The sequence below is a fragment of the Polypterus senegalus genome, chromosome 7, assembly GCF_016835505.1.
Source record: "Polypterus senegalus isolate Bchr_013 chromosome 7, ASM1683550v1, whole genome shotgun sequence".
Lineage (NCBI taxonomy): Eukaryota > Metazoa > Chordata > Cladistia > Polypteriformes > Polypteridae > Polypterus > Polypterus senegalus.
The window spans coordinates 167,479,662-167,623,840 of NC_053160.1; the positions used below are offsets into that span (position 1 = coordinate 167,479,662).

At 39.2% G+C, this 144,179-nt stretch overlaps 2 protein-coding genes across 5 annotated transcripts in view; both read left to right on the forward strand.

Moving 5' to 3' along the window:
• The first annotated feature begins 3,775 nt into the window (after positions 1–3,775).
• Positions 3,776–62,813, forward strand: si:ch211-241b2.5 (programmed cell death 1 ligand 1). 4 transcript variants are annotated; one of them, XM_039759562.1, is made up of 8 exons: positions 3,776–4,019; positions 30,828–30,887; positions 39,240–39,602; positions 47,620–47,913; positions 49,801–49,938; positions 54,059–54,121; positions 56,067–56,187; positions 61,631–62,812. In XM_039759562.1, the coding sequence occupies exons 2-8, from the start codon at positions 30,836–30,838 to the stop codon at positions 62,049–62,051; spliced, it is 1,452 nt and encodes a 483-aa protein (XP_039615496.1). In that variant the 5' UTR covers positions 3,776–4,019; positions 30,828–30,835; the 3' UTR covers positions 62,052–62,812. The 4 variants fall into 4 exon arrangements, with proteins under 4 accessions (XP_039615496.1, XP_039615493.1, XP_039615494.1 ...); XM_039759559.1 differs by lacking the exon at positions 3,776–4,019 and adding an exon at positions 4,330–4,451 and having other exon boundaries at positions 61,631–62,813; XM_039759560.1 differs by lacking the exon at positions 3,776–4,019 and adding an exon at positions 4,330–4,451 and having other exon boundaries at positions 61,634–62,813.
• A 30,177-nt stretch (positions 62,814–92,990) lies between these two features.
• Positions 92,991–144,179, forward strand: part of ric1 (RIC1 homolog, RAB6A GEF complex partner 1) — a 176,825-nt gene continuing 125,636 nt past the window's right edge. Inside the window, exon 1 of the mRNA XM_039759563.1 lies at positions 92,991–93,506. Within this exon, the coding sequence (XP_039615497.1) occupies positions 93,366–93,506 (141 nt within the window). The 5' untranslated portion in view covers positions 92,991–93,365. The remainder of the gene's footprint in view (positions 93,507–144,179) is intronic.

Sequence of the window (144,179 nt, forward strand, 5' to 3'; positions counted from 1 at the left end):
AATACTGCAAAAGCTGCCCAAACCAGAAAAGACGGCTGGCAAAAAGTGACCGACAAATTAAATGCTAAGTAGTGTGCATTGTACTTACTGAATGCAGTGTTTAATTTCCTATGTGTCAGATTAATTATTATTTAATATGTCATAATTCCAGATCAAACGTGAGCACAAGGAGAGCATAGGAACAGGTTAAAGTGAAGTACAAGAATATACTTTAAACTGGTAAATATTGGTATATAACTATTTAAAGAATTGTTGACATAAATAATCATATATAATATAAAAAACATTAATTTTAAAGCTAATAAGAAGACAGACAAGTAAAAAACAGGTTGAGGTCCACGCGGTCCAGACCTAACCCCTGCAGAAGAGTTGGCTCTCCAGCAAAATGTCCATTGCCCTGTTTCTGAGGGCATTTTCTTTGTTGGGTCAGTTGCAGGGAATGTCATATCCCTAAAACTTGTGTCTGTCCAACGAGATATTGACGAAGGTCAAATATTTGATGAAGACACTGTGTCTGATTGTTCATCAGGAGGAGAGGTACATTTTCCACATAATGTTTGATCAAACTCCACTCTGATCAGCCCCATGTACCCCAATCACATTTGGAAATCCTGGGTAATGAGAATGTTAGGCTGATCGTGAGATTCTTTATGGAACTGTGGGCGTTTTTGCCTGTGTACCTGTAATGGCATGAAACGCTTCTTTTATCGTCTGCACACGCAGGTGTCCAGGAAACACTATGAAAACCCAAAGGAAATATTTCAGAGACAAATAGACTTTACGAATTGCCTAGCAAACTACACTTTTAGATAGATTTTCCGCATCGGCTACAGTATATAAAAAAGTGCCGCTTGCAAAAAACCTCAAGGCAATGCATACTGTCTGTGTGGTTGTGACAGCCCGACTTCGCCTAGTTTGACTTCGAATATAAGGTGCTAAGAAATCTTTGAGGTACAATATTCCCCCTCGGCTAAAGCGGTATCTTTCGAAAATAATTTCCTCTAGGAGCAATAAAGGATCATGCCGATTGCGCAAAACCCTCTCTATATGAAATTCTCTTATAATTTGCGCACCGATATAAATCGGTTGCTCATTCGTGAACGGTGAAGCTATGACTGAATGAATTCCACGCACGGACACTAATTCAGTGTGAGTTAATCCTTGTTTACATAAAACGGATTTGGATGTATGACAACACATCCAGCAAGAGTTTTGAAAAACAGACAGATCCAGGATCATGCCAAATCGTCAACTATTACATCCGGCTAAACGACTAATCCGCGTACGAAAAATACCCCCCGATCTTTTTCTTAAACTTCCTTTGCGGCCTCCCAGTCTAGTTTGGCCACAGCCATGTTGTTTATAGTTGCTATGCGCCTTAATGGTCACGTGATGCGTTGATCACGTGACACACTGCTTCACTGCTCTCCACTTTGTAATCATGAGAATAGGGAGAAATTGTGAAGGGTTGGGGACAAACCAGGTGCCCCGTTTAATGTAAGCAAAAGTAACACAAAGAAAAGAGTTGAAATGAAAGATGTGGATATGTCGCATCCTCTGAAGACCTCTTAGTGACCCTCTTTCCAGTCAAGTGATTTGTTTTCGTTTGAGCTGGTTGGTTGCAGTTCACAACTGAAGGTCGACTTCTGCTGCTTTTGTTCTTTAGATAGCTCCTGGGGCAGAAGAGGTGGGACCTCTGGGTGAAACCTGGAAGTGACGTCTCAGCACTCGTCCTCCGATCTGTGGGTGAAATATAAGCAGGCAATAGTGATGACAGGCCTTTGAGTGGCAAAGGTCCATGATGCTCCCCATGTGAATGCATGTGACACTCTATATAAGACGGCTGTGCACTGCAGCTTATTGGCGAATGATTGACGGTGAAAGGCAGGTCTTCAATTCCAAAGCTCCATGCTGTGTGAACATATTTACTCTTAATGCTCTACTCTGATTATCTGAAAGTACTGTAGTTATCTAACAACATTTTAGTAAAAAAAAAACGAATGTGTTTTGCCATTTCTGATTATACAACTAGATAACTGTCATGTGGATTATGACGTGACCCGAGTCACATGTGATGTTTTCATAGACTTTTTCATGCTGTTTGCTGTGGCCTCCATAAACACCCACTCTATCAAAAAGTTTGTTAACCCTGCTGTACATTAAAACACAAAAGTAAAACCTGTTCCCCGCCATCTCTTAAAACAACATGGGTAAGTAACAAAAAATATCATTTTTGGGTCGAGTATTGCTTTAAGAGGCACGGCTCACTTCTATGAGCAAAAGAGGCACACTTTCTCTAATGTTCCAAAATTGCTCTTTAGTTGTTTCATTAGTGACACCTGATGCTCTGATTTTGCATTGTCATTGACACTTTTTTGCCTTAATATATAAAAAATATTAACCGCTTGGTACACATGAAAGTGCCAGAAAGGTGCCATTTTTTGGTTCCCAGAAAAACCCTCCACATGAAGCGTCTAGAAAGAACTTATTTACAACCTTAACAAGTTCCATAAATGACCATGACTAGACAATAACAGATTTGTGAAATACCAGTGGATTCCTGATTTAAGGATTCTTGCTGCATGCAATAACAATAGCTCAGCTGACAGTCGTTTAACCATTAAATTACGGCCATGTTTTTTACAGTGTACCTCTATTTTATTTATAAATATGTATTAGGGGCGAAGCTGTCAGGGGCCTGGGAGGACCATTCAGAAGTTAAAACGAACGATTATATTTACCCTAATACATTTGGAGTCATAGGGAGGGCGGCGCCCCTCGGTGTCCATAGCGGGTAGTCAGAAGACTTTGACGGCCTTCCGCTTCGGTGTCCTACAGTTACATAAGGAGCGCGCGCCGGGTGTCCGGAGTGCGCCCCTTAACCGCTAACAATGGATTGAGGGGCTCAGGCTGAAATCACCTTCTGATTATTTTGGGGCGGGCGCCCGATTCTCTCCCGGACAAGATGTTACTCTTACCTAATCCGCCAACTGTTGATCAATTGTGGAACATTTGAGCCGGGGACACCCCCACCACCTAGACCCCGTACCCTGCATAGACCGCGAATGAATCGAGTCGTGCTAAACTTCAAGAGGAGCCCAGGAAGGCTATACCCGCAGTGCCGGTGCTTGGTTATATTGCGCCGTTGGCCAAGTTTATTAGCCAACCAGTGCGGCTGCGTCCGCATCAACCCCGATTATCTGCGCCCTATAGGCGAATGCCTAATTAACCTTAATGGTGGCGCCGACCCTGTCTTTATATATATTAGTATATATTATACTATATATTAGTATATTTATGAGTATATGATTGTATATACATAACATAATGCCTCTATACCAATGCCATAATTACCTATGCTGTATATTGTGAGTGGCTTTTTGTTGCCACTATATTACTGGAGAACAGAAATAAAAGTTTTATCATACTGCACATCAGACAGTAAACTTGCCCTCGAATGGCGCGCGACACTTTTGCGGTTAAACCCCTCGTACAGCTCTGCTACACATGCTTTGACTGGCAGTTTATTCACGTGGAACTGAAATGATATTTTTAAATTGTTTATGAATCGTAGATCGGATGCTGCTTCTTGAACGAATAAGCAACACGGACTGTTCAGAATGAAAAAAGTGACGACGCATAGAAATAAATAAGTGACTCAGAACATCATTGTGATTGTCCTAACATGGGGGCTTTTATTTGAACAAATGAAGCGGACGAGAAGTTTACTTAAACGCTGAACTGCCACCATGTAAGAAAGGATTTGATGGAATAAGCCACCGAACACAGGTGTGCGCACACGTGACAGTTGTGCGACGGAATACCGGCGTTTAATAAAACCCATCTATCAGTTATCCATCTTTTCATGTATGCAACCTTCTTGGAACCCGCTTAATCTATTCCAGTTGCCAGGGGTAGAGCATGCCCCGACAGCATCGCATTGGAAGTAGGACTCTGCATTGATCGCGACGCCAGTTGTTCTTGGGTCTTTTGGGAGAAAAGTTAGAACAAATTTGACGGTAGGCAAGCCGTACTTTTTATACTGTAGACATTCTATGGCCGTTTAATTTCCTTTTTCTGTCTTAGATTTCTAATAATTTTGATATCTGTCTCTTAAATTAGACGGCACTGTTGAGTATACACTGCGAATAGCCCGTTGATTCAATGATCCAACGATCTCTGAAAATGTTCTTTAACAAATCTGAATAAAGTTCTCTTAGTCGGGAAGTAGTGAATACCCTTGCGCTTAATGTGCTGGGAATCCCTTAGTCATGAAGCTGTGTTTTGGGGAAGTTAACAGGTTTGATTTACATCAACGCTAGAAACAGCTTGAAAGGCAGAACTGTCTGACAGGAATGGAACAGAAAGAGGAGTCGTGAGTAGCTTCATGTGGGCATCAGGCGTCCATGCAGGACCAGTGCGCGTCGGAGCGGCGCCAGGTGAGCATGTGGGTGCGTCTCACAGCATTATTATTATTATTATTATTATTAGTTGTAGTAGTAGTAGTAGTAGTAGTAGTAGCATTATTACAAGAAAAAGTGGTGGTAGTAGCAGTATTAACATGTTACAGAAACGTTATGCGAGTCAGTTCACTTTTTCAGCGCGGACTCACCTTGACAATCTCGAAGAAGGAAAACGAATGAATAAGTCATCGGTCAGGGGTGAGTCTTAATGTAGCGGGGCTCCAATGAAACGAGCACCCGCAGTCAGAAGCCCACTTGGTCCGAGTTCTCTTTAGTACTGAGCACCAAATCCATTTTCTAAACATTTGGAACGGTAGCGCGTGCCGAGTAAAGGCCGGCTTCGCTCATTCACTTTCAGCCGGACCGGGTGCCGGTGAGGGAGCAGCGAAAGTTAAACGAAGATCGATCGTCAAGTTTACGTCTGTGGCGGCCTCCATCGCGGAGTGCTAGGCTGGCGTGGTTGTTCCAGATAAAATGTACTGCGACATGGACAGAAGCCTTTTGAACGCGGAGAGCCCCACATAGACACGGGGAGAACATCATCATCTAATTCTCACTTGGCACTACGTGACAGCAGGGCGTCCTTGGAGTAGAGACTCGCTCGGAGAACTTTAAGCACCGCTCACCGATCGGCTTTCAAATAGATAACGACACTGGTCAATTGATAAACACCTATTATTTCATTCATAAACAGCAGAAAACTAAGCAATCTTGCGTCTGAGCAGACATTTTCAGAATTATTTTTTTGGGGGGAGTCAGCATCGCACCCTCACATCCGCGCTGAGAGCAAATCGATATAGTGCCTGCCCGGGTAGATCATGAAAACAACACACGAAGACACGTAGGACGCACGAGAGAACCTCAGCAATAACAATTACTAAATGTGTAAATCAATCAGTTTATATTTGTCAAAATGAGCCATTTGTTTTGCTGTTATGTACAACACAAGCCATCAGCAGGATCTGATTACTGTACAGTTTTAAAAATAACGTCCTTTAATGACCTTTTACTGGCTTGTGTGGTTTCTCATAGAGAGCCGTTGCATGACAAAGAACTATTTAAATTCAGGAAGGGTTCTTTGTGTATGTAATTGGTTCCCCTGAACTTTTAAAAAGGTCAAAACAGAAATCTTTGCAGTTGTGGTCCAGTGAAGCAAGGAGTGAGTCCAAATGAAATGTTCAGGCGCCAACTGGGTAACTCAGTTTAATTTAAATTGGAAGGACAAATAAAAACAGGCATGCAATGGTGCAGAAAAGCAAAATGTAGAAAAGGGTTTAGCCATCCTGGTTTGTCCTTGGTTGAATGGATCTGGCCTGGGAGGAACCCCACCCTGCACTCTGTTCAATTCCAAAGCGGATACCCCGAATATTTAGGGCTCAGACTGGAAGGGTCAGGGGCAGGTGCCCTCACTGGGCGCCTTCTCAGTGCTGTAGAGGAAAAAAGAAAAGATACTAATAGCGACAGCGCATCCTCTTTGTCCTGAAGTGGTGTTACATACCTCTGATGAGCCCGAAAAGCGATCCTCAGACACGCATGTATGACCCTGTATAGTAGACTACCTAGCAGGATACAACACATCAAGAAAACCTGAACTTGGCCTGTGTTACTTTGAGCAGCAAGAGCCACAAATCTGTTATCATCTGTCCATGCCTATTTAGTGAACTTGTTAGGGATCTAAATGAGGGGTCTTTTCTGGAGCCTCCAGGTGGATGTTTGGTTGCAAACCATAAATGACTCGCCAATGGCATCGCTCTGAAGAGCCACTTGGGCTCCTTTATTTTTAACGATGGATTGCACAGAACATACAGTTCTAGAACAGGTTGGCACCTTTTAATGAATACAGTGACTGGAGATTCTCATTTTAACCAAAATCCTAATCAGATATTAAAAATAAAATATATATGTTCATAAAACCATTTTTATGTTAATCCAGAAATACCCAGCAGGGTTCATTAACTCTTCAAAACAATTTTGCAAGTATATGTTGGCTCTTTAAACAAATATAACTTACAAGCGCTAACCTGGCTTGTTAAGATTCTACATAATTTATTTTATATCGATGCTCATCAAGGCTTTTCTGCTAATTAATGCAACGAGAAAACTGCTGAATTGGATACTTCTCACTTATCATCATTTGCACAAATAATCAGCTTTTTGTGACTTGCATGTTTATCAGAGATATTTGGATGCCTTTATGGGAGTAAACTCCTTAGAGAAACAAGGGCTCAAAACCTTTATTTTATACAGTGCCTTCTTTTTTTTTTTAATTTTCCACAAATCCAAAGCCCCAAGTTGACGTACGAAGCTGTCATAGAACTGGAGGTAAAGTGACGGAGATTCTCAGGTCAGAATTTAATTCTCAAGGCCACATTGTCTGTCTGCTGTAGAAATGAGGCAGCTAACTAAAGATGAAATTCAAGACAGTTAAAGTCTGTGGCTGCTGGGTTTCCCCATAACCAACATTATAACGCTGGTTTTGATGAATAATCACGTGTTTCCAGTATAAATATTTAAATAAGGATAATCATGTGACAATAATGAGAAATACTGACCACCATGAGCAATAACAGAAGCAAATCTGTTGATTAAAAACATTGAATCTGGTCAAACCAATTCTGGAGAGAACTGTGGTCATTAGATTTCCATAATATAAATGTTTCTGTGTCACTGGATGGTTGCTTGAAGTGAGCATCAGGATGAGATCAGTTCTCATGTGCTGTCCCTTGTTTCTGGTGCCCTGTAATGTCGGGATTGGTTGGTTGGTTCCTGCTTTGTAACTTATGCTTCTTAAGAGAAAGAAGTGAGCAAATAAAATAGACATCCTAGCCAGACCACTCTGCAACCATGGGGTGTATAAATGGTGGACAGGAGGAGAAGAATACACAGGCTGGGTGGGGAAATTGTCATGAGAGGTACATCACCAACACAAGGAGTTGGTGCAGGACTTCAGATGGTGTGATGCTCACATCTCCATTTGGCAGCAAAGTTGAGATGAGGAGGGGTGTCTGGACTGAAATCAGGCCTGTGCTGCAAACACTGAAGCCATACAAGTAAAAGGCAGTGGTCAACTAGAGTCATTGATCAGGCCCTTCTGTGTGGGCAGAACATTTCTGAATAGGTTTGATCAGACCAGAGTTGCCGGTGTGCATTTTGTATGCAGTGACATGCTGGGATAAGCAGAAGTTGTGAACAAGTTAATCAACTTTTGTTCTTAGGACCAGTCGTGAGTCTGTGGAGACAGCAATAGAAAGATTATGAAGAACGTGTCACAGCCTCTGCATGGCAACCCAGACCACCTGCCATCCCTTCCGCAATGCTGCAGGGAACACAATCAGAGGTCTCCAGAAGCCATCAGACTGTGCAGCATGATTACTTAGATAGACGGTGTTTGTCTGTGTGATGGAAATTGTCTTTTGTTTTTTGTGTGTTTTATGTTACTAATATACAACAAAGGAATTCCTTTAGCCTCATCCAAAACATGGCATAGCTTCGCCATGTGTAAGTTATGTCATTTAACTTTCTAATATTCCTAGTAACTTTCCAGTCCATAGGATGATTTACTATTTTTTGTGCTGTCTCTGTTATCCGTCTGTATATGCTTAGCAAAAACTTGGTCTAGTAAGGGTGGCGAAAGTAGAACAGAGAACTTGTTTGCCGCACTCCAGTAGATCTTTTGAATAAATAAAGTGTCCTTTCTAAGAGCCAATAAGATGTTCCCTAAACACATCTATGTGGTTATATACTGTAAAATCCCTAGTGGTAAACTAACAGCTTAATTTTATTTATGGGTCCATTCTTTCCATGTCCACTTTTAAGGGTTACTTTTGCAATTTAAGAATTAATAGAACACTGGTGATTTTGGTGTATGTGTATATCCATCCATCCATCCATTATTGAACCCACTATATCCTAACTGTAGGGTCACGGGGGTCTGCTGGAGCCAATCCCAGCCAACACAGGGCGCTGTATGTGTATACAGTAGAGTCTCTCTTATCCTACCTTCACTTATCCAACATTCCGTATTATCCGACGTCCCACCACAAAAAAAAAAATGCATCAATCGGCAACAAGAACTGCAAGTTGCGAGCGTGAGCGTAGTCTATTTTTTGTTGCTCCCGACTCTACCGCAGCTAATTAGAGTGGAACCTCGGTTTGCGAGCATAATTCGTTCTGGAAATGTGCACGCAGTCCAAAGCACTCGTACAGTAGTATATCAATGCGAATTTCCCCATAAGAAATAATGGAAACTCAGATGATTCGTTCCACAACCCAAAACTATTCATATAAAAATGATTAATACATAATATAAAGTAAAAATAAATAAAGCAAATTAACCTGCACTTTACCATTGAAAAGAATCATGGCTGGTGTGAGTGAGTTTCTAAACTCTTGTAGGATTCCACCCAACTGGACGACACGCGGAAGAACGTCCCAAAGCAATCGCAGTCACCCAGCGCTGTAGCAGTTCGCCATAAAGGCCAATCCGAAAAGATCACGGACATGCTATAAGCGCCTGCCATCGATGGGTGATACAAGAAACAAGGAACATTATAAATGCGCAGGGCACAGTACTACTTGGCTATGACCCTGCCTGACTGCTGTGTCTGTGTATAGGAGAATGGCAGATCCTGCTACAATAAATAACCGCGCTGTTGCTGTTTCAAGCTGGTGTTGCTAAAAGTACTGATACTCAGCTTCGAGTTTTCAGGTGCAAGACGGGGACTCGCACGTCACAGCACAAACACACACACGCAGTCACAATGCTGTAGAAAACAGTATATGCTCGTACGGATGTTGACTATATGAGTGACGGAGTTAAGACTCTAGAAACTGCAATTAATTACATTGAGCAACAAGAAGAAGCTACAGGAATTGACATAATGATGGCGAGACTTGACAGCGAAGAAACGGCACTCGTCAGGAAAGCAGACTACGATCAAACATGTCTTTAAATCATCGCAGGACTGAACTTTTTAAGTACAGTACATACTATATTTAACTCCAGACAATTCTGTAACTGTAAGTTCATTTTTTCAGTTAATTTAGTCTGTTGTTTTGTTGTAAAACATGATTATTAGGTTCGTAATGTGTAAAATTATAACATAGTTTCTTAACACCTGCCATTATCCAACATTTTTGCTTATCCGACGTTCTGCCGGCCCGTTTATGTCGGATAAGCGAGACTCTACTGTATATATATATTTGGCGCCCAACCCCCAGTTGCGGCCAGTCTGCCACTCGCGTTGTGAAGATGGGGGCTGAATGCACCCCAAGGAGACGTGGTTGCTCCTCCAAAACCCCCTCTTAAACGGTGATACGATGGGAAACAAATACAGTTTTTTGGGTTTTTTTTTACCTCCTCTTTGCTCGATCAGCTGCTGTGTCGTGTGATCTGCATCTCGTGTGGTGCTTTGTACATTTAAACGTCTGTACAGCAGCTGTCCTACTCTTTGTCTTTATTTCCGGCCCCAGGCATGATTAAATCCCTTGGCACAATGTCTCATTTTCTGGGACGTGAGTTCTTTATATTTTTTTGTTTATAATTTAAAAATGGAATAAGAATCTGAAAATCTAACAACATCACATAAAAGTTTGATAAATTCTGAAAAGAATGATACCAAACATATATATGTAGGTTTTAAAATAAGCCCAATTTAAAGCGTGACAAAAAAGTGGCATAAAATCGTTGCATTTTTAGGCGTAGGATTTTATATATATAGAGTAGATGTATATGTATATATGTATATATAATATATATATATAAACATATATATATATATAGTGGGAATTGCCTTCCCCCGTTTCCCTCCTGCACAGTTTACAGTACAAAACTCTTTCCTTCCTCTTCTTTCTCTCTCTACACCACTACTCCTCCAGCAAGCTTTGTTCACATCCTCCCAACCCTGGCTACCGGAGTAGTGGCGGCCGGCTCCTTTTCTAAGTCACCCAGAAGTACTCCAGGTGCTTGACAACCTTCTTCCAGCCGCACTTCTGTCTTTGGCAGAAAAGCTGCCACATAGGGTTTAGCCATTCCTGCAACACCCCCTGGCAGTGCCCATGGATCCCAGCTGGGCTGCTCCAAAGTCCAACCTCTTAGGAGCCCTGTGGGAGTCTGAAGCATCGCTGCAATACAGGGGGGCTGCCCTCTAGCATTTTGGGGGAAGTAATCTCCTGAATATGTTGTCTCTCCCCTGGTTTTCACTATATAGGTGCCCCAGCCATATGCCACTCTATATATTTATACATTAGCCACAGTAGCGCTTCCTGACTATCTCAGCAGAACTTGGCACAAGGCAAGGATCAGATACTGAACATGGTGCCAGTCCTTCACAGATCCCATTCATACAAACACCCACCCATCACAAACACACAGGGCTAAGACTAAATGGCCAGTTAAGTCAGACGTTATGTCTTTGGTGATGTGAAGGCCCCGGAGTACCTGGTGGGACACTCAAACAGAAATGCAGAGAATGTGAAAACTTTACGTGGATAATAAGCAGGTGTAGAATCATCCAGGACCCACTGCTCACTGCAGCCCCCAAATACATGTGAATACTATGGATAAATACTTACATAAAGGTTCTCCATTAGATGGGCACTTAAAGTCTTCAGTAATAGCAAACAGGATTTTGAACTGAGAATCCTTGCATTTCATTTTGTGGATGTGTCCTTATAGGATATGTGCATTCATTCATGACAAGGCCTCGGTGGTCCCTCCACTCTCAATGAGTCCAGTTTTGTTTGTCTAAGGCTAGTGAGGGCAGGTTGCATTAAACAAAATGAAAACATCTGTGGCCATGAAGAAAATGTTTAGTGTGCTGCATTTCTTAAGCAGCTGCTGCCTCACAGAACCCGTGACTTAAGCTTGAACAATGGACTAGTTGATTATCTGTGTGGACTTTGGATCATCTCCCCATGTCTGAATTTGCAGGGTATGCTGGTGTTCCTCCCACAAGCTAAATCAGTGCGTGTGTGGTTTGCTGATGGTCCTAAATTGGCACAGCGGGCATATGCATGAATGCACATAGTGATACCGTAGATTGGTGTCCCACCTGGGGATGGTTTCCATCTTGTTCCTGATGTTTCTAGTTTAGGCTGTAGCCCCCTGCAATCCCAAAGTGGATTAAGCAGGTTTTAGAATATTATGTCAAGTGTAACATGACCTTTAATGGCTGAGGTTTGCAGTTTATCCAGCTATTACTGCCTCGGCAGCACTTGCGGTTTGCACATGCAGGGTGGTGACCTGGTGACCTTTAAAGCCACTGACACCCTGCTGCCTCCACTGTGGGGCTGCTGCTGTCTTCCTGTAACTTTAGTGTTTACTCACATGACTGCTGAAAATGTTTAAAATCTGTTAGTCAGATAGCAAAAGAGCGAGGATTTGCGGTTTTGCTTGAACAATTCTGGTAATTGTGTGTTTGAAGGGAAATCAACATAGTGAGTGGGATTAGACAATGTCTGTCTTTAATATAATTAGTTCATTCATTGTATTATTTACTTCATTATAAAATTATAAAATTGTATTTTATCCATGTTGGACTGTTGTGTGTCCAGACAGACTTGAAAATAAATTGAGTGGCAGAGATTTATCATTTAAAGTAAGGGCGAATCAGGAAGAAATAGTCAGGTAAGAGGCGGAGGTTAAAACAATGGTGATCTGAAGAAACTATTAACCTGAATCCAAAAATCCTAAAATGCAGTCAAATCAAAACAAATCCCTAAGTAATCATTTGTTTTAAGTACCCCAGAACAAGTCTTTTGCAAGATCTGGCCTTATTTGTTCCACAAGCACTTTTTGTAGCAGCAGCAGGATAATGTCAAGCGTTGTTAGTGTTGTTGGCATGTGTGAGTAGCAGTGGACTTTGCTGTAATACACAATAAGGCGCCCATGAAAAGCAAACTACAAAATGGCAGTTCCCTTAAGCTGATGTCACATTATGCAACTTGTAGTCATTGGGTATGTCAGATTTGATGACTGCCATTGCTAATCTTGTTGCCAGACCATGTCAATTTACAGGACTGAAAATCCCGGAGCATGTCATGTTTAGCAAATGAGTGCCAACTGTTATAAACTAGAGGGTTCCTAAGGACAGAAGTTTGAAAAACCTCCAAAATGCTTTTGAGGATGGGGGACGGTGAACAGTGAAACCCTGGCTGCTAAAAAGGCAAACATGAAATATTTATAAATAAAAAGATTTATTGTCAAAAAAATACTCTTTAACAAAATAAGCTCTAAGGAGAACAGAAAAGATGAAGAAGGCAATACAAATAGCAATAACAGTCCCAAATATGAAATCCAAGAAGCAATGAAAAAAAATACAGAGCAAAAGGTTACCAAAGGTTGGAAAATCAGTAATTATCAAAATAGCAGAAGAACCACAGGAGAGCTCAACACCCACATAGTACATTCAATTCATTGCAAGGGACTGTGGTTTTCCTCAGCCTTTATAGGGCTGTTGGGGAATCACTCACAAACCACCCAGAATAAAACAGTAAACACATAGATACGTAGAAAGTAAATGAGTCACTATATTAAAATAAACAAAAAGGAAATAAAAACAGCTTTTGAACCACAGCAGGTTGGGCTGGTTGAAACACAACACCAGAATGGCCCTGCTTGCCTCTTTTTGTGATGTGCTGGTGCTATGTGAAGGTTAACAGGTACATATGGTGAGTTCAGGCACAATCTCTGCCCTTTTTCCTTTTTTCCATTCAGTTGTGGTATGTAACACATGAGACATCAGACAGACGAGACTCTCCTCTGTTTGTGAGGTCCAAAACACTTGCACTGTACCTCCAAATGAGCATTCATTGTTTGTCAGTTCTTATGTGCACAGAGCCACTCCTACGACTAAAGACAAAATCAAACTGGTTTGATTGGGCGAGTCATGGACTAGTTGGAGTTTCTGGGTATGTCACAACAGGCGACCAGCTTCATGGAGTGTGCTGTTGAATGCCCCCGTCTCGCTAAGATTGAACTGAACATCGGTGGAAAAGTTGCATAATGTGCCATAATGAGACTTTAGTAAAACAACAAACCAAATAGCAGTGCAGTGATGTCACAAAATAATAAAAATGAGAAATAGAAATAGCAATAAATATTGTTAAAAAATTAGTTTAATTTAAAAAAATTAAACTAAAACATGAATATCACCTTCCCGGGTCCTCCCTGTGTGGAGTTTGCATTTTGTCCCCGTGTCTGCGTGGGTTTCCTCCGGGTGCTCCTGTTTTCTCCCACAGTCCAAAGACTTGCAGGTTAGGTGTATTGGTGATCCTAAATTGTCCCTAGTGTGTGCTTGGTGTGTGGGTGTGTGTGCCCTGCGGTGGGCTGGTGCCCTGCCCAGGGTTTGTTCCTGCCTTGTGCCCTGTGTTGGCTGGGATTGGCTCCAGCAGATCCCCGTGACCCTGTGGGTAGGTATATAGCGGGTTGGACAATGCCTGACTGACTGAATATTACCAGAATCCCCTGGATTCTTCACTCCTTTATTTTTGCTTCAACTGCAAGGCAGTCTGGGTATTACCATCTATAGGATACACCCTTTATTACACACAAGTCACATACAAGTCCATACCAAAAGACATTACAACACCAAAACTCTTGACACATTGCTAGTTTCCTTCTGCGTGTGTGTTTTGTATTTAAATGTATTTACAAGTTTTCAGCAAAATTTTAGCGTACCAGTAAAACAGTTCTTACTAAATCCATACTGGAAGAAGAATGTTATCAACTACTAGGATTCAGTTTATATAGTTAGGGTTTGTCCCATCCAACATTGGCTACACAGCTCTGTGATGTCACACTGGCATTGCAAAGCATCATGGGCATTGACAAAAGAAAAGTTTATCTAAACTGGCCATACAGCAGATTTTCAGTAAAATATTCAACAAACAAAGTTCCCGGCAAGCCCAGTAGATTTTATCTGAGAAACACTTTAGCGAATTTAACCACTCAACGTTGTTTACAACTTTTAAAATTTCTGCACAACGGCATCTGCTGCTGGACAGGAGGGTAGCACCTCATGCCCTTAATGCAGAGATTGCCATCGCTAGTGTGAACTACTAGTATTCATTCCTGAGGGTTCAGTGTTTCCATGCCTGACGAAATTTTCAGGCCGCATATCTCTGACCAGAAACAACTGAAAACTCTAAAGAGATCGTCCTTCCTTCCAGTTCCAGTAAAAAAAAAAAAAAAAAAATTAAATTACTAGCATGTTGCGCACATCATGACATAATATTTTCAAAGGGAAGTTTGTGGGACTTGATTCTTTTGTGAAGTAGCAAAATCCCACTGAGCTGTCACATGGAATGTTTCACTACAAATGTCAGCTTGTGCATATGCAGTATTTTTAGCCAAAAGATACAACTGCCAAAAGATGAGGTGAGAGACATTTTAAATCATCGTCTCTGACATTACACTGTTCTGACACATGGATTATGCTATTTCGGAGTTTCTTTAATGCCTGTGGATTTGGAGAGAAGACTGGTATTTCCATGGCACATCACCTCAGCTTCCATGAGGCCAGTCATCCTCTTCATCACAGAAACAATGAAGAACATCATTATTTTGGAGCAGACAATCCCATGAGATGACCGACTGACAGAAGCTCATGAAAAGATCTTGAGCTGGAACTTCCATAGACAAGGCTGAAAGACAAAGTGTATGCCATTTGATGCTGGCTGCTGGAGGTTTTTGCTTGACAATCATTTTATAGAAGCTTCAGTACTCTTGGCATCAGCTGAGAGAGGAAGAAAGAGAAGAGCCATCAAGAATATTACAGAAAGGGCTTTGAGATGGTTCTGGTTCAGAAGAGGTGGCCCATTGTGGGGCAGCAAATGGCCTGGTCAACCATAGCTGGGTCACCTGGGTGTTCGTGTCTGATAGTGAAAGACCCAAAACACCAGATAACCCTCGTTAACATCACTGATGATGTGTGCAGGAGTTTTAAGAGATGTGTCTATATAATATATATCCATCCATCCATTATCCAACCCGCTATATCCTAACTACAGGATCACGCGGGTCTACTGGATCCAATCCCAGCCAACACAGGGCTCAAGGCAGGAAACAAACCCTGGGCTGGGCGCTAGCCCACCACAGGGTGCACACACACACACTAGGGACAATTTAGAATGGCCAATGCACCTAACCTGCATGCCTTTGGACTGTGGGAGGAAACCGGAGTACCCGGAGGAAATCCACGCAGACATGGGGAGAACATGCAAACTCCACACAGGGAAGACCCAGGAAGTGAACCCAGTTCTCCCAACTGCGAGGCAGCAATGCTACCCACTGTGCCACCGTGCCGCCCCTATATAATATATATATATATATGTAACAAGAGACAAGATCAAAGAGAACTTCAGCACAATTCAATACTGCAAGTTCAAAGAAACACATGCAAGGTAGCCAAGGCACACATACATCAAACCAACACACAGTACACTCTTAAAAATGCTGGTTCTTTAATGGCATTTTGTGGTTCTTTACTGAGTTGTGTGGTTCCTTGTTGAACATTTGCTTGGCAAAAGCACCATGTCATTCTGGGACAGGCTCTTTGCATATGATGTTGTTTCTGTGTTCTTTTAAAAACTTCCTAATATGTAGACAAAGACAGACATTTTTAGTGCCCTACCTAGTACGACACTAACAGAGTAAAAAACCTGGACGTAGTCTGTAGGACTGCATGCAGCAAGAGTCCTTCTAAAATCAGAAACCCATTGGTATTTCACAAATCTGTGACCATCTAGTCATTGCTATTTACTGTATGGAGCCTGTTACACATCTAACAGTTCTTTCTGGTTCTTTCATCTGAATGGGTCTCTCGGGAACCAAATATTTTTCCTCTATGAAGTAATCAAGCTCTTGGGGGACCAAGGTCACAGTTACATTGAACCCTTTCCTCCTGACCATTCAATTATTTAATAAGCATAACCCTAACCCTAACCCTAACCATATACTGACATCCACAGCTTTGTAAAATTAAGCAAATATTGAGAACGTCCGGTGTTGTTTTCCTTTTCGTTGACTCTAAGGGTCCGAGTCACACTCATTCATATTTTCAACCAGGAGATTTTAGGCCTTTGTTATATATTTCTGAATTTTGCTGGGAATCATTAGGGGCTCCCCTTCATGAGGGTGATATGCTTATTGGTAGCACACCATTTCATAGTCACCTTTTGTATAACAGGGGATGCAAAGGGAGATTCCTGAGATACATATCTCAGTAATTTCCTTTTAGTGAAGCCTCATTGTTCTGTTTACAGGCATTTCCTGTATATTGTAATTCTGTCATGTTATCTTTACAAATAAAGAAAGAGGAAATCGTAAGGCAATTCAAAATCAGCCAAGGTAAAGGTGCACTTCATGACCTCCCACTGCAACCTTAAATGGATTTCAACTCCTTGGACCACATGCTGGAAAAAAAAGGGATAAGCTTGAGAAATAGAAAATATCTAAATAACATATATAAATTATTTGCAGTATTGCAGTATTTTAGAACACAAAAAAGTAATGTTTGTGTATATAATATCTGAACAGCTGGTACAAGATCTCATTTTAACAGAACAAACAGAATTGACATTTTTTTGGAGTAAAGTTGCTCCAATTATGATGTTAATTAAAATGTCCTTTTCATTTTTGTGTGTCGGAGCATTCCCAGTGACGTGCAGAGACCTTTTTGGTCAGTGGTGGCTCAGAAGGGGAGAATGCCATCTTCCTGGGCAGAATTTATTGCATTAGAATATGGTGGACAGAATCAGCACCTGCTTGTATTTCCACGTTTTTAAGTTTACAGTTTGGATGTAACTAAAAAAGGCGCTATAATTTTCACAACCCTGGCAAAGAACGATAGTCCATAATTGCTGATGATATTTGATTGGCAGACAAGACATTATACCAGCTGTACTTTATTTTCCTGATATACAGTAACACATCATAACAAAAGTTCAGAGCTTACAGTTGTGTGAACCCTTTGCAATTATCTGACCTTCTGCATTAACTGGTCATAAAATGTGAACTGATCTTCATCTAAGTCACAGGTACTGACAAACATAATATGCTTATGCTAATGACACATTTTAATAACGGGTTGAACCTCCTTCAGCAGCAGTAACCTCTCACAAGCACTTCCTGACTTCCACAAGCACTCAGACTTGTGTTACGTTCAGGAGGAACTTTGGACCATTCTTCCTAACAGAACCATTTTAGTTCAGTCATATTGTTAAGATGTCTGGCGTGAAGGGGTCTCAAGGTCATTCCACAGTGTCTCCACTGGGTGTTTTGGAGCCGTTCTGTCGTAGATTTAGTTTAATGTTTAGATTCATCGTCGTGCGGCATCGTGCAACTTCTACTGACCTTCAGTTGGTGCACAGCCACCCTGACATTATCCTGTAGGATACTTTGATAAACTTGGGAATTAATTTTATCCTCCAAGATAGCCGCCCCAAATCATGATGCTCCTTGCACTGTACTTCACCACTGGGATGAAGTCTTTATATTGGTTTTTACAGCGTATGTTCTTTTGAATACTCTTCCAGAAACATTCAGTTTTAGTTTCATCGAGCCACAAAACATTTCTCAATAACATTGTGGAGTGTAAAGGTGGTTTTTGGAAAACTTTTTTTGGAGAACAGTGGCTTCCTCCTTAGTGTCCTGCCATTGATGCCATGCCTGTTCAATGTTTTGTGTATGGTAGACTCATAAGCAGAGGTGTTCACCAGTTCCCATGATTCTTTCAAGCCTTTAACTGTTATTGTAGGGTTCTTTATTACCTCACTGAGCATTCTGTGTTGTGCCTTTCATGTCATCTTGGCTGTGCAGCCACTTCTTAGGAGAGAAGTACTAAATCATCTCCATTTATACACAATTTGTCTAATTGCGGACTCTAAACTCTTTGAAATGACTTGCAGCCCTTTTGAACTTTATGCAACTCAACAATTCTTGATCATAGATCTTCTAGGATCTCTTTTTTGGCAAGGCATGGTTCACATCAGCAGATGCCTCTTATGAATAGCAGACTCTAAATATACAAATCTTTTTTATTGGTCAAAGTATCTGTAAGCTACACCTCCAATCTCGTATCATTGGCTGGACTCCAATTTTGTTAACATCTGACTCTAGTTAGCATTTGTTGAAGTCATTGGCCTAAGGGTTCACTTACTTTTTTTTAACCTAAACTGAATGTCTGAATGATGTATTTAATATGTACAACAACAATATGACAATTTTTATGTTGAAATAGATTGTGTTTGTTCATTAGTTGAAGTTCAGACCACATTTTAAGACACATTTATACATAAATGTGGTTGTTGCTAAAGGAGTCACATACTTTTTCTCATCAGCATATCGAAGAATTATTATCTTATTACCAGCAATCAATTAAATGCAATCTCTTTCCACCATAAGGACAACAGATCACATGACAACATGTTATATCAAACCTTTTTTTTCCACAAAAACTGTTAGTTGTGAGCAAATATACAGAAAACCACTAGAAATGATCACCTGGTGTCGAATTTATTCATAAATCACAAAGTCCTCTCTGGTGTGACACTTTCACCAGGATAAGTAATTCTTTTATGATCCATATACAAGTAAGGGGAGACTGAGGGAGTGAGCACCCAAATTTAGTTACTGTATGAATTTTTTCTAATAAAAATACATTTAAAATATAAACTGATCCTAATTAATTTTCAGTTATTAGAAAACAAACTCAAACCCAGTTTGGGAACAGAGTCGTACCTGAAAACTGACCTGAACCCAACCAAAAGCCCGATCATTGTCAAGCGCAGTCGGGCCCATGAAGCTCGGTTTAAATCTAGTTAGCTAAGATTTAGACAATAAAGTGACAAGTTTGTCAATTTGCAAACTTAGAATAGCTTAATAAAAGTAGTCTTTCTTAAACAAAAAAGTTCTCGCTCTTTTCACTATGACCATTTGAAAATGTTTAACACAGCTTCCATAGATGTCGTGGCCTACATAGCTTATTACTGCTTTTATTTCCATCTTTTACAATTAACAGGTAGTGGGCACTTGTGTTTGGAAAAGATCAATGAGGTTTTAATAGGAGATCCATAATAAATATGTCAAAGGGTGAAAAAATAAATACATTGGCTGTTTGGTTGGCCGTGTTCTCCTACAAGGATAAAAGATTCAAAATGGCAAAGACTTGAGCCACTGTAGCCTGCATGTCCCTGCTGCTAAAACCTTCTTGCAGACTTACAGTAGGCTGCAACTCTTTAGGTCTTTCCATAAGAGAAGAATGTGAGCAAAGTATAGCAAAGACAAAGTAGTCTGGGCCAGGATAGGCTCCTTATCAAGTCAAAAAAGGGTCTGGGGTAGTCATGGTCATTACAGACTAACGTCAATGTCAAGAATTTGAACTGTTAGTAACTTTAGTTAAGAAAATTCAGAATTTATTTTTTTTCTGTATTCCTTGTTTTCTGGAGGTTTGCAATAAGAATTTATTTATAATTATTACTTCTTCTTCTACTGCGGTGGGCTGACGCCCTGCCCGGAGTTTGTTTCCTGCTTTATACCCTGTGTTGTCTGGGATTGGCTTCAGCAGACCCCCCGTGACCCTGTGTTAGGATATAGTGGGTTGGAAAATGACTGACTGACTTTTGCTTCTAATATAATACATTTAATTCATTTTATTTTCGTTTGTGCCAACCATTCGATTTTTGATTTGCTAGTGGTCATTTTGTATCCCATTCATCATGGCATAACAACAGGTTTCTAGAAGAAAGCTACAGGCAGACAGTATTAAATCAATTATAGTGACGCCATTTAGACCAGTGCAACATCTCTGTGAATTGTCCAAGTTTCGGGATAAGCAGTAAAAATATCGCAAACGTTTCCCTTTCTTAGTGTTTTTTCCTGTAATGATTTTCTGTGCATTTCTTTTCTGACTATGATCTTTGGTCCTTGTCTCTGCTATCAAGTGCATGCTCCCAACCTCCATCTGTCTCTCTCTCTCTCACTTGGCTATGTTGTTAAGGAAATTCTAATTTCCTTCTTCTGTCCCTAGCTTATTTGACACTTCATTTTGTTTTTCATCTTTTGGCTCTTTCTCTCTGTCATGTTTCAGACAAAGTTCCTCCCCTGGTTAGAAATCAAATTCATGTTTTATGTCTCTTTTGTTAATTTCTTTATTCTATGTTGTTTATGTGCATCATTTTTTTATTTTTGGATCTGTCTATGTATTTAAGCTGCCTTTGTTATGTTCCATTTGTGTTATGGGTGGTTCCCCAAGAGGCGGGGCCATCTGCCAGTCACCACCAGGAACCGCCCTCTGCCCTAAAAACCTCCCACAGTTCCTTACACTTACTAGTGATGAGTTCTTGTGTTTTGCTGTACTTGTGCTTAGTGATTTTCCAGATTTTTTGACCCATTGCTCTGTATTTTGAATATTCTTGGGATTTTGTAGTGGGGCAGTCTTCCACAGTTCCTAGAGACTTAGTTTAAATGTGGCTAGAAGTGGTGAGTTTACTTGTATCTTTTTCGGTACTTTTGTGAATTTCTGGATTGTTGACCTGTTTTTGGCCTTGTACTGGATTTCTTTAATGGGACTTTGATCTCTTGGGCTGCTTTTGTGTTCTCAGGCATTTCAATAGCTTCAGAGTGATTGGAATACTTCTTGTGAAGAATGAAATCTTTTATTTTATAAAGATTCAGTGCTTGCCCTTTTTACTAGCTGGGGTTTGACGGTTATATCCCCGTCTTGTGTGCACGTTTGAAACTGATTATGATTTATGCGCTTTGCGACTCCTGGTTCTTGACACTCTCTGTCCTTTACAGTCAAAACCAAAAGACTTTCAAACATTACTCATAAAACTACTTTTCTTGTACTAGAGACTTTCCTTAATGAGAAATACACTGCTGCTGCTTTTTGAGCTTGAAGCGTTTCCTTTTGCATGCATGTAGGTCATGGCCCCAGTGACACATAGCAGCATAGCAATCTACAGTGGTGCTTGAAAGTTTATGAACCCTTTAGAATTTTCTATATTTCTGTATAAATATGACCTAAAACATCATCAGATTTTCATTCAAGTCCTAAAAGTAGATAAAGAGAAACCAGTTAAACAAATGAGACAAAAATATTATACTTGGTCATTTATTTATTGAGGAAAATGATTGAATATTACATATTTGTGAGTGGCAAAAGTATGTGAACCTCTAGGATGTTCAGTTAGTTTGGAGGTGAAATTAGTGTCAGGTGTTTTCAATAAATGGGATGCCAATCAGGTGTGAGTGGGCACCCTGTGTTATTTAAAGAACAGGGATCTATCAAAGTCTGCTCTTCACAACACGTTTGTGGAAGTGTATCATGGCACAAACAAAGGAGATTTCTGAGGACCTCAGAAAAAGAGTTGTTGATGCTCATCAGGCTGGAAAAGGTTACAAAACCATCTCTAAAGAGTTTGGACTCCACCAATCCACAGTCAGACAGATTGTGTAGAAATGGAGGAAATTCAAGACCATTGTTACCCACCCCAGGAGTGGTCGACCAACAAAGATCACTCCATTAGCAAGGCATGTAATAGTCAGCGAGGTCACAAAGGACCCCAGGGTAACTTCTAAGCAACTGAAGGCTTCCCTCACATTGGCTAATGTTCATGTTCATGAGTCCACCATCAGAACACTGAACAACAATGGTGTGCATGGCAGGGTTGCAAGGAGAAAGCCACTGCTCTCCAAAAAAAAACATTGCTGCTCGCCTGCGGTTTGCTAAAGATCACATGGACAAACCAAAAGGCTATTGGAAGAATGTTTTGTGGATGGATGAGACCAAAATAGAACTTTTTGGTTTAAATGAAAAGCGTTATGTTTGGAGAAAACACTTCATTCCAGCATAAGAACCTTATCCCATCTGTGAAACATGGTGGTGGTAGTATCATGGTTTGGGCCTGTTTTGCTTCATCTGGACCAGGACGGCTTGCCTTCATTGATGGAACAATGAATTCTGAATTATATCAGAGAATTCTAAAGGAAAATGTCAGGACGTCTGTCCATGAACTGAATCTCAAGAGAAGGTGGGTCATGCAGCAAGACAACAACCCTAAGCACACAAGTCGTTCTACCAAAGAATGGTTAAAGAAGAATAAAGTTAATGTTTTGGAATGGCCAAGTCAAAGTCCTGACCTTAATCCAATCGAAAATGTTGTGGAAGGACCTGAAGAGAGCAGTTAATGTGAGGAAACCCACCAACATCCCAGAGCTGAAGCTGTTCTGTACGGAGGAATGGGCTGAAATTCCTCCAAACCGGTGTGCAGGAATGAGCAAAAGTTACCGGAAACATTTAGTTGCAGTTATTGCTGCCAAGTGGGGGTCACACCAGATACTGAAAGCAAAGGTTTACATACTTTTGCCACTCACAAATATGTAATATTCAATCATTTTCCTTAAAAAATAAATGACCAAGTTTAATGCTTTGTCTGATGTGTTTAACTGGTTTCTCTTTATCTACTTTTAGGACTTGTGTGAAAATCTGATGATGTTTTAGGTCATATTTATGGACAAATATAGAAAATTCTAAAGGGTTCACAAACTTTCAAGCACAACTGTATTCCAAAATGGTAATGTCACAAACAAATAGTTTATGAATAGATGAAAAAAATAACAATGATAAAAAGAAAAACAAATGAACAACATATTTGTTTTTATTGTATCACGGCAACTTAAATATTGTGGCAGACGACCAGGGATTTTGCCCCACCGGGACACCTGGAAGAAGGACGGATTGGGAGAGGGGCACTTTCTTTCCCTGGGAGCAAGAAAGCAGCCCCCCTGGGTGGTATCAGGACCACAATTGTGGAACACCAGAGATCATGCTTTTTGGGCTCCGTGGCCACAGCCAGGGGGAGCAGAATGACTTAATGAGCCTGTTTGGGCTGTGATGCAGCCACACCCGGAAGTGCAGCCTAATTAGGCTAATTACCACCTGAAGCACTTCTAGGTGGGCTATAAGAGGAGCTTGCAGCCAGCACTCAAGGAGCCGGAGTCGGGTGGAAGAGGACAGAGCTTACGAGGAGGAGTGGAGGCGGCTGAAGAGTAGAGAAAATGACTGGGTTTGTGCATGATATTGTGTGTGGTGTATAATAAACGGTGTGTGTTTTTGTACATCGGGAGTCCGTGTCTCTCTGTGTCGAGGCTGATCTCTTACAGTATGTAATTTGAAACTGTCAATTTTGTAAAACCAGTAATAGCAACTAGGCAAACCCTGGAGACAAAATCATCCAGCTCCAGGGTTCAGTCACTCTCAGAATCCCAGGATTCTGCTTTCAGTAAGGAGAGTGATTTCAATGAGACTGACCAGGACAAATGATCTGTTCAGGATGTAGCCTGGAAATCACAAGCATGAACGACAAAATGCAAAGTCAACATATTCAACAATGGGGTGGTAAGCAAAAGTATCAAGAAAGAATAAGCATTTTAGCATAAAGGCATGTAGAGTTTTATCTGTGAATTTGGGTAGTGCATTGACTCATCAAGTGACCTTTGAACCTGGTACCAATTCGTTTTTGGGTTGCAACATTTATAATCCCAATTGCCAGGAGTTGCCAGCAACGGAAAAAAAAATAGCAATGCTTGCAATAAATCAAATGTGGCAATAGAAACAGTTCAAAGTAAATTTACAAATCTAAACCATAATCCACAAAAACTGATTTTCTGGTCTCAAAGGAAAGGGTGTCTGATTATAGATGTTCACCTCAGAAAAGGAGCAGAAATGATCAAAGTAATCCTGCCATATCGCAGAGGAAATGATTCAGCTTGTTATTGTTGTTTTTATTTGACCGCTTCACATTTTGCCATTTCCTGATTCGATGTACAGTAGATCACTTTTGGATTGCTGTTTTGTGTTGTTATTACTTTTTAATACATTGCTGCAGTCCCATTTTTCTTGATTGGGAGGTGCTGCTATTTTATGTCATTTTCATGGGTGCCGCCATGTCGTTGTCAGTAGCGACTCCTGTTGTGATTCACATGGGCAGAAGTAGGACGTCATTGTACTTGTGCTCTACAAGATGGTGGGAAACAGTACCAACTGTTCAAACTTTTGGATCTTCCAAAAAAAAAAAGAAAAAGAAACCAGAAAGCCTAAAACTAAAGCAACAAACTGACCTTAGAAATTAGTTGTGGTTTTTGTAAAGAGTTCTCTGTGTTATGTAAATCTAACTCGTGCCTGTTAAATGACAATCCTTTTTGACTTAACCTAAGACCAACCATAGTCTGCCATAGCCACTCTAAATGCCACAAAGACTATTTAAACACAACAACAGCCACACTGGCTTAAATTAGACTTGATGAGAAGAAAGGAAGGGAAAGAAACTGCATTACCAGATATGAAGAAAAACCACACAGATGACGCCCAGACCAGGAAACACACACAGGTCCCAGGAGGGGTAAGAGAGCTTCAGCATATTTACTGCTTCACCATGCCACCTACAGCCATGTTATGATGCAATTGTATGAAATTAAACCAGGACTCCAATAATTATAAAAAAAAAAGGAGGCAAAAGTGCAAAAATACATCAGGATGAATGAATAACTCCTGAATCACAGTCTAACAAACTTCTATCTTCCCATTTTTAAAATCCGTTTAATCTATTTCAGGGTTGAGGAGATTGAGTTGTGCGGTGGACTGGCGCCCTGCCCAGGGTTTGTTTCCTGCCTTGTGTCCTGTGTTGGCTGGGATTGGCTCCAGCAGACCCCCATAACCCAGTAGTTAGGATGTAGTGGGTTGGATAATGGATGATGGATGGAGATTGAGTTGACCTTAGAAGCATTCGGTGCAAGGCAAGAATCAACCCTGGAAAGGCCATTAGTCCACCATAATATTCTGACCAAATGAAGCAATTCTGTTTTCTGCTGTTGACTTTATCCTCTTATCTCCGTATGGCTGACTTAACAACTTTAGACTTCACCAGTTTGAAATTTGCGCATATATTCACAAGAAGCATGCAGGAAAAAGCTAAAAGTGCAAAGCATTTTATTACCTCTATTACAAAATTCATTCCAGTAACTGGCATATGGCAAATACGCCCATCTCAGTGTAACTGTTGGACAAACAGAAATCGCCTTATATTATGTAGATATATTGATTGTTTCTATTTAACAATTTCCTTTGTTAAATTCTAGTTTCACTTTATCTGTTGCTGTAGGGTTTCTAGCAGGAGTGCTAATGTTTCCAATGCACCATCTGTTGGCATGATAAATGCAATGCATTTTATTACTACATGAAATGCAGAATACAATCTACTAGATGACACATCGCAGAGGTTAATTATTAATATGCCCAGCCCAATATAACTTCCCAATGGACAAAACTCATCTTAAATATTATGACCTGTAGGGATCTCAGAGTCCCAAACCTCACACACAACTGCACAGACTCGAGTTCAAAAGACCCTTCATTCAAAACAATACCCTTACAGGTTTTCCTCCAAGCACAATTCTTTCTCTTTTCCTTCCTCCACATCTTCTAGGCAGGCTTTGCCCACCTCCTCCAGACTCCAACTCTCAGACTGGGGTAAGGCTTTGTCTTTTATTCTGGACTTAGGAGTACTTCCAGTGCCAGAACATTGTGCCCAGGAAGCAGTTCTTGGTCAGGTGGGAAGTGCCATAAAATAAAGGATTCCTCTTCTGGTAGAGCCCCCTGGCAGCACCTTGGGAACCCAACAAGGCTGTCCTTCCAGAATACACTTCTCATGCTGGGCTTCCGGATATCCAAACTGGAGCCATGTCATACAGGCACTGCCTCCTATCATACTGGAGGAACAACTGTTCTCTGTCCATCCATTATACCTAAATATACTACCTATATATCATTAACTCTCTTCACAACTGGGAAAGGGAACAGGAACCATCCTGGCTGGGATGTGTACCCATATATGCTGTCCTCATGGCTGGGTAAGAAACTTCTCTACATCCCAGACGGGATGCCAGTCCACCCTTTATGTCTATCACTATATGTACAGTATATCATTTTGATTTTTTGATTTCATATCCTTTATTAATTGTCTCTTTCACATGACTCTTGGAGGATGGAGTGCAGGGTCAGCCATCGCACAGCACCCCGGAACAATTTTCACGTTTACAGCCTTGTTTATATATGCTATGTATGATTGATTGATTTAAGTATTGGTAATAGTTTCCTTTTCTGTGTGATAATATTTGAATGAAAAAATAATTCATTAAAATAATTAAAATTAAAAAAAATAAAAAGGTCAGATATCATACATTCTGCCCCACGCGAAATGTATGTTAAAGATTAAAAAACAAAGATGTGAATGGGATGTTACAATGAGTGCATTTACATGTGCCGTAATAACTGGTTCTTCACAGAAACCTGCTTCTAAAAGGCCATGTAAATCCTTATTCCAGTTAGAGAAATTAGGTTATTGTCCTCAGAAGGAACCTGCTTAACAGAATTTGGCCATGTAAACCCTTAATCAGGTTACACTTAATGATTTTGCAGTCTGCCCGTGTCTGTTGCACTCTGTTCTCCAGAGCATGTGTTAACTTCACACACACTTTTAGCAGCCACAGGTAGAAGCGTCCACAAGATAAATTTCCTGAGGTAGATTTTCAGCCAATCACATTATTCCTTTTTGTGGCTGAAATAATCTTAATAGTCTCAATATTTCAGAAATCACTAAATTGATGTTAATGGGCTGAATGTGCAGTGCTATGCTCAGCAGTTCAACCTTGGGAACAGTAGGGTAACATGTTAAAAGTGAGTTACTTTTTCCAATTACTTTTTAAAGTAGCAATTAATCTAAAGCAAATGCTTATCTTATTAAAGTAAAACCCCTGTGTTATCATTATTATTATTATTCCAGCAGCACTGGTGTAAGGCAGGAAGCAGGGCTCAGTCGAGAAGATAAGCAGAGAAGAGTGTGCTGCATGTCACCCAGTAACAGAAACATATTAATAAAATGTCAGCTATGTGCTATGGACATGTTTAAACGGTGATCAGGTGCTGCTGCGGCCAGTGTTTATATGTCGAATCACTGAGGGTGCAGGTTGAAGATGTAAAAAGGGATGAATGTTACGTACTTCACAGCACATGAAGGACTAAACATGCTTATGAAACACAAGAAAATGATCCCAGACTTCATTCCTGTTTTTGATTTCACAGTTGCCGATGATGACGTTTAACTCTTTTTTTGCACAGTTTAATGACGTTGACGTGTTTTACCAAAGAAGAACTCCAGCAGTATAACTGCTCATGTAAGCTGAGGTTTTTAATAACCAAGGTTTCTACCTTAACCAGGTTACTTACTTTATCCACGTTTTGTGTGTGCATGTAACGCATTCAATTGATGGACTGTAAAATATATAACGTTAACAAGGAGTAATTTTACAGATTTAAGCATACAAGTTATTTTTCTACTGTGGTGGGCTGGCGCCCTGCCCGGGGTTTGTTTCCTGCCTTGTGCCCTGTGTTGGCTGGGATTGGCTCCAGCAGACCCCGTAACCCTGTAGTTAGGATATAGTGGGTTGGATAATGGATGGATGGGTGGTTATTTTTCCATTTTCTTTCTTTTGCTCTTACAGCTATAGGAACTGTGCACTCATCCAGTATTACAGCCATCTTTGTACAGAAAGCAGCACAGGCCTTTGTAGCTAGCTGAAGGAACAGTCCACTCAAAAATGATCATTTTTATATGTTACTTACCCCATGTTGTTTGTAGTGACAACTGAAACATTTGCAGTCTTACACTTACACAGAGAAGGGAGATAACAAAGCTCTTGATACAGTGAATGTCAATGGGATTAATACTGAATAACAGCAATCAATAGCAAGATATCCATTAAAGTCTGAAGTTGCTCATGTGAAATAATCCCAGTGTCAGGTATCCAGTAACATGTTCATATCAGCCCAAACACTTGTGCTTCTTTTAAAATGTTATTAAATAAACCTCTTCTAGAAGAATCTGTCATGAATGACGTGGGAGTGCGTTGAAGTTTTTGAGTTGAAGACCTGCTGAAGCCACAATGCTGTGTTTGACTGGTTTGACCTTCACCTCCAACATGCACAGATACTTTTCATCCAATACTTTCTTTAGTTGCTTTTCTTTAACATAGGTTACCATAAACCTCCATGGTAGCCAATGGATGAGCATTTACTGAAATGTCTAATGAAGGGGGGAGTGATAGTCTCTGTTTTAAAAGCTCATTCCCATTTGAGTGGGCTCCACTTTTATTGGCATGAACATTTTCTGGAAGTGCTTTATTTTGCAATAGTTTACCCAAAATACATGTGTTTAAGACATTGGAGCCTACAATTGGATAGCTGACATGTGGATTACGCAACTGGAGTAATTTCAGATTACTTTTCCATGGATGTTTGGATATTTTTTACTGCTGTTCAGGATTGGCACCCATTGAAGAAAGTCGTATTAGGAAAATTGTGATCTCCATTCTCCATGAAAATATGAGATTAAATGTCTTGGCTATCACTACAAATAAAACAGGTTAAGTAACCATTTTTAGGTTACTTGACCTATTTTCTTTTAACCTTACTGTTCATTTAAAGATGGCCACTGTTTTTCATGAGATGCTTAATTATAAAAGCTAAGCTTTGAAATATTTCTTTAATAAAAAGATACTTGTTTGTGTATCCTTGTGTCCCTCCAGTAGCTACGTCTCTGTCATTACAACAGGTGACACATCAAAAACATTTGTAGTAATAAAATGCATTGCATTTGTCATTCTAATCGATGGCACATCGCAAACATTAACACTGCTTTTTACAAATCCCATATTAAGTGGCAAATAATTAAAAAATATGCATTGCATTTGTCATTCCAGCAGATGGTGCATCACAAACTTCATTTTTTTTCTTACTCTGTATGTAAAGCAACCTTGGGTTTGTGAAAGGCACTCAATAAATGTAACTTATTATTATTTATTATTAAATATGGGTGGACGGGTATCCCGAGCAGGTTGGTTAGCCGTACCATTCCTGGTTAGGAGGCTGTTATAATGAATAGGCTGGGGGTACTTCTTCCCAGGGCTTTGTACTTCCCCAGTACATTGGATGGCGAAATGCTTCTGCCACACATCTCATTTGGACACCTGCAAGGCTGCATGGGAGTTGTAGTTTTGGTGGGCAGCCCTTTTGTAGTTCTCAGGTGCTGCTAGGGGGGCTGCTGGAGGTGGACTCCCCTCTCATGGGGAATTTCCGTCTGACCCAGAAGGGCATCCTGATTGCAATGTGATAGCTCCAGAAATACTCTTGGGTCTGGTATAAAGGGAGCTGCTCCACTTCACCTGGGGTCAGAGTTGAGAGAGTGGTCAGACAAAGCTCAATTGGGTGGAGAGGAGAAGGGAAGAGTCTTATTGCTGAAATAATGGAATATTTTAAGGTGTCTGTGGCAGTAAATCATATTACTGGAATTTGAAGCTGTGTCTGTGCAGTTGAGTCTGGGGATTGGGGCACTGCATCGCCCCCTAATGGTTAACACCCTGAATGTTATGCTACATTATTATCTTCCTGGAATTAATAAAGTATCTATCTATCTATCTATCTATCTATCTATCTATCTATCTATCTATCTATCTATCTATCTATCTATCAGTTATATAGTGCCTATCTATCTATCTATCTATCTATCTATCTATCTATCTATCTATCTATCTATCTATCTACTATATCTATCTATCTATCTATCTATCTATCTATCTATCTATCTATCTATCTATCTATCAGTTATATAGTGCCTATCTATCTATCTATCTATCTATCTATCTACATATTTGAGAGCTGGGTGTAAAATCAAGCATTCAATGTAAATCCACTCAGTCGAGGAGAATGCACAATCTCCAGAAATTGCACCCGGTTTCAGGAGCTGTGAGCACCACCTGGCTAAATGGAAGGAGAAAGCTCTCTGGTTCAATGAATACCGCACAGGCCAGGATCACAGAGCCTATAAATGAACAAGTTAGTTTGGGTTAACAGAATGACAGCCATTTCCTAGCAAAGAAAAACTGATGAGTAATGAGGGGAATATTTGGCCACAGACGTCAGCTGGTACTTTAGTATATAAGTGATAATCCTTTCATCCTGGAGGGAAGTTTCCAGCTTGGACCTGATATGCTGCTTTGTGGAGGGACCTTCTCTTCCCCAGGGGGAAGTCAGACCCTCAAGGTGCGCAAATCAGAAGCATTTTTATTACTGCTTAGTCATCGTTGCTTTTAATGGATCGGAAATCCCTTGGATATTTTCGTTTAAGAGTTGAGAAACAGTCAGGAGTTTTTGAGATAATGAAGTGAAACTGAAAGTTGCTCTGGCCCAGTGCCTTGTCATGACACCACTGATTGTTCACACTTTGACATTTCTCTTGTTTCCTTTGCAGAAAAAATAATGAAGATCTTTCAGCTATTGGTTCTCATATCCCAGTGGCCAGCTTTGCCAGGTATAGTATGCTGCCAAGAAATGTGCCAAGTCATTGACTCGAGGAAGAAGCTTAATTAAACTTTGATAGGGGATTTTTTCAAGAATGTCCATTATAGTTTATCATTAAAGTGTGATAGGTCTGTGGATAATTCATATCAGTATGTGTGACGTTCACATTGCCAGTGGCATACTGTTAATCAAAAGTACAAGGCCCATAAATTTTAGACTTACTGTAGCTCATCTGACACCTACAGTAGATACTTTAGGCTGCCAGGCATACTCATGTTCTCAAAATGAATATTTCCTGAATCTTCTTATATAATACGCTACCGTGGCTGTTCGTTTGTCTGTCCAGGATTTTAAATCACCCGTTTTAACCGTTTGATCTATTGACCTCAGATTTGGTATGCATATACTACGTGACCGCTACTGTCCGCTTTTGGGGTGAGGATTTTTATTACTCTTTATATTTTAATCTTATATTATTGTAGAATCAACTCTTGGTAGCAGGGCTGCTGTGCAGTGCATGCGTACAGCTAAATCATTCTTGAGGCAGATTGAAGACTTAAGTGCCAGCTTAAGTGAAAAATTAAAGAAAACGTACTAAGTAATTGCAACACAAACACTGACTTAACCAGTTTTAACGCAAAAAGATGCTGACGGAAGAAGAGAAGAAGCGGGTTGCTAGGGTGGAGAAAAGAAGAGCTACTCAGGAAGCAGCAAGCGCATCAACCTCTGAGCAAATGAATGATAAACGTACAGAGAAAGAGAATGAAAACTGTTAAGTCGAATGTATTCACTACACGTTACTAGTATATAATAATATATAGAGGGTGGCACAGTGGTTAGTGTGTCTGTCTCAAAGACCCAGAATCCCATGCCCAGTTATTGTCTGTATGGAGCTTGTGCCTTCTCCATATGTCTATGTGGGCTGTCATCACTGATCCCCAAAGATGTTAAAGGTTAGGTTTAGTTGCAGTTGTAAATGGGCACCAGTGTAAAGGGGCCTTATGATGGACTGCTGTAATGTTCAAGGTTGCTTCATGCTTGCTCCCAGTTTTTCCAGGATGGGGTCCACTACCCTGAACTTTTCTCAGTTATCTTCTATATGTTTATGGCCAAGGGGGTTAAGGCGTTTTACTATAAACCCCAAGGTCCCATGTGTGATCTCCAGCAGTGTCTCATTCCATAACCCAGACTGAGTCATTTGAAATGCCAACTACAGAAACAGAATGAAACTTGACTGCACGGTGTTCACAATGGACAGCGATATTCACATGTTATAAAAATATACACCCATGTATCCATTTTGTATGCTTCTGCACTTGCTTGTGGAGCACAGTGAGTTCGAGGAGAGTTCCCAGTTATTCTGACTACAAAAAAAGCAGACAGCCCACAAAACGTAGGAGAATCAAGAGAAAGAATAGAGTCCAAAACAAATGACAAAGCAATAATCAGAGCCTGTTTCTAGAACCAGTAATCAAAAAACAAAATTAACATTCATGCCTATGGTCCTCAAAGAAAGGTGGTCCATGCACCTCTCACAAAATGCAGCACCCCAGGTCACCCTACCGATGTTGCTACAATGAAGTCACCATGTCTGTTTTAATGACGGATGTGCCACTGCTCGGCATGTAAAAGACCCAAAGCTCAATAACGTGGCAAAGGAAGCCTGCACCTCAAATTCTTTAGTCATCTATGACGTTCTGTTACAGTTGGAGTGTATAACTGGTGCTTGCGATGAATGTTCAATGTGCTTCACAGTCAGCAGAGCTTACTGCGGTTGTTTTCCTGTCAGCAACTCATACTCATGTGCATTTCCTGTCAGCCCTGGCATGGGGAGGTATTGCCACTCGCCATGAGTGTTGTGCCTGGGAGTCCCAAAGAACATAAATACCAAACTATACTTCCAGAAATGCCCTCTAACGGGGGAAATCCTGTCAAAAACCCCAGCTAGACGCAAAAAGGGTGTTATAGAATCCATATACAATAAAAGTTTTAAAAATGCTTTCATTAACAACGAAGCTCGGATTTGCCCAAAACAAAAAGGGAATCCAATGCAACCAAAGTCCTGATACAGTGAGCCAAAAACAAAGACACAAGCAGAGCATTAATTAAAAAAAAACAGGAAATCAAAAAAGCACAGTAGAACACAAAACACAAGAACTCACCACTATTCAGGACATTAGTACTTGAACTGCCAGGAACTGTGGGAAACCCTCTGGATTTACAGGGCAGAGGGCAATTCCTAGCAATTGACTGGCAGGTGACCCCACCAACAAAACACTTGGAACATAACACGGGCAAAGAAAATACAGCAAATAATTAACAAAAGTAACCTTAAACATAAATAAATGGCTCAAAAAAGAACAAAAAAGTACTTTAAACATGACTTTACATCCCAACCAAACAAGAAAACCTACTTAGATATAACAATGAGGAGGACCTGAAGCCCAATTTCATGGCCCTAAAACCTAATTCATGGGACCAAGACCAAGATTCAAGGCCCAGATTTTGCATAGCAGACAGACAGACAATCCTTAGCATTTTATATACTGTAGATTGATAGGAAAGGCACTATATAATACATAGATAAGAAAGGTACTATGAGATAGATAGATAGATACTGTAGATAGATAGATAGATAGATAGATAGATAGATAGATAGATAGATAGATAGATAGATAGATAGATCTAAAATTCAACTTATAATTAAAGGCTCCAACCAAGAAACTGACCACTGATATATAAAATCCTCAGAAATAACAGCTAGATGATTTTTAGAGCTCAAGAAAAACCTCCCAAAAATTAAAAGGAAACTCCAATCATAACACTGATTCTCCAGTCAATATTCCTTAATTGATGATTCAGGTCATGATCAGATCAGATCATGAATCCCACAGACAAATGGAAGTAGGCCAATGTTAACCTCAAAAATAAAAGAACCTTTGTCACTATTAACCCTACAGACATTGATGGGTATTGATGGACTCCAATAATCCAATAGAGACATGGAATCTGGTCAGCATTATCCCCACAGACAAATGGGGAGTTAGTACAAACAGACTGGGTGAAACTATGGATTTGTGCTAGACTAACCTATCATCATCAAACCCTTAGTCAGATTCTTAAATTCTTATATAACATATGTTAACATATACATGGATCAGCCTCGACATTAAAACCACTGACAGGTAGAGTATATAATTTTGTTTATCTTGTTACAGTGCCATCTGTCAAAGGATGTGTGATATATTAGGCAGCAAGTGCATAGCCAGTTTTTGAAAGTGATGTGTTGGAAGCAGGAACAATGAGCAAGCGTAAGGATCTGAATGACTTAACCAAAGTGTTCCAAGGCAGGACAGGCTTTGAACAGTTGACAGCATCATGGGTGCCCAAGGGTAACTGATGCAAATGGAGAAGAGCTAATTTAGGACAAATTGCTGAAAAACTTAACACTAGGACTCAACAAAGAAATTCGATAATTGAATTTAATAGAGCTCTCCAGGGACATGAAGATTTGGTCGATGGCATTTTATTGAATGTGACATTAGACTTGGGGAGAGACTCTTAGGATCCTACTTGTCTGACATCCATTGACATCGGTTGGCTGCATGATTCTTGGTGTAGTAGGGTGTAGATAGACCTGCCCCTACCCCAAACCCTTAACTTAAGGTTTGTGGGAGTAGGCCATTTCTTTTTTTAAAATCCCTGATGTTAAAAGCTAGAGAAGGCGCCTAATCTTAAATAGTAAGGGACACCTAATCTTAAGGTTGTACATTCCCTATTATACCCCTAATATTTAATTTAGATTGGGTGCCTAACTTTAAATATTATAAGGGTGTCTAATCTTACATTTATTTTCCTACTCTTTTGGTAACCCTAATTTTAATTCGTTATCCCATAACCCTAATTTATTTACCTATAGAACCCTAATGGACTGAAATTATTAGTTTATTTAACCCTAATGTAAAACTTGTTATTGGTATCTATAACTTTGACACAACTTATTTTTAGCCAATTTTAAATTTTGCCCTTTCATGTCATTATAATAATTTTTAGGTAGATTAATATTAAAACTGCTATAATAGGCATATTTAAACATCTAGATCTTTGAGGCAAATATGTGAGGATGTTTAAAAATATGGTGGCATTTTTTTGTATACGGCTTGTTTTAAGGATGGATTTAAAAGTTGTACATTACCTAGGGTAAGTGTTTTTATGGGGTATAAGTATATCTTATACATACGCAGGAAGTGTACCCATTTATGGACACCCAATCTCTGTTAACCCTAAACTAGCCATGAGTGAAAGGTGCTGGAAAACACAGTGCATTGCAGTTTGCTGCATAGGGCAGTGTAGCTACAGAACAGTCAGAGTGCCCATGCTGGCCCATGTCCAATGCCAAAAATGACCACAATGGGCAAATGAACATCAGAACTACATTATGGAGCAATAGATAAAGGTGGCCCTGTCTGAAGAATCGTGTAATTTTAGATCATGTGGATGGCTGGGTGCGTGTGCGTAATTTAACATGGGGAAGAGGTGGCAGCTAGAATGCAAGCTGGCAGAGGCAGTATGATACTGGGAAACTTTTAGTCCTGGCATTCACGTGGATGTTACTTTAACACATACCACCAACCCAAAGATTGTTGCAGATCATGTACACCTCTTCATGGCAGCAGTACTCCTTGATGGTGGTGGCCTCTTTCAGCAGGGTAATACACCCTGCCACACTGCAAAAACCTTTCAGGAATGGTTTAAGCAACATGATAAAGATTTCTAGGTGTTGATTTGGTCTCCAGTTCCCCAGATCTTAATCCAGTTGAGAATCTGTGAGTTGTGCTGGAAAAACAAGTCCAATCCATGGAGGCCTCATCTTCACCTTACTGGACTTAAAGGATCTGCTGCTAATGTCTTGCTGCCAGATACCATAGGACACTTTCAGTGGTCTTGTAGAGTCCACACCACAGTGGGTTGCAGTTGTTTTGGTGGCACAAAAGGGACCTACAAATTATTAGGCAGGTGGTTTTAATGTTGTGGCTGATCAGTGTCTCACATTATTGTTACATAATTCAGTTCAATTTATTTTTGTACAACTCTTATTAAAATTCTGATTACTTAATTTGATTTCTAGGATATAAAGTCTCCTAAAATGACACCAAAGTCATTTTTCTAGTTCTGTGAAAAACCTGACAAAAATTTTAAATGATCACCACTTGTAACACTTGTATCTGCATTTGTTAATGATCTGCTTTGTAAGATGAGGCCTGCTACCTGTATACTGGACCCCATCCTCATCACACTTCTTAAATCCTGCCTTCATGCCATAATTCCTACTGTTGCGACAATAATAAATGCATCCCTTGACACTGGCTTTGTGCAAATCACTTTTAAAATCGCTTCTATCATCCCAGTGTTAAAAAAGTTAGATCTTGATGCTGGCAATCTTAAATATTTTTGGTCTATTTCTCACTTACCTTTTCTGTCAAAAGTTTTTGAGCGTATTTTACCCTCCCAACTCACTAATTTCTTAACTTCTAATAATTTGAAGGAACCCTTTAATTCTGGCTTGAGGACACAACACAGCTGAGAAACTGCTCTGCTTCAAGTACCCAATTATTTGCTTATAGCTGCAGACTCTGGACAAACCAGCATATTAATTGTGTTAGATCTTAGTGCAGCATTTGACACTACCAGACATGACATTTTACTGTCCAAAATGGAGAACATGCTGGGTATCTCTGGCACTGCCCTCCTGTGGTTTAAGTCTTGTCTGAATGACAGGCAAGTGTTTGCTAGTCTTCGCAACAGCAGATCCAGCTCAGCGCCGGTCACACAAGGGGTTCCTCAGGGCTCTGTCCTTGGCCCTTAGCTCTTCTGCGTCTATATGCCTCCTCTTGGCCATATCATTCGTAGCTTTGTACTTGGTTATCATTTTTATGCTGATGATGCTCAACGCTATTTCAATGTTAAAAGTGAAACTTCATCAGAGCTTTCATCAACTCACAACTTGCCTCAGTGAAATTAAAACCTGGATGGAGCAGAACTCTTTAAAATTAAATTACTTACAAACTGAACTCCTCCTAATTGGCACTATAGCACAACTTAAGAAAATGAGCTCCTTCTTAGTAACTCTTGGTGGTGATCTGATCAGACCTTCTAATGCAAGGAATTTTGTTGTTATTTTTGATTCCTCCCTTTCTTATTCTGCCCACATAAAGCACATTAAGAACTTTCCAACTTTGACCTCTGCAACATATCCCTTGTTTGCACATTACCCTCCTTTTCTAATACTGAGAAACTTGTACATTCTTTTATCATATGGACCAGCAACAGCGAGCACATAATACCCATCGTGCTTCACCTCCACAGGCTCCCTGTGTCTTATAGGATTGTATATAAAATTTTATTATTAACCTGCAAAGCTTTAAATGGCCTTGCACCGGACTATATCAATGACTTTCTCCATCACTCTGGTCCTGTTCGGTCACTAAGGTCCTCTGATTCTGGCCATCTTGTTGTGTCCCACGCTAACCTGCACTCTGTAGGTGACGGGGCCTTTAGCTGTATATAGCCCAGACTTTGGAATGACCGTTCTCAATTAATGAGATCAACCGATTCCATTCGATTTTTTAAAAAAACAACTTAAAGCTCATCTGTTCAGGAAGGCTTTTAACTTAACCTGACATTCTGCCTCCTCTTTCAGTCTTCCTCTCTGTCCAGATGCTCAGGATAATTTGTGTGTGTGTTCTTTCACAAATGATGTCATTTGCTAAGCTGTATCCAATGTTACATATACCTGCTGTTTCTTTATGAGACTCTGTGAAGCACCTTGAGCATGGGAAAGGCACTATATAAATTAAAGTTATTATTATTATTATTATTGTATTTTCAGTGATTTTAAATGCCATACAAACTTACTCTCACCTGTACCATTGTCATTCTTATTAAACTTCCTATCCTTCATTTCTCATGCCAGTGAGGTTTCTTCTACCTGATCACAAGTTAGCACACTGGAGTTTACTTCTGGGTCAGATGATATCCTAAGGAGGCTTGTCATTGCTAGACAACACTGCCTCCTCGTTCATTGCTAGACAACACTGCCTCCTCGTGGCTCCAACTCAGAATGCATCCAACCCCTAAAGAGAAGTCCAATCTTTAATTTTATGGCAGGTTACAGGTTAGCAGGCAGTGTGACTGAGTGGATAAGACACTGAACTCTAATTCAGAAGGTCAAAGCTTTGCTCGTCACCTCCAATCCACTATGGGACCCTGAGCAAGTAGAATTACAGAAATAATGGAAATAAATATCCCATAACAGTTAGGAATCCTTAGATTTGGTTCCATTTGGTAAACTACCAAATCATTTTTCCCCGTTCTCTGTCCAGTATGGCTGCTGGAAACTTTGACTTTCCATTTCAGTCAACCCGAATCCTTTGTGCCAACCTCTCTCTTTTTTCTAGGGCAGGGGTCCCCAACTCCGGGTTTTCATTCTAACCCTTTTGTTAATTAGTGACCTGTTATTGCTGCTAATTAAGTTCTTTAGAATTAATTTTAATTGACCTGCTCTTGAAGACTTAGACCCCTTAATTGTTTCTTTTTCCTTAAGTAGCTGCCAAAAAATAATGAGATACAAAATGAGTCAAAACCTGACCAGAAAACTACAGTATGTCCATCATACGATATCTGAAAATAACAAAAGGTGAAAGTCTCAGGTATGTTGATGTGCTCAGGTCCCCAAAACATTTTAACAGCGCTCTACAAAAAGAGAATATCAGCAATTTCAGAAATGTCTGCTATTGCACAATGAGAGCAGTAACAAGCCATGGAATTAAAGAACGGGTTTAATTAATAGCAAGAATCAGAGCCTAATGAAGCAACTGGTTGGAGTGAAATTAGTAGGAATTTGAGGCCCTGACTTAATTGGCCTTCTGTTAGCTCCCGAATTTCACATTTAATTTCTGTTTGGGTGCCATTTAAGGAAAGAAATTAAGTAATTGAGAGGAATGATGAAGACATTCAGGAGAACAAATTAAAACTAACTCAAAAGAAGTTAATTGGCAGCAAAAACAGGTCACAAATTAAGAAGAGGGTTAGAATGAAAACCTGTAGCCACTGAGGCCCTCCAAGATCAGAGTTGGGGACCCCTGCTCTTTGGTGAGATCTCTGACACCCCATTGTCATCTAAGGTTAAACTAACATTTAACTTTCCAGTTTTCTTTTTCTGATATTCTGACCCATACACCCACATACAGCTCAAACACAAAAGTTGAATAGGTGGAATTGGGAGAGGTCAACCATTTTTAAGACATCTGTATGTTAAAGTGAATATCCCCATGAGAATCATTTGTTCTCCTCTCTTTTTTAGCCCTTTTCACAGTTGAAATGTTGAAGCCCTTGTATACAGTGGAGTTCAAGGACACAGTAAGAATTGAGTGTAGGTTTTCAATCAATGACAACTTCCAGCAGGACCATCTGTCAGTCTTCTGGCATCAGCTGCTGCCCAACAACACTGACCTGGAGGTGTTCAGGATGTTTCGCGGAACGGAAAGCCTGAAATCACAGCATTCACGGTATAAAGGCAGGGCAAGTCTCATGACGGAGCCACTGAAGGACGGCTTGGCCATGCTGCAGATCTCAGATGTTCAGATAGAAGACTCTGGGAGGTACAGATGTCTCATAGACCTGAATGGGGATCCTGACTACAAGGAAACTACACTCAGTGTGAAGGGTAAGAAGATTTGAATTACTTTGAATCTTGTAAAATGTCTTCTACAACAAGTGCTACAGTATATAATAGACGTTCTTGACACACATGATTAGTGAAGTCTGCGAAAAGTGTGCAGTATTGGTTAAACGTTTTGGCAGTGGCACAAATGTGGTTTTTTGCAAAAGTTGTGGCTTCGTTTTTTGTGGTGGCGATTCACGTTGTTTTTATATTATTGTACAGAGTGATCAGATGCATATTAATTCATTTCAAAGAGCTTTATTAGCATAAAAAGTCCACTTTATCACAAAAAATCTATTTCCACTTATTTTGGCCCTGGATCAGCTAAAAGTGTCCAGCAAGCACCAGGACCGTCTCCTCCTGTGGAGTCCACTACAGAATCGTGTTGCCCCCATTGCAGAGCTGGCTCAGTGTTGGCAGCAGGTGGGTGTGAGTGAGACAAAGACTTTTGGACAACGGCCTTGTGTCAAGAAGGGCTGCAAAAAAAGCCACTTCTTTCCAAGAAAAACATTGAGGACAGACTGAAATTCTGCAGGAAGTACAAGGACTGGACAGCAGAAGACGGGTGCAAGGTTATTTTTTCAGATGAATCCTCCTTCCAACTGTTTGGGACATCTGGAAAATCGATTGTCCTGAAAAGGAAAAGAAGAATACTACCATGAGTCCTGTGTCACAGTGAAGCATCATGAGACATGTTTCTCATCTAAAGGAGTGGGCCCACTCACAATTTTGCCCTTGAACACTGCTATAAATAAAGAATGATATCACAACATCCTCCAAGAGTAACCTCCCAACAATCCAGGTTCAATTTAGTGATGATTTGTGTATTTCCCAGCATGATGGAGCACCATGTCACAAGGCAAAAAGTGACAACGAAGTTTGGACCCTGTGGTCAGGAAGCTCCCCAGATCTTAATCACATTGAGAACCTGTGGTCAGTGCTCAAAAAATGGGTGGACAACCAGAAGCCCACAAATTGTGATCAACTCCAAGCACTAAAAAGGCAATAATGGCTCACCATCAGTCAGGATTTGGCCCAGAAGCTGATAATCCAGCATGCCAGAGTGAATGGCAGAAGTTATGAAGAAGAAGGGTCAACACGGGAAATATTGACTCTTTACATACATTTGATGTATATTGTTATAAACTGATTAGTACACAAAGAAATCTCCAAATACCTTCTTTATTATAGAAAAGCCTCTCTCATACAATCTCCTTCAGGGGACTCTCTTCATCCCTCTCCCAATTCTATTTATATATATATATTTGTACAGTGCCCCCTACTGCCCAAATGAGATAACATTAATACCACAACATAACATATATGCCAATAAAAGCCTTTGAAAGTTAGAAAATGTTTATAATTGCTCTTCAGTATACCATAGAAACATGTAAAAAAAAATAATCTGAAAAGATTACTAAGCACAACATTTGTGTCACTGCCAAACCTTTCAGCCACTACTGTAGATCAGACTGAAGCTGGTGATTTAAAAATGCCCGAGATATCATCCATTGAGAATGACGTAATGTAGACATTCTTGGGAGATGGTGGCTTATTTGAAAATACAGTAGAGTCCAAGTGGCTGCAAGAAAATGTCATAGGAATGGAGACATGTGTGGCAGGATGGGTTGTGAGTGTTTTATGGATTGAGGTGTTTATTAGTTTAATGACTTTAGCGCTTACTGATTAGAGAGGTGCAGTGAGTCGCATGTGAATGCGTGTGAGTGTGTGTGCTGATCACTGGCATGTGTGGCACGACAATCACACACAGCCGGGATCTACGGGATAAACAGGGCTACGATAAGTGGAGGAAGAAAAAAATTAAGAAAGACAAAGGAGCGCTTGTAAGAGGAGCACATTGTGTGTAAATCCCTCTGAAGGCCAGGGTGGATGGTGCTGGTGCTCCTGATGTTTGTTCTGCAGCTGAACTGACAGTAGGTGCCAAGTCACGGAAGCAACATTGAGTCCAGCCTGCTGACGATTTCTTAAAGAACAGCAGAGGTGGGATGGATTCTGGAAGGACTCATGGGTTAAGGCTTACTTATACTTCTGTGTCGAGCCTACTTGGTAGGCTACATCATCAACAGCAGTTTATACTTCTGTGTCACACCTCACCGCAGGCACGTGCCTGAGCGCTAGTTGGCAGTGTTTATAGCACTCAAGAAAAGTGAATAATCCATTAATATGGAATATTTCTTCCATAGGCAAATGTATTTGTCTCTCACATTTTTCATATTTTCGCCGGCTTTCAAACTGGAAGACAAATGAAAAGTGTTTCTGAAATTAGTAGTTACCAAACTGGCCAATCAGAGCTGTAGGGGTCTGTGCAGGGTTATCTTTGACGTGACATGTAGTCACATTCTTGAGGAGGTCTACGTCAGGCTACACCATTGATACCCTGTAGGCTCAATACAGAAGTATAAATCAGCTTTTACTCTTTGAGGTGATAGATTAGGGGTCAAATGCGTTGCGCAACAGAAAGCAGAGTCGGAGTGAGACATTGGATGCTGCTGAGGTCTTCGACAGGGGGAGACAATGCAGCAACTGTGCCCAGGCAGTCAGAATTGCTGGGGACTTTGCCAGAGTTCACATTATGGATTCCTGAGAAAGGATTGTTTATGTTATGGATGGAGAATTGGATTTTATTAGTTTTAATTATTTATTGAGCATTTATAGCCACTGTTTATATGAACATTAATTATTGATAAGCACTATTTTTTTCTCACAATTTATTTATTGTGATATGCACTTTATAATAAACACTGCACTGGTTTGTACGTTGAATATTTCTTTCTGTCTCCTCACTTGGTACCGTTCAATCCCCTGTCCATGAAAAACCAGATGTCCTGACAAGGGACAATGTCATGGGCTACTGGCATGGGACATCATAACACATTTTTCTTTGTGAGCCTTAACATTAACAGATGTGTTTGGTATCTTTGCATTCAGTTACTGAAACTTTGTGGGTGGTTGTTTAATTTTTGTTCACAATCATGGATGGCTGTCATTTGCCCCAGACACTTCTTTCGTTAAAGAAAGCTTTGCCATTTTTTTGAAGGCAAAGTTATTTCTTCACACTCATGGCATACATCATAGTCATTGTAGGGTCATTAGTGTCACATGTACAGTGAAGTTCTCACTAAAATATGTCAGTCAACATGTAGAGCATCACTAGTGTCCCATGGGGAATTGTGCTCTTAAGTGAAATATTTTTTATAAAATTAAAAAATATAGTGACTGTTTTTACAGTTTAAAATGGAGTCTACAGGGAACCACCCCAAAATTGAAAACAAAAGCTTTAAAACTTACTGAATACGTTCACTGTGAAGTGACAAAGGTTGCAGTTTAGAAACCATGCCTTCTGCATTTCTGAGGTACGTTAGAACATAAAAAATTTGACAGACGAGAGGAGATCATTCAGTCCATCAGGCTCGTTTGTTCAGCTGATAGCTTAACCGTCCCAATATCTCATCCAGACACTTCTTAAAGGTTGCCATCATTTCTTCTTCAACCAAATGACTTGGTAGTATGTTCAGATTCCCACAGTTCTTTGCATGAAGAAGTGCTTCCTGGCTTAAGTCTTAAATGCACTTTAATTCCCACTAGTGTCCATGAGTATGTGATTCACCCTTAAACTGAAAGAATTCTGTTGTCTGAAGATTTTGAAGATCTGGATTAGGTCTCCACGTAGTCTCCTCTGTTTAATTCTCTCAGCCGTAGAACATGTTCTGGAGTCCTGGAATGCACTTGGTTGCACTCTTTTGCACAGCTTCAAGTGTCTTTCTTGTAGTGTGGTGACCAGAACTGCACACTCCAGATGAGCTCTTGTTAATGCATTACATAGTCTAAACATGACGTCTGTCGATTACATTCAATAGATTTTGTGATATAACCTAACATTTTATTTGCCTTTTTAATCACTTCTGCACACAGCTTAGATGAAGAAAACATTGTGTCAGCATAAACCCTTAAATCCTTTTCAGAGGTTGCTTCCTGTATGACAGTGCCTCCTATTTTGTATTTTTAACTGATGTTCCTTTTGCCCACGTGTAGCACTTTGCTTTTTCTACATTAAGCTGCATTTTCCACATGATCATTCAGTTCTGAAGCTTTTCAATTTCTTCTTGAATTGTTTTTGCTGCCTCTTCAGTGTCTGCCATTCCTCCAGTTTTAGTATCACTTGCCAGTTCCACAAGTTTACTACATATTCCAGGATCAGTGTTATTAATGCAGATCAGAAAAAGTAAAGGTCCAAGAACAGATCCCTGAGTGACTCCACTGATGACTCCACTCCATTCTCCTCTTTTCTGTACTTTGTGAAAACCTGCTGGTTAACCTACTTGAGCTCCAGTTTTGTAGGCTACCCCTGATGCCTACATCTTCTAGTTTTAAAAGTAATCTTCAGTGTTGGTCTGTAGCAAAGGCTTCTTGAAAGACTGAGTTAATTAGATTGTATGCTTTGTTTTTGTCAGCTATTTCAGTTGCTTTTTCAAAAAAACCCACAATATTTGTGACAACAAAAGGAAGTTTGAAGTAACCGCTTTTACCCAGATTCCTGACATTATTTTTCCTGAAGTTAGGATACATTCCTGTTCACTTGTCTGGTGTCAGTGACTGTTGAGGGTGGAATTGTCTTACCAATAAGGATGTAAAATGCACATGTCTGAAGAGTTTAGCAGATACCTTTGGTATAAATGACAACATATATGTCGGCGCTAAGATAAAAGCCAAGCGTCTAGCGAGAAAGTGGCGCTACAAATCTTCGGTGCCTTCTGTGATTCTGGGAAATGTGAACTCACTACCAAATAAGATTGACGAACTGGCTGCACTGGTGAAAAATGTCAGGACCTACAGAGAATGCAGTTTGCTGTGTTTTAGTGAAACGTGGCTAATGACTAAGATTCCAGATGCTAATGTGGAGCTACCCAGTTAGAGTGGACACCTGTGGGAAGTGGAAAGGAGGAGGACTCGCTCTCTATGTGAATACAAGGTGGTACAACTCTGGATATGTAAACGTCAAAATCTCCACTTGCTGCAGGGACATTGAACTGTTGGCCGTAAGTCTGCGTCCCTATTACTTGCCCAGAGAGTTTGGACACGTCATTATTGTTATTGTTTACATCCCTCTTTGGGCGGATGTGGAGATAGCGGGTGACATCATCCATTCTGCTGTTGCTAACTTACAACACAGCACCCCGAGGCGCTTGTGCTAATCGCTGGAGATTTTAACCATGTGACGCTGGACAAAACATTACCTGCCTTCTCCTAGTATATGGATTGTAACACCCGGGAAACTAGGACTATTGACCTACTGTATGCAAACGTTAAAGACGCATACAGGGCACCCTGCTGCCTGCGCTTGGGAAAGCAGATCATAACCTGGTTCTGCTTCAGCCTCACTACAAACCAAGAGTGAGGGAACTACCTACAACGACACGCTCATTCAGGAAGTGGTCCCCTGAGGCAGAGCAGGCTCTGAGAGACTGCTTTGGAACTACGGACTGAGATATCCTGCAGTGATAATATAGTGAGAACATTGAGGAGGTTGTTGACTGCACTACTGACTACATCAACTTCTGTATGGACATTGTAGTTCCAGTAAGAACAGTCTGCTGCTATGCTAACAACAAGCCATGGATTACAAGTGACATCAAGGTCCTTTTGAACCAGAAGAGAAGGGCTTTTAAAGGCGATGATCAGCATGAGCTCAAGCACGTGCAGAAGGAACTCTGAGTCCAGCTCAGGGCAGCAAAGGAGCAGTACAGGAGAAAGCTGGAGCAGAAGTTGCAGAATAACAGCATGAAGGAAGTGTGGGATGGGATGAAGATCATCACTGGCTGCAGCTCGAAGCGGGGTGCCACCATCAACAGAGACGTGGAGAGACCAAACCAGATGGACAACTTCTTCAACAGGTTTGACCACCCTAACCCACTATCACCTCAGAGTACTGCACCCTTCACCCATCCATCTGCTGATACCAGCATAGGAGAGAGTTTCCCCCAACCCACAACTACAGCAGCCCAGGTAAGCAGAGAGCTGAGGAGACTTTGTGCCAGCAAAGCAGTGGGTCCAGATGGAGTATCGCCACAAATGCTGAAGGCCTGTGCGTTGGAGCTGAGGAGTCCTCTACAGCACATCTTCAACCTGTGCCTGGAACAGGGGAGAGTCCAGAGGCTTATATCACATCTTGTATCACCCCAGTCCCAAAGGTATCACGTCCTAGTGAGCTGAACAACTTCCGACCTGTCGCTCTGACATCGAATGTGATGAAGACCATGAAGCGGCTGCTGCTTCACCACCCGAGGCCACAGGTCCGCCACACCCTTGACCCTCTGCAGTTCACATACCAGGAGAAGGTGGGAGCGGAGGATGCCATCATCTATATTCTACACCGATCCCTCTCCCACTTGGACAGAGGCAGTGGTACTGTAAGAATTATGTTTCTGGACTTCTCCAGTGATTTCAACACCATCCAACCTCAGCTCCTTAGGGGCAAGCTGACAGAGATGGAAGTAGATTCATGCCTGGTGGCATGGATCGTGGACTGTCTTACAGACAGACCTCAGTATGTGCGTCTCAGGAACTGCAGGTCTGACATTGTGGTCAGCAACACAGGAGCGCCGTGGGGACTGTACTTTCTCCGGTCCTATTCAGCCTATATACATCGGACTTCAAATACAACTCGGGATCCTGCCGCATGCAAAAGTTTGCTGACGACACTGCTGTCGTGGGCTGCATCAGGAGTGGGCAGGAGGAGGAGTATAGGAACCTAATCAAGAACTTTTTTAAATGGTGCGACTCAAACCACCTACAATTGAACACCAGCAAAACCAAGGAGCTGGTGGTGGATTTTAGGAGGACCAGGCCACTCATGGACCCCATGATCATCAGAGGTGACTGTGTGCAGAGGGTGAAGACCTATAAATACCTGGGAGTGCAGCTGGATGATAAATTGGATTGGACTGCCAATACTGATGCTCTGTGTAAGAAAGGATAGAGCCGACTATACATCCTTAGAAGGCTGGCATCCTTCAACATCTGCAATAAGATTCTACAGATGTTCTATCAGATGGTTGTGGTGAGCGCCGTCTTCTATGCGGTGGTGTGCTGGGGAGGCAGCATAAAGAAGAGGGACACCTCACGCCTGGACAAACTGATGAGAAAGGCAGGCTCAGTTGTAGGCACGGAGCTGGACAGTTTGACATCCGTGGCAGAGCGACGGGTGCTGAGCAGGTTATAATCAGTAATGGAGAATCCACTGCATCCACTGAACAGGATCATCTCCAGGCAGAGGAGCAGCTTCAGTGACAGATTTTTGTCACCGTCCTGCTCCACTGACAGACAGAGGAGATCGTTCCTCCCCCACACTATGCGACTCTTCAATTCCACTCATGGGGGTAAACGTTAACATTATACAAAGTTATTGTCTGTCTGATATACCTTCATTGTTATCACTCTTTAATTTAATATTGTTCTTTATCAGTATGCTGCTGCTGGAGTATGTGAATTTCCCCTTGGGATTAATAAAGTATCTATCTATCTATCTATCTATCTATCTATCTATCTATCTATCTATCTATCTATCTATCTATCTATCTATCTATCTATCTATCTATCTATCTATCTATCTATCTATCTATCTATCTATCTATCTATCTATCTATCTATCTATCTATCTATCTATCTATCTATCTATCTATCTATCTATCTAATTTAGATATCTTACCATAAATATTCAATCACTAACTTACCCTAAATATTCAATCACTACTAAAATAGTAAAGGTGATTGCAACATTCATGGAACAAGCTAGAAAAAGCCACACTACTTGAGGTGAAGGGTTATTTAGCATTGATGAGAAGTGCACAGCCGTACTTCTTTAAAAAATTGCAGAATCTCACAAAAATATATTTTTTTCCCAGACAAACAACATGGATATGCTGTTTTACAAAATGGGATCCTGCTGAAGAAAGACAGTCTGATGGGAAAGGTCTCATCTGATTCCCTTTGTGTGTTTCAGCTTCATACAATAACAGTGCTGCCAAGTTCTTTGTGCAGAGGCGGCCTGAAAATAAGAGTGAAGTGGAGCTTATCTGCCAATCGCAAGGATACCCCCCAGTGAAAGTGCTCTGGAGGGACAGCAAAGGTCGCAACCTCACCAGTCATGCTATGAGTAACGGATCCTTTGGCACAAACCACCTCTTCCAAGTGAGCAGCAGACTCAACGTCCCAGCATCCACTCTTGAAACCTTCAGCTGCACCTTCTGGAATGAATCTTTGAAGAATCCTTTCACTGCTTTTTTGACGATTCCAGGTATTCATTATTTATTTATCTGGATTATTTTATCCTAAAAATATAAGTAAATGATTTGTATAATTCACATAAAAATTGTGTTATGGGCAGTGTGGTGGGAAAACTGCAGGTTTCAGTGTCTGGCCTGATACCTGTCTATATGGCGTTTGCACCTTGCGTTGTTTGTGTTGCCTTTCCTGTCACATCCAAAAAACAAGCCGGCTACTCTGATTGGCACCATGTGAATGTGGTCTGCAGTAGACCTCCATCTAATCCAGTGATCTTATATTACATACAGTTGGACTAGATTCCAGATCCTTGTGATACTGGAATAGAAGATGTGAGTTCAGAAATTGAATGGATAGGTGGATGTTTCGATTTTGGAATTTTTCTTCAGGATTTTTACACATTGATCAATAAATATAAATAAAATCAGAAGATAATTGATTCCACACTAATGTTTCTCTATTTTTTACGTTAAGATACTGAATTTTTGCTGTTTAAGCTCAATGAGGTCGGATGGGCTACACTTGTGTAAAGCAGATTTTACCACATATGACTTGTATATCACACAAAATTGACTTTTTAGGTTTTAGTCTGTTGACTTTGGCCATATGTTTTGGTCTCTTTTTTTTTTGTTCTTTATTTCGCCTCATACAATTTCTTGTATTTGGAATTTGTTAGTTTTTGCATACCCCTTGGGGTCAGAGCACAGGGTCAGGGTCTTGATGGAAGATAAATCTTTTCATGTGTGCCATTAGTTTATAGAGAGAAGTTTTAGTTTTAGACATTAACTATACTTTGCCAAAACTTTACTGCGTCAATCTTTCCTTTTGTCTTCACAGACACGGTGCACAAAAACCATCCCCAGACATTATGCTGCCACCATCTTGTATCATAGTAGAGTTGGTGTACTCAGAACAACATATGATGTTTGACTTTTTGTTTTGACATAGAGGCCAGAAAAATCTGTTTGTTTTTCTGACCATAGATTCTTATTCTATTCAAAACTAGGAATGAAATAAAGTAACAGTAAAGAAAAACACAGGATGGAGCTAAATAAGATTAACAAATTTAAACAAAAGTAGTCACAAAGCCAAAAAGAAAAATTGTAATAATTTTAACCAAAAGAAAGAATTTACTTGCCCTAACTAGAATAATCTCAAAACTAAACAATATAAGAACACCAGCAAACCTACAGGAACAACATTAAAGAAAACCAACTCTATGAGTGTGGGGATGAAGTTGTTTTGAAAACATATGATCCTGAACAGTCTACTATACTAGAGGAAAACGCATTTAGGTAAAAATCTCCAAAAGCAAAATTAGCGGTGAAGCTTAGGAAATGTCAAAGCCATAGGAAGTGACAGAAAAAAAATCCAAAAGCTAAAATCAGTGAGACTTCAAACTAAGCTTTGACAATGAGAGGAAGACTACCTCAGTGAGGCCTTGGCAGACCCTGGAGATCAGGGGAGTTGAGGATTGTGGTGATCTTTGGGAGCAGACTACTAGTTGACTTTAAAAGCAATGGCATTGGCAAGCCTAACACAGTTCAGAGCATTACACTCTCATATTGCATCTGAAGAAGACCGTCTGGCACCGCTATAACTGTAGTTGATGATTTTTGCCAAATATTGTATGTTTAACTTTTGAGGGCAAAGCTTTGGATGGTAATAGTAAAAACAATTAATCGTTAAGTTAATACAGTAATAATCTAATTCCTAAAAAGCAATATGGAAGCAATTTCATTCCTTGGGCTTTGAGAGATGCCAAAACAGTATGTGCTGTTACACCTCATTAAGGGTCTGACTGAATTGGTACAAAATAACAGCGCACTGTGCTTACAGTACTTATGTTCCTCTCAGTATACACATTAATACTAAACATTTCTTTTTATTCTCACTGCAGATGTTATACAGACCTCTGGTGCCATGGAAACATCCCATCTGCCACCTCTTGCAGCCCTTTTTTCTGTTCTGATTGTCACAGTAGTAACCATGGTGGTGGTTGGTGTCATATTGTGGAAGAAGAAGCATCCATGTCAAGGTGGTTTCCATTTTTAAAAATCGTGCCGATTTCACATAGCATGTTTGCAACACATTCTTGTTGCTTTATAAGGACCGTTAAATGGCAGGAGGCACTTGGTGAAAAGATAATCAAAAAAGTATTTGGTTAAAGGGTAGTCTGTTACTTCTCACTCCATCTCATCTGACGTGGTAAACTTATTGTGTGAGTGGGTATACGATACAGGATATAGTCCTGCATTCTTGATTTTAGGTAGCTGTGAAAATCTGGTATCATGACATCAATGTGCAATGTGTCTTGTTTGTGGCACTGGAACAAACATGAAGGGCATCTTCAACAGGATGATACGGTGTTAACGGGAGGAGCAAATGTGTACTTACAGAGCTGTAGCCATATGACATCCAATATATTCTTGCTTAATAACCATGGTGCTGTTAGGAAAAGGAAATACGTGGCTATCATGATTAGTATTTGCGACCCGAGTTTTCATAACAGTTTTAATCGCCACCCCCCCCCCAACGTTTTTTTGAAACGTAGATGCATATTTTATTATACCTACTTAACTTTTATCGACATTTATCTAACTCTATATTTATTTTTCTAGTATCAGAATGTAGTTTAAGTTAATTTGTTTTGGTTTCAACAGATGTTTTTTTTCATATTTTTGATTCTTCTTTTCTTTTTTTCACATCTTCGCGCCCCACTTTTTGTTACTTAGCGCCCCCCTAAGGGGGCCCACTCCACAGGTTGGGAACCACTGCCTTAAGACTTAAGCCATTAAGACCCAAAACACTACCTGTTGGCCTCAGCTAGCGCAGTGTTTCTCAACCCACTTTTGTGTCACTGGTCATTGGTGTTATGTTTCAGCCAGGGTTCCCCTCCTTTCTGGGGTTCAAATCTTTGTTCTATGCCTTCTTTGTTCATTTTTGTTTCTTTTGTTTGTATTAATTTTATTTATGTTTATTTGCAGTTTTCTTTATATATGATTTAGTCTGTGTATCAATGCCTTTGTTATGTACTTCGTGTTTTGTGGGTGTGTAGAACCCTAGTGGGCATTTTTGGAAGTATTTGGGAATCGCATGCTTTGGGACTCCTACTTCATAACAAAATGAACTGCCAGGAAGTGTAGGAAACCTTTGCCTTAACAGGGCTGATAGCAGCCTCTGTCGGTGATGGGCAGATGGTCCTACCTCTTGGAGAACCACCCACTAAACACAAGGCACATAGAGGCATTGATACATAGACAAACTCAAAGACAAACAAAAATACAAGTAATGGTAATTAAAATGAACACAAACAAAAGAATCAAGAAATGAAGAAAGAAGACATAAAACGAAAATCTGAGCCACAGCTATGTGTTGTACTCTGCTTGAAACATAACAGTTGGGTGCACAAGTGGTTTGCGGTGGGTCACAAGCGGGTAGCAGTGGGTTGCCTAGCTGATCAACATTGCTGTTCCATATTTATCCCCATAGTTATCTATGATCGTTAGTGTCCAGTAAGCATCCTCCTTAATTCAATAACTGGTTAGGACTTATTTAGCAGCCAACCGAGAAGAATGTTTTTCCTATAAAATAGACTCTTGTTGGTCATTTTACTTCCATGTAAATCGAACGTTGGTGATCAGGTGAAACATTTGTTATTAAGTTGAATTCCGATTCTGATCTTACGATGTTCAAACATCGAGAAAAGTTGATTTTAGCATGGCATCTGTATATGTGCCTGTGTGTGCGTGTGTAAAATTGCAATTGATTTTCACTTTTGAAATTATAATTTTAACTGGAAAATGATGTGTTATTTTGTGTTGCATAGAGCTCCTGGATAAGTACAACCCAGCATGTATATAACATTTTAGCATAAGATTTCTAAGATACAGTGCATCCAGAAAGTATTCACAGCGCATCACTTTTTCCACATTTTGTTATGTTACAGCCTTATTCCAAAATGGATTAAATTAATTTTTTTCCTCAGAATTCTACACACAACACCCCATAATGACAACGTGAAAAAAGCTTACTTGAGGTTTTTGCATATTTATTAAAAATAAAAAAATTGAGAAAGCACATGTACATAAGTATTCACAGCTTTTGCCAGGAAGCTCAAAATTGAGCATCCTGTTTCCCCTGATCATCCTTGAGATGTTTCTGCAGCTTAATTGGAGTCCACCTGTGGTAAATTCAGTTGATTGGACATGATTTGGAAAAGCACACAACTGTCAATATAAGGTCCCACAGTTGACAGTTCATGTCAGAGCACAAACCAAGCATGAAGTCAAAGGAATTGTCTGTAGACCTCTGAGACAGGATTGTCTCGAGGCACAAATCTGGGGAAGATTACAGAAAAATATCTGCTGCTTTGAAGGTCCCAATGAGCACAGTGGCCTCCATCATCTGTAAGTGGAAGAAGTTCGAAACCACCAGGACTCTTCCTAGAGCTGGCCGGCCATCTAAACTGAGCGATCTGGGGAGAAGGGCCTTAGTCAGGGAGGTGACCAAGAACCTGACGGTCACTCTGTCAGAGCCCCAGAGGTCCTCTGTGGAGAGAGGAGAACCTTCCAGAAGAATAACCATCTCTGCAGCAATCCACCAATCAGGCCTGTATGGTAGAGGGGCCAGGCGAAAGCCACTCCTTAGTAAAAGGCACATGGCAGCCCGCCTGGAGTTTGCCAAAAGGCACCTGAAGGACTCTCAGACCATGAGAAACAAAATTCTCTGGTCTGATGAGACAAAGATTGAACTCTTTGGTGTGAATGGCAGGCGTCACATTTGGAGGAAACCAGGCACCACTCATCACCAGGCCAATACCATCCCTACAGTGAAGCATGGTGGTGGGGATGTTTTTCAGCGGCAGGAACTGGGAGACTAGTCAGAATAAAGGGAAAGATGACTGCAGGAATGTACAGAGACATCCTGGATGAAAACCTGCTCCAGAGCACTCTTGCCCTCAGACTGGGGCGACGGTTCATCTTTCAGCAGGACAACGACCCTAAGCACACAGCCAAGATATCAAAGGAGTGGCTTCAGGACAACTCTGTGAATGTCCTTGAGTGGCCCAGCCAGAGCCCAGACTTGAATCCGATTGAACATCTCTGGGGAGATCTTAAAATGGCTGTGCACTGATGCTTCCCATCCAACCTGATGGAGCTTGAGAGGTGCTGCAAAGAGGAATGGGCGAAACTGGCCAAGGATAGATGTGCCAAGCTTTTAGCATCATATTCAAAAAGACTTGAGGCTGTAATTGCTGCCAAAGGTTTATCGACAAAGTATTGAGCAAAGGCTGTGAATACTTATGTACATGTGATTTCTCAGTTTTTTTATTTTAATAAATTTGCAAAAACCTCAAGTAAACTTTTTTCATGTTGTCATTATGGGGTGTTGTGTGTAGAATTCTGAGAAAAAAAATGAATTTAATCCTTTTTGGAATAAGGCTGTAACATAACAAAATGTGGAAAAAGTGATGTGCTGTGAATACTTTCCGGATGCACTGTATCTGCCCTGAACACTGAGACCGATGTACAACAAAAAAATGAACCCATCTCCTTCAAAGTTACCTCATGTTTGCCTTGTTACGGGCTGCAGGCGTGTTGTTTTTGTTCCAGTCCTGATATTGTTCAGAAACAGTTTGACCTAATGTATGTCCATCAATAACTGATGTAGAGATTGTTTGATTTCATCAGCATTTTTGTATTCTGCTCTGTTTAGTCATAGGACCAAGAACGGATGCAACAAACTTTCTGATAGAATGGTCATCTATGGAGACTAATGCTGGACCACAGCAAACAATATCATAAATGGCCGCTAAAAGTTCACATGTCAAGTCATACAGTCATATGCTCACAACAGGCAAAACACAAGCATTTTTTTGCTAAAATATTGTTAAATAAATGCTTCAGGAACAGAACAGATCATGCAGAGTGAATGCGTTGACATGTGAATGAGCTTCTGAATTGAAGACGAGACTCTTGGCCAATGAATGTGGAGTATTGATTTAGGAGTGGTGTTGGATAACATTGATTTTCTTGATCCTGAATTTTTTAGATTAGTCCCCTAAGCATCTTGAAATATCTGACTGTGTTTTATTATACTTTTAATATAAGCTAAAAATTAGATTTCTGTAGCTGACCTTTTTCTTTGTTTCACAGCACACATCAGGAAATCCCACAGGAGAATGAGCGAGCTTCATATTCCGATTAACTCTGTTCAAGGTATGGTATCTATCCTAAGAACTACGTAATAATCAATGTCTAATAATATGATTACTAATACTTCATTTAGCATAACATAACATTCTCATACTTGCCTAATCCAATCCAGGGTGGTGAAGAGGCAGGAGCCTATCCAGGCAGGGACCAGCCCAACAGCCGGTCCACATTCACACCAGACACCAGATTTAGATTTGAAAGCCAAAACTTCATCAAGCTATGGCTGAAATAGTCCAAAGGTTTTCAGTTTAAAACAGTCAACCTTATGTGTACTACATAACTAATTCCAATTTAATTTATGTTTTATAAAGCTTGTTTCATACTAGGTAGGCTGAGAGCACTGTACATACTGCCCAGTGCAAAGCATGTGGCACACTTGTCATCAATTCAGATATGCAGAATTAATAAACGTCTCAATTAGCATAAGCTGCCCTAATTCAAGTTGTTCATAAGAAATATAATGATTTACTTCATGTGGTAGAAGTACATAAAAAACAAGAATAGCTGTGTCTAAAATGTTAAAATCTGCTCTTCAATTTAAATGCTTAAATATATATATGTCTAAATATTCCTGATTATAATAGATATTTGTCATTTTTCACCCTCTGATAGAGGTTCGATGTGGGGCTAGAGTCCTAGTAAACGACCAACAATAACATGATCACTATATTATATAACAATATATATATATAACAATATTCATGATCACTGACCTTAAAATAGTCTAAAATCATACCCACATGTTCTTGTTTGAAATTTGTAATTTTTAACATTTTGGAGGTGGCTTAGAGGGATAGGACCACCACTAAAGAATGAAATATCAAAATAACATTGGTGATCAGAAATCTCCTCATTGACCATAAAGTAGCACTCCACATGCCTATATTACTGATCCCCACTTTTTTAAAGTTTTTTGACCCCTTTGCGATGGGGCAGCCTCTTGATACTGGGTCCTTCTGGGGAGCCTCTTGATCCCACTACCGACGATAACGTACCCAAGAGATGAACCAGCAGATGAGGACACAACACACAAACATTGCAAGGGATATAATAGTGCCTTGGTGCTTTTATCAAGCAATCAAAATGTCCAAAATTGCAGCGTATAAAAATAAATAAATATATAATCCATAAAAATGGTGTAAAAGTGGAGGTTAAAAACAATCCAATAAATATCCATTAAACTCATAGATTAAAAATGCACAGGCAGGTAACAGTCCCTTCAAACTCAGTCCCAGTGCATCCCTTTTAAAAACACATGTCTCTTCTGCTAACCCCAAACAGGAACTTGCAGCTGAAGAGAAGCCAAATCAGCAGTTCAGCCAACCTTCTACACTTTCTCCTAGGCTCTGTCCCCTGCAGCCTCAAACTCCTGCTGCCAGGCTCGTGTCCCTGTGGTCCACGGCTCCCTCACTGAGCCTTCCAGTTCTCCTGCAGCCCCTGCTGTCTTTCTCCTGGGTTTATGTGGAGTCGCTAAAACTGATCAGCGCATCAGTCACTCCAACTTCTAGATCGTTCAGCTGGAGAGATTTCCTTCAGCATTGGCCAACCACTTCCTTTGGGTTGTCCTCCCAGCATGTCTGCGTTCTCTACGGTATCTTGCTCACTCGACTGCCACTCTCCTGTATTCCTGCCCGCCTCTTTCTTCTTCCTTTAACCTTCTTTCTTTCTTTCTTTCTTTCTTTTGCTGGCTCCCTCTTATCTGCTGGGTGTTGCAATACACCTAAGCAGCTATTTTAATGTTTAAGATCTGAAAATTTGAACCTTGCTCTAATTCTTTAGGGTTGTCGGTAGAGAATGGGGAAAACACCCTGCATGGTGGCCTGTTGACTTTCACTTTGAAATCCCTCTGTAGTTAATAGCTCAATTTATTCAGACTTACAAAAACTACAAAAAAAAAAAACTACATTAGGTAATCTTTCTGTCCTCTTTCATGTTTTATTCACTGCAGACCCCATACAGAACACTGAAGATCTTCAGGAATTATTGAAGGAGAGGTACATGAACCATGGACCAGAGGAATGTATGACATGGAGTGAGGAAGTGCCTTTATTTGGACAATTAGCTAGCAGGTAATTGCCACTGCCATCATAAAATACACTTCTGTGGCACTGTTGCAATATATATATATATACATATGCACAGTAGTGCCTCGTACTTCGAACGATTTTAACTCGGAACGTTCCAGAGTTCAAACGTTGATTTTCAACCCAGAGTTTAAACAATGCTTTTACTTTTGAACTGCACATGCATTGACAAAATGCTGCAACAGATGGCATTTATGCAACCAGCATAAACATCATCTGTTGTGTGCCCAAGTACTCTCTTACTCTTGCTGTGAAATCATCTCTTGCATTACACTTGTGTGTTTTCAGTGTTTTTTGCGCTTTATTTTTGGTGTGTTTGGTTATATATTTGTATAGCCCCTATCTATTAACCATGAAATCTAAGAAGTGTGTGGAGGCAATGAAGCCTAAGATGAAGGTTGTTGTATCAATGATTGAGGAGGAAAAGGAATTTATTGTGAAGCATGAAATCGATACATGTGTGGTGGATCTGGAGGCAAAATGTTTAAGATACTAAAGCAGAAGGAATAGAGAACACCAGAAGTACAGGCAAGTTTATGGAGGACGAGTTCCCTTCCAAACAGTAACCTTTCTCTTCTTCTCCACCACCCACACATGACATTACCACGACTCACTAAGATATAGTAAATGCAATTTTCATGCATTTTATTATACAGTATTTACATATTTTATTTATTGTTTTCATTTTTTAATTTCCTGCGGTGGGCTGGCGCCCATGCCCAGGGTTTGTTTCCTGCCTTGCGCCCTGTGTTGGCTGGGATTGGCCCCTGCAGACCCCTGTGACCCTGTAGTTAGGATATAGCTGATTAGATAATGGATGGATGGATGTTTTATTTTATTATTTTGGGCATTTAAATGCTTACTTTTTACCTTAAATTGGATGTATTTGCTGTTTAAGTTTATTGAAATGGAAATTGTTTAGGGTCTGGAAATGGATTAAATCACTTTCCATTATTTCTAATGGGGAAAATGGATTCGGCCTCCTGAAATGAATTAAATTCAAAGTATGAGGCACCACTGTGTATATATATATATATATATATATATATATATATATATATATATATATATATATATATATATATATATATATATATATATACTGCTCAAAAAATTAAAGGAACACTTTGAAAACACATCAGATCTCAATGGGAAAAAGAAATCCTCCTGGATATCTATACTGATATAGACTGGGTAATGTGTTAGGAACGAAAGGATGCCACATCGTTTGATGGAAATGAAAATAATCAACCTACAGAGCCCTGAATTCAAAGGCGCCCCAAAAATCAGAGTGAAAAAATTATGTGGCAGGCTAGTCCATTTTGCCAAAATTTAATTGCAGCAACTCAAAATTGTACGCAGCACTTTGTATGGCCCCTGTGTTCTTGTATACATGCCTGACAACATCGGTGCATGCTTCTAATGAGATGACAGATGGTGTTGTGGGGATCTCCTCCCAGATCTGGACCAGGGCATCACTGAGCTCCTGGACAGTCTGAGGTGCAACCTGGTGGCATTGGATGGACCAAAACATAATGTCCCAGAGGTGTTCTATTGGATTTAGGTCAGGAAAGTGTGGTGGCCAGTCAATGGTATCAATTCCTTCATCCTCCAGGAACTGCCTGCATACTCTCACCACATGAGGCCAGGAATTGTCATGCACCAGGAGCCACTGTACCAGCATAGGGTCTGACAATGGGTCCAAGGATTTCATCCTGATACCTAATGGCAGCCAAGGTGCCTTTGTCAAGCCTGTAGCGGTCTGTGTGACCCTCCATGGATATGCCTCCTCAGACAATCATTAACCCACCACCAAACTGCTCATGCTGAATGATGTTACAGGCAGCATAATGTTCTCCATGACTTCTCCAGACCCTTTCACTTCTGTCACGTGCTCAGGGTGAACCTGCTCTCATCTGTAAAAAGCACAGGGCACCAGTGGTGCATCTGCCAATTCTGGTATTCTATGGCGAATGCCAATCGAGCTGCATGCTGCTGGGCAGTGAGCTCAGGACCCATTAGAGGACATGGGGCCCTTGGGTCACCCCCATGAAGTCTTTCTGGTTGTTTGGTCAGAGACATTCACACCAGTGGCCTGCTGGAGGTCATTTTGTAGGGCTCTGGCAGTGCTCATCCTGTTCCTCCTTGCCCAAAGGAGCAGATACTGGTCCTGCTGATGGGTTATGGACCTTCTATGGCCCTCTCCAGCTCTCCTAGAGTAACTGCTTGTCTCCTAGAATCTCCTCCATGCCCTTGAGACTGTGCAGGGAGACACAGCAAACCTTCTGGCAATGACACGTATTGATGTGCCATCCTGGAGAAGTTGGACTACCTGTGCAACCTCTGTAGGGTCCAGGTATCGCCTCATGCTACCAGTAGTGACACTGACTGTAGCCAAATGCAAAACTAGTGAAGAAACAGTCAGAAAAGATGAGGAGGGAAAAATGTCAGTGGCCTCCACCTGTTAAACCATTCCTGTTTTGGGGTCATCTCATTGTTGCCCCTCTAGTGCATCTGTTGTTAATTTCATTAACACCACAGCAGCTGAAACTGATTAACAACCCCTCTGCTACTTAACTGACCAGATTAATATCCCATAAGTTTCATTGACTTTATGCTATACTCTGATTAAAAAGTGTTCCTTTAATTCTTTTGAGCAGTATATATATATATATATATATATATATATATATATATATATATAAAACCTGGGTAATAATCAGGTCACCTTGCTTAAACTACCAGGTGGCTGTCTGTCTTGATATGTTGATTGGTGTCTTTTCTAACATGGTCTGACATGGTCCTTCGATGGAGTGACAGAAATCAGACAGCATGGCCTATTTAAATATGGCAAATGAATGAGAATCTTGATATGTTACCCTTGTGTTAATGTTAGTCTGGCTTCCTTCATGTACCACTTGGACCAATGGGATATCATAGTGCTAGGTGACTGCCATTCCAGTTGTGTGTCATCACGACTCGGCTCACATTCAGTTCCTAGCCAGACTGCCCTTTCATCGCAGCCACCACAAAGCTAGCTGGCCAGTCAGTTCCTGCCTTTCCTAAGATTTTATCTTCACTACTTATGACCTGTAGTAAGTACAATTAATTGGTTTGTAAAATTTTTTTGCTGAGTATATATTTTTATCATAACAGTATTACACCATCCTCAGAACAGTTCCAAATGAAACACAAGGTTACCATTACTAGTAGATGCTTCTTTGTTAAGTATGTATTAAAAGCACGTATTTAATGAAACAACTGATTTGTGAATTCCCAGGGATCAGTGCTGGGCTGCTGCTCCTTTTGATATACATAAACGATTAGGACAAGAATGTATTCAATAACTTGGTTAAGTTTGCAGATGATACCAAACTACTGTATATGAAAGGGCAGAAGATGTTGAATTAGTCAAATCATTACAGGGAGATCTAGATGGCATACACACATGAGCAGATTGGTGGCAGATGAAAAATAATGTAAATCAAAAGTAAAACATGTAAAGAATACACAATGGGAGGTCTGAAATTTGAATGTACCCATTTTGCATCATGCAGACAATGTAAAGAAGTGATCGAGGAGCCTAATAGGATACATTGCAAAGCACAATGGGTCGACTAAAAGTCGAGGGAGGTTATCTATATATATAATTCACTAAGGCAAGACAACCATGAAAAGCACGCTGGAAGGGACGTGGATTCACTAAGCCGCCGACAAGTGAGACACCTATGGCGCACGCAGGAAGGAGCCATGCCCACCCACTGCAGGAAGGAGCCATGCCCACCCACTCCAAGACCATTGGATACGACGACAACTCACAGAGCCACGCCCACCAACTCGGAGGCGACGACACAGAAAAAATGGCGTCATTTATATTCGTCTGTCGTAGAGGTCACATGCAGCTCTGACCCACCTTGACTGTTCATAGAGGCATGTTTCTCGCGGAGGTGAATCGCCAGATGCAGCGTGTAAAACGGTTTGCGAGGGGTATCCCATGGGATCCTTAAAACAATCCTTTAAAACTGAGGTTAAAACACAATGAAGTGAGCAGTCTTTAAAAAACGGAGTTTTCGGTTACGACGCACGACCGCATGCACCATAGCAAGCTGTTTTACACGCTACATACAGCAATTCACTTCCGCAACAAACATGCGTCTTGTTAGATGCTCCTGCACTTTGTACACCCCCCACCTTGCTACCACCATGGTTGGGTGTCTTGGTAGATTATATATAGAAAGGCAGCCAAAACCGTACAGAGCAATGAAAAGTCTACGTGAGTCACAGGTACATCTGGACTGTGCAAAGACGACAACAACTCGAGTGACGACTTGGAGGTGGGCACATGACGGAGGGAGCAGAGTGGACATCCTTCTCCTCTCCTCCCGTTTTCTTGCTGATTTATTACATTACCGATTTTTCAAATGTTAATTTTCTCCCTGTACTTAAAAATCTTTAAAAAACCGGCCTGATTATGCGGCGTATGGTACGCCGCGGGTTGGCTAGTACTATATAACTCACTAGTGAGGCCACACCTGGAGTAATGCGTGCTGTTGTCCTTACAAAAATGTTAAAAACACACACAGCACAACAACACTAAATGAAATCCAGAGAAGACGGGTTAGCTGATTCCAGGGCTGAGAGGTATGAGCTATGAGGAGAGATTGAAGGAGGTGCCATAATTAAAGTTTTTAAAATTATGAAAGGATTTATAGTCCAGTGGATCCAGGCTGTTACTTTAAAATGAGTTCAAGAAGAACACAGAGACACTTGTTAAGAGCAAATTTAACACAAATCCATCCATCCATTATCCAACCCGCTATATCATAACTACAGCGTCACGGGGGTCAGCTGGAGCCAATCCCACCCAACACAGGAAACACCACAGAGCACACACACACACACTAGGGAGAAGTCAGAATCGTCAATGCACCTAACCTGCATGTCTTTCGGAGAAAACCCACGCACACACGGGGAGGACCCAGGAAGCGAACCCAGGTCTCCTTACTGCAAGGCAGCAGCGCTACCCACTACACCACCGTGCCACCCTTTAACACAAATGTTAGAACAATTTTTTTGCACACAAAGAACCATAGACACAAAATAAGAATAAATTACTAAGTAGTGTAGTGGAGAGTAGGACTTTAGGGCCATTCATGTCTTGACTCACAGTTACTTTGGATGACGATGAGCTTATTGGGCTTAATGTCCTGTTTAAATTGTTCCAGTGTTCTAAATCCTTGAAAAATGTACATCACTGTAGCAAATAATTTATTGTAAATAAGTGTCCTTCTAACTTTGTCATCATAATTCTCTTTCCTGCTGAATGTCAGTCCACAAATATTAGATAAAGGAGGCAATGCTCGGGGAATGGCATTATAAACCAAGCCCAGAGTTTCAGTTTAGTTATTTGTGTTCCTTTATATTTCAGTAGCGGCCAACCTCAGAGACTACAGGAAGTGCTGCAGGAAACGGACAGACTGCACATCCTAGAAGAGGCTTTCCAAGAGGATCAGAGCAGTTTGTGCCGAGCCCTGGCCAGAACATGGGCAGACTCCAATGCCAGCGATCCTTATGGTGTGAAGAAATATTCACTCATCTTGTTGCTGCAGCTTACCGATTCGGTGTGGGACTTTTTTGGGGAGCTGGTTAAACAGTTGATACACAGGGACAAGATCAGTACGGAAGAGCTGCAGATGATGCTGATGGGAGCTGGCAGCATCCTGTTGATTCTGGATCACAAAGGAGTTAATAGCACAGTGTCAGAAGAGTCTCTTAGAACGATTCTTCACAAGTACCAGAACCTGGAAATTCTACTCACAAAACACCCGGAAGGACAACAAATATCATGAAGTGCTTCAGATCTGCATTCCACTTATTTTTATGTTTTTTGTTGATGTTCATGTTAACCTGTGGCCATCAGCGTAAGGACTCCAAAAACACAGTTGCAAGACTGAACTGTAAAACTGTAAATATGTTTCTGCAAAGAGCACTTTTCTAATATAAATCTAAGTGAAATATATGATTTGCAAGAAGGCTATGCCTGGCCATTGGCCACATTAACATTCTTCATTTCATTCAAGTGCTACACCCTAATCATAAAATTCATAAACTGGTATGTGCTGTATGATTAGGACCTGGCTGGTACACCTCACCTAACCTGCTTGGCAGCACCATTGCAGTGGACTAGGCATGGCGTGAATGAGAAGAATGCCCATCAGGGCGGGCAGCAGTACACAAGTCTGACGTTTCACCAAGCAACACGTTAATGCAACCTTTGTATTTCATGACAAGCACTTTCTAAATGGTGTGGTGAAAATGAAATGACGTAGTTAGTTAGGCATATGTTTTATAGTGCTTTCTGCACTTAATGACTTTAAGAGGAGCGCATGAATGTTACACACATTGCTGACTCAATCGTAATTTTAGAGACATTTTATGTAAGCAATGAAGTCTAGAGCAGCAAGACAAGCTGGGCAATTTGCTAATTTGTCATTTAATAAAATCAGAATATATTATGATTTCTTTTTGTGAAGAACACTATTTTAAAGTGATTCCCTGAGCAACAAGCAATACATTGAAAGTCTGTTTATTAAGCAGTACCACAAAGTCCAAATACTTTCAAAACTGTCTTCATCATCAGCCGTGCCTGTATCTATCAAGTGTCTCTGAGTCCCAACAGGTAACAAATTCTCAGAGTGACTCAGGTTTGGCCCTGCTCTGAGGATTAGGAGTAACCGAATTTATCAATTTTGCTAATTTAATAAACCACTCCTGACTTCCCCAGGATGTAGAAGAGTTTGTGAGCTGTCCTAAGATGGTGGTAGCCAGAAGATGGCATCCAGGCAGTGATCAACACGCACATCCTGAAGAGGCTAAATGTTTTAGAACCACTGGACAATGAATTTGTAATAAAGATATCAATTTAACAGAGATGGAATAATATTTGTATGTAATGCAAGCACTCCCATCTATGAGAAGAAGCCATGTGTTGTGAGCTGAGCTGAAAGTGTTGGTAATGTTATGTTTTTTGGCCATGGAAATAATGCAGCTTTGCAATAGTGATGATCTGGATATGTCACAACTAACCATCTCTCAAGTTATGCAGCACATTATGAAGGTTCTTACTGTACATGCTAATTTGTACATTTCTCTACCATTCCACATGAGGTCATGTTAAAGCCAGCTGCATTCAGAGTTCTTGGAGTGATCGACAGTATACACATGAAGATCACTGCCGTAAGTGTGGATGACCACACATTTGTGAATCCTAAGTGATATCACAGTATCAGCAGCACACAGGTGCTCATGGATGCAAGCTGTATCATTCTTGATGTTGTTGCAACGTGGTAAGAGTTACGTGCAGTTTAGCACATTAACCTACCTTATTATGTTTCCTCCTTTTTCTTCTTCCTCCTTTAAATATTATTGATACCACTTTAGTTTAGGTAGTGCAGAAAAGCATTAACTCATACCTAACAAGACCATAACAAAGGCTTCCCCTGGCTTTAATAACACTTACAAAATACCAGTAGATGGGTTATTCACCTCTGTGCAGTGTGGCATATTGACATGATGCTAAAATGATCTTTTAATATGAAGGATTCACAGGTCTAATAATAATACAGTATCTAATATCAACTGAAGAATGTCTCAGTTAAGCAACCTCAGACCACATTAGTATGCCACATTACAGAGATCAATAAGCTCTTTACTGTTTCATAGTAGTAAATGAATAATAATTTTTGCAGTACCTAAACTAAAGAATAATCTAAACTATCTAGACGAGAACTGGCCATTCAGCCCAACAAAGCTGGCCAATCCTATCCAATTAATTCTTCTAAAAAAACATCAACTCCAACTTTTGAAAGTCCCTAAAATCCTGCTGTCTGCCACACTTCTTGGTAGCTTCTTAGATGAGTCTGTGGTTCTCTGTGTAAAGAAAAACTTATTTGTGCAAAATTTACCCTTAACAAATTTCCAACTGTGTCCCCATGTTCTTGATGAACTCATTTTAAAATAACAGTCTCGATTTACTGGACTAATTCTCTTCATAATTTTAAACACTTCAGTCGTGTCACCTCTTAATCTTCTTTTGCTTAAGCTGTAAAGGCTCAGCTCTTTTAATCTTTCCTCATAATTCATCCCTTCTAGCCCTGGAATCAGCCTAATCGCTCTTCTCTGGACCTTTTCTAGCACTGTTATGTCCTTTTTGTAGCCTGGAGACCAAAACTGCACACAGGACTCCAGATGAAACCTCACCAGTGCATTATAAAGCTTGAGCAGAACCTCCTTGGTACTCCACACATCAAGGCGCTATACAGCCTGACATTCTATTAGCCTTCTTGATGGCTTCTGAACACTGTCGGGAAGTTAAAAGCGTCAAGTCCACTACAACTCCTAAATCCTTCTCATAAGGATTGAGTATGGTTACTCTATTATTATTATTATTATTATTATTATTATTATTGTTATTATTTATTATTATTATTACCTTTGTGGTGGCGCCTTCATTGTTAGTATCAGAAAACTACAAAATGTCATTGTGATTTCCATTGTGAGTTACATTTTACAGCTCGGGTGCAGTAAAATTGTGATGTCATTCAATCTCAGATATGCCATCCTACTCCTTGCTGGCAGTGGGTGTAGGATGCTTCATAGCTTTTGCTCATGTCCTACTCTGGGTATAACAAATTTTTATTATATACTAGTCAGAAATTAAGTGCCATTCCTAGGAGTAATTCTGAGACACTTAATAAATAAGGGTACTAGTTTCATTTGGCAGAGTTTAGGGCTGCAAGAACTGGAGTCTATTCTGTAAGAAATGGGCACAAGACAAGAACCAAAGCCAGATAGGATACTAGCCCACTGCAGGGCTCATGGATGCACATGCCAACCCACTTGTTCATATGAGGTCAGTTTATAATTTCTAGTTAATTAAATGGGTACAAGCTTGTGATTTAGAAGGAAACTTCAGCATCCTGAGAAAAACTCATGTCAACAGCAGAGAAAATGTAAAGTACATGGGCATGGAATCAAACCCAGGACCTTCAAAAGATTTCACTATTTATTCAAAATAAAAAAAGAAATATATGTATATAGTGAACATGTCGGGTTTCTTAATATGAACAGGATAACATAATGTCTAGATATTTAGTAAAATGAACACCGAACACCTTTGGGGCAGCACGGTGGTGCAGTGGGTAGTGCTGCAGCCTCACAGTAAGGAGACCTGCGTTCACTTCCCGGGTCCTCCCTGCGTGGGGTTTGCATGTTCTCCCTGTGTCTGTGTGGGTTTCCTCCCAAAGTCCGAATTTTTTTTTTTAAAAAAATGCAACGCAATCTACCTGCACTACCTTTGCGATTTACTGGTCGATCACGATCAACGTCTTGGGCACCCCTGCCTTAGTGTAATATATGTCTGACAATAATTTTTCTTGATTTATATTCAGTGCTTTTTATGATCTAACCTAATATTTTACTAACTTTTTATATTGCTTTGCACATTGCCTAGACTTTGACAATATAGTATCAACGTAAACCCCGTGATAAGACAGCCCCCGTACACAGACAGACACAACACAGGATGTACAGAACACACACTTTTATTTTTGTTCTTCTGCACACAACACCTCACAATGTCCTTCCAGCCAAACTCAGTCCCTTCTTTCCTTCACTTCTGCCGCCTCTACTCCTCTCCTCACAAGCTCTGTCTTCTTCCTCCCGACTCCGTCTCCCTGAGTGGATTGAGGCGGCCTCCCATATACTGCACCCGGAAGTGCTCCACGTGCTTCCTAATTAACATCCGGCAGCACTTCCGGCTCTGGAGCTGTCCAGGCACTCCCAGGTGCTATCCACTGGTGCTCTCCTCTTGCGCCCCAGGGAAGATGTTGCTCCTCTCCCGGTCCTTCCCTTCTCCAGGCGTCCTGGTGGGGCGAGGTCTCTGGTTGTCTGCCACAATCCCTACATCCTAAAATTTTCCTGTAGCAACCTTTTGTGTTCAATATTTGACTGAAGGTTTTATCCAAGGTGACTTGCAACATTTGAGACCCAAATGGTTGCATTACTTTTGTTTTTCTAATTGGAGCACAGGCAGGTGAAGTGACTTGATCGTGGTCACATCGTATCTGTGGCAGGATTTAAACCCACAACATCAGAGTTTGAAACATAAAGCCTTAACCACTACACTACACTACCATCTGTTATAATGAATGTCTGCGTACCGTGCTAATGTGAGTATGGTTAATGGATGGATTATTGTACCACAAAGGCATGATAACATTAAAACTATAGCCCCAGCTATAATGAAATGGTTAACAATCTGACTTTTAACTGTTTTAAAAAAATCACACTTAAACTCTCTGTCTTCTTTTACACGCATCCAAACATTGGCCGCTAACAACATACCATCCTACCCTGAGAGACATTGTTCTTCTTCCACTCAGTTCCAAGCACTGAAATCTCCATGACAGGTGAGGAGTCATAGCAAGAGCTGCCTCCAGAGGCTCCAGGGCCCTGCTTCATGAAGGTGGTTTCATTAATAAGAAAAAAGACAAACAAATATATGTTTTATCTATTGGTTGTTTTTTCAGGTCTTTTTGATGATATATCAAATAACAAAAGAAGAGGTGGCACGGTGGCGCAGTGGGTAGTGCTGCTGCCTTACAGTTAGGAGACCTGGGTTTGATTCCCGGGTCCTCCCTGTGTGGAGTTTGCATGTTCTCCCTGTGTCTGGATGGGTTTCCTCCCAAAGACATGCAGGTTCGGTGCATTGGTGCGCCCTGCCTAGAATTTGTTCTTGCCTTGCACCCTGTGTTGGCTGGGATTGGCTCCAGCAGAACCCCCGTGACCCTTTCTCACCAAAACCAGAGAAAGAGACAGGTTGGGACCATGCACTGCTGGAGCAAATCGCCGCACCCACCTCAGGATCCCAGAAGAACAGAAAATGTTTATTTATTAAAAAAAAAAAAACAGGCTTCCCGCTTGAGAGGGGTGGCAGATCAACAATGAATAAACATGAATTGGCTCTATCGACAGCTGGAGTTTTCAAACACCACAGACATATTTTTAAAAACTAAATTCTATGATATACATTGAAAAAGGGGAAATCCCGTTACCACATTCTCTTCATCGGTAGTGATTGATACGTTGCCTTACTGTCACAGTTCTGCCTGGGTTCTTTCCCTGGCTTAAGTGTTTTTTTTTCGCTTAACTTTTTTGTTGCTTTGTAAATATAATTTTTCACAATATGTTATCAATTCTGTTTTGGTTCTATACATATTTTATTCATTTACTATGGTGTTGGTTTTAGAAATGAGTACATTAGAGGGTCGGCTCAAGTTGGACGGTTGGGAGACAAAGTCAGAGAGGCGAGATTGTGTTGGTTTGGACATGTACAGAGGAGAGATGCTGGGTATATTGGGAGAAGGATGCTAAGGATAGAGCTGCCAGGGAAGAGGAAAAGAGGAAAGCCTAAGTGAAGGTTTATAGATGTGGTGAGAGAGGACATGCAGGTGATGGGTGTGATAGAGCAAGATGTAGAGCACAGAAACATATGGAAAAAGATGATCTGCTGTGGCGACCCCTAATGGGAGCAGCCAATAGAAGAAGAAGAAGACTATGGTGTTGGTTATTTAGCATTTTTCAGTTTAGTTCTTATGGTTGCCCTGCCTAATGTATGTGGAGCCTAAAGAGGCGGGTCCACCTAATTAGGCAGCTCGGGGCCCCAGCAGTATTTAAGGTGAAGCTGAAGAAAGGCCAACAGCTGCAGCCTTATGTTTGTGATTTTCATTCCTGGATTGTGGGTTTGTGATTCTTCTCTGGCTTTGACCGCTGCATTGTCTTTCAGGTATTGTTTCCTGGTTAGTGGTTTAATGGAATTGTTTGCTTTTAGAAAACCTACTTTTGTTCCTTTTTTGCTCCTTCCTATTTTGTGTATTCCCTTTTGAATTGCCTCAAAACTTAAATATTCAATATTACCTCTCTCTTTTCTCCTCCTTGAACCGTCACCTTATCGTGGTGGAGGGGTTTGCGTGTCCCAATGATCCTAGTAGCTATGTTGTCCGGGGCTTTATGCCCCTGGTAGGGCCACCCAAGGCAAACTGGTCCTAGGTGAGGGATGAGACAAAGAGCGGTTCAATAAACCTCCAATGAAAAATAAAAACTGTGGACGACGTTTTCCCTTGCCCGGACGCGGGTCACCGGGCCCCCCTTTGGAGCCAGGCCTGGAGGTGGGGTTTGATGGCTAGCGCCTGGTGGCCGGGCCTGCACCCATGGGGCTCGGCCGGGCACAGCCCGAAGAGGTAACGTGGGTCCTCCTCCCCATGGGCTCACCACCTATGGGAGGGGCCAAGGAGGTTGGGTGCAGTGTGAGTTGGGTGGTGGCCGAAGGTGGGGACCTTGGCGGTCTGATCCTCAGCTACAGAAACTGGCTCTTGGGACGTGGAATGTCACTCTCTGAAGGGAAGGAGCCTGAGCTAGTGCGCGAGGTCGAGAGGTTCCGGCTAGATATAGTCGGACTCACCTCGACGCACAGCTTGGACTCTGGAACCAATCTCCTTGAGAGGGGCTGGACTCTCTACCACTCTGGAGTTGCCCCCGGTGAGAGGCCTAGCAGGTGTGGGCATACTTATTGCCCCCGACTCGGAGCCTGTGCATTGGGGTTTACCCCGGTGGACGAGAGGGTGGCCTCCCTCCGCCTTCGGGTGGGGGGAAGGGTCCTGACTGTTGTTTGTGCGTATCGCCGAACAGCAGTTTGGAGTATCCACCCTTTTTGGAGTCTCTGGAGAGGGTGCTAGAGGGCATACCTTCTGGGGATTCCCTCGTTTTGCTGGGAGACTTCAATGCTCATGTGGGCAATGACAGTGAGACCTGGAAGGGCGTGATTGGGAGGAATGGCCCCCCCGATCTGAACCCGAGCGGTGTTTTGTTATTGGACTTCTGTGCTTGTCACGGATTGTCCATAACGAACACCATGTTCAAGCATAAGGGTGTTCATATGTGCACTTGGCACCAGGACACCCTAGGCCACAGGTCGATGATCGACTTTGTGGTCGTGTCGCCGGACTTGTGGCCATATGTCTTGGACACTCGGGTGAAGAGAGGGGAGGAGCTGTCAACTGATCACCACCTGGTGGTGAGTTGGCTTCGATGGTGGGGAAGATGCGGTCAGACCCGGTAGGCCCAAACGTGTTGTGAGGGTCTGCTGGGAACGGCTGGCAGAGTCCCCTGTCAGAAGTAGCTTCAACTCCCACCTCCGGCAGAACTTCAACCACGTCCCGAGGGAGGTGGGGACATTGAGTCCGAATGGGCCATGTTCCGTGCCTCTATTGTTGAGGCGGCTGACCGGAGCTGTGGCCGCAAGGTGGTCGGTGCCTGTCGTGGCGGTAAGCTGAGGAAGGAGTCCTATAGGACCTTTTTGTCATGTGGGTCTCTAGAGGCAGCTGATAGGTACCGCAGGCCAAGCGAATGCGGCCGGTTGTTGCTGAGGCAAAACTCGGGCATGGGAGGAGTTTGGAGAGGCCATGGAGAACGACTTTTGGACGGCTTCGAGGAGATTCTGGTCCACCGTCCGGCGTCTCAGGAGGGGGAAGCAGTGCAGTGTCAACACCGTATATAGTGGGGATGGTGCGCTGCTGACCTCGACTCGGGATGTTGTGGGTCGGTGGGAGGAGTACTTCGAAGACCTCCTCAATCCCACTAACATGCCTTCCAATGAGGAAGCAGAGCCTGGGGACTCTGAGGTGGGACTGAAGTCACCGAGGTGGTCAAAAAACTCCTTGGTGGAAGGGCCCGGGGGATGGATGAGATACGCCCGGAGTTCCTTAAGGCTCTGGATGTTGTAGGACTGTCTTGGTTGACACGTCTCTGCAACATCGCATGGACATCGGCAGACCGGGGTGGTGGTCCCCCTCTTTAAAAAGGGGGACCGGAGGGTGTGTTCCAACTATAGAGGGATCACACTCCTCAGCCTCCCTGGAAAAGTCTATTCGGGGGTTCTGGAGAGGAGGGTCCGTCGGATAGTCGAACCTCGGATTCAGGAGGAACAGTGTGGTGGCGGAACAGTGGACCAGCTCTTCACCCTTAGCAGAGTCCTGGAGGGTGCATGGGAGTTTGCCCGACCGGTCTACATGTGTTTTGTGGACTTGGAAAAGGCATTCGACTGTGTCCCTCGGGAATCCTGTGGGGGTGCTCGGGAGTATGGGGTACCGGACCCCTGATAAGAGCTGTTCGGTCTCTGTACAACGGTGTCAGAGCTTGGTCCGCATTGCCGCAGTAAGTCGAGCCCGTTTCCAGTGAGAGTTGGACTCCGCCAGGGCTGCCCTTTGTCACCGATTCTGTTCATAACTTTTATGGACAGAATTTCTAGGCGCAGCCAGGGTGTTGAAGGGGTCCGGTTTGGTGGACTCAGGATTGGGTCACTGCTTTTTGCAGATGATGTTGTCCTGTTTGCTTCATCAGGCCGTGATCTTCAGCTCTTTCTGGATCGGTTCGCAGCTGAGTGTGAAGCGGCTGGGATGAGAATCAGCACCTCCAAATCCGAGAGCATGGTCCTCAGCCGGAAAAGGGTGGAGTGCCCTCTCAGGGTTGGGGGAGAGATCCTGCCCCAAGTGGAGGAGTTCAAGTATCTCAGGGTCTTGTTCACGAGTGAGGGAAGAATGGAGCGTGAGATCGACAGGCGGATCGGTGCGGCATCCGCAGTGATGCGGGCTCTGCATCGGTCTGTCGTGGTGAAAAGGAGCTGAGCCGTAAGGCAAAGCTCTCAATTTACCAGTCGATCTACGCTCCTACCCTCACCTATGGTCATGAGCTATGGGTAGTGACCGAAAGAACGAGATCGCGAATACAAGCGGCTGAAATGAGTTTCCTCCGCAGGGTGTCTGGGCTTTCCCTTAAAGATAGGGTGAGAAGCTCAGTCATCCGGGAGGGGCTCAGAGTAGAGCCGCTGCTCCTCCGCATCGAGAGGAGTCAGATGAGGTGGCTCGGCATCTGATCAGGATGCCTCCTGGACGCCTCCCTGGTGAGGTGTTCGGCACGCCCAACGGGAGGAGGCCCCGGGGAAGACCCAGGACACACTGGAGGGACTATGTCTCCCGGCTGGCCTGGGAACGCCTTGGGATTCTCCCGGAAGAGCTGGAAGAAGTGGCGGGGAGAGGGAAGTCTGGGCCTCTCTGCTTAAGCTGCTGCCCCGCGACCCGACCTCGGATAAGCGGAAGAGGATGGATGGATGGATGGATGGATGGACCTCTCTCTTTTGAAGGTTTTAAAGCTTACGTTTTTGAGTTTGGGGCTAGACAGCCTAGTGGCGAGGACTTCCAAGTGGGCTCGGACCAGAAATAGAAGCTGGTCTGGCCTTTTGTGTGACTTTTTCAGGCCTGTTTCCTCCATTTTGTGCTCCTTTGTGGAAGATATCACAACACCTACGTAGCATTGTACATATAATTGACAGTGGTTTCTACCTAGGAAAATAGAGTAATAAAGTAAAGAATGGGAGGTGGTAGAAGAGTGGATGAAATGAAAACTCCACTTGCTTTAAAAAATAGATTTAAGTTGTAAATCAGGAGTGTCCATCTCTGAACCTGGAGAGCCGCAGTGGCTGCAGGTTTTCATTTTAACTCTTTTCCCAATCAGCGACCAGTTTTCATTGTTAGTTAACTTCTTTTCCCTTAATTTTAATAGCCCTGTTTTTAAGGATTCAATTCCTGAACTGATTTTGTGTCACAGGATACAATTCCAGGTTTGCATGAAACCAAACCAGTGTGGAATTTCTTCAGATTCTCTCTGTGTTTTGGGCAGTGTTGGGAGTAAGGTATTAAAAGTATTGAGTATTATGTAGTCAGATTACTGTTTAAAATAACAACAATAATCTAATGTGGGTGGCATGGTGGCGCAGTGGTAGTGCTGCTGCTGCATCGCAGTTAGGAGACCTGTGATTCGCTTCCCGGGTCCACATGTGTGGAGTTTGCATGTTCTCCCCGTGTCTGCATGGGTTTCCTCTCACAGTCCAAAGACATGTAGGTTAGGTGCATTGGCGATCCTAAATTGCCCCTAGTGTGTGGGTGTGTGTGTGCCCTGCAGTAGGCTGGCACCCTGCCTGGAATTTGTTTCCTGCCTTGCACCCTGTGTTGGCTGAGACTGGCTCCAGCAAATGCCCGTGACCCTGTAGTTAGGATATTGTGGGTTGGATGATGGATGGATAGAATAATCTAATGCAATACTTATTTTATTGAAGGAAAATACCTGCATTACTTAAAAAAATGGACATGCGTTACTATGGAAGCTTATTTCCGACACCCCAAAAAAAAAATGAGACTTGCCTGTTGCTGTCAGAGTAACGTTGTACATGCATGTGCTACAGCCATCTGGTGACAGCTAGTGAGAAGAGTTCAGCTCGTGCATAGCATGCAATCAAGTTGAAAGAAATGAACAAATGTTAAAAGATTGTAAATAAAATTAAGCACAAATACTGGGGTTCTGCAGGATGCGCCACTTAAAATAAGGCATAACAAGGCAACACAGTTGTGCTGAAAACAAAGAACGGCAATTGCTGCATTGCTCGTTAGAAGAAGGGAGCTCCAAATTCTCACAAAGCTGGTCAGTTAGTGAACATTGACTTCTGGGTGTTTTCCAAGTTATATGTTGCTGGCACAAGAAGGGGTGGGACTTAGTCCTTACAGGAAGTGACATCAGAAGTTCTCCATGGTTTTCCCTTCCTCCATTCTAAGTAAAGAAATGGAAAAAATACTAGCAGTGGTGTCACACCTAATTCCTCTCCTGCATTAGTCCAGCACAAGCCCATAAATCTCTCTCAAGGCTCTTGTGTCTTACATTATAAAATACACTTAGTCTCGCATGTGCTGAGCAATAAATTTAATCAGCCCAGTTTAAGGTCACAAGGGCCAGTGATTATTGCAACTTTAGTGGTTGTGAGGGAAGAACATAATGTGGTGAATGGTAGGCCGGTGCTTGGCAGGACACAATCGCACACCCAAGCAGAAAAGAGTGCACTGTGAGCACTCCAGTGACAAAAACCTATAACTAAAATATTCATTTAGTTTTAAACTAGCTCTTTGCTACAGATAATTTAAAATAGCGTGATCGGGTGGCAAAGAGGCTCACGTTGGGGATGGAAAAAGGGGAGGGATGTTGATTACTTCACAGTATGCAGAACAAAACATTTATAAAACACAAGAACAATTATAAAATTTGCACACATTTCTGGTCAGTTTCATGAAGGTTCAAATGTGGGCTTAGGATTTAATAACACATGCTGACCAGTGAAATGTGCAGGTTTTCATCCATCCATCCATTATCCAACCCGCTATATCCTAACTACAGGGTCACGGGGGTCTGCTGGAGTCAAACCCAGCCAACATAGGGCACAAGGCAGGAAACAAACCCCGGGCAGGGCGCCAGCCTACCGCAGGGCACACACACCAAGCACACACTAGGGACAATTTAGAATCACAATGCACCTAACCTGCATGTCTTTGGACTGTGAGAAGAAAAAAGTAACACTGTTTAGAGCGCATTACACTTTATAATAAGTAAATAGGTAACATATTTATAACATTTTGTTTTGTAAGTAATGAGTAGTGTTTGAAAAATAACATTCCCCAGCATTGCTGTGGGTTTGTCCCTTTGCAGTATGGTTATCACCCTACATCCCAAAGACATGCATGTTAATTCACTGCTGACCTGAAAATGGCTCATGTCAGTGAGTATGGGTGTCTTGTGAGGGAATGGCAACCCAGTCAGTGTTGGTTGCCAGTAGAATTTAGAATTCAATTTAAGATCCTTGATCTCACTTATAGGGCCCTTCATGGCCAACAACAACATTTATTTATTTAGCACATTTTCATACAAACAATGTAGCTCAAAGTGCTTGATATGACGAAGAAAGAGAAAAAAGACAACATAAATAAAAATTAAATTAGGGAACACTAATTAACATAGAATAAAAGTAAGGTCCAATGTCCAGGGAGGACAGAAAAAACAAAAATGGAAGAACTTGATGATGACGGTCATGTGGACTTCTGGCCTTTAATCCATCAATGTAGACAGTACATTAGTGACCTTATGCCCCGGTCTCCTCTCTGTACCGCCTACCAGACTGAAGCTTCACGGGGCACATGTATATTGTGCAGATATTTCAAAATGAACTTAAAAAGTACATCAGAAGAAAGATTTGAATTATCTGATAGCGGTGGGCAGAAATGGTGGAATGAGCTTGTGGATAAAAGTGGAGGGGAATTTTTTATGATGGCATCCAATTTTGCCACCATCCCCTTTTCCACAACAGCTTCCAGTGCTGAGACAATCACAAGTGCAACAAAAGTGGGTACAAGAAAGTAGACTAAAGTGGTATGGAGAGACAAGGAATATGACGGCAAAAGAGTGAAGGGAATGGATGTACAGGGGAAGAGAAAGTGAGGGAGGCCAAAGCAGAGGTGGCTGGATAAAGTAAAAGAAGATCTGAAGGAAAAAGTCTTGACTGGTGATGAGGTGCAGGACCAAGATGAATAGAGAAAGCTGATCAAGCACATGGACTCCACAAACAAGTGGGAAAAGATGAAGAGGAGGAAGAAGAAAAAGAGACTTTTAATTGTGTATTTACTGTAGATGGACAGTGCTTGTGAAAGGCACTTTATAAATGCATTCTTACTACCTTCTTATTTATTCATGTCTGACATTACTAAGACAAGCACTGGCCTTCCACAGTAGCCAGCATTATACCCACCTGTAGTTCAGGACAGGTAACCCACCTGAAGCTAGGCATGTTTTGGTTCTGGCCAGTACTTGGATGGGAGACCATGGGTTGCTGCTGGAAGAGTTGTTGGTGAGGCCATCAGGCAGCGCTTACCCTGAGGTAATGCACTGGCGGGGACATCTGATTAGGTAGACTTTATTATCCCAGGGGGAAATTTGTTTGCAGCAGTAAAGTACAAAAATAGAAGACATTGTTACAGAGATCCAATAGATAAATAGAGACACAACTTGTGACAACCAATGTTATTGCATAACCACACACACTCAAGATCAATACAAAGAGGAAGAATTACTTGCAACAGTATACAAAATTATAATGCAGAATTTCACATTTAGCATCATCCCTACATCCATCCATCCATCCATCCATTATCCAACCCGCTATATCCTAACTACAGGGTCACGGGGGTCTGCTGGAGCCAATCCCAGCCAACATCGGGCGCAAGGCAGAAAACAAACCCCGGGCAGGGTGCCAGACCACCGCAGATCAAGTAACTGAATTGAAAATATTTATTGCTCTAGGAATAAAAAAGTTCTTAAATTGGTTGCTCTTGGGTGGCGCAGTGGTAGCGCTGCTGCCTCACAGTTAGGGGACCTGGGTTCGCTTCCCAGGTCCACCCTGTGTGGAGTTTGCATGTTCTCCCTGTGTCTGTGTGGGTTTCCTCCTCCTGTTTCCTCCCACAATCCAAAGACATGCAGGTTAGGTGGATTGGCGATTCTAAATTGGCTGCTTGGTTTGTGTTTGTGTTTGGTTGGGTTGGCACCCTGCCCAGGATTGGTTCCTGCCTTGTGTAGTGTGTTGGCTGGGATTGGCTCCAGCAGACCTCCGTGACCCTCTATTCGGATTCAGCAGGTTAGAAAATGGATGGATGGTTGCTCTTTAGATTTACATAAAACTGTGGTCCTGACTCTCTATCGTCATAAAAGATCCAAGGGCATCCTTCAAAAAGAGCGCCTCTCAATGTCCTGGTTTAATTGCCCATTATGTTTTTGTCCATTCTGCCCCACTAAGTATTCCCTGTGCCTCATTAGCTAACCCTCTCTCTCTCACTTTCACCACCAAATAATGAATTTGTGTTGACCATAATGGCACATAAATGGCTGGCAGCATATCATCCCCACTGCCAATATAAAGCACTTTGAGTGTCTAGAAGAGCGCTATATAAATATAACTCTCTAACCCTAAGCGGTCTTGATTGGATAAATAGCAGTACTTTGTGTAAATCTGTGTTGTAATATAGGTTTGTTGGAAAGAGGCATATTATAGCATTCACTGGAAAAGGCTTGATATAAATAGAGTTTGAATACGGTAACTTAAGCTGGCATTCACAGTAAAACAATTTACCAGTCTTTACTGTGTTTTGTTAAAAACTGTATTTTTAATTGGGGATGCACAACTGCTACATAAGACAGTTAGAAGAGACACACATCTATATTCTCAACTGTCATGCTGGAATACCCCTGATAACTGGCCAAACCTAAAATGCTTTTGCATACAAAAGATGTCTTTCTTTTTGTACTTTCAGTATGCATAAACTTCTGCTTTTATTTTTCTTCACTTCTCAGAATGGCCTTTACTAAAGCTCAAAATAAAACAGGGCAAAGGCAGCCCACTGCCCCTCACTGTCTTACAGTATTCAACTGGATGTCCAAGATGAAAAATAATTTAGGAAATATCCACGCCACCAACATGGGGAAAAGGTGCAAACTCTGGACCCAAACAGTGACCAGACATAAGTTCACTTCAAAATACAGTAATAATCTGTTAAAAATAGACTCTTCAGTAAATGACTCAGTAACCACAAGACCACGCACTCAGCACTTGACAAGGAAGGACATGTTTCTTTTAAGTTTATTTTCTCACATTTTCTAAGGAATAGTGTTATCATTCTCTGCTTGACTGAACTCAGCAAAATGTTTGTAGGCGTGTAAAAATGTAATCAAAGAAGGCCATCAAATAACATGAAATGCACTGATAAACCATACCAAAGGTCCTTCTTGGAACAGACCCTTTAGAAACATAGAGATAATTCAACACTCTGAGTTGGGAGTGAATGGAGAGTAAATTCCACATGCATAGGGAAAAATTAGTCTTTTAATGTCTGGTGCTCGAGAGTGCACTGGCTACTCCTTGTCAATAACAGAACTTCTTTAATTTTATTGCTTTGTTAGTATTTTTTTTCCTTATGTTAGTGATTTTTATTATCCATAAAAATCATCTGAATGCTTTGTGACCCGGGACAGATTAGTCATTCTCAGACATTCAAACTTTTCTCCTCTATTCGTTTCCAAATATTTTATTCAAACAGATTTACAAACCGGTGTGAAAAGGACAAGGTTAGAGGGTGAGCTGCCAGCTCCTTCATTATTTGCATCTCATTGTTTAGCAGCTGTTTAGTAAAACAAGAAGCAATTAAAAAGAATGACTGCAGCTGTTTAAGACTAAAAGAAGAAATTAACAAGCAAATTAACTAAAGTGAAGCGCAGAAATTTTGCTTGTACAATAATTAGCTTTAATTAAGAAATTGTGTAGAAAACAAAAACCTGTGACTCTCCAGGACCAAATTTGAAGACCTCCTGGTTTTATGGAACTATCAAGTTTCAGGGTAATTTGTTTTGAGCAAACGTATTTGTTTTGTTTTTTTTTCAACCAGATATAATAAAGAGGCAGCATAGCAGTTAGGAGTTTAAATCGTCTGTTTGGAGTTTGCACACTTTGACTGTGCCTGAGTGGATCCCAAAATTGTGCGAGGTTAGTGGACAGTCAGTTGTAAATTGGCCCCATCTCAGCACGATTGTGGGTGCGTGCATGCATGGGGTCTGCATTGGGCTGGCCTCCCATTCAGACTTGGTTCCCATTTTGCATCAGACATTGTGGCCAGTCTTATACTGCCCACTTGGTATTAAGAGGCCTAATGAGTGCCTAGACAACATATCCACATCATTACATGACCACCACCTGCCAGCACCATTGACACAGGACATAATGATCCATGCATTATTCTGATCCTACCATCATCAGACCAGGTGACTAATGGCATAGCACAAAATTCATGGGCCCCCCACAATACCAGAGGTTGGGTCTCCACCCAGTGCCGACTGTACCATTTAGGAGAACTAGCTGGTCACGTAGGACGGCAAAATATGGTGTGCAGCACTTTTTAAATAACACAGACCCTTGACTTAGGAACACCTTGGACTCAATACAACCATCCGATTACATTATTTAATATTATTTTCACTTATTAGCAATGTTTGATCTTAACGTCACACAACCTACACAATCCAGCAATTACATAAACAGCAACAATAAATAGCAAATATGATAGCAATAATAATCCTTAAACAGTAGCATATAAGACACAGATGTGGCTAAAAAAAAATTAAACAAAACAGCCACAGGTCTACGTCTCTTGAACGTGTTGCTAAAGGTTGATTTAGGATCGCCCAAATGCGCTTACATTAAAACGTGTAAAAATTTGGCAACTATCATTCTATGTTTCTTACCACCATCTATGACATTTGTTCATGGCACAATAAAAGAGTTCTCCACAGTTCGTCTCACACCGAAAAAAAATTCTCTAAAGTTGTGCATTGATTGGATTGTTATTTTGCATTATTTGCCTGCATAAGGATACATTAAAAAGGAATTGTTGGTAAATGTTGAAAGATAATCATTATACTTTAATTTCATTGAATTATGAGATTCAGTTTGTTGAGTTATTTTATTAATTGAAATTAAATGTATATGGCAAGGAGCTGCCTTAGTAAACATTATAACTAGATTGTCACTGTCAGTGTATGTTTGGCTGGTGTTTTAAATAGAGACCTACACAAAATACAGTAAATTCAGTTTAAGGTATAATTTAATTATGTGTTAACTATTTTTGTTTCTTTAGACAAAAGTCAACTGCAGTAATAAATAAATAAATAAATAAATAAATAAATAAATAAATAAATAAATAAATAAATAAAGCCTGCTAATACAGCCTATTTCCTGTTTTTTTTCTGCAATGTCAACCCTGACGAGAATATTTTTCTAATGCCCTATTTGGATAGGATTAGTTTTACACCAAGAAGTGGGGTAAAGTAATAATTACCGGAAGACCTCTGTAATTTGCCAGCTCTATTTCGATAGGATTACTTTTTAAACTAGAAGGAGGTATAAAGTCAGCAATTTACCAGCAGTACTTTACTCTGTATCAGCATTTCCCATTCTTTTGGATCATCTGTTTGGACCGCATTAGCGACCCTTATTTATAAGAACAATATGTCTGTTCACATCTCTGCACCCACTCACTTTTCTATATAAACTGTATAACAGCACACCGATGGCCTTCCAAGAGGATATAACACCACTAGTTATTCAGCATACACAACAAGAAGTACACAAACAGTTCTTTTTTTCCACTTCAGACTGTAGGTAAATTAATTGATCCCAGACCTCTGCAAGTGTATTTCCATTTGAATCACTCAAATGACAGAGTTCTACTGACATGTTCATTTGCATTGGACTAGTTTAACCTGTGGCTATTTTTTATTGTCTTCTTAAAGAAAGTAAAAGTCTACATAATTTTTTACCAAAATGTGAATGCACAATCTGTAAAAAGTTACTGACATGAGGGATTCAGAAAGGACTAAAATTTCAGAGGTGGACATCCAGTTAGAATTCCTTTATTCCACCACCTGTTGTAAACCTATTTCCATCCAAACAGGGCTTAAGACAGTTTTGTAAAGAAATCAAACATCCCCCTCAATATTCTACGATTCGCTGTTTTTTTTTATCCAAACCCTCCATATTTTGTTCTCCCCTGTCTCGCGTCTCCAGATTTCTACGGGTACATAAAGGTCTGGCAGGGATGATTCCACTCAAAGCAAAGGGGGTTAGTGGGGCGCCATTTATAGCTTTGCCTAGGACAGTAAAAATACTAGAGATGGTCCTGCCCCCACTCCCACCCCCCAAGAAAGTTTTTGATTTAAAGCCCTCTGCCTGTCTGTTAACGTCCGAAAATGTCTGAATGAATCTTTTTTTGGAGACCATGTTCTGCCTGGCTAATTTGTTGCTATTCAAGGGAATATTGCTGTGGCAATAATGTAATAATAATTAAATATTTCTGACTTTTTTGTTCAAATACTGCATATCATTATATTTACCATTATATTTATATTTACCATACAGTATATCTGGGACTGCCTGGTAGCTTAGCAGATCTTTAATAATAGGCTCATGGTCAGTGCACGAAATGGCCCATGAAACTTTACTCTGGTACTACAGAATATACAATAAATTATAGATATAGAGAATGTTATCAGTTAGGATATGCATAGCTTAGGCATATGAATTGCATTATTCACAGATGCATAATCCACACAAAAAAAAACAAGGGAAAAACACTTATTGTGACGTATACTCATTTAAATGCTACACATCAAAGACCACTGCAGCTTTGCTTTGACCATTTAATTTTCTGCTGAAGTCAGAACAACAATTTCTTTTAAAGTACATACTGATCTCCCAACTGCCTCTTCACACTCCTGCTGACAGCTGTAAATTGAAATCTGCACTGCCATAGGATCATCCCAGTAATGAGCTTGTTTATTGAACAACCAAACAAAGAAACACTGTACTCTTAAGAACCTACCAAGATGCCTCCAAAACTAATACCTATTTTCCCTGTTCCCTTTCTAAACACTGTTGGTATTACGACATTACCTCTGAGATGATGTCGCATACAGGCAAGCACTAACACCTGTGTATGGTTTCAAATGATGTATTTATTCAAATGAATTTGCTTTCTGATTTATACAATGCATTGTCAGTCCTTGCTGGCAGAGTGCTGTCACTCAAACATCTAGCCCCGCCCATCCTACTGCCAGATACTCCCCTCATTACACCCATTCAGTGAAGTGCTAGCAGACTAACAGACAGCTCTCAACACTCTGTTACAATATTTTATGGGCACTGAGTCATTTATGTCACACAACATGACACATCAGTCTCTCATTTTTCTTTTATTGTAAAAATGTATATATCCTTTTTCCATCCATCATCCAACCTAACTACAGGGTCACGGGGGTCTGCTGGAGCCAATCCCAGCCAACACAGAGCACAAGGCAGGAAACAAACCCACGGGCAGGGCGCGCACACACTAGGGACAATTTTGAATAGCCAATGCATCTAACCTGCATGTGTTTGGACTGTGGGAGGAAACCAGAGCACCCAGAGGAAACCCATGCAGACATAGGGAGAACATGCAAACTCCAAGCAGGGAGGACCCGGGAAGCGAACCCGAGTCTCCTAACTGCGAGGCAGCAGCGCTACCCACTGTGCCACCATGCTGCCCCAAATGTCCTTTTTGTTTTTTTCTTCAAAAATTACACGGCTTAATCTTATGAGGGTCTTATGGGTCTGAAGGGGCTTCCCATATGCTAGACCAGGTGACATTTTCCAGTGTGGTCTTCTACTGATATTGCTGATCTACTTCAAGTCCAACACCTGCATTCAGAGATGCCCTTGTACATACCACTGTCAAAAGAGCTCAGATCTGTGCATTTGTGGACTTTACTAGCTTGAGCTCTACTGACTCATCTCAGTGAGGGGTCTTAATAATGATAATATAATTCTTTACATTTGTATAACGCTTTCCTCACTACTCAATGCTATACCACACATGGAGGACCCAGGACATGAACCCATGATATCCTTACTGTGAAGCAGCAGTGCTAGCAATACACTTTGGGCCACAGAACCTCACCTCACTTGAACTACACGTCTTGGACTGGATTCTTTGTAAAAGAAACAAATAGTTCACTGTTTTTCTAATGTCCTGAAAGGAGTATGGCACAAGACTGTGGTCGACACCTATACCACTGTGTTGTATGTAGCACCTTCCTCATATGCCTCTGAGTTAAATTCCTGATACATCATTAGTACCTGTAATCAAATGAAATGCCATGGCTTTAAGCAAGCCCGGATTAAGACCTTTAGAGGACTTAAGCACTTAAAATATTTTGAGGTCCCCATATAAATCTAATTCAAAATATAAACAATAATAAACCACAAAAAATTTTATTTTTCTAAATGAAACAAAATTTACAGTAAGAGGGAAAATAATGTTTATTTTTTATACTTTCACTTACTTTTTCTTATTGCAAGTCAAATATTTATTTTGTTTTCATATTATAATTACTGTATACTACAATTGTTTTTTCAAACTATGATACAAAATGCATATGATAATACTATGTTTATATTATGTCTTAAATTATCGTACGTCTGGGAACGCTGCGCTGCACTCACTCTCAGAGGACGAGAGAAGGGGATGACGGACATCCATCCATCCATCCATTATCCAACCCGCTATATCCTAACTACAGGGTCACGGGGGTCTGCTGGAGCCAATCCCAGCCAACACAGGGCGCAAGTCAGGAAACAAACCCCGGGCAGGCGCCAACCCACCGCAGATGACGGACATGACCAAGACTAGAACGATCACGTGAGCCTTGGTGGATTGTGTGGTACTTACCAGATAATTTTATTGTATTCCTAAGATTAATATATATCATTAACTTCTGTTATTACTATTTTAATATTAATTTTATTATTGTAATTATTTTTTTCGTGGAAGTCACTTTTTGTGGAACCTATAGTCCATGGTAAATCCAATAATGAAAGGTTTTTGAGGTGTCCCATTTCCTTTGATGCGCAAGCATGTGCTTATTTTGCTTTGTTTAATCCGGACCCGGAGACGCGAAATTCGAACGTCCGTATAACTTCAGCCCGCTACATGCGATGTCTAGTGAACGTTTCTGTGCTCCTTTGAGAGTTGAAGTCTATACTGGAGAAACCCGGCGCGCATTTTGGCATCACATCGGAAGAACGGCGACACCTAGCGATGGCCGTACTCTTTAAGGAGAGGTTGTTCAATAAATAATTTTGTCATTTTACATTCACGGTTGAGTTTGATACGCAGAGATTTCAGAATATGTTTTTTCTGTTCATATTTTATAGTCCTCAGCTGCACATTTCTTATAATGTCGATATTAAAAACCACGCAGGTCTTCTACCCATGCTCAAAGTATTCGCAAGATTTTATTTTACTTTTTAATATTATTTCCTTTTCACGTGTAGTTGTTCTTTTTTTTTAAAAAAAGATGCCCTGATACCTACTAAATTTCCTTGTATTGCACCATTAACCTTCATTCGTTAAAGCAGTGTACATCAGCTGTTCGGGCAAATGACAAATAGGCTGCGGACCTTTAAGCTTTCCTTTTGCCTAACATCCATCAGCCTCGAGCGGCTCATCCAGCTACTTGTAGACTACCATTCTAAGATTAACTAACTACACTCTTTGGATCTCCTCTATAACTCCTTATTTTCCACCAGGGTCGCCTGTTTAAATGACCGTCTGTGCCTTTGTCCAGGTACCTCAAGTTCAAAAAAACGTGCTCCTTTTCCCAGTGCATCCCTTATTACGAGATAATGGACCGGTTATCTAAAGAAAGAAATATATCGCAGCAAAAAAACAAACAAAAAAAAACTATAACATTTATCCGAGGCGACAGTCTCAAGCAGTTGCTGTGCTTCTCTTTGTCATTGTTAGAGTATTGCCTAAATTTTCTTAATCTTAATTTATAGTTGTCATGTATTAATAATACAGTACACTATCGTTGCCCATTTTTCCTTTGATAAGAACGGACGAGCAGACAGCGCGTGCCTTTCTCTTTCTTGTCTTTATTGAACAACAACTAACAAAAATGTGCAACGATAGTGTACTGTATTATTAATACATGACAGTGGCGACGAGGATGGGATCAAGAAGTTAATTTTGAGCACTGTGACACTGAATAACAGCAGGACCCGACGCGATAGTGCAACGTGAGTACGATAAGTTGCAAACATGTCGTACATCGGAAAGATAGATGTTTTTGATCTTCCACGGAAGATTGGAATATGTATGTTGAAAGGCTGCAACAATATTTCGCTGCAAATGATATTCCAGCTGAAAAACACGTTCCTGTGCTACTGAGTGCCATGGGAGGGAAAGTCTATGGCCTCCTCCGTAATGCGGGATCATTTGTCACCAAAGCCATTACTGATCGCGGAACGTTTCAGATTCCATAAGCGTAATCCGAACGAGGGAGAGACAATTGCGGCTTATGTGGCAGAACTTAAAAAGTTATCAGAATATTGTTAAGTTTGCATTGCGCGATCGTTTGGTTTGTGGAATCCTTCAAGAGGGAATCCAGAAGAGGCTGTTAACGGAGGCAGATTTGACATTTAAACGAGCAGTAGAAATTGCTATTTCAATGGAAACTGCAGCTAAAGATGCACTTGAACTAACAAGAGGAGTGAATACGAGCAGCGTGAATAAAATGGCGGTAGCCAAGATAAACAAAGTACATAAAAGGCCCTGCTATCGCTGTGGACGCGACTCCCATCTTCCCCCACAGTGCCGATTTAAAAATGAAGAGTGCAGACAGTGCCACAAAACGGGCCATATTCAAAGAGTTTGTCGTAGTGGAAAGGCAAAGTTTAGTGCGGAACACAAAATGCATCACAGCGACAAGAAAAATGTGCATAATGTTGCAGAAGTCTCTGACATTGATAGTGAAGATGCATTAGCAAGTCTGGAATTATTTAGCCTCAGTGGAAACGACAAGCAGGCAGTCTGGCTCACCCCCAAGATAGATGGCCAGGTGGTAAAAATGGAATTGGACACTGGCTCAGCTGTTTCAGTTATGTCACTGAAAGATTACAAGGTGTATTTCAGGAAGGAGAAGCTGAACCCCTCTTCTGTTCTTCCCAAAACATACACAGGTGAAAAGGTTATGCCTACTGGAGTGCTGCATGTGACAGTAGAGTATAATGGAAGGAAAGAGGTACTTGATTTACACATAATACAAAATGGAGGTGCACCATTATGGGGCCGTGAGTGGTTAAGAAAGCTGGGAGTTGACTGGAGAGAGATTAAAAGCCTTCGTGCTTTGCCTGTTGTGCAACAGACTACAGAAAAGAACCTAGAGCCGATATTAAGAAATGCCGCCCCGGAATTTAAGAGTGACATTGGGATTCTTCAGCACATTAGAGCTAAAATTGTACTTAAGAGTGGTGCGACCCCACGGTTCCACAAGGCACGTCCAGTACCCTATGCCATCCGACCACTGGCTGAAAAGGAATTGGATAGGTTGGAGGCAAACGGCATACTTTCTAAAGTAGACTGGAGTCCTTGGGCAACCCCAGTTGTCCCAATAGTAAAGAGAAATGGTACAGTCAGGCTCTGCGGGGACTTTAAGGTCTCCATTAATCCTGTGCTGCAAGCTGAACAGTATCCTCTGCCAAGAATTGAGGACATTTTTGCCAGTTTGTCAGGTGGTCAGCGTTTTTCAAAGTTAGATTTAGCAGATGCATACCTCCAGATGGAAGTAGAGGAAGACTCTAAAGTGTTCCTGACCATTAATACATGACAATACTCATTGTATTTTTGTTGAAATTACTGAGCTTTTTTGTTCCTTTTGTGAACTGCGCGCTCTGAAACTAAACAATTTATGAGCTACGGAAGTCTGACTGCTCAGTGTCTGTCTGCCTGTCTGTCACTACGACTGCTTCCTTGACGGATCTAACACGATGTGCATCTGTTGCTGTGCACATAAGAGGAGGTTGAATTTTTTAAGAATGTTTAAAAATAACAGCTTCAGATACATGTTTCTATAGTTTAGGTTTTGTAACCCTCACATGTATAATTTCCATTACAAGTAAAAAGGCAGATAATGTGCTTTAGTGATAGTTCTTAATGGCTTATTAATTTTTGACAGCTTACAAATGGATTTTGCCTTATAATTCAGGCCCATTTTGCCAATTATATGTGTTAACGCAAAAACAGATTTCTGCAAAGTAATCTAAATAAATTACAAATATAAAACAAAATATTATTACTTTGTCACCTTTGTCAGCCAAGACAGCCTTCAGTTTGTGTGCTCAGGTCTCTCTCCCTCTATCAGCTTTGTACATCAGCATACTGCCATTTTGCTCCATTTTTCTTTGTACAGTGCATCCGGAAAGTATTCACAGCGCATCACTTTTTCCACATTTTGTTATGTTACAGCCTTATTCCAAAATGGATTAAATTCATTTTTTTCCTCAGAATTCTACACACAACACCCCATAATGACAACTTGAAAAAAGGTTACTTGAGGTTTTGCATATTTATTAAAAATAAAAAAACTGAGAAATCACATGTACATAAGTATTCACAGCCTTTGCTCAATACTTTGTCGATGCACCTTTGGCAGCAATTACAGCCTCAAGTCTTTTTGAATATGATGCCACAAGCTTGGCACACCTATCCTTGACCAGTTTCTCCCATTCCTCTTTGCAGCACCTCTCAAGCTCCATCAGGTTGGATGGGAAGCATCAGTGCACAGCCATTTTAAGATCTCTCCAGAGATGTTCAATCAAATTCAAGTCTGGGCTCTGGCTGGGCCATTCAAGGACATTCACAGAGTTGTCCTGAAGCCACTCCTTTGATATCTTGGCTGTGTGCTTAGGGTCGTTGTCCTGCTGAAAGATGAACCGTCGCCCCAGTCTGAGGTCAAGAGCGCTATGGAGCAGGTTTTCATCCATGATGTCTCTGTACATTGCTGCAGTCATCTTTCCCTTTATCCTGACTAGTCTCGTAGTTCCTGCTGCTGAAAAACATCCCCACAGCATGATGCTACCACCACCATGCTTCACTGTAGGGATGGTATTGGCCTGGTGATGAGCGGTGCCTGGTTTCCTCCAAACGTGATGCCTGGCATTCACACCAAAGACTTCAATCTTTGTCTCATCAGACCAGAGAATTTTGTTTCTCATGGTCTGAGAGTCCTTCAGGTGCCTTTTGGAAAACTCCAGATGGGCTGCCATGCGCCTTTTACTACGGAGTGGCTTCCGTCTGGCCACTCTACCATACAGGCCTGATTGGTGGATTGCTGTAGAGATGGTTATCCTTCTGGAAGGTTCTCCTCTCTCCACAGAGGACCTCTGGAGCTCTGACAGAGTGACCGTCAGGTTCTTGGTCACCTTCCTGACTAAGGCCCTTCTCACCTGATCGCTCAGTTTAGATGGCTGGCCAGCTCTAGGAAGAGTCCTGGTGGTTTCGAACTTCTTCCACTTACGGATGATGGAGGCCACTGTGCTCATTGGGACCTTCAAAGCAGCAGAAATCTTTCTGTAAGATTCCTCAGATTTGTGCCTCAAGACAATCCTGTCTCGGAGGTCTACAGACAATTCCTTTGACTCCATGCTTGGTTTGTGCTCTGACATGAACTGTCAACTGTGGGACCTTCTATAGACAGGTGTGTGCCTTTCCAAATCATGTCCAATCAACTGAATGTACCACAGGTGGACTCCAATTAAGCTGCAGAAACATCTCAAGGATGATCAGGGGAAACAGGATGCACCTGAGCTCAATTTTGAGCTTCATGACAAAAGCTGTGAATACTTATGTACATGTGCTTTCTCAATATTTTTATTTTTAATAAATTTGCAAAAATCTCAAGTCAACTTTTTTCACGTTGTCATTATGGGGTGTTGTGTGTAGAATTCTGAGGAAAAAAATTTAATTTAATCAATTTTGGAATAAGGCTGTAACATAACAAAATGTGGAAAAAGTGATGCGCTGTGAATACTTTCCGGATGCACTGTACAACTGTTGAAAATCTGTCAGGTTGCATCAAGATTGTGAATGAAGAGCTTTTTTCAAGTCCAGCCACAAATTCACAGCTGGATTAATATCTGGACTCTGACTGCACTACAGGACATCCATATTGTTATTTTAAGCCAGCGTTTCTCAACCTTTAAGTATTTGCAACCCGAGTTTTCATAACAGCTTTAATCACGACCCCCCTAATGTTTTTATGAAAGGAGCCCACTAATACCAATTTGTTCTTTTTTAATTAATGATATATCATAGATGCATATTTTATTATACCTACTTAACTTTTATCGACATTTATCTAACTCTATATTTATTTTTCTAGTAACAGAATGTAGTTTAAGTTAATATGTTTTGGTTTCAATAGATGTATTGTTCATATTTTTGATTCTTGTTTTCTTTTTTTCACATCTTCACGTCCCCCCTTTTTGTTACTTCACGCCCTCCCTAGGGGGGCCCGCCCCACAGTTTGAGAACCACTGTTTTAAGCCATTCCCGTGAAGCTTTGGCTTTATGCTTGGTGTCGTTGTCTCACTGGAAAATACAGTCTTCACCCAAGGCACAGGTTTCTTGCATCTGTACTGGGTTTTTCCTCCAGGTCTTTCCCAAATTTTGTTACATTCATTTTACCCTCACAAGCAAGCCTTCCAAGGCCTTCACAGAAAAGCATCCCAACAGTATAAAGCTGCCACCACCAGACTTCACAGAGGGGATGATGTGTTTATAATAATGCACGGAGTTCAAACATGACGTTTAGTCTGATGGCCAAAAAACTCAATTTCGGTCTCACTGGGGCATAGAACCTTCTTCCAGCTGACTTAATAGTCTCCCATGTAGGTTCTGTCGCGATGTCATGTATATTTTTGTTTAACAGTGGCATTCTCTTTCATAAAGCTGCAAGTGGTGAAACACACAGGCAACAGTTGTTGTCTGCACAATCTCACCCACTGTAGCTTGTAACTCCTTTAGAATATTCAGAGGTCTTTTGGTGGACTCCCTGTGAAGTCTTCTTCTTGTATGACCACTCAGTTTTTTTGCTTTGCGCCCTCCCCAACCATAACCTCTTGTTTATGAGGGAAGAGCGAAAGCTTTAGATTCGTAAAAAATTTTCAATCTCCAGTTTTTGATGGAACTCTACGTTTTAAAGGTCCCCTCATACTGAAAACATTGATATCTATATGATGGGTGTGTGTCTATCTGTGTGTCCCAAGTCTCTTGAGGACGGTCTAGAGCTAAAACAACTGGATGGAAAAATAAAAAACTCAAAACTTAAGCCTTTTATATGATGACGATATGCTGATTAGTTGTTGAGCCAAGTTGTGCAAGAGAAAGAGCAGTGTAGAGGAACCCTCAAATATCGCAATTCTGCAATTAATTATGAATTCTTCTCATCAATTGCTATTGTAATGACCTATTTTATGATCAGAAAGATCAGCATCAGATAATTACTGGAATGTTATAAAATAGTTCAGGTAAGTTGCTTCCAAGGGTGCAAAGCCTACTGACCCTCATGTCCAAATTTTTAGATGGTCTATTAGGGAGATTTACAGCTGTGCCATACTCTTCCCACTTAATGACTGATTTAACTGAACTCCAATGGATATTCAATGACTTGGATCTTTCCTTGTCTCCATCCCCTGACTTGTGCTTTTCAATTCCCTTTTCAGAGAATCGCTTGATATGCTTTTTCTCTTTATTGTGTAGATTAAGGCACCATGCTGACTCAACACAGATAAAGTGCAATTAAATTATGATCCAGTGAAAACCCAGACAGATGACCTCCATTAAAGTAATGATGGGACTTCTAAAACCGATTGTCTGCACCAGTTATGATTTAGGGATGTCATATTACAGTAAACTGGGGGAATACTTTCACAATTATTTTGTGTTTATATTTATAATTAATGTAGACCACCTAGCAAATATCTGTTTTCATCTTGACACAAAAATGTTTTTTCTGTTGTTCAATGTCAAAAAGGCAAAATTAAATCCACTGCGATTCAGTGTTTTACAACAATAAAATATGGAAGTGTCTAAGGAGGTGAATACTTTTTTTGTAGGCACTGTAAGTAAAATGTTAGAAGTGCCTCAAAAATAATGTACTTCATTGATAGTTCTACAATGGACAGTTAATTTTTAACAGTTTAGAAGTAGGTCTTGCATTGTAACTCAAGCCTATTCTTCCAAATACATACATACATACATACATACATACATACATACATACATACATACATACATACATACATACATACAGTAAAATAAACACAGACACACGTAGAAGGGTTGGGGTACCAACATGGTCAAACCTCTCTTCACAGACAAGTCTATTAAGAAGATGGAGCAAAAAAAAAAAACACAAAACAAAGTTAGCAAACTTGAGGACCAAAGTGGTCAGGCTCCATAACCATTTTCAAGGTGATTCTGAAGGCTTGAAGTGCTCCCACCAAATGCAGATTCTTGAATGAATGTCGAGTTTCACGTTTGCTGGTGTTTAATTGAATCTGATTGCTGACCTTGCAGGCTTGCTGGAGCTAATTGAATTTGATTCACTCCTCATTGGAGAAGAACTCTAGAGGATTGCAGCTAAACTCTATCGGCTTAAATATGCTCCAGGGTAGAAGAGGTGGGACTTCTGGTCAGGATCTGGAAGTGACATCAGATGTTTTCCTGCCATCAGGTCTGCAGGTGGAAGGGAAGAAAAAGTAACAGCACCCCCATTTTTTCTGGAGGTGAATTACATGTGTCTTTAGAGCCTTAAAGAGGTCCTCTAAGTGTCTGACTATATACTGTACATAATAATAATAACAACAACAACAATAATAATAATAGTAATTATTATTATTATTCTAATTGACAGGCAGGATGGGGGACCCATGCTGGGAAGGGACATCAGAATGGAAGGACAGTGATGGACTGGCATCTCGTCCGGGATGGGTATGGAGACTCTCACCTGGACAGCAGGACAAAACAAAGGAGCTGGTTGGGGTAACCTCCTATATTGGAAAATGTTTATCCCCTGTTTACTAGATGGCTGCATCCCAGGACCTCAGTAACCATGTGGACACCTGAAGGACAATGATGGGAGTTGTAGTGCCTTAAGTCAGTCCTGCTGGGTCCCATGGGTGCTGCCAGGAGGTGTTGTGAGGATTCATAATCTCTGTTTTTCGGGGCTTGAGTCAGAGTCAGGAGGAAGGAAGGCAACACTCACTGGAGGAAAGAATGTTGTTTGTAATTGTGTTTGTGCAAACTTGGATAAACCTTTGTGAGGTATTTTTATAATATAAACCTCAATTTTGACCCGTGGCTGTATGTACATTGGTTGGGTTCAGGGTTTGGGCCTCGATTGCACTCCCATCTGTCACAATATACTTATACAGTATTTAAATACTGTTTATATTTAATAGATTATATTTGGCATAATCAAATTTTACATTTTTAAAAATTCTTTTGCACCTACTTTCTCTTGAAAATTTCAGAGAGCCAATGACACTCTCAAGTGAAACTGACATAATGCAGGACTCTAAATTGAACAAAACACACTATGGTCATAGGGATCACTCATGCATAAGTGCACTTCATTCTCTGTTTGAAAAGGAAAGCCATGTGACTTTAAGTTCCAGGAAGAAGAACACTTAAACACAGGGTGAACATTCAAAACCAAGACTGAAGCCCCACCAGTCACAGTAACAGATCACCTGGTGCATTGTCATCTGAATAAATCAATTATTTATTTTATAAAACGGACCGTGCAGTGGACATAACTGAAGACAATGAATAATGACAAAAACTGCTTACATGAAAAAGTAATTTACAATATTCTTGTGTCAAGCAGGTGAAATGTTTTAGGTTAGATATTGTGAGCTGAAACTAGGAAGCATATATAAATAGAGTACATAAAAAGGGTGACTCTGGAACAAACATCTAAGTCATGTACGGTAGTTGAGGCGGAAACCACGACAATATTAAAATGATCTATGCAACATTTTGGAAGAACGTAGCTATTCGTTCACCATCCACGCTTGACGGACTGAATGATATCCTCTTGTTTGTCATAAATGTCATATTATTATGTTGTAAGCTATTGTAATATAATTCCTCCCGGCCGTACTATACGTTGTAACACTGCACAACTTGCCCTTACCCAACCTTTGCAATACGGAGCTGTGCTCTCCGCCAGCCCAACAGTGCGCATCTGAGCTCAGGGATACTACATTTATAATTTAGCAGAAGACGCGTGGGCGACAGCCTGTCCAGACTGTAAACCGAGACGGACCTTCTATGTGAAGATTATCTTTAGTGGTAGGAAAAGCACACCGAGAAGAGCCATGGAGAGGGGGAAGAACACTGACTGATATTTCGATAGATATGAAAGACATTATATGATAGCTGCAAAGGGTAGAACTATAATATGATAGCTGCAATGGCACTATAATAGATAGATAGATAGATAGATAGATAGATAGATAGATAGATAGATAGATAGATAGATAGATAGATAGATAGATATGCCTCTGATTATTCTGTGCACGGTGCAATTTTACTGATTATCCGATCTTAGAATATTCTAAAAGCCACACATTTTTTTTGTTTCGGTAATGCGACTGACCTTGTCGAACACGTTCGTAACATATTGTCCCCCATCTTCGTCGGGTACAATCAGTGAGATTACAGCCCCACTCCTAAGAACTTTAACATTCAGATCTCACGACGATCTACCCTATTATGATTGATGATGTTTATCTTAAATTATTTTAGTAAAATTTGCGCAGCGCTTACCACAGTTGCACCACAGAGCTCCTGGGGAATCCACGGGAGCTGGAGAACAGCACTTGAATCAGTGCTATACTTACGTCAGATCATTTAAGACACACTACTTGAAGAAAACGCATACGACTGCCCCATCACTGTGGTTATGTTCTCTTAGGCAGAAAAACACAATTATATTTAGTTTTTAAAACGGCAAGGCAATTAAATTAGTGGTTTGATGGGATGATGTTAAAGAATGTCTTAGTTATTTAGTATTTCCCTTATTTTCTAAATATTACCTACAATTCAGTAATGTGATCGTAGTGATATTTAGCGGGTTTTGCAGCGAGTAAGATGGACCAAATCCTTGACTTGCTAACAACACCTAGCAACCAGAAGTGATTTTTTTTCAGTAAACTGAAGGGGGCGCTCAGTCCTTGCTTTCTTTGGCGCGTCTTCGACACCTCATATTTGTAACAGTGGGGCGGAGCTATGTCTCGCACCGTGGCACCCATGACGTCACCAATGAGCGGGTGGGCTGTTAGACCGCATTGACCAATCACAGCAGAGCTCGCCGGAACGGCTGAAGATGGCGGCTGTGAGAGCGCAGCTGGAAGGGCTCGGATTATTCTTTCATAACAATCACAGTTACGAGACGGTGCAGTGCAACAACACTAAAGAGGAGGCAAAGGCGAAGACAACAACGGCAGTCGAGCGGGTGGCATTGTACGGGGATGTGATTGTGTGCTGAGCTGGGAGTCTGCTGCTGCCGACTAGGGGTACCGTCTCAAGAGGAGGAGGAGACGGCGCGGCGGCAGTGCTTAGTCGTGAGAAGCGTATTTTTCTTTTTTACGAGGGACCGGATTCCCGAAAGCAAAACTAAATATACATCAATCGAAAGGGGACCCCAAGAGGTAGTGTGTCGCTAACGGGGATCCCACTGGAGATTAAGCCATGTATTTTCTGGCTGGCTGGCCCAGGAGGCTCCTGTGTCCTCTGAGAAGTGAAGAGAAACCCTTTCACATCCAGCCGGACTCACAGAGACTTCTCTTCGCAGTTCTGTCGTGCTCCCAGATCAGCATCTGGCATTGTCGGGTAAGTGTAAACTGGGGATCTCACAAAGCAGTGTGGAAGGAGAGGTTCAGGATTTAGCTTCGTCTGCTTTGCCGCGTCATCTGTACGGCGCTTTATGACAGCTCTGGTTGGCGAAGTCGGAAGGATCATCGGTCTCGGTGACACATGCGAAAAAGTTTGTCTATGAAACAGAAAATGCAGAAACATAACTTTCACGATTATACCGGAAACTATAAATTCCGACCGACTACTTGACAAATATTTCAATTTAGATAATCTCGAGTATCAGTTCATTGTGAAGATTTTGTTTGTAGTACATGGATGGACTGTATCATTCACAGGTTTCTATATGTGCCTTTGTATTATTGTTGAACATATTTTAAAGTTACTGATGGCATTATTTAAATATTTGTAATATATCTTAATAATCTAGGTTTGGTTTCACAGAAGATGTTGAACTTGTTTGTTTCTTGCTCATGGTTCATGCTTGGTGAATTGAATCTTTCTTCTGTAGACTTCCCCTAGTGATGTAATGTTTTTCAGTTAATGCTGAAACCAACCATGCACATGCTGTTCAGGATGACCACCCAAAATGCGTTTCAGAATTGTTTTCTTAATGTAGTACCACTTTTCAGGAGGAATCTTTGCATTGCAGACTATCTCTCTTGTTCTATCCCTTATCATATTGTTCCTTTACTATTTTGATCCATCTATCTACCCAAAATTTTGTACATCATGCCTAAAGTCAGTAAATTAAATGCACAATTTTGAATTCTGTGGGAATTATTGGAGGATCAGTTTGTGGCTTCTTCAATTTAAATTATCCAGTAATATAAACTCCTATGAAGTTGGACATACCCATAGTATAAATAAGTAGCTTTGTTTTCTTCAAATCCGTTTTTTTAAATCACTGAAGCCATTTTTAATGGTCAACTGATTGCTATTTATAAAATTGTATCCATCACAGTACAGGGTGTATGGTTTCAAGTGCTCTAAGCAGCCTGAGCTTATATATGTAAACTAGGCAACATCTGATTGTAGGGATAATGAGGATTTTTCCAAGAGGTGCCAGATTTATTTAAATATAAAATGCACAGAGCATGAGCTTTTCAGCTGGATGGAGTCAAAAAAGCCACAGTGTTTCTAATACCCAAAGAACAAGATAAGTAAGTTGCCTCGAGTCCACCATATTCAGCCAAGTGATGTCCAATGACTGCCCCATCACTGTGGTTATGTTCTCTTAGGCAGAGAATATCCTATGATGGCTAGAACCACCTGCACACATGCGTTAGGGAGCATAGCTGCATGGTACCATAGGTAGTATGTCTGTTTCAGTAGTTAGTAGTAAAACATGGGCTAGACTCAAAGTTGTGAAGTTACAACAACCTGTTGCTGTTATTTTTAACATAGTAACAGAACCACTTCAAATAGAAATTGTGCCATACTCAAAGAGGTGTGTCAGAGCTATGTAGAAAAATTCAGACAGTTTTGACACTTTTGTTGCAATTGACCATTTTATTGTTGATAACACACTGAAAGGGTAGGGAGGATTGCGTGGTAAAAATCAAACTATGCTGTTTGGTTGGTAGGAGTAATGGGGACCTTTTGTTAACAAAGAAAACTACTTTACAGATGAGAGTGGGGTATTAATGATACGCTAATGATACAAGACTATCTTAAGATTGACTTTTATAACATCAGGAAAATTAATTTGCAGATTACATTTTCTCAAACCATAAGCAATCAATCGGTTTTCTCATCCTCTCCTAGTATGATCCCTTTTCAGATGAGTTTTGCTTTATTTCCCCAGCTACTCTTTAGAGTTCCATAGTGCCTGCTGGCATGCATCCCAACCAATTTAAAAATATAGAGCCATATTTAACATAGTGCATGGAGATATTGTAACGTGTTGTGTGTGGTTGTCATACAAGCAGTTGGACATGTAAGTTAGAATTGCACTGTACGTCATACACATGGCAATACACTACTACAGCTTTGTTGAACACAATTTAAGAATGCTATTGTTAATACCAGGAAGTGTTAATTTCCACTTATACGATAATAATTGCTGTAAAACATTGCCAGGATACAGAATTGAAACATGCAGTAGAGGTAGAGGAGCTAACTGACAAACAGTAGGTCAGTCTGAGATTTCTTTACAAAATATTTAAGTGTATGGCAGACTTTTGAGCTCCAATGAAAAGAGTATTTAAAATATCCAAAAAAATCACTGTTCTATGAAAGTGATACCTAATTGAAAGATCTCAATTCAAAACTCCCAGAAAAAAAAAAAAAAAAAAAGCTTGATAGCATGTGATTTTTTTTTTTTTCATTTATTTTTTTTTTATTTTCTATATAAATAATCTTATCTTGCGTCAGAAAACAGCTTTAATGTGTGCCACATTGGAGATGCTGGCCATTTTTGTTTTTTCTTTTTGCTAAATGGCAATTTAGGTCAGGTTCATTTATTTGTACTTGTAGGTAGATTTGATTTGTAGAAGACAGCTCATCATCAATTTTGACACATTTCACACTCAACACAAGCAACTGACACACTTAATAAAAGTTCTCAAAGTTCCAATCTAATCCACTAAAAACTATATCAATAAATAAACATAACTTTAAAGATACCAGACTGTCCTGTGATTTTTATAAAGACTGTGAATGTATCAGCACAGTGACACTGCATACATTGGGTTCTACTCGGTTGTCACCAGGATTGTTAATGCTGTGCGTAAAAGCAAGTTGTGCAGTGTTTTGCACAAGATGTTCTGACATTCTTGACGCTTAACCACATTTTTAGAATCTGTTTCCTGTGTTAGTAGGAACAATTAATTTGATTTCCATGAGTTGCATGAACTTTTTCAGATGTTTACACCTTACACATTGTAGTGCAGTGGAGGATTACGTTTCCAACTTTTATGTTTGTGTTGTGATTGGATAATGTATAGTCTATTTACAAAGAGTAAGCAAGGCATTCAGATTTGCTTTTATATACTTTGAAGTGTTTTTTTCCAGTAGAATTTAAACAGTAAGTTAGTTGATTTTTGAGGGGTAGGGTAACAAATTAATTATTTTTATTTAATATTTCAGTAGCGAAAGTAAATATACTTGCACTAAATCAATAGCTCTACTTACATGTAATGTTTGGATATTAGTTTTCTCAGAGTAAACTCATGTAAAATTTATTTTTTATGGCTGGGTAGCTACTGCTTATAATAACAACAAAATACAAGTTATGGGCATGTCATATTAAACAAGTTTTCCAGTGATTTTTCTGCCACAGACTTAATTTACTGTACATAAACGTAGTGAATCAGAGGAGTCACGGTGTGCTTCTGGAAATCTAGTCCTGTATTGTGACATACCTAGTGATTCAGTCCAGCCAGTCTGAGACCTGTTCCGACATTAAGGCAGGTTGGATTTTTGTCTTGAGTTGTAGGGGTGGACTTTTGTGTTTGAGAAAGCTGACAACTAGTGAGCACTCTTATAAAAGTACAGTGCATATAATGTAAATGAGCAATAAGGAATATGGGCGTTTGGTCCTGACAAATGGAAGAGAGACTCGTCTGTCTTGAACCCTCATGTTTTAAGAAATAGGAGCAAACTTGTGATACTTAAGTGAAACTTTGCTGGAAAGTCGTCACACAGTCATCTAAACTGCCATTACTGTAATTTCTAGTTGTGTGATAAGAAATTCTCAGGCGACAAAATCAGCAACTGTAGTAATCAAGGTTGACATCTGCTCCAACTTGAAGCCCTGTAAAGTGGAAGCAAAAACTGAAATTGTGAAATAAGTTGTGCAGATTCTTTATTACTAACCGGTTAATATCAGTAAGTAAGTAAATATGTAATGTACTTAACAGCTATTCTTTTTTAGTTTGTTTTCTGTTTAGACTTTCAGAAGGGGTTCAAGTTTGAATTATCTTGACCTTTAAATCTTACTATTTCAGATTAACTCAAAACCATTTTTAAATATTGTTGACATTTGTTTTTATTATGTTTTTAACAAAGAATTGCAAGGAGGATACACGGATACATTTCTCCCCACCACCATCACCAGATGAACTGATGAATCTAAGAGAGATATGAGGTGTACAGAATAATTTCTCATTAACATAAAGCTTGAGTATAAAGGTATCAGGTTTTATGCCTTGACCTTAAGAAATAACATTCCCACATGCTGGCTGGTAAAATTAAAGCTGCCCAATGCAATATGGAGAAGATAATATGAAAGTATTTAGTTACATTATAGAGAAGCATTGACCTGTCTTAGACAAATAAACAGGTGGCAGCAGCCAGGGATGTAATGGGGTAGTTACATAAGATTTTCCTTTATAAAGTAACCCATCAGCTACACATTATTTTTTTAAGTTTGATTTGTGACACTTGGTAAATCAGTTTGCAGTTGCTTCTACAGTATGTGTTTAGTTGTTGGTAAAATGTGGTGAGCACTGTACATGCATGATAATAAAAATACGACAAAATAGACCTAGATGTGGACCGCATAAAACACACCCTGCTGTAAGTTGTAACCGTGGCAGACGTCCAAAGTTTGAGGAGAAATCTTTAAACCCTAATCTATCAGTTCTTCCATCATTCTTTATAAGAAGTAAATGTGTCTTGGTCCAGCAGTATAAGGATTTATCTCAGCCAGTGCTTGATTGAATTGCAAACTGCAGATGGTAAAGTAATGTAAAGCCCTTACTGTGACAGAAAAAGCAAATGGTACATGTCCAAAAGGTGAAAGTTAGGAATGAATGTTTAGTAGAATTGATGAGTTCAGCAAAAGCAGAGAATAAAACTAAAATAAGACAAAATAAATAAGTTGTCTTAATGGAAAACAACATTTTGAGGATGTCCCCTTCATATAAAAATTAGTGAAACTTTATAAAAAACGAAGTCTAATAAAATAACTTAGACTGTTTTTAAAGTTTCAAAAGAATGCAAGTTCAGATCAGGAAATTAAAATGTTGATAAACATAAAGAGGAAGTGAGCTTTGACAAAAGATTAAATAAAATACATAATACAGTACAGGATATTTTAATACCAAAGAATTAAAGCAAAATACTAACAGGAGTCACGACTGTTAAGGCACTGAAGGATATATATCATGAGTGCAGAAGTGGATTTCAAAATATCAAAAAGCTGCTGGACAGAATAGTGTCAGTAATGAAGAAGTCAACCCTTTGAAGGTCTTTCAGCATTTGAGCAGTACAGGTATAGCCAAGGAGAAGTGGTAGCATGTGGTGTGGCTGGACAGTAGTATTGAATATACAGGTATGGATAAGGAAATGGTAGGACCTGTAAATGTAATGGTGTCTGAAGCATGACAGTTGTTGCATGAAATATTGGTGTATGCTTAATGTTTTGGTGAATAAGGTTAAAATATTGTCTTTTTAATGATTTATTTCTCTTTACAGCTATCAGAGCAGCTGATGATTATGCCTATTGACATTCAACATGAATTTTGTAAAGGTTACTGTAAACAAGAATTCCTTGTATTTCCTTTATATAAAATGATGCCGTGTGAGTGTTAGTGTTAACCATGGATTGGGCTCTGTCCTGTCCGAGGATAGTTCCTGTGTTGCGTTATGATGCTTGCTGGGGTAGGCTACAGCTACCTCATGATTGTACTCTAGATAAAACAAAGTTTAAATTAATGATTGGTTGGATGGAATGGTGCTTTCCTTGACCTTGTAATTGAAGGCCATTTCGATTCATAGATAAATAATGAGAACAGTAACAAAAGACAAAATTGAAAAAATGGTATCCAATATAAGTGTGTTAGCAGGCAGTCATTACAGGCTTCAACTGACAAGATTCTGATTTTACATTCATGTTAGAGTTTTGTGATAAAGCAATAAAAATATTTTATGGCATTCAAGCCTGTGTAATCACTTACTGTTATATTTAAAAAGCTCAAAAACCTGAAAGGCCTGTCATTAAACTACTGATTAGGAGTATGGTGTGCAGATGGGTGCAGAATTGGCTTAAAAGTGAAAACCAAGTTTTTGTTTTTTTTTGTTTTTTTTCCTGCATGCATGCATTTTTCTGAGTTAGGTGAAGTTAACGGGAGTCTCACAAGGATTGTTTTAACAACCACTGTTTGTTTTTTTTTTGTTTTTTTTTTTTACTTTGTACAAACCATATACTTAAAAACTATAAAATAAGTTTAATGCATTTGCAGATAGCAAGAAATCCCAGCAATTAGCGGAATCCCTATTGACCACAAATTTGGGCAGCCATTAGGCAAATGAACAATAATGTAATTATATAATGTTTTACTATTCTGCAATAAAAATACTTGACTTAAAGAAATACTCCACCCAAAAATATTTTTTTTTATGTTTCTTATCCCATGCAGTTTGTAGCGATGACCAAGAAAAATGTTTAATCCCATGTTCCTATGCAGAACAGTGATTTAAAGACAAAATTTATGATATAATGGCAAATAATGTGAAAAGTCCAAGAAAGAAAAAAAAAATCTAATTATATCGCATAATCAGCATGTTAAAATAAATTCTTTCAAAATAATCAGTGCACATAATAAACAGGTAATTAAAACTAAATGGGATTTAGTTTTTGAATTGAAGATAAGACTCACGACAACTGAATGAGTGGGAGAGTCTTATCTTCAATTCCAAAACTCGGCCCTGTTGTACTTAACTTTTGTGTTTATGATGTGCTCACATTTTTCCAGAAATATCTATTGTAACTATTTTAGCCAAAAATTTTTTTCCTCGTTTTGAGCATACAGCTGAGTAACTGACATGACTATGTGATTTTTGTTTTTCGTTTTTTCCCATTATTGTTTTTCATACTGTTTGCTATTGTTCAGCTTTGATCACCATTGGCTTGTATTCTATCATATACTATTTTATTTTTATCTCAGTCCTACTGAAATAAAAATTTTCCTCCACCATCACTACAAACTACACTGGATAAGAAACATATAAAAATCTTTTTTGGGGTGGAGTGTTCTTTTAAAATAAAATTAGGAGTCTTTTATTAGAAAATATTCCTTATTAAAAGCACATACACTAATATTGCTAGAGAGAGCCTAGTGAAGACATACTAAGCATTAAGTCAATTGTATACCAGTTGTTGCTTTGACGTCGTCAAGAATACAGTAGCACAGACGATAGCTGGTGTAGGTCAAATTTCACATGAAAGTTTAAGTACTTTATTTCACAGAAAGCTAGACACATTTAACTATTTATCTAGTAGTCTGGTTGAAATCAGCACTTTGGAAACCTTGCATCCCTACTTGGCATAATTTTAGAAAAGTTGAAAGGAATAGGAGTTGACAATCTGTGTTGGGCTAAATGGCTTGTTCTCACCAGAAAGGTTTCTTTTGTTATTTTTATGTTCTCAAATGACACCCAGTAGGAAAGGTTCCACACTGTGTAACCTTTCACTGCGGCAGCACACTTAGTTTACATTTCAATGTGAAATCCTAAGGGCTTCTACTTTTTGAAGACATTTATATTTTAAGTAGCACCTTTTACAATCTATTGTTTTTATTTTATATTACATGGTCGTGAATTTCCTTTCAGTGGGCATTTACTGTGTATAGTGTATTGATTTACATAGATGCAATCACAGAACCCTTGCTGTGTCAAGTTAAATGTTAGGTTAAGTGACTTCCTCAGGCAAGCAAGCTGAGAGAATTGTGTGACTTAAAGCTGTGGTTTTTTGGTTTCATTCCTCTAGACCACACTGCCTACTTCATTTCTCAAAATATCTTCAGTTTGCCCTTCTGGTGTTCACTCCAGTAATTTAATGTGTGGAGGACACAAATGTTTACTGAACTTATTCCCTCTTGAATTGTCTAATTTTTTTAAATTGTTGATGATTATTACATGTAGACATTAGTATTGTCCAGTTTTCCTTTTTATGAATCTGTGCAAAGGTGGATTAATTCAAGCATGTCCAGGATAATTCTGCCTTTGAAATAGCAAATGCACAACTGTTTAAAGAGTGCTGAGATGTATATAAATAACAGTAGCATGATTTGTGTGGTTGTTTTTTAATCACAAGTTGGTTTGTTTGCAGCCTGAAGTTTGGTCCTTAACTTCAAAAAACAAGGTAACAGGTTCAAGATCAACAATAGCTAACACATTGTGTGAACCTGTGCAATGCTGCTTCCTTTCTTTTGCACAAGTGAAATAATTTTTGCTTTTCAAAGCACAATATTAAAGATTGTGTTTAAGAACATTCTTGTGCAGTCGTAAAGCCATATTTACTTTGACGGCGCCTAAACATTTTTAACATAGTGCAGAGATAATGCGTGTCCTTCTTAGATATTGTCAGTAAACAAAACTGTGTTTCAGACTACAGATATCTTTGCAGAAGTAGGAAAGCAAAAAGATTTTGTTTTAGGAGAAATATTGTGTAGTCTGAGAACTTAGGATCAATAATGATGCTACAGTTTTCCTCTTATAACTAAGAAAACCTCACATGTGCAGCATGAGGTTGGGGACATTGAGACCGAATGGACCCTGTTCAAAATCTTAATTGTGTAACAGGTTGCTAAAAACTGTGGTCTTAAGAGAGTTAAGACATCTCATGCCAACAACCCTAGGCCCCAATACAGGATACCAGAAGTGAGGGAAGCTGTCAGACTGAAAAAGATTAAATACATTGAAATGCTGCCTTTGGGATGTCCCTACTCGGTTGAGAAGTACTAACAGGTTAAGAGGTCTGCTGCAAAAGTAATTGCAGAAATAAAATATTAAGTATACAATGAGTTTGGAGAAGTCACAGAGAAAGACTATTAGATGGTCTCAAGGTTGTTCTGGAAAACTGTTGCAAAGATTGTGTTAAGCAGTAATGGGGAGGTGCTGACTTTTTCTGGACTAGCAGATTTGTGTGGTTGTCCTGATATTTAAGAAAGGTGAGCAGAGGGTGTGTTCTAGCTGTTGAGGGAATTACACTCCATAACCTCCAAGGCCTAAGCTGGAGTGGAGAGTCCTGGTTGAGATCATGGTACAGGAGGAACATATGGATTCCTTCCTGACCATGGAACCCTTGGCAAACTTTTTTTTTTTTTTTTAAATGTTTCCATGCAATATAATGTTTTCATTTGTATCTGTTTTTATGTGCATAAGTCAGTTTTAGAATACTTGGCCATTCAACATTTTTCTCAGGATTTTGTTTGTAAGGTGAAAGTATATAAAGTTATTTCTTGTCGTTTTTGTATCATGTCTTCCTAAGTAGCTGGCACAGATGTTTTATTTGTGGAGATGGAAGATCCTGGGAATTTCATCTTTTATGTTACCGGAATTGGAAAAGGTTTATTATTTCATGCACTTTATTACTTGAAACTAAAATGTTACCAAGATGTACATGTAGGAAATGCAACTAGGAATTTTTCTAAACTCTTTACTTTTGACACCACTACTGCTAAAGTTTTATGTAAGTTTATGGCTTTCCAAGCGTGAAAGAATATTGGCCTAGCTTACAGTGTGGGATCCAAAGATGTACTCTTTGCCTAACAAAACTGTTACCGTTTAGTGATTTAAATTGAATGTATATTTTAAAATTATGGATAATTAGTGGGGATAATAATGAATGTGTAGCCTTTGAATTAGTTTCTGTGATTGCTTTAAGTCCTTGTTTCATGTAATAATTGTGTCTATTTTTTGGATTTTTATTGCCTCTGCACAAATTCTTTGATGGTTTAGTAACTCGCATTTTAACATACAGTACTTCTGAAGTCTTTTTGCAGGAGCGCAATTTAGTAATCTCTGACATCTGTCCAACAGCTTATCGGCAAAACAAGTGGGGCTAGAAGAGTCATTGCCTGTACCTCACTTTATCTTATTTGTTACATGTGTGTTTTTAGTGAGTCTAGTTATAATCAGATTACATTACCGTTGGCTTTTTCTTAATATAATTTTTGTTTTATTAGCAAACATCTTAGTATCTGCAGTTTGAATATAGTTTTAGCATATTATAAACAGAAAACTGCGCTCTTATGTGGTTTGTGTAATCTTCAACAGATCATTTTGTCCTGTTCTGTAAACATTCTTATTTACTATTTTAAGTCTAATATTGTATCTTTTTGCATATGATATCAAAGTACTCACATTGCTTCCTATTTTATTTTTAGACTCTCTGTGTTACGTGGCTCCTCATGGGAAATTTCTAAAGACAGTGGGCCCATTATGGTGCCGTTGGTTAATTAGATGTATCAGAAGTACTACGTAACTAACTCAGTACTTTGTATGCAATATTTGTAGTTTGTTTTTTTAAACTAGATCTATTATTATTAGGTCACTGAAGCTCCTTACTCTTGAAAAATGTTGCACAAGACTAAAATATTCTTGCCATTGATCAAATCTTGCTATTCTTATTGACTTTTTTTGGCTTTTGCTTGTGGTCACGGCAAAACACAATTATAGAGGAAAGTGCATTGTTTTGAATTCAACCATGTCATCACTAAGAATAATAGGAATTCTGGAAGTTCTTACTATTATTATTATTATCTCTCTATTATAAAAAAAAAAAATCTTGGAAGGAGAAGAGACGTGATTTTCTCAGAGAGACACTTATATGCCCCATGAGATGAACCCACACGCGGGGCCTAAAATAAAGGACAAAGAGTAGATGACAAAGTAGAACATCATAAAGAATTCAAAAATGTTGCCGTGGTACACATGCAGAGCAGGTTAGAGATAATGTAAGTAAGAAAAATAGAAAGTCTTCAAAAAAGGATAGGAAAGATTGCATTAGCTCAAACAAACGGAAATTATTACTCTGTGAAATAACGGAACAGCGAAAAGAAATTGAATATATTGTTTCGGATATAAACTTTAAGTCGGAGACTTATAGAGCGTCTAATTCATGTTTACAATGAGAATTAAAAGATTCCAAAAACGTTGGAACGGTATGAAGTCTTGTGAGACGGAGACTTTTAACATGAGAATCTTTCAAGTCACGCCCTACTTTCAACTATTTTCAAACAAGACATGGTCATTTAACCTCCGTCATGTGAATGCTTTTGTCAGAGACACTTCCTGCTCTCTCAGCTCTTATAAATTTTATTAGGACAATAATTTTATACGTTCTAGATGACACATCAATGATGAAGTGAAGAAGAAAGAGCATGGACAAACATTCAATAAAGTCGTTTTATTTATTAGAGAGAAAGAAACGATATTCGCTCACAGGCAGTATTATGTTGTGTTGTCACGATGTAAGTCCAAACACAGAATCAAAATTCAATGTGATCTTGAAGAAAAGTTAATTCCAAATATTGTTTTTACTAAAGTTTTAAAGTAAAAGTGAAAATAATACATATGTAACAATTCCCATGAAATAACAATCTCTTAAAAATGTATATCTGGATAACCAAACCCGGAGGTGGGCGAGCAAAGCGTGCAGCGGGGCGGAGCCCCCTAGTTATTATTATTTTTAATAATAATAATGATATTATTGTTGTGTTTATGATTTTCATTTGCTTTACGTTGTTCAGTCTTGCATTACTTTTTGTGTTTTTCATCACTTGTATGTTAAAGCTTCCTTTTTTTTTCTTTCACCTCTAGTCATAGTCAAGACAGCAAAGATGAAGCACTGAATCATTTTGTAGTTTAGCTTATTACAAACAGCAATGTTGTTTAGAGGCCACACATTTGGGCAGTGCAATGAATTTAATGTTTTAATTTTTGGAGGTTGTTTTCTGTAGTGGTTGAAGTGGAACAAAATAATAGCCAGTTTGTATGTCTTGGAGGCTTCTTAAACGATTGCAGGGGGGTGAGTATTGGCCTGCTTCAAGCAATCAATGGTTGTCTCCCCATAAATGTATTGTAGTGACATTTTTGTTGATAAGAGATAAGGCGACATGGGAAATGTAAGCAACAAAAGGAAAAACATTTTATTAAGCAGTGAGGTTCCAAGCAAAAGAAAGGTAAGGATTATACAGCAGAGAACAGGTATAAAACAGCCTTAGGACCTACAATATACAGTATGTATAGTTGTCCACCCCTTTCCCTTTTGGTTGTGTGGGATGTGTTAACTAAGCTGTGCCAGTATTTAAACTGACACAGTTTCTACTTACTTGTTGGACATGAGGAAACCACTAAACTTTTTTTTCTCTTTCTCTCTTTTCCTGTAAACCAAAGTTAAACCTTATTGTTAAACATGCCTTACTTGAGCTTCGCAAAGTCTTTGTCCTTCCTCTTCACAGCTCATTATCTTTATCCCATCCAGTGATTTAAGTTAATCAACAAAGGAGGTACTCTGCATTGTCAATATCTTGTTTCTCTTGCGATGCATTATAAATTTTACATGACATTTTAGTCCAATGGAAATTGCAATGTGTTTTTTTAATTTTTTTATAAAGTATATAATTTTGAGCATCAGAGGGGCTTTGAGATCAGAGAGTGCTGATGTTAGTAAAGCCCTAATACCCTCTCTTTTTCCTGTGTAGAACACTTCACCTTCACTCATTCCACCGTAATGCTAGTGTCACCGTTCTGCCGGTGGCCTTCATTTGCATACACAATGAGCCCCATAACTCGTTGCGCTCACTTCCATGTGCTGTGCCAAGATAAGGAACCAATGTGAAAGTATCGACAAATATTGAGATTGAAATGTTAACTTTTCTTTGTTTTACATATATTGCATGTATAGGCAGTCCCCGGGTTACGTACGAGATAGGGACTGTAGGTTTGTACTTAAGTTGAATTTGTATGTAAGTCGGAACAGGTACATTATTTTAATAAGTGCTATTGTTGACCGACTTTAACCAATTGCTCTGCCAATGAATGATGGAGTTTCACCTCTCTCTGTCCTTTTTATTATTTCTACTTTATTTTCAATGGTGATGGTTTTTCTCTTCTTTACTGTATCACCAGCACTTGCGTCAGATTTGTGTTTCAGAGACATTCTTGAAGGGTAAAGACAAAAGATTAAGATGAGCTCTTCTGCATAGCACTGTACACGCTATCACACCAGGAAGGCACCAGTCGTCAACACGTCTGATGTACTGACAAGAGACAACTTCCTGCTAAGCACGTAACAGTACAAGCAGGCTTGCTATTCAGAATGAATGGGGCCATCAACGGGCGGTTCATCACCAGCCCACCTCCACTACAGTATGCCGCCTGCAGCGTCTGCTCACTGGGAAAGAACACTGTGTGGCCAAAGGCGGGTAGTGAATTGCCCCCATTCAATAGGCAGCCATCCGATGCACACTAAAATTCTACCCCTCACCGCCCCGTTCAGCTACAACTGGGTAACCGCTTGCAGCATTACCAGCAAGAACAAACTGGGCAGCCGTGTGTGGTGGTCAGGCAGTGAAACCGCTTGCTGCCGGGAGCCGCCTGAGGGATGTTACACTGCGCGAGCAGCGAAATCGCCCCCCTTCCAGCCTCCGTCCAGCCACTGCTTGCAGCGTCCCCAGGCTAAAGATGATGGAGCGGCAGTTACTGAGGCGCATGCGTCGCAGCTGTGGCCCCTTTTGCATGTCGGATGTCGGTAACCTGTGGACTACCTGAGATTGAGATTAAGGATATATTTTTTAATAAACTCTTTTTTTCTTTTAAAATACAAGTACTCTCCTTTTATATAGTGCAATATAATATAATACATATATAATTATAAAAAATAATATACTTACAGGTCCTATTAAGGTACAAACATATATTTTGTTAGTTTTAATCTATACTAATAAAAGGCAAAGCCCTCACTGACTGACTGACTGACTGACTGACTGACTCATCACTAATTCTCCAACTGAAGGCTGAAATTTGGCAGGCTTATTCCTTACAGCTTCCTTACAAAAGTTGGGCAGGTTTCATTTCGAAATTCAATGCATAATGGTCATAACTAGAAGCTATTTTTCTCCATTTACTGTAATGGAGTTGAGCTCGAAAGCCGTGGGGGGGCGGAGTTTCGTGTGACATCATCACGCCTCTCGCGTAATCACGCATTACGTAGCAAACCAGGAAGAGCTACAAAAAGCACTGAAGAAAACATGCATTATATAATTAAGAAGGCAGCGAAACAATTAGAAGCGAGCGAGTGACATATAAAACCATATTCAGTGGCTCACGTGAACTGACGCAGTGCGCAGACAAAAAGCAACGGTTCCAAAGAGTGCTGAACAAAAACCGAATTACACTGCTACGCTCAAATAGACAAACCACACGCCGTGGCGCAATAGTAGAGCCTTCGCCTCTAGCGCCGATGTCCGAGGCTCTATTCCCGAGAGGGGATGCACTAAGTATGTACGCGCGCTTCTCGATTCATTTTAGCCTCGCATCCCCTTGGTTTGAGACGTATGAAAAAATAGGTGGTTAACGCAGAAAGACATCACCAATTGAAGCTTCATGAATAATGGATACTTTATTCGCGATCAATGATTGTTTTGGTAAAGCCATACTCAGTGTATTCATTAGATGAACGGTAAAAAAGTAAGAGCGAGGGGAGGGTAACTTATTGAGGCACACCGGCAAAACCACAATAGCACGCGGGCTCGATGTACTGTAGTGCGCGTCAACTCGATCTGAATTGCATGATCACATTCGAAAAAATATTTCTTTTCAAGTTCTATTTAGTCCATATGTGTCAAACTCAAGGGCCGCGGCCACATCCGGCCCGGCGTGTAATTATATCCGGCCTGCAAGATCATTTTATATACTATATTATTGTTATTAATGGCCCGGGGATATGAAGCGCTGGTAACACAATAAACTACAGATCCCATAAAGCAGCGCTTCAGCTGCCTTGCCGAACACTTACCACGTTAATCAAGTCTAGCTTATGATGCTGCAAGTTATTGCGAAGCTAGCCCACACGATGCCAAAGAGAAAAGGTGATTCTCAACATAGAGCCTTTAAAAACCGATGGGAGGCTGAGTATATGTTTACTGACATTGCCAGTAAACCCGTGTGTCTCATTTGTGGAGCTAATGTGGCTGTAATTACAGAATTTAATCTAAGACGGCACTATGAGACAAAACATCAAGATAACCTGAAAGACCTGAATGCAATGCACAAGATACAGAAAGCAGAAAAGTTAAAGAAGAATCTGACACTTCAGCAGACGATTTTACCCGTGCAAAATCACAAAGTGGTTTCAAGTGCAGCTACTTTTATGGGAGACACAAATGCACCAGTGCAACTTGCCCCACTTTCCCTGTTGCCAAGTAATGTTGAACCAAGTCGACACAACGGTGTTCCAAATTACGAACTTTGCTGATAAACTGAGCGCACTGCGTTCGCACAGCGCTTTGGTGACTTTGAAGAACAAAAAAAAAATTTTGAGTTGTTTCGCAACCCATTTGCCGTCATGTGGAAACTGCACCTGTGCAGATTCAGATGGAGGTGATTGAGCTGCAGTGTAATGGCACACTGAAGGCAAAGTACGATACTGCAGGGCCCGCACAGTTTATTCACTCCATTCCCGCACAAATGCTCCAGCTCCGTCTACATGCAGCTCGAACCTTGTGCATGTTTGGTACCACATATCTGTGTGAGAAGCTCTTCTCAGTCATGAAGACTAACAAAACAGCACACAGGAGTCGCCTCACTGATGAGCACCTGCAGTCCATCCTGAGAATCTCCACAACACAGAACCTCACACCAAACAGAAACGAACTTGTTGCCAAAAAAAGATGCCAGGCGTCCAGCTCTTTTAAAATGACATAAGAGCAAAGACAACTGAATGATTTGATTTGTTATTGCTGAAAAGAACAAATTTAATTTATATTTCCAGGTTTTGTTATGCACCATGTTCATATTTAAATTTGTATACTTTTGACAGGATATATTTTTATGAAGAGCAAAATCTTTTGGGATATTTAAAATTTAAGTTTATTTTTTATATAAAATTACATAAGAGTAAAGAAATTTGAATGTTTGTTCTTTTAACGTTTACTTTATTTCTAACTTGTATAATTTAGACAGGATATATTTTTATGGAGAGCAAAATATTATAAGTTATAATATTGAGTTGATTTATTCCAGAATAATATTCTGTCGACTAAATAAAAATTCCTTCTATTTAAAATTTAAATAGAACTTGAACAGAAACGATAGTTCATAATATCCACGCAGACTTGCACGTAAGAGCGGGAGTCATCCATTTTAACAAGCAGCGTATTGCATTGATACGAAATAGCCTGCCCATTTAATTATTTAGGAATGGATAAATAAATTAAGATTTTGTACAAATAATGTTTTTCATTTTTCTTCCTTCATGGATTCTGGCACCCCCAGCAACTGTTGCTCGCACCCCAAAGACTGTATATATATATGTTTATATATGTGTGTGTGTGTGTGTGTGTGTGTGTGTGTGTGTGTGTGTATATATTCTCCGCTGCGAAGCACGGGTATTTTGCTAGTCTGAATAATTTTGCAAGGTCAGTTTTTAGTGTGTAGTTTTACTAAACTGTAGTTTTAAATGTCAATTAAATGCAATGTTTTAGGTTTTTAGCAATTTTTTGCATATTTGAAGAATGTGAGGTATCTGAATCTGGCTTTTTACGGAAATTCAAAATTTTTGACACAATCAATAATGATCTTAAAAGACATACTCTTAGACAATAGATGTAATCCTGCAAGACAACAAAATTGTTATCCAGATTAATTAAGAAGAAAACATTGTACACAACGGTCATAAATGAGATTCCTCTTTGGCCGGTGCTTCAAACTTTGTGCTTGCTGATAAACATATCCTTCTCTCAGCCCCAGTGCACTTCTGCTGCCTGATGGGAATTGTAGTCCCTGTGTCAGCTCTGGTTTTTTAATAACTTCATTATAACTCCTCTTCCTGACATGGCATATAATGGCAAAGCACATGAAAAATTTTGTGAAAATCAGTTCAGCCATTTCTTTTTTTTCATTGGTGGACAAGCTGACAGACAGACAGCCAGATGGCTTACTGTTTTTATGTATGTACATTTTATGTTGGGTCAGTAATAGTGCGGTTGTTAGATCTGCTGGTTCATGGATCTGTTGTTCTGGGCTTGAATCTTGCACTGCATGGAATGAGCAAACAGTTTACATGTACTCTCCACAGCTGCATGAGTTTTCCTATGTGCACTTTGGTTATTCTGGCTCATTGCCAAGGTGGGCAAGGTTTGAGTATCAGCATGAGATAGTGGCAGTCATGCCTTTTACTTAAGAATCACATGCTGTTCGACTTTATAGTAAAGGAGAAAAGCCACTCTGATCTTTATAGACAAAACCAATTTCATTGTTTCCAGTTTTTTCTTCTTTTGGTGTGACTTAAGAAACCCGTTGACTTACTTATACTTTAATGGTGCACAGATGTGAACAAATGGTTGTGAGTTGAAACCGTTTTAACTTATGCAGTGCTTTTGAATGAGGGAATTAGAAATGACAGTGAGATGAGCTTATGGCAAATAAACCATGAGACATAATCCACATAGTAATTCTCTAAATGTAGTAGACTTGGCTACAGTTGTCAGTCCATCCTCTCAACTGTTTCCTAACCTACTGTATTAATCTAGGAGTTTAATTTAGTGTCTTGAGTATCTGAAGCCTATCCTGAAAGCTCTGGGTACAAGAAGAGAGCTAAATTTGAACAAGATGCCACACTTACTCATGTAGGCATACTTTACAATTAACAGATATTGTAACAGAAAATCTATACATACACAGAAAGAACAACAAATTTTTGCATGTGTTGTCCTGTTCCAAACCGAGTGTCTATAGCTGGACCTATGGTTTTTCTACAATGCTGACTAAATGAACTGATGTACTTGTTAATACCAAAGTAAATTTTATAAATCAAAAAGTTCACTTTGAGCAGTCATTTGTTTTGCTTATACCATAATTCTAGAGGCAAGCCACTGTAATGATGGGATATCTAATGTGACAGTGCAGAATTGTAGAGAAGTACAGTTAGTGGGCCTGCTGAAACAAATCAGAAAACACTACATTTGTGGTGCTAGTTGAGTTTTTGAAGAGGAAGGAGTGTTTGTTACTACATCTAAAAATGTTACAAAGGCAGGAAAAGCACATGTGGCACAGTACATTACTTCAGGTTGTAGTAATTTGTCCTGAGTTTACAGGCATAGGTGCTGGCAAAGTTGTGACCATATTTGTGAAGTGTGTTTAAAAAAAAAAAAACAAAAAAAAAACCCAACAAACTCTGATTTTACAGAAGTTCTCAAATAATGGATTATATACATATTATGAACCTTCATATAATGCACTTGTGCATCAGCTCCATTTCCATTTCTACATTTTGTGGAGTAATCTTTGAAGTAACTGTATAATTTCTGTAGTTGTTATCTCTTTTGCCCTTCTACCTCCTTTCTTTTTTGCATATAGGATCAAAGTGATCAAGAATAGCACAAAGTCAATGTTCAATGTTTTAAGAACCTGTGCTCCATAGTTAATGGATTAAGGAAGCTTTTGTTTTTCTGAAAGCAGAAGACTGTGTAATCTCCAAAGTTTAAAATTATCACGTTTTGGCTATGTTTTTATTTATTGTCTGCATCTATGAAATGAAAATTCCTGTCATTGTCTTGACATGTACAGTTGTTAAAGGAGCTGGAAGATGAAGGGAAGTCATTTCCGTGATCCTACCCAACCCTACCTACTTATTTTACTAATTAGTGCATTATGATGATACATTGGCATTTTTGCTGTCAGATGTAACTTTGTAGTCATGCAGCTGATTGATTCACTGAGGGAAAAATGTTATATAATTTCACAGCATGCTGTGAAAAATCTCAACTTGAAGTACTTGTACAGCTTAAAAATGAGTGTGTTGTTTTAGACAGACTTCTTGTTCTGGTCATGGATATTTTCTGACTTTTTTGCTGTGACTAGACCGTAAAATTGTAAGAAAGGCTGACTGCATCTTGTGGGAATGAAACTGACAATTGAATTAGTTTTATTTTTGAGCATTATTAATCGCACTGTTTTTAAATATTATTTATATTATTTCATCTTAACCTTTCAAAGGCTGTATTCATTTTTAATAAATCTATGACTGTACAGAATTTGTTTTTTTTTTCAAATAATTTTCTGGTAAGGCTTATGTACGTAGTACTTGAAAGTCAACTGAATTCTCTCAAAATCACAAGTTTGGGGACATTTTAAAGTTTGTCTTTTTCCAGAGGGTTGCTTTCCTTGAGGGATCTGTCTGTACTTTGCTGTTTAATATTAATATTTGAAATATCTTCCACCAGCAGGGTATTGTATTAGTTCCGGGATGAAGGTTTGGGTTATTTAAGGTTTTGTTTTTCTGAATATGTGAGCTGCATCACAGCTAAAGTTATCCTTGTAAAATGGAATAATATTAAATTACATGTGCTAATTTCTGTCTGAAAAGACTCAAGAGTACTTCACTTTTTGTGGTGTTAGAGCACTATAGCAGGGGCAACAACCCCCTTATCTTAATTATTAAATTATGATGCCGTCTGTCCTTGTCCCCTTTTTTGTCACTGCACAGTGCATTCCTTTATCATGTCAGATTGTCATTTTTACCTCCATGGTTGCAGTAAAATTGAAATACATTAAGATCTTGGGGAACATGGAGGGGGAGAGGTGGCACCAGCAAAGACTGACAACAGGATGTACACAACAAAAATGTCAGACAGATATAGATGTCTGTAGGCATGAAATCATCTGAGTTTGAGAGTTTTTTATTTAAATGTATGCTGTTTTTTTCTCAATTATTTTTTGTATCTCCTTTTAACAGTCACATCAGCTCAGAAATCTTACAAAAAGATCACAAAAGCATTAATGTAGAGTTGCTGCTCAGTGCACATTAAAAAAATAAAAAGTCACATTCGTACTGTTTCCTATTTTGTATCCGGTGGAAAGCTGGTTTTATGTTTTGATTCTGTGCTGCCATGCTTAGACTAAAGTTTATTTTACATATCAGAAGGTAGCATCACAAGGCAGTTTATCCTATAGAGTATTATTTTTTTTCCACCCCAACACTCAATTTATTACAATACCAAATTCTGATATTGCTCATAGGCACTAGTTTACATGTATTTGTGTTCTTATATCAGGTATTCCTAAGCTTAATTTACATATATTGAAAAAAGACTGTTGGAAACCAATTAAGTGGAACCATCAATATAAGACATTAATTAGCTTTTCTGACACTTTGTCTCTTGGGCCTTGTAACACTTTACAGATAACTGCATGCCAAAAATATCACCTCTGCACTGAGTCTCATGTTTTAATGCTGTATTCCAAGTCTTCCTTTGACAAAACAGATTTCACAAGCTATGCAGATCCTTTGAAGTGACAATTTTATCTCAAATAGATCCCTGTGCAGTCTTGACTAAGTGGTGCACGTACAACCACTATAAACATTTTTCAACCCCTTGTAAGTTTTCACATTTTTTTGTGTCACAGCTAAACCACAGTATATTTAATTTGCCATTTTTGACATTGACCAACAGAATAAGACTCTTTAATGTCAAAGGGCAAAGAGATCTTTGTTGTCTAAATTAATTACAAATATAAAACGCAAAATAAATAAATTTCATAAATATTAACTGTCTTCAAGTCAGTATTTATTAGATGCACCTTTGGCAGCCATGACAGCCTTGAGCCTGTGAGGGCAGGTCTCTTTTTTTTATCTCTCTATCTGGCTTTGATCCTGTGAGGACAGGTCTGTCTCTTATATCTCTCTCTATCTGCTTTGCATATCTGGTCACTGCCATTTTCCACATTCTTTTTTACAAAACTGTTCAAGCTCATTCAGATTGGATGTGGATCGTGAGTGAAGATCAATTTTCAAGCCCAGCCACAAATTCTCAATTGGATTCTGATCTGCCCACTCCAGGGTATTAACAATTTTTAGCCATTCCCATGTAGCTTTGGCTTTATGCTTAGGGTTTTCGTGGGGTTTGTGTGTTCTCCCCATGTCTGTGTGGGTTTTCTCCCACAGTCCAAAGACATGCAGGTTAGGTACATTGGTGATGCTAAATTGTCCCTAGTGTGTGCTTGGTGTGTGGGTGTGTGTGCCCTGCGGTGTGTGTGTGCGCCCTGCCCGGAGTTTGTTTCCTGCCTTGTGCTCTGTCTTGGCTGGGATTGGCTCCAGCAGACCCCCGTGACCCTGTAATTAGGATATAGTGGGTTGGACAATAGATGGATATTAACTATTCTTAGGGATTTATTTTTGTTCAAGGATCAGCCTTGATTGTTCCTGTTTCCAAACATTTTACAAGTGAGAGTCACAGAACATGTTTATCTGAAACATTAATTTTTCCCTTCCACTGAGTCTGTTTATTGCAACACAAGCTCATGGGGGTTTCTGGAACTTAATATGAGGGTAGAGCAGGAATCTGCCATGGATCGGGTGCTAGTTTATTGCAGAATACACTCACACACATATATCCACATTCATACATTCACCTTTAAATTATGAGAGAAAGCTAAGTAACGAAAGAAACCATGGCCAGGTATAGGAAGAACATGCAAACTCCACAGACACAGTTTTGGTCCAGGGCTCAAGGATATTCGAGGCAGCAGCAGAAACCACTGCAAAAATATACTGCTTCAGATCAACATTCAATTTTTTTCTATTTTCAAGCAATGAAATATGACTGTACTTGCATCAAAAGTCAGCCAGACCCTAGACATGTCTCTGTGTAAATACCTTATGCCTCATTTATGATTAGTAAATGAATAAAAAGTAAGTTAGAAATCAAATTGTAACTGGCTGTTAAAGATTGTGCGTGTGTAAATATGTATGTACTGTAAAAAAGTTTGGGATGAAGCTGTTCTATACTGCCTGTGTTGATGAAGCCTTTATGAATAGAAAATTTGAATTTGCAGAAATAATCTTATCCTGCTAACTTGGCATTTACAAATGGGATCTAAATGGAAAGAATTCAAGGTGTGGATAAATGCTTTTAAAAAGATGTGTAGAATGACTCCAGCATTCACAAAATTACAATTTGTAAAGTAAATACATGCTTTTTTTTTTAAAATTTCTTCTACTTGGACAGTCATTTCATTCAACTACTATTTTATAGGGCAGCATGATGCAACAATGATTAGTGTGGCTGCCCTATGGAGTCCTAATGTAAATTTTACATTTGGATATGTGGATTTTGCATTTTTTACTCGTGTATGGGTGAGTTTTTCTCACATATCGTCAAAGATGTGGAGGTGCTTTAATTGGAAACTCGAAGTTGACAGACTGACTCTCCCCATTGAAGGCAGGTTATAGGCTTTTACCCCATAAAGCTGGGGTAGGCTGTGACTTTCAATGACCTTGAATCCCATTATGCAGTGCAACCACTCTCCGCTGCATATTGACGGCATCAAGTGCGCCAAATTCCTTGGTGTTTAACACGCAGAGAACCTTACTTGGTCCCTCAACACGTAATGAAGAAAGCCCAGCAGCATCTTTACTTCCTGCAAAGGTTGAGGAAGCTTGATCTCCCACCACCCACCATCATCACCCTTATAGAGGGACTGTTGAGAGTATCCTGATTAGCTGCATCACTGTCTGGTTTGGGGGATTGCAAGACCTTGCAGCGGATTCTGAAGATAACTGAGAAAATCATCGGAAACCCTCTTCCCTCCATCACTGATGTGTACATCACACATTCATCTATAAAGCTACCGGCATTGTGGAGGACTTCATGCACCCCTCACATAAACTATTTACTGTCCTGTCATGTGGAAAAAGGTATTGAAGCACTCTGGCTGGCATTACTAGAATGTGTAATAGTTTCTTGCCTAAAGCCAGAACACTCCTAAACACTAAGGGACTAGAACAATAATGCATATAAGCCTTCCCACCTCAATTAGGTCATGTCTTTATACTGTACTTACTATCACATTTATTTTTATCCTGTTACCTTCTTTTTTCTTCCAGTGTCATGTTTACATCTATTCTTTCTATTAAGGTATTGCATTTTTTTCGCACCCTTAGATACGATAAATATGTATTGGCTGGCACTGCACTGTCTTGTTTTAATCACTGTTTGTCTTTGCACTGTCTTGTAATGTTTGTACATTCTTCCACACATGCACTTTAAGTTGTATGTGTACTTTTTTGTAGTCTTGTGTTCTAGGTAGCACTGTAGTTTTGAAGGTACGTTGCTTTTTTAACTGTGTACTGTATATGGTTGAAAAGACAATAAAATCTGCTTGACTATTTTTGACAATTTTATGTTTTTCTGTTATACCTTCGCATTCACATAGTAGTCACATTACTCACACCTACTTCTGTTAAAAGTGAGTCTGTGCTGTATGACTTCACAAGGTAGCTTTAATCCTCCAATTTACTGCACCAACTCCATACTTTTTTCATTGAAAATGGAAATGGCTGTGACTTTTGCCAACTGCCCTTTTTAGAATGTTTCCTGTATAATATGTTTTGAAGTTCTGACACGCAGTTGCATATGGCATTAAAAAGTCCTGTTTTTCAAGTAACATAAGCCTGTCTATACATTTGTTTAATATTGCCTAGGGGTGGGTGGTAGTTGGTATACTTTTGCATATACAGTATGCCCTAGTATGGATTTGACTATAGAGAGAGAGAGAGATTACACCACCAGTATGTTGTAAAACGTTTGAAAATTTTAAATTTTGACTCCTCATAGTTGAATAGTCATATTTATTTTAACTCTAGTTAACATTTATTACATCCATCCGATTTCAAAGCCTGCTTTATCCTGAGCAGGTTCATGGGGAAGCTGGAGACTATTCCAGCAAGCTCATGGTTCAAGGCAGGAACAATCCCTGGACAAGGTGCCAGTCCATTGCAGAGACAAGGACCAATTTAATTGTGAAACTTTTCACCTTGCTGATATTTGGAAATAATCAGTAGTGATTCAACCATCCAGTTTATGACAGATTTGATGTCATTCCAGTCAATAAAAATACAAGGGTGTCCCCTTAATTGTTTTGTGAAAACAAATGCACATATTCCATGTTGCAAACACAAGTACACAGAGAAAGAAGCATTTAAAGAAAAATAGTAAAGGAACAAAACAGTAGCTGATCAACATGTAGCACAGTAACGCAAAACAGAACATAATTAACATATAACAACCTACTGTAATTGTTTAGTTCAGGCAATAAAAACTTAAAATACTTAATTATACTCCTTTCAAAGCATGTTCTAAAAAATGTTATAGCCTGGCTGATAGTTACCTTTCAGAAATTTAGTTGTGGCATACATTGTAGACTGTATCGCCCGGCCATATTTTTGCCATAATGTTGTGTGTTTTTGGCGATCTCTTTTAGCAAGACCACTTTTTCAGAAATGGGTGACTGCAGACAATCAAAAACAATAAATGCAGTTGAACTAATTAAATTGTAGTAGATACCTGATTGATGTAGACTAAACTTGTGGATTTCTGATACTGTTCTTAACCTTTTATTGAACAGTATAAGAACACAAGTGGATTAATATAGTAACTCAAAACACCACGTGATTTGATGTTTGATGTTAGTGGGTCGAATATGTGTTGATTATTGGAAAGATTATTTTTCAGGTATACTCCCCTAGATTCTGGCAACATTTCACAAAAATCACCTGATTTAGGTTTTGTTGTAAGGTTGAAGTGAAAATTAAAATTGTTTAAGTTTTTATTATTGAGATAATTCAGTATGCGCACTTAATAATTTTAAAAGCAAAATCTAAAAAATATAAAACAATTTTAAGGAGAAAAACAATAAATTTTTGATATACAGTACACTGGAAAAAGAAAATCCGTACCCCCACCAAATCACCAGTCACTAACCCAGTGAGAGCAAAAATGGATCAATTAAACTGTTGAAACCAAGATAAAAAGAAAGGTAAAGATATCAGAGCTATTAAGAGTGTTATAATTCATTGGACAAAGTCCAATTTGAATGAGAAAATTTTAAAATAAAACCTGCAATAATTAAAAATTATGCTACTTGACTGTAATAAAATAATGTTAAAATTGTGTTTTGTAAGAATTTAATGACTTATTTAATTATGCTTTTGCTTTTTTAACAATTTAGTCGGTCATTTATAAATATCAGTGCACTCTTTCATGTGATTATGTACTTCCTAATTACATTTTTAGTAATTTGATGTGGTACAAATACAATTGCAAGCCTGTATTATAGTTTACAATGCAGCAGGAAAACAAAATTTTGTAGCACATATTTCAAAAATAAGTTTTTAATTGATTAATGATTAATCCTAAACTAGTTATTGGAAAAAGGTGCTACTTAAATAGGAATGCTGTTTACCGCAGAGCTATAATTGTCTGCACTGCATCATTCTGCTTCTTTTTCAGTTACACTGCTATTTGAGGAAGTTGAGACATTCAATAGGACAAAGTATGTTACTTTTATTTTATTTGTTCCTGAATGTAAGCTAAATGGCCAGAGGTCAAAATGTTTGAAGAGACAATGTTTGTTTATCTTGTTTAACTTGCTTGTACACATTTATGTCATCAGTTTATACAAGAACAGGATAGCTATTTGTGTGCAAGCAAAACTAAAAACCGGAAATAAAAAGTTGTCTGACCAAGAACCAAACTTCTTTGTCTGAAAGAAAGTTGGTAAGTACAATACAATTATACCTACAATGGTGCCAATCAACACCCTGGCATGTAAAAAGCAATAACAAAAATCAGTTCTCAGAAATCAGCTTTTGAAAATTGGTTCTATTTTATTAATTATGGTTAGTTTGCAAAACTGATTACACTTTTCTTGAATGACTGATAATTAGCTATATTAGTTGTAAGACACTGCTTCTTGCTGTTATACTCTGCATTTTATTAATTCACAGTTAAAGGAACTCTTCACCCAAAATTGATATTCTTTTTGTGTGTTACTTGCCCCATGTACTTTGTTGTGATGGCTAAGAAAAAAGTGTAATCTTGGGTTTTTATGCAGAACAGATTGGAAAAAATTGATATAGTACAAGCCAATAGTGACCAAGTGCTGTGCACTGGCTAGTGCTGTGAAAAATGCCCATGGAAAAAGAAAACAAAAATGTGACATTGCTTGGTTCGCATGTAACATGAAAAACAGATGCTTTTTGTAAAATATTATTAAACACTGTGATCAGTAGGGGACGTTGCAGCATCCCAGATCTCAGACACCACCACATGAACACAAGTCCCCAGTTCATATAATTAATTTTTTAAAAAGGCTTCTTCAATCGCACACAATTCCTTTTTATTTCTCATTTTCATCTCTCTGTAACTCCAGGCAAGCTTTGTCCTCCTTCTACCTGACTCCAAGTTGCCTGGCTGTGGCAGAATGGCTCCTTTTATCTTGCACTCAGGAATGCTTCTGGTGCAATAACGTAGTCTAATTGAAGCACTTCTGGGTCAATCGGAAGTCCCAAGCACTAAGGAGCACAGTTCTTAGTAGCACCCGCTGGTGGCACCCAAGGCCCCCAACAGAGCTGCTCTATGGCAATGGCATTACAACTCCCAGCATGCTCTGCTCATGTTCACCGGTGTACCTGAGCCCAGGGTTGCTGCCACCTAGAACCTTGGGAGGATATGTAGGTTGATCAGTTCAGCTCCCCATCTCTGTTTTGTGCTGGCCTCCCGAAAGTGTAATGTTCCTCCATCTACTTCTGCCCGGATGCCAGTGTACCCCTTCTTCACATGTCATCCTCTGTCCAGATCCATGTGTAGGCAGGAACCTCCTGCCACTTTTCGTGTCAATTTGACACCTGGGCCTCCCTGCCAGGCACAGGAAAGGATTCCATTCTGGCATATGACATCCAGATAAATCAATGCACATTATAGATGGGAAATCAAAGCCTCATAGGATTGCCTTTTTGAATTGAAGATCCATCTCTCCCCTTCATTCATTGGTCAAGAGTCCTGTCTTCAAACTGGAAATCCCATTAGGTGTTGGATATTGGAGATGAAGAGCAGTGTAGTGGTCCTACTTCAGTCTGCTTTATGGATCTTTTAAATGACATCCTTGACCTAAAATTTACCCTCTAGTTGTTGTGTCAAACTTAAAAGATGGCTGTTAGTTTGGAATCACAACATCAGTTTTACACTGTAGTTTGACTGAAGTCCACATATCTGGGCAAAACATTTCACAGATTGCTGTGTCATGTCCCTGAAAACAGGCATGTTACATGTTTTAGCAGCTAAGAGTATAGGAAGCACTTGGAATTTGGTAGAGTTGGCAATGAGATTTCTATTAGTAATCAATAGTGAACTTGGGGCAACACTTGCCACTTCAGTAACAGTGAAGTTATAAAGAAACAACTGAAACAGAAAATCTAGAAAAAAAGAAAAATTTATAACCATAAATATTCAGAGGATGTTTTTATATCTGGTCATTCAGAAACGCACAAATGGAAAGAATGGTGAAGTATTATTTTTCATTTCTGTGTTAAAGAAAATAACAGATTCTACTACTAAATATATTTACTCTTTAAAATATTGCCTATCCTAGGTAGTTTTCTCAGTTCATGTAGCCATCCAGTAGTAAAGTGGTTATTCACATTTTATCAAACTGTCTCTCAGTCAAAGAGGTGTACAGTTCTGTTTATTTTCTTTTTTTATGAAAGACATTGAGGTTACAGACAAAACAAGTTATAATGAAGCATTACTGACTGCAGTATCAGCAGTGTGTTTTAAGGAATTGAGCACAGGTGTGTGTTGTTTTCATGAGGCATAGTTTTGACTAAAAGAATGTAAGAGGCAGTGACTCTAGCGAAGTAAACTTCTTTTTATTGGAGCAATTTATGCTTGCTGGACAACACCAAGTACTAGGTAGTCTTCAACATATTCTTTCCATAAAGAAACTATAGTGAGAAGACTTACTGCACCTCCAGTGGATGTCCTGGAAGTGTCTGATTTTGAATACCTGCATTCAAGAATCAAATTGATTAACTCAAATCGGTGCACCTTTTGAAGTGGAATCCCGGTTTCTTTTGTCGCATTATTGTAAACTAGCCACTTAGTAACAGAGTACATTTTTAAATATTTCCATTTTCTTGCCATAGATATACCTTCAGGAACTTTCCTCACTAGCCTTGTGTGTGTGTCTGTCTTACTTGGTACTCCTTCTCATGAATGTGTTCCTGTAAAGCCTGCTTCTCAGACTCTTGTTATTTCAAAGTGCCTTTCTCACATCCTGTAGACTTTTACAGTATACTTCCCGTCTTTGTAGGCGACTGTCCTGTTCCTCCAACAGCTGTACTCTGCCTTATGTGTCTCACACTTACAGTCTTCCTATTGCATCACAATACATTACAGTGTAAGACACATCATGGAAGGGACGTCATTGTTAATTGTTATGTCCTAGTAGTGATGCTGAAGTAATAAATAATGCTTGTTAACCTTGAACTAATCGTCCCAGAGATAATGGGTAGCAGCATAGAGCTGCAATGGCTAAAGAAGCCTTTTGATATAGGTTATAGATATGGGTACAGGAGTTTTGCTGTCAGGAAAGTTGTATAGAATTCCTAGGACAGTCCATGAGGAATTTCCTCTGATAGTCCCAGGTGACCCCAAAGTGGTCTGAGGCAAGCATCAGGGTATATCATCAACAAGTGGTTTAAAAGTTTCTTCTGAACTCCAGAAAGATTAGCACAGAGTTGGTAGTGTAGGGATCTTGGCATGAGCTTGCCTGGCAGGGAGGAAGAGAGGTGAGAGAGAGAGGGGATGGTAGGTGAGAAGGGCAGGGCTGTGATACTGTATACATAAATAAACAGAATAATGTAAAGAACTGGGAACCAAGCAGGTACCTCATTTAATAAATTAGATCAAAAAAGAAAGAACAAATGATCGCAACAATAAGGGCATCTCAGGTACTTGCAAGTCTCAATGTTAAAAGAAATCTTCATTGCAGAGTTTGTAATGCTAGGTGAATGTGGTCTGAATGGGCGCTGACTTACAGTTCCCTCACAGTTTAAGTAGCTTCCAGAGTGGAATAGACAGGGTGGTGTGGAGCCTCCAGGGTTGCACTGGAAGTGACACTGTAGTCCACACTGGGACTCCTCCCCTCGTCTGCTGAGAAGAGGTAGCTAGTGGTCGGCTTTCGCCCCTGCCCTGGGGCCAACTGCCCCTATCTTGATAGAACCGCTTACACCTCCTCAAGCACTTGCATTTGACAAGGGTGTTTGATAATGTTTTACTGTTGGGAAAGTTGACCATCCACCCCACATGTCAGTCAGGGACCATTACCTAGTTTGTTACTGTTCAGAATGATATTGTGTTTATTATGTTGTTTGTTCTTATATCATTTATACTTGATCTGTTCTTTCTCCTCTTTACAGTTATCCTTTGTTAATAAACACCTGCATTTTATTTTGCTTGGCTTTGCCTGGTATTATTCTGAGGGTGTCCCCTTAAGAGCAGTACCTCTCAAAGTGCATTAAAACATGAGGCAAAGCTAAGTAGTTAATTTTGGATCACGGTATTTTACTTCCTTAATTTGTCTTCGACTTTATTGGATTTTTTAAAGAATAAGTTCTTCCTTTTGAAATTGATCTTAAGGTTTAAAACCTGGCATTTCATTATAACTGAGCCTTTTACTTCCTTTTGACTTATATGGTTACATGCCTCTGCCTTTGCCAGAAAGCTTAACATTATTTTGTATATCTTATTTGACGTGTCATTAAAAGGAGAAACATTTCTTTTTTTAAATGGCTAGGCTAAATAGGTTTAAAGACTTTGTTCTATGAATAACACTAAGTTATTTGCTTTCCAGTTATTGAAAAAGGCAGATACAATTTTTCTCAAGACTGTTCTTTCCAGTTGCATATTTTCTGTTACTTTTATTTCATCTGCAGCGTAATATTCATGTATTGTCTCAGATGGATGCAAAACTTGCTTTTTGTGGTTGTGTATTACAGTCACAAAGTTTAAAGTCAGGTTTCTGCTTAGAAATGGGTAAATGGTACAACTGTCACAGGAAGCTGAGGTAAACAGTTTTGCACTTTGACATTGGTTTGCTCTGTAAACCAATGTATCATTGTATACATCGTATTGTGTTTTTAAGAATCTAATGGCTCTTGCCAACTGATCACCAACAGCTGTTTGCAATTTATTTTTATTTTTTTATTGTTGAGTAAAAATAGTGCACCACATCAGCACAGCCATTGAAAATAATTACTTATTTTCCTTAAACATAAAGTGTTTGGTTTTAATTAGTAAAATCATAGGATAGTCCACTGTTTATAAATCTGGGTCTGGGATAGTGTAGCCATGAGAATTATTTTGTTAAGCTAACGCCAAATCCTTTGTTTTACAGCTCACTTTTAAATTAGAATTTTTTTTTCCCAATCACTTATTAAATATCTTTTTATAGCCCCCCCATCCCTAATTCATTTTTCTAGTTACTAAATGATGCTAATGTAACTATGAAGATTTTCCTACTTTTTCATGGTCTTTGTCAGGTTTCAATATTAATGAAGAAAACCACTCAAAATATTTGAAAAAAAACTTGCTATAAACTCATACATCTTGGATTGTGAAAAATTTACATTTTGCACGTGTTGTTAAGGAAAAGTACATAGTTTAGGTAGACTGCAAGCTGAAACGTAGACTGCAAGCTGAAACAAGATCAACCAGAAACCTGCAAGCAGCCTTGAAGAATAGCAATATAACTTTAGAAGACAGTGATAACTGACAAATGTTGGTTAGTTTGGTCTGATCATTTGTATGAAAGGAAGTTATAGCATTAGTTGTTGAGGTGTGTTTTTCTCCTTTATATATTTTCAAAGTTGAAAATAGGTTTACATTCCCATAATGCTTAATAACATTTTAAAATCTGCCTTATGTGTCTCCCTCAATATTATGTATACTTTAAATAAATCATTAAGCTTGTATAGTTTAGTTTTTAATAAGTATCTGCACAGTAAATACACTCAGAAAGGGTTAAAATGCATCTATTCTGCTGCAAGAAATGAAACTGGAAATAATTTTCATGTAATCAATGACCTTTTTTATTATTTAAATAAACAGCATAAAAATTTCTTGCTCAATCAGTAAGTGGCATGTTGGTAATGATGTACAGTTGTATCCTGCTCACCAAGTTTGCATCCCTAGCTATTAATCTATAGCGAGGCTTAAAAACTTCTGCTCAGTGTTCTTGTTGATTTGAGTTTGTTCAGTGACCTATTGTTAGTAGTATTCTACAATAATACACAGGTTTTTACTCCTCATATGGATTAGCGATTACTTGCTAATTTATCCAAAAACTCGTGCTAGTTGCACTCACATATGTGTGCCATGTCCCTCAGAACTGTTTGCATTATTCACTGGAAATATTAAAGAATGCATTTTGTGATGTTTGTACTGCAGCTGGTTCTTTCTTTTCCTTTTTCAATCCAAGATGTCTTGCTGTTTGGCAGAGTTCCTTTTATGCTACTTTAGCATTTGTGGCTCAGTTTCCTTGCAGACTGCCACCTTCCTTTTTCTTTATAGATCAGAGTTACTGCACTGGCAATATACATGGCTTCACACCGTACAGAGTCTAATGCTGCTCTTGCTGTGTATCATTAACATTCACAAGGAGTAGTGTGTAAGACAAACTAATTAGGCTACTGTAATGTCAATTTTTCATCTTTTGAGATAGTGTTTCATCTTCCCTTTGTAAATCTTTGGCAGAGTCCAGGTTTGAATTTCAGGACTCTTGTTTGTGTGCTGCTTTAAAGTATTGTGCATTAAAGCATAAAGAATTACTGTATGTGCAACCTTTCTTTGAAGGAACTCTTATGATGCTCCAGTGATCTAAATTGGCCTTTGATTTTTCACTCCAAATGACTTGATTGGTAATTGGTAAACTGGCTGATCTCAAAAAACTATTTTTTTTTGCTTTTATGTTTTATTAACTGCATTTCCAAGCTTTATGGTAATTTAATCGTTGTGCTCCCTTATGCAGCATAATATGACACTTGAGGAAGTGCTTGTGTAGTTTTGCTGACACAACTCCTTGTAAACAGAGAGTTGCTAGGCAGACTTTTTAGTGAGGGAGTAAACTGGAATATTAACCTTTATATTAAGCAAAGTGGAGTAATAAATTGAGAAATCTGATGAGTCATTCTGTGCATGTAGAGGAATGGCAGACATACTTTTGTACATGTGACTTGAAATGGAAGAAAAGAGAGAGGTGTCTTTGGCAAGAAATGAGCAAAGAAGCCTACACAGTTTTATTTTGTTAATAAAAAACAAATGTGTAACACCTGTTGTCTGCAGTTTAATTGTAAAAATATTAACACTTTAGTATAGAATGTAAGGATTCAACACAAATGAATGTGCGAAAGCTTAGAGAAAACAATTTGAAATGGTAAAGTGAAAAATAGTGATGCTCTGGTTGATCTGCCGCTGCCGATTTTCACTAAGAAAAAGACTTCATTGATGATCGGTAAAAAAGCCAATCCCAAAAACTGGTATTTTCTTTATTTTCGATTGCAATAAACTTCCTGCAGCATAAACAAAGAGCAGCAAGTAGAAGCTTGTTTTATCAATGAATGAGAGGGGATTGGTATATTGGCCTGTATGTTAGGAAAGTGTAAGAGTAATAAATTGAAAAAAAGTAATTGGAGATATCGTCCCGTGCAAATAGACAAACAGCAAGGAGTTTAAGGAATTCACACCTTGATTTTGACCTTTAAATTACAATGGACACCGTTTGTGTTTGGACAGCAAGCTTTTTTTTTTTTTTTTTTAGCGAGGCAGCTTATGATTTAATTGTAAGAAGAATACAAAGATGAATTTGAAATTGCTGCTTAGTAAACAATAGGCTTTTATTGAATTGTGCTTGTTATTCATTGTGTCATACCGCATACGTTTTAACTAAAAACAAATACTACATCATTTAAAATCGTAATCCATATTTTATAATTACACCACAAGAATTATGAATGTATAGTTGACACACTGAAGAAAACAATACATTTTTATAAATGCAAGAAATGTATATTTTAACAACAGAAAGCTGTAGTCCAATAAATGATTTAAAATTATTAAAATATACAGTTGAATGTATTTTTATATTTAAGCAGCCTTTAATTGCCAATATGAATTAATTGAGTGTGGGGATATATATATATATATATATATATATATATATATATATATATATATATATATATATATATATATATATATATATATATATATATATATATATATAATATAATTTTGTCACACACATGCTAATAGGAGCGAGCTAAAGGGCCTGAGTAATGATAATACCATATCAGACCAAGGGGCGGCAGGGTGTGCTGACTGTCTTTCTCAGTTCCTTGCAGACCAATCCCAGGAAATCCCACCAAGTTTCAGTGCCTTGGATGACGTCACTTCCTCTCCGGTCCTTTAAAGCCACCATCTTACCTCCTACAAAAAAAAAAAAACAATATGACAGCTGTAATTATGAGTTGCATCTTCTTTTCTTTTATGCCTTATGTATTATGCATAAACATTTTTGCACATATTTTATTAAAGTATGCATTTTAAGGAAATGAATTTATTTTAGTATTTTATGGTCACTCAACAGTAATCCTACAGAATTTCATTTTGTTATTAAAAAATGAACAATTAACTCCTGTGATCTATAGTTTAATTATAAAAATGCACTTTATTATAGCACATAAGACTTCTGTTTGTTTGGTTATGCAGGAGATTAGTATCACATTTTTTAAAGGGATTAAGGAAAAAAGCTAAAAAAAAAAAAAAAACAGATGCTCTATTGAAATCTGCTTATCAAGTACCATGACATTGGTGATCGATATTGGCCTTAAAAGTTCTGATTGGAGCATCCCTACAAAACAATTGGAATCTGCCAATCCATAGTATCATGAAATCAGGTACTGGTATCACCCTAGAAGAACCTGATCAGAGCAGGCATACCTTTTGTGGTCACTGCTATAATGTAATAGATCAGACATGCACATAACATAAAGGACAAGTGCTGGGGAAATTATCTATAGTGTTTATTATTATGGAAACAATAAAAATAACCTGTAAACTTAAATAGATTTCACAAGATGGTGCAATGAGAACTACTACATACATACTTTCATTTTGCTTTCTTGCTGTTCCATTTTTCTGGCTAAGGTCCTATATGCAGCATTTCCACTTTTCTACTATGTTTGGACAGTAAAAAGAAATGGGCACAAATCTTTGCTATTGTGTTGATTTCAAATTCTGAATTAACTGTGTGTCAGTGTGATGTGGATGAGTTTTCCCTGCAGTTCCTTGACTAATTTTTGGCCATTTCTTCTGGGTCTAGCCTTTGAAACTCTCAACGGTGAGAGTTGAGTTGAGTATAGGTAGAGGAAAAAAGAATAAATGTGTGGTGTTTTTTTTTTTTTTTTGAGCGTATTAAACATACCTTTCTCTTGCCTATTAAATTCACTTGTTTTGGTAGGACATATTACTGATGTAAAGGGCTACCTATAAAGACTTACACCTGCTGTGAGTCAACTAACGGGAAAGTACTTTGTGGCAGATGACTGGGGACCTTGCTCCACCTGGACGCCCCCATGATGGAAGGTGGCGTTGTTAGAGGACATATTTGGGACAACACCTCCCACAGAATATGAGAGGGCAACCCCCCTGGTTTACTTCAGGACCACAGGCTTGGAGCTTGGAAGCTTAACCCTACTGGGACCCGTGGTCACTGCCAGAGGGCGCTTGGACAGTTCCAAATCACTGGATCTGGGCGCACCTGCAGTATTTCCGAAACACATGGGAAGGTGAAGGAACAGCACTTGGAGCACTTCCAGGTGCAGTATAAAAAAGGCTGCTTCACTCCATTTAGGAAGCCAGGATTGATAGGAGGTCGACAAAGCTTGTGGGAGTGGAATAGAGGCGGCTGGAGAAAGACAAAAGTGAGAAGTGATTGTGCGCTGTGCTGTAGCGGCAACTTAAAGTAAAGAGTATGTTGTTTAAGAACTTGTGGCTCTGTGTCTGTCTGTGTTCAGGTTATATTCCACAAGTGCTGAAGCCAAAAAAGAAATGTACATATTGATATAGTTTGTCAAGGAAGGCCAAAAAGAGGCTGTGTGGTCTTTTGGCCTTGGAACCCCAATAAGTTTACTTTCTCCAGCATTTTTGCCAGCTGGAGTTTCAGTTTTCCTCTCTGCAATGGCCATTTGACCATAGCATTTGTCTTTTAAGCTTTGTCATTTTTACAGTCTTAAAAAAATAATGTTTATACAGTAAATAACTGTTCTCTTGGTTTTCATTTTTTGTAACTCTTCTGATTTAACTATTATTATTGTAAATATCTTTGAGCTACTTTCTTGTATGGAAATGTAGAATTTAAATAAATGTTATTTTAGGTGTGACCTGAATGTCTCTAATGACAAACCGAGGAAGAGTGTTCCATAAAGACCTGTACAGCACCACAAAATAAGCAAATGCTTGAAAGGTGCATAACAAGTCTTTGGAGTAGTGAGAAGACATAGTGTTAGAAAATTGAGTGTGGTTGTCTGGTAGGCTGGTAGGAGGCAAGCAAGGGCAGCTGTTCAAGTTTACAGTTGAGCTTTTTACTTGCATTTTATCACATACATTTGTAACACTGTTCCTCTAATGACTCTTTCATACCAACTGTGCTCATCCTGATTCTAATTTGTTAACTACGACTCTACTTTAACTTTCTTTTTTCTCCATCTCTTTGAAGTTATCATGCATTGAATAAAATTGTGCTGTACTTAGTTTTGACACTTAGAATTGTCCTTTTTGTTTTATTTGTATAGTGGTATGTGATGATGCATTTTGTGAAGGGTGGTGTACTACATCTGTTATATATTTACTTATTGCTGACCTGCTGTTTTCTTTGTAAGGTCACAGAACTACCTAGAACATATAATTTTCAATTTTCTGCTGAAGTTGCTTCCATACAGTGCATTCATGAGCTTAAGAAAACAGCAGCACTATGCCATTTATCACATTTAAGGATCGTTGTCAGTACTTCAAAGCATGTGGTGTATGTTTCCCAATCAAAAATTTTAAAAATTCCATCTGGGCAAAAATAAAACACTGAAAATACCACAAATATGTGAAAGTGGAAGGCTGCCACAGTCCAGATGAAAATTACTTATCAACCTGCTCATTAAAGTTTCCACTTTTTATGAAGAATTCTTTTTTGTTTTTAATACTACCATTTGAAACCTTACCATGTATTTTCCCACAACCCCCCTATACCTTGCTTGCACCTATGAAAAAATGTGTTTACAGGTAAATCATCTTAGACCTGCCTCCTTAATTGCTAATAGTAACCATATTTGGTCTCCAAGCCATCATTAAAAGTTAATCTGGGAGTTAACAATTGTCAAATGGATGTTTCACGATCCCCGGTGGTGGATCTCTACTATGAACAGTTTGTTTTATTTTTGTCACAGAGACACCACATTGTATGGGAGGCTGATGCTTCAAAACAAAAGCAGTCATTTTCTAGAACTTTACAGTTTAAATTGACATTATTGAAAGTACTTAATATAATTTTAATAAAACAGAATCCCCTTTTTACCTGTTATTTCTTAGTAAAATGTATAGTTAATTACTGTAGAAACCAGTTTCTCTGACAATAGTAAAGGGTGTGCAACATATGGAAAAAATGAGCAGGATTGCGCAGTCTAAGTGGTGGTTAGTAATACCTTTTAAAATGGACGAATGTGCAGATATTGTATGCACAAACACAAATTTCGAATTGTTTAAAAAGCACACCGCCTGCAGTTCAGATTACATACGCTGGTTTAATTCTACGGCTGTGTTGGGCTGCCCTTCTGTGTAGCTATGTGTTATATTTATATCAAATATTGGACACATTATATTTTCACATGGATCAAAGGAAGCTGGGTATAATCTCTTAAATCATTTATGTGAATTTCAAGGCTAGTTGCTGTTATTACATATACAGTATATAGCAGGATAAAAATATCAATGCTGAACCCTTTCTTGTTTCAATTTTTTCCATTATATGTTTTTAACGTGCCTCTAGTCATTGTCTAGAGATAATTAAGAAAATGGTGCCTCTTTAATAAAAATATACATTACACCTTTGTAGATTTTTAGGGTTCTTTTAAGGACCTTAATGGTAGTTGGCACAAAGGAGAGGAAAGGAACACTCTAGTTAATACATGGGGCCCTCAGTCCAGGAAAGTTAGTCTGTGTCTAAAGCCAAGTATCCTTTAACACACTTGACTAGGGCTAGGTGATTTTTTTTTTTTGATTAATTCATTTAATTCAAATTAATGTTTTAAAATTATTTTAAAACTTGAAAAGAGTGTTTTTTTAATTTAGAAACCATATTGTTACTTTGTACAGTCAAAACATATTGTAACAATATAGCCAAAAAACATACAAATAGGGAACAGAGGAGCTGCATCAATCAGTATGCGGGGAAATGGTGATGAAAACAGGGCGCCAAGAATAACTGTCACATTTTTCTATTTGAATTGTGATAGTGCCACAAAATAGGTTGTGTGTGGGATGGTGAATTTGTCTGCCATGACTGAGCTGAATAGTGTCTGTGAGATTTTGCTATGATTTTGAAACAGGAGGCTGAAAATGCTAATTACAAATAAAGGTATCCCATGGCTGTAGCAATGGGAGGGTTGTAAATAGTTACCAATTGTATTGTTGTTTCTTTTAGTGCTTTTTTTTAATAGAAATAGACCTATTTGATTATGGAACAGTGAACTGTCAGTGCAGTTTTGTTTCTTGTGTCTGGGATGGGGCATTACAATATTAATGCGAAGAATATGACAAATGGCACTGCTCTTGCAAATGTGCCATTCCAAAGAAGGGTTGTAACATTAAGTTGATTAGCTGTAACTGGTTCAGATATGAAAGACTGAATGTTGAACAGTTGACAACACACCCAAATTATTTCAGCACTTAAAGCAGAAATAGCAGAATTGAATCTGTGCAAGAAAGCATGGCTTGAAATCAAAGCCTAATCCCAACTAACAGCTCCCAAGTATTCTTTGCTGTACTTAAGCATGTGCAACACAAATTGCATTCCCTGTTATATATCCCATTAAAACAGTTATTGTTAGGAGCATAACTTGCCTTGTCTGGGATTAGGAGGAAGGAAATGGCGGAACTGTCTATCACGCCTTTTTACCCTTCAATGGTGTCTACGGTATGATGGAGAGAAGAATGATCAGGCTCTCTGTAACGGGTGGTTGATGGACTGGATATCAGAACGTACTTGGAGGAAGGGACTCCTCGCATTGGAGACCAGCAATTAGTTACAGTAGAGTGAAGAGGTTGGGTGGTGTGCCCTGCAAGCTAAACTGATTCCTTTTGTTTTCCTTTAAACAGAAAAGGAATAGTCCCATGTGATGAAGGTGGGTCTTAAGTGAAGGGAAGAGTTGCGCGGACTGCAAAAAAAGTTATATTAAAAAAAAAAAAAAAAATGGAGAAAAGTTAAGGAAAAGTCATTGTAAGTGACCTTAAAGAAATATGGAGGCGACTGGGATTGAGGGTTACAAATGTAAAAACAAATTAAAAAAAAAAAAAAGTATAGAAATGTCTGCACTGAAAGACATTTTCTAATTTTGCAATTTTTTTTTAGTTAAAAGTGATTTCTGTGTTTTAAATATCTAGATAAATTACAAATAAATTGTAAATCACCCATAAATATAACAAATCAAGGTCTTATTTATTTATTTACTTATTTTTGTCATACCACCCATTCCTTCACTCAGCCCTTACTAATTCTAGGCATTCTCCAGTTTACTGTGGTGAAGGCTGTACTCCACAATTATTGATTCCAGCATGCAGAGGTTTGACACTCGAAATGTTACCAGTTGTCTCTCATTCTTCCCCAAAAAAAGAAGGGCTAACTAATTCCAATTATCCAGTTTAGAACACAGAATATTCAATTACAAACAATAATGATTTTCACAATTCTAGTCTATATAAAAACGAGACAGAAAATGCAATGTGGAGAACAGAAAAGCAACTCTAAATGAAAAAATTGAAGAAGCAATTATTTTATTTCAGGACATGAATTTCACAGCTGATCACATATTATAGTGAAAAATCCTGAACATTTCAGTACAGTATAGTTTAATAAAGCATGAAAATGCTTCTGTCCTTTAAGACAAAATTGAATTAAGTGTACCTCCTTTGACAGTTCTACTCAATTATAGTGTAATGTGATTCTTGGATGGTTTAAACCCGTGATGATGTAACCAATCAATTAGATGCAAGTTCTAACCCTTTCAACTTTAAATGTATCATAGTTAGCAAGCTGACAAGTTAGGATGTATAAGGAATTACCAAGAATGACTATGGTGTTATTGTTGTGACAAAAAAAGGAAATTTCAACTGAAGTGTTTTGTGTCCGAGCCTGTAGATAGTTTGAAGTAGTGACAAAGTGAGCTGCTCTGCATGCCATTTTCATTCCAAAATAAAGTTAACAAGTCATTTTTACAAAGTTTCCAGACTAGCTTAGATGATAAAGCTGCTTTGAAAACAGGAATGTGGTGTTCACCTCTAATGATACATGCAGCTGCTTGCAGGGCTGTTGGGAATGAGAGACATGGATGTGATTGAATCGGGCACCTCCCAAGAGCGGTGTGAGGGTTAAATACATCAGCTCATTCACCAAAAGGACAGATGGATTTTAAGACGAGGAGTATAGAAGTAAAAGCCAGCAGTTAGGCATAGCTACAAGGGGTTAGTGAGAGCTGCAGATGTATTTCATTGTTATGTACCCCCCTGTAAAATATAGACAACTGACTGTGTCATAAATAAAGGTAAAGGCTAGATGTCATTTTGTGAAGTCATTTACTGGGATCATTGCAGTATAGTGTCTGTCTTTTCTGTGTTGTAGATACTCCTCTGAATATCTTGTCCAAACAGATTATTAAAAAATGTATTATTAGACTGAAAGGGAGTAAACTGACAAATACCTTTTCTGTTAATAGTAAAGCTATTTGGTTTAGTTAAATAACATCAAGTTCATCTGAAAAGTAACAATGACAGGTCTTGCTTTCATTTTCCAAATATTCTGTTTTATTTCTCTCACATGCCCTCTGCCCTGTTTTCATTGTAATTTTAGTATTTCACAATATGCCAATTTGTTTGAATATGTTATTCATATGATGGTACATGCAGTTGATGTGTACTAAATGACATTGTTGTATAAACTGCCCTATAGAACAGTCCTTCTATTTTTTTAGTCTTTGCTGTTATGGTATATTTTGCTTATGTACCAAGCACAGTTTTTTCCCCCAAAAATCTGTTATAGGAGCTTGGGTTAGTGGGATTGGGGTATGCTTGTTACTTTTGTGGTCATTTGTGGTCACATGACCATTTCCATTACTTTTAGTGATTATAAATAGATTTGTATAGGTTAATTCATACATGCATTTATACTAGTTAATGGTTGTGATAATTATTACTGTTTGTATAATGCTAATCTGGGCTCATGTGCTAATCTGGGTAATTAAAAAAAAACTTTAAAATTTAAATTCACTAATCATTTTTTAATAACAAATTATCATATAGAAATTATTTTGTTGCTGATGTTTACCTAGCTTAGAAATCAAATCAGAAATTGCTGAGATGTGTCACATGATCATGTTAATTTTATCAGCCACAAAGAAGTTTAAATTTATAGCTGCAATAATGCACAAAATAGATCTAAATATACCTGCATATTCAAAAGACATCCATTCTTTGCAGGTGAGCAAGTTTACAACACCAGATTTTACTTTTAAATTGTTACTTTTAATGAAACTATTACTTGGTGCCTGCATAGTGTGGACATAACAGGTGTCTATGCTAAACTACACATCACATTGAAGAGCTGTGGCGAAATAAACTAAGCTGGCAGTTTATTAAAATAATTTATTAGTGAGTTAGAGTCTGCTTCTTTCTTGCTAACAAACACATCATGTACATCTTAGATGGTTTAATGGGCGTCACAGGAGCAATATTGAGATGAAACAATGATATAAGGTTGTAACGTGATTCTTTTTTTAAAAAAAAAAAGAGAAAAGAAAAAACAAACGCACATTGCACTGCAAGTCTGAAGTCCCATGTAAAATATGCCCCCTGTGAATTAAATTTGTACAATAATAGTTTTTGAACAGCCTGTGTGAAACCACATACTATAAGAATGGTTTGGTTTGGTTGTCTCACTATCTGAACACAAAACTTTGATGCAATTTAAATGCCTTTTAAAAAACATTATCCGCCCATATTGAATATCAATGTGTTGTTGGGCTTCCCCAGCTGATTTGGAAAATACGTGATGCATTAAGTATAAAGGTTATGTGCGGGAACTTTACTGTTTCCTCATTGTTCAAAAGACATTCATTATATTTAGCTGAAAAAATTGCTGGGTTAGATGGTTTGCACATTTATTTGCTTCACTAGTTTTTTCAGTGCAGGACAATTGCAAAGAAATTAGTTATCAAGTCAAGTGGCTGTGTAATAATATAATTCACAAGACAATATATTGATAATATATTTAAATGGCATATGGTATTAAATTGATTTTATGTTGACTGCTAAAACATCCAAAGTAGACAGTTAATGTTACTTCTAAAGTATTGTTACACAGAAGCTCTAACAAATTAATTTAATAACAAACAACATTCTCTGTATGTGCTAATACTTATATGCTGCATGGAATTAAATTGATTTTATGTTGGCTTTTAAACACCCAAAGTAGGCAATTAGTGTTGCCTCAAAATTGATTGAAAAATTTATTAAATAAAAAAAACAGCCTTCTCCGTATGTGCTAATTAGTTAAATAAATGCAGCCACACTTCTGTGTATACGAATATGCTGAATGATGACTTGTTGTTCTCAACTAGAAAAAAATTCTAAGTGACTTCTGTTCGAATTTTGGCTCCCACTACCTTAGCAGTGGTCACTAAAGAAATCAAAACATGGTGGTGGAACACCAGTGCAAGTGTCACATAACTGTTTGTTTATTGGTTACAGCGAATGCCAACAGTAGAGAGGGGCACAGCGGTAATCTGCCTAGCAAATCAGATGACCATCCACGATTGTGAAGTTTTTAACAGAGTAAATTTTCCTAAGCATTAAGCACAACATGAGAAATGAATATGGATTTTCTTTATTTTTATAGTTTATTAGCAATAGCAGAAAATAAAATTGTAGCTGCAGTCCAGCAGTAAATTTTCTAATTGCAGGAAACACTGTGAACCTTTGAGTGCTCTCTTGTAAAGCTCCTGTACAGTCCAATTTTAGTCTTTTTAATTTGAGATGGCATTTTGTGCCATATGCAGTCAATACATTTAAATATATACAGTATTCATATTTTTTCTGGGGGGGGGGAGGAAGTAAATTGATATCACAGATTATTAAAAAACAGTACAGCAAGCAGTAGTGTATATCAATAAGGAGAATGTAGTGCAGAAGTATGGAGGGCCAGGTTGTTTTAGATGCTCAGGACACATAACAAAGTTTGGATACTGTTTGTCCATTCCACCCCCAAATCTGAATGTGTTACTTTAATGGGTGACTACTGTACAGTCTTCCACCATTGGCAAGTGTGAAAGTACAGTTGTGCAAAGCATTGTAAAGGGCTGCTGTTCCCTCCGTGTTTGATTCTTGATTATTCCTGATGTTACTGAGAACTTCCTTTACTCCACCCCTCCAACACTTAAATAGATTCAGGTAACAGATTGATGGAGATTCAATTTTTAAAATTCATATACAGTAGTTTTAATTACAAAAAGAATCTTTTTTTTGTAATTTTGTAAAATTATATATATATATATATATATATATATATATATATATATATATATATATAAAATATGCGTGCAAAGATAACACTATATGTAATTATGCTGTTATTTGACTGAACTATTTTTATGATACAAGTAATTTAAGGCATGTTGTAACATTTTTCTTTTTTTGTTTCTCATTTTGTGGAGTTTGATTTCATTATACAAAAATAAAACATGATTTTTGAAGGACTGTAAATGTCAATATACTTGTAAGAAAACTGCAATCTATTTTTTCAGAAATTTGAGAAACCTATTGTAATCTCAGCTGGAGGTCATTCATTTGGCCTTTGATCTCATTGGCGTTCCAGCCTTTAAGTGATTTTTAACAAGCTGAGCAGTTTTTTTGTTGCTGATGTTGCTGTTGTTGAAATGTTAGCTGCATATTTACCATGCACCCTTTTTTACTCAATCACTTTGAACTTTGTTTTGAAATGCTTGAAAAACAGTTCACATTCCTAATTTCTCCTTATTGAGTTGTTTTTTTCCAGTTCTTTTTATTCCTGCTGCTTAATTGTCCACTTGTAATTCTTTCAATTTCGTTTTTTATTCCTACCGTTTATTGATTTCACTTTTGCTTTAACCCAAATTGGGCTTTTTAATTATTATTAAACTGTGTTAATAGCTTCTACTTAACATGGCAGAATAATTTCTCTCTTTAAATATTTAACTTAATGTGTTATCGCATTAAACTGAAAGACAAAAAAGGGAGTTGCAAAGAAGTTGTAACATTTATTCAAATGAATTTAAACGAACAATTTAAATAGGAAACTATAAGAACCAAGTCTGCAAAACTAAGAAAAAAAAACTATAATGATTATAACAGATTTTTCAATTCAGGTAGACACGTGTATTTTATATGTGTAACAAAACTTTGCACAGACTAAAAGTATTGAAATAGTTTACATCTGCTTTACCTGAATTAGAGAAAACTATAAAAAGAACAAATTTCAATGCAGTTACACAACACAACACTATATGAAATTTTAAGGAATATGTGCTCTGAAGCCTAAAAAAACTAGCAGCGCCTTTGCCTCATTTGATTAGATTTTTTTATGCAATATTGTGATGCTATTACAGTATGCTTGGTGTACTTTTAGAATTAATGATAGGTATTATTCTGTAATAATAATATGTTGTATGTAACATTGACTTTGTTTTTGTTACAGTGATTAGTAAATTTATGATTGGTTGAAACAAGCAGTAAGTTTGCTTGTCTCGTCATTTGTTTCTCCATATCTGTGCAGTTGTAGTGTTTATACCTGATTTTAAAAAGCCAAAAAAATACCGCACAGATGTCAACACTTTCCTTGCAAACTATTCCTTTCCATATAAACCTTTCCATAATTATTTTTCGTGTTAAAGATCTCCAGAGTTTTATAGGAAATGAAACAGACACTTGCGCCTTTCACCCCCAAACGTTTGTCAATTGAAACTCTTTATCAGAAATTAGTTAGTAGTTATTGAAAGGTGCTGCTCATTACTTTAACTTCTGCCTGATTCTGACAGGATAGGTAACTTCTCCTAACAGCCCCTGAATTGGATTTGATACATTTTAGAAAGTTACTTGATTGGATCTCTTTTTATAGTTTATTGTTGCACATGAATTTCAACAAGTATTAATTTTTTATCTGTTATGGTGGTTTATTACTTATTATTATTTGTCTGATGACTTTATCCAAGGCAACTTACACTATTTGAGAGGCAATTGGTTACATGTGTTTTTCCAATTGGAACACAGGCAGATGAAGTGACTTGCTTATGTGTCAGTAGTGGGAATTGAAACCCACAACCTCAGGGTTTGAAGTCCAAAGCCTTAACCACTATGTCAAACTAACTGGTTTAGTCGGATCAGTAAGTGTGTTGCAAAAGCAGCACTCTGCCATAAGATCTGTTCAGAGTAAATGTGTGCCACTTTATAATCAATATCATGCGGTAATAGAATAATGCTGCCACAAAGCCAATATATTCAGATTTAATTTTCAAGAAAAGATTGGGTTAACTACATGTAATTATGTAGTATTTTCCTTAAATTGATTCTATGAAGCTGTGTATTTGTTTTGATATTTATTGGGTGTTGTAAACAGTCTTAAAGATGAATGCCATGCATTTATTCAGTTGCTTACAGTTTTACTTATGAATTTAAACATGTATATATGTAAAGGAGCAAAATTAATTTTCTCAAATGTTTAATTCCTTTCTTCTGTCACTGAAACTGTTTAGTCAGTTTGAAAGCTGTAGGCCATATTGTTAGAGAACTTTTATAATTATGAAGGAACCAAAAAGAATGAAGAACTCATTCGCTACCAGCACTAGTCATGCATGCTACCTGACAAATCAATTTACAGTACCTGAATTCTAAAGTGATGCTAGACCGTTTCATTCCCTTTGTGGACAAGAACTTGCTACTGCTGTGAATTATGTGAATTTCCCCTTGGGATTAATAAAGGGGCAGCACGGTGGCACAGTGGTAGCACTGCTGCCTCGCAATTAGGAGACCTAGGTTCGAGTTTGCATGTTCTCCCCGTGTCTGCGTGGGTTTCCTCCCGGCGCTCCGGTTTCCTCCCACAGTCCAAAGACATGCAGGCTAGGTGGATTGGTGATTCTAAATTGGCCCTAGTGTGTGCTTGGTGTGTGGGTGTGTTTGTGTGTGTCCTGTGGTGGGTTGGCACCCTGCTTGGGATTGGTCCCTGCCTTGTGCCCTGTGTTGGCTGGGATTGGCTCCAGCAGACCCCCTTGACCCTGTGTTTGGATTCAACGGGTTGGAAAATGGATGGATGGATTAATAAAGTGTCTGTCTGTCTGTTCAAAAACTAGTCTTTTTATTTAACACCTGACCTGAAAGTTATAATATTTGTTACCACAAATCCTCATTGTTTTAAAAAAAAAAATGGTTTGTTACAATAATAAATACTGTAATCTACCTGGCTAATAAATTTTCCCTAGATGAATTGGTAGTGTATGGAAAATTCATCAGGCAGATCAGGTCAGGTTGGAGAGCATGCACTGATACAGCATGTTGCGGCACCCACCACACAACAATACAGCTTGGGATCACCATTGGCACTCCCCAAGGCAGACATGGTCCTTTCCCACCCTCCAGAAATGACCATCTATCTGACGCTACTGGCAGAATGAAAGCCTCAGAACTGCAGCCCCCAAAGAAGAAGGAGCCAGAAGTGCATTATGTCCGTATGGGTTAGCACTACCATACAGAATGAACAGTAAACAGTTTATGGAGTTTTAGCTAAGGAATTCTGATAACACAGAGAGTGGGTGTGTGGCCCTGAACATTTCTTGAGTGTTGACTGAGCACTCCCCACAAGAGAAATACATTCCACGTAATGCTTCTCGCTGATTTCAACAGTTCTGTAATAAATGGGGAATGTGGTATTCTCCAAACCTTCAGCTATCATAGAACATACTGCTAGACAAAACCTTTTAAGTTAGGTAAATTTTCCAGTTTCTTAATGTGTATATTTATAATTTTATCTCCAGGGTCCTAGATTTATTTCTGTCCAGGGGATTTAAGTATGCTGTTTAACCTATTAAAAATTAATGCATTTCTTCATAGTAATTACCTGAGATATTACATTTCAAAGCTGTAATTTTTTTGGTGGAAAAGCAGGGTGTGGAGTGCCTACAACAGATGGCATTAATTCATACCCAGGAGTGCACAACGGTTGCTTTATATTCCTGTGCTCACAGAGGACCTGATTAAATTTCCCATGGAAGCAGAATATATATTTATGTTTTATTTGATGCTTTTATCCTAAATGACTTACAAAAAATCACTAGCGTATTGTGTACTGTTTTCATGTTTTTACCATGTGAGCCCTGGCAAGTTATATGGTTTGCTGTGGGCCACACAGTCACATTGGGTAATAGTTGAGTTCCTTAGTCATTGGGCACACACTGTCTTAAACACAAGTTTATTTCAGGTGTAAACCGGTCTGCTATTTGAGTTCTGCTAGACGTGTGCATGTTATGGTGCACAATAAAGATATGGAAAGTTTAGCAGAATGTTTTCCTTAAGTCTCAGTGTTCTTTACTGCCTTTTGCTGAAAAAATAAACACTAATCACTGATGCACATTTGCATTTTTATATCATACGCTGATTACAAATATATCTTACTCAAAAATCTTGACAGACCAAAATAGTTTTGTTTCCAGATCTTATTTTCATCAATCCATTCTTACTCATTTAAAAATTTTAGTTTAGTTTTAGTTTACCAGATATACAATTTAAAGAGTTTATTTTCATGGCAATTGTTACATACGCATTATTTTCACTTTTACTTTAAAACTTTTGTAAAAACAATACTTGTCCTTTATTTCCTGCTCCGGGCGTGGTTACATCTCTTTCTTGCAGGACGTATGACGCTGCTTGTGTTGTGAAGGGGGTGCGGCTGAATGCACGCTAAGGAGATACTGTCTGATCGTCTGCTGTCTTTCTGCTGCTGGCGAGCTGCGTATTCTGCTTGTTGCGCTGCACGTCGATCATTTAATAGCCTGTACAGCAGCTGTGCTTTTGCAACTTCGTGTCTCTGCCGAATGCGTTGTGAATATGGGGGTTGGGGTGGCTGAACGCACACTAAGGAGAAGCGGTCGGATCATCTGCTGGCTTTCTGCTGCTGGCGAGCTGCTTGTTGCTTGCCGCTGTTTTAAGAGCTGGGAGCACATGAAGCGTGTCTGCCAAAAGCAATCCAACAGCTGCTAAGTTAGATGTCCGTGGACTTGTTTTAAATGATGTATCACTGCCTTGTCTTGTGTGACGTTGTAAAAACAATACTTGTCATTTATTTCTGGCCCCCGGCTTGGTTAAATCTCTTTTTTGCAGGACTTATAACGCTGCTCACGTTGTTTTGAATGCATGCTAAGGAAATGCCGTTGTATCATCTGCTATCTTTCTGCTGCTGCTGCTGCGCTGCCTGTCGATCATTTTAAAGCCTGTACAGCCGCTGTCCTTTTTGCCACTTCGTGTCTCTGCTGCTCACGTTGTGGGGTGGGGGGTTAGGGTGGCTAAACACATGCAAGGTGAAGTGGTCGGATCATCTGCCGGCTTTCTACTGCTGGCGAGCTGTGTGTTTTGCTTATTGTTTGTCTTTGTTTTAAGAGCTGGGAGCAGGTTGAAGTGTCTCTCACGGGACTTCAAATTGTCTTCCGAGAAGATCACATCTCGTCTCCCTAGTCTTCCTCCCCAAGATTTTTTTTTTATAATAGAGAGATATATTTCCCTAATCCTTATTGTTGTTTTTCTTTGGTTGTATAAGCACATGAATTGTGAGAAAATGCCAATAACCCTTAGAAGGTACAAAAGTTCTATTTTCTTTAAGGGTTAATCAGGGTTTCGTGCTGAAACAGAGTTGCTCAGAATGAATCATGCTTGTTTTGGAAAACCTGTTACAATTCTGTCATTTGTTCAACATTTTTAGTGTTTTATCCTAATCTGAGTCTATATTTTACTTGGACCATCATTTTTACAAGGTCGTTTTTTTAGAAAACCTTTTTTTAAAGTGTAAAATTTTTGTGTTGAAATATGTTTTAAACCATCAGTTATACAGGGCCAGATTCAGTGAATCACCAACAGTATTATGTTTTCATTGTAAATTTGACTTTTTATTATCATTATTTTTCCACCTTTTTGTCTCTCCCACAGTCTAACAGCATTTTCGATGTGGCTTTCTTTCTACTTCCTCCACTGCTGATTTTATTAGGCAGATTTCTTTATAATTAATATTATATTTCATTTGCTTTAACTGTTAATGCACATAATGGTGCATAGAAAGTTGTTTTTGATATGCATTGTTGAATATCTTTTATTACATCAGTTTTATCAAAAAGAAATGAGTAGGTGCTCAGAATTCCAACTTCAAAATTAATTTCTGTTAGATTTTCAAAATATCATGCCACAAACAGAAGATGCTGTTCAGGTTGAGCATTACTGTAAATGGTAGGCGTATGTTGTTGTTGAAGACTTCACTAACAGCACCAAAACATCTAAAAAGCAGAGAGGGCAATGGTGCTTAATGATACCATTGCTGTTCTTACTGATGATTATTTCCTTTTTAGGTGTGTATATGTTAGACAGAATGAGTTTACTTTTGTGTTTAGTTTTCACATTACTGTAATATAGTGCCCCTTGGCTTCTAAACTAATTTGTGATTCAAGAAAAGGAATTGTTTATAACTCACTCTTTCCTAGTTTTTTTTTTTTTATCATTACAGTAATGAAATGAATGAGATGCCTGTCCAACCCATCCTTTTCTTCAAATTGAGTTGTTCTTTAATTGTGCCTCCTATAAGAAGGCTGTATTTGACTTTTGTGTTAATTCTTTTTTTCTTTTCTGTACATGATTGATACCCTTAAAATTCTGTGCAATAATTAGTATCATTATTATTCAGTCTTTGATTTTTACACTTTATATTCTTTAATAACATAACTATTTATTGTCCTTTTTAATTGTGGGTTTTGCGTTTCCCTTAGAAAGCCATATTTTTTCTTGCTTGCATTTACCTGTTGAAAACTCTTACCTTGTAACCAGAGATATCCCAAAATAATGAAGTGAACAAGTAAGAAGTTGTGAAAGCTCTGCTCCCTTCCCTTCCAACCTGCTTCAACTTGCCCCCCAAATGAAGCTAAAATCTTTCATTTCAGAGTCCTCTGACATGCCAGAGAGCAAACCACTTCTGAAAGAAATGTCTCTCCCTGATAATGTAGTCATGATGGAGTAAAAAGAATATTGTAGAAAATACAGTAGTACAGATGTCATGTTGCCCTTTGATTAGCACATGGAAGTAGGAATTTCAATGTACTCTACTGACCTGTACAGAACAACGTAATTTACATCTCCAACTCGCAAACTCTTAATTCAAGGCAAGGGGTGGGCCTGATTTGAAAACTTACAGAAGCGATTTGTAAAGATGATAATATGTTGAATTATCTTTGTTTTTGGTTATTCATGTGGAAGTGGTGAACTAATGTAAAGGTAAGCTGTGCTCTATCAATTTTCGTAAGTTTTCTTAACATGTTGACTGCCATAGTGACAGTGGTAAATGTGTTCCTGATGTCATTGTAAAATCAGTGTTATTTTAATATACAGTACTAACTAAATGCATTTTAATATTGAAAAAACATAATTATTTTTTCTTAAAAACAAAAAAAATATATTCAAGTTAACTTACATTTGGCACATGGAACAGAAACTTCTCACAGCAGTCAGTGTGTTATTAGCATTTCCTTTTTAAGTACTTTTATGAAGAACCCCAACATGATTGTAGTGGGATTTTAATTTTCTGTTCTTTTGGGAATCCCAGTGACTCCAAGATTCTTACCACAAATCATGTACTGTACTCAAATCTTACAAGTGTACTATATTCCTCATAGGGCTGTTATCTCAATTAGAGCTTTATATACCCATTCCATATTACAGTTTATTCAGTTCTGTACTGTTGCATATAGTGACACAGTCTGTTATACAGTTGGAGTTGAGAAAGAAGATAAAAAACTCATTCTTTTGTTCTTGAGGGGCCACAAATGTTGTTTGGGCTGGGAGTTTGGCCATAACAAGAGCATGAAAAGTGTTGCTGTGGCCTTTTTATGCTACTCTAGCTTTAGACTCATCAAGTCCTTCATCCTGCCTCCTCTATTATGTGCTCTGCACAATGGAAAGTATTTTCTAGAAGTATTTAAATGTAAAATATCCAAAAACAAGTAAGACAAAAATGGAAATAAAGCACTGTTGCCAGGTAAGAAGTTGCCTCAGGGATTCATGATTGACATCCGGATGAGAGCAGAACTGAGTAAAGGGTTTGGTATGTTTACATTGCATATCTTTTGTTGCAAATGCGTCATTCAGAAATATAGAAATAATAATATCCCTTAGGCAGTTTTTTAAAATAAATATGCTCTCTGAATATTCATTCACTTGTGTTTTAAATTATAAAAATTATGATAAAACCCATCTACTGTATGTGTGGAGATATACCTTGCATTACTATCAAAACACTACATATGAACAGAGA

Bases quoted from the DNA above. Each gene is read 5' to 3' on its own strand.
- si:ch211-241b2.5 (XM_039759559.1), top strand. From the start codon at position 4,388: ATGTGGGCATCAGGCGTCCATGCAGGACCAGTGCGCGTCGGAGCGGCG. The intron at 4,452-30,827 runs GTGCGTCTCACA...TTTCCTTTGCAG, and splicing joins GGCGCCAGGTGAGCATGTGG to AAAAAATAATGAAGATCTTT. The intron at 30,888-39,239 runs GTATAGTATGCT...TCTCTTTTTTAG, and splicing joins CCAGTGGCCAGCTTTGCCAG to CCCTTTTCACAGTTGAAATG.